This window comes from Eleginops maclovinus, chromosome 20 (assembly GCF_036324505.1).
Source record: "Eleginops maclovinus isolate JMC-PN-2008 ecotype Puerto Natales chromosome 20, JC_Emac_rtc_rv5, whole genome shotgun sequence".
Taxonomy (NCBI): Eukaryota; Metazoa; Chordata; class Actinopteri; order Perciformes; family Eleginopidae; genus Eleginops; species Eleginops maclovinus.
In genome coordinates, this window is record NC_086368.1 from 22,040,350 (window position 1) to 22,147,932 (window position 107,583).

At 40.5% G+C, this 107,583-nt stretch overlaps 8 protein-coding genes across 19 annotated transcripts; 2 read left to right on the forward strand and 6 right to left on the reverse strand.

The window, feature by feature from the left end:
- The first annotated feature begins 5,255 nt into the window (after window positions 1–5,255).
- Window positions 5,256–35,167, forward strand: LOC134882405 (transforming acidic coiled-coil-containing protein 1-like). 6 transcript variants are annotated; one of them, XM_063910066.1, is made up of 14 exons: window positions 5,256–5,420; window positions 23,446–23,555; window positions 26,452–28,219; window positions 28,665–28,706; window positions 29,054–29,123; window positions 29,724–29,925; window positions 30,652–30,716; window positions 31,015–31,146; window positions 31,249–31,325; window positions 31,447–31,490; window positions 32,171–32,334; window positions 32,432–32,538; window positions 32,653–32,773; window positions 33,637–35,167. In XM_063910066.1, exons 3-14 carry the CDS (start codon window positions 26,523–26,525, stop codon window positions 33,700–33,702), a joined length of 2,787 nt encoding a protein of 928 aa, XP_063766136.1. In that variant the 5' UTR covers window positions 5,256–5,420; window positions 23,446–23,555; window positions 26,452–26,522; the 3' UTR covers window positions 33,703–35,167. The 6 variants fall into 6 exon arrangements, with proteins under 6 accessions (XP_063766136.1, XP_063766135.1, XP_063766132.1 ...); XM_063910065.1 differs by lacking the exon at window positions 5,256–5,420 and adding an exon at window positions 9,935–10,134; XM_063910062.1 differs by lacking the exon at window positions 5,256–5,420 and adding an exon at window positions 21,375–22,012 and having other exon boundaries at window positions 29,054–29,117.
- Window positions 10,514–16,751, reverse strand: aggf1 (angiogenic factor with G patch and FHA domains 1). 2 transcript variants are annotated; one of them, XM_063910068.1, is made up of 16 exons: window positions 16,672–16,751; window positions 16,525–16,586; window positions 15,597–15,790; window positions 15,354–15,453; window positions 15,067–15,260; window positions 14,724–14,855; window positions 14,408–14,608; window positions 13,091–13,523; window positions 12,843–12,945; window positions 12,626–12,677; window positions 12,436–12,537; window positions 12,178–12,343; window positions 11,876–11,955; window positions 11,655–11,782; window positions 11,475–11,574; window positions 10,514–11,369 (listed from the first exon to the last, which is right to left on the reverse strand). In XM_063910068.1, exons 3-16 carry the CDS (start codon window positions 15,783–15,785, stop codon window positions 11,124–11,126), a joined length of 2,226 nt encoding a protein of 741 aa, XP_063766138.1. In that variant the 5' UTR covers window positions 15,786–15,790; window positions 16,525–16,586; window positions 16,672–16,751; the 3' UTR covers window positions 10,514–11,123. The 2 variants fall into 2 exon arrangements, with proteins under 2 accessions (XP_063766138.1, XP_063766139.1); XM_063910069.1 differs by lacking the exon at window positions 13,091–13,523 and adding an exon at window positions 14,140–14,209 and having other exon boundaries at window positions 16,525–16,737.
- A 1,429-nt stretch (window positions 35,168–36,596) lies between the features above and the next one.
- loxl2a (lysyl oxidase-like 2a) lies at window positions 36,597–63,400 on the forward strand. The gene is made up of 14 exons (XM_063911328.1): window positions 36,597–36,728; window positions 38,560–38,873; window positions 41,320–41,495; window positions 49,660–49,868; window positions 51,641–51,857; window positions 52,919–53,102; window positions 54,745–54,896; window positions 54,977–55,144; window positions 57,192–57,357; window positions 57,871–58,111; window positions 58,898–59,013; window positions 59,186–59,322; window positions 59,780–59,891; window positions 62,228–63,400. Exons 2-14 carry the CDS (start codon window positions 38,591–38,593, stop codon window positions 62,296–62,298), a joined length of 2,232 nt encoding a protein of 743 aa, XP_063767398.1. The 5' UTR covers window positions 36,597–36,728; window positions 38,560–38,590; the 3' UTR covers window positions 62,299–63,400.
- On the reverse strand, window positions 60,417–67,755 carry r3hcc1 (R3H domain and coiled-coil containing 1). Its single transcript, XM_063911329.1, has 9 exons — window positions 67,579–67,755; window positions 66,742–66,871; window positions 66,404–66,541; window positions 65,711–66,236; window positions 64,990–65,165; window positions 64,688–64,758; window positions 64,492–64,587; window positions 63,584–63,724; window positions 60,417–61,653 (listed from the first exon to the last, which is right to left on the reverse strand). Exons 4-8 carry the CDS (start codon window positions 66,080–66,082, stop codon window positions 63,615–63,617), a joined length of 825 nt encoding a protein of 274 aa, XP_063767399.1. The 5' UTR covers window positions 66,083–66,236; window positions 66,404–66,541; window positions 66,742–66,871; window positions 67,579–67,755; the 3' UTR covers window positions 60,417–61,653; window positions 63,584–63,614.
- A 687-nt stretch (window positions 67,756–68,442) lies between these two features.
- On the reverse strand, window positions 68,443–71,830 carry golga7 (golgin A7). Its single transcript, XM_063910810.1, has 5 exons — window positions 71,681–71,830; window positions 70,539–70,661; window positions 70,298–70,450; window positions 70,095–70,196; window positions 68,443–69,844 (listed from the first exon to the last, which is right to left on the reverse strand). The coding sequence occupies exons 1-5, from the start codon at window positions 71,687–71,689 to the stop codon at window positions 69,797–69,799; spliced, it is 435 nt and encodes a 144-aa protein (XP_063766880.1). The 5' UTR covers window positions 71,690–71,830; the 3' UTR covers window positions 68,443–69,796.
- A 536-nt stretch (window positions 71,831–72,366) lies between these two features.
- On the reverse strand, window positions 72,367–75,542 carry rplp0 (ribosomal protein, large, P0). Of its 2 annotated transcripts, XM_063910808.1 has the most exons (8): window positions 75,375–75,542; window positions 74,978–75,085; window positions 74,700–74,875; window positions 74,356–74,443; window positions 73,763–73,909; window positions 73,265–73,450; window positions 73,025–73,165; window positions 72,367–72,597 (listed from the first exon to the last, which is right to left on the reverse strand). In XM_063910808.1, the coding sequence occupies exons 2-8, from the start codon at window positions 75,029–75,031 to the stop codon at window positions 72,439–72,441; spliced, it is 951 nt and encodes a 316-aa protein (XP_063766878.1). In that variant the 5' UTR covers window positions 75,032–75,085; window positions 75,375–75,542; the 3' UTR covers window positions 72,367–72,438. The 2 variants fall into 2 exon arrangements, with proteins under 2 accessions (XP_063766878.1, XP_063766879.1); XM_063910809.1 differs by lacking the exon at window positions 75,375–75,542 and having other exon boundaries at window positions 74,958–75,085.
- A 2,161-nt stretch (window positions 75,543–77,703) lies between these two features.
- Window positions 77,704–105,150, reverse strand: LOC134882834 (paxillin-like). 4 transcript variants are annotated; one of them, XM_063910804.1, is made up of 11 exons: window positions 104,937–105,150; window positions 89,827–89,999; window positions 89,631–89,716; window positions 89,188–89,318; window positions 88,822–89,017; window positions 88,558–88,705; window positions 82,988–83,146; window positions 81,742–81,915; window positions 80,615–80,696; window positions 80,340–80,488; window positions 77,704–80,250 (listed from the first exon to the last, which is right to left on the reverse strand). In XM_063910804.1, the coding sequence occupies exons 1-11, from the start codon at window positions 104,947–104,949 to the stop codon at window positions 79,984–79,986; spliced, it is 1,578 nt and encodes a 525-aa protein (XP_063766874.1). In that variant the 5' UTR covers window positions 104,950–105,150; the 3' UTR covers window positions 77,704–79,983. The 4 variants fall into 4 exon arrangements, with proteins under 4 accessions (XP_063766874.1, XP_063766877.1, XP_063766876.1 ...); XM_063910807.1 differs by lacking the exon at window positions 104,937–105,150 and adding an exon at window positions 92,096–92,115; XM_063910806.1 differs by lacking the exon at window positions 104,937–105,150 and adding an exon at window positions 91,337–91,449.
- On the reverse strand, window positions 83,156–88,547 carry LOC134882833 (basic proline-rich protein-like). Of its 2 annotated transcripts, XM_063910802.1 has the most exons (3): window positions 86,358–88,547; window positions 85,125–85,394; window positions 83,156–84,839 (listed from the first exon to the last, which is right to left on the reverse strand). In XM_063910802.1, exons 1-3 carry the CDS (start codon window positions 87,750–87,752, stop codon window positions 84,402–84,404), a joined length of 2,103 nt encoding a protein of 700 aa, XP_063766872.1. In that variant the 5' UTR covers window positions 87,753–88,547; the 3' UTR covers window positions 83,156–84,401. The 2 variants fall into 2 exon arrangements, with proteins under 2 accessions (XP_063766872.1, XP_063766873.1); XM_063910803.1 differs by having other exon boundaries at window positions 85,125–88,547.
- Window positions 105,151–107,583: the final 2,433 nt, after the last annotated feature.

Genomic DNA, 107,583 nt, shown 5'->3' on the forward strand with positions numbered 1-107,583 from the left:
GTGTTTGAGAGTAAAGTTTTTCAGTGAACCCTGGCCAGGTTTTGCATCCGTTGTCCTGGAGGTCAGAATGGTTTATTCAGAGGTACAGTATGGTCTGGATTTTGGTGAAATCTAGGAGGGGTGAATGTAACCAATAATCCACTTCTATTCATATCATATTTTCTTTGTAAATACTTGTTACTGTATATTTATTTTGGGGAGCTTTTATTTTGATAAGTATGCTTTTATTTTGACACTCTAGACATTGTAAGTTCCGGTAGATTCGCGCTACTTTCCTCAGTCGGCTTCAGGCTCCGCTGAGGAGAGCTAAGTCATACGAGTAAGAGTGTAAACATTGAGTTAAACCTGTAAAAGAAAACTGTTAACAGAGGCTCAAATTGTATTTTGCTCAATTCACAAATACTGTTCGTTGTTAACGGAAGCTTTGTTGCTCTGTGTGGATGTATTTTATTATCATTTACAGCATCAAATTCGCTAGCTTACTGAACTCAAGCTAAGCTAATAGAAAACGCGCATGGTTTTTCATGCAGTTGCCGGTCTTTGTTTTTCCCTTTTAAGGTGTACATGTTGAAACCCTGTCGAGTGAAGTTGCTTTTTTGATGTTATTCGCCTTATTCACCTCGAACGTTCCACCGAGCCTGAGGGGTACACTTACCACTTCCGGGAGTTCTCACAACCCGATTTCAATGGCGCCTCACTGCTGTGTTCCCCAATGCACATCATCAAAAAGGAAAAAATCTTAACGAGGACAAACTTTTCACCGTTTCCCCATCGATTATGGACTACGTCGGCAATGGATAGTAAAAATCAGAAGGGATCCTGGTCGTAATTTTAAGGTAAGTTTTATTGAGTTTTAAGCAACATCAAGCAATAGCAACATGCACCTAGCGCTGTCTGGCTTTGCTAATTTGAAACAAGATAATACTGTATTTGAGTAGATATCAATGAGGCTTATGTGATATTACATCAACTAAAGATAACATGTTAATGAGATAAAATCAACATGTTATTTTCAGTCAGACAGGGAAATGTACATCGTTGATAAAACTCATAATGAACATTTAGCAAGCTGGTTTAAACTGTGGCACTGCTCTGCGAACTGAGCAGTTTGCCCACTTAGCACTATGATACCTGTATGTTGTACGGTGACTCATTTTTCCGCACCGAGGGAAAAGACCTAGCCCTCACAAATATGTGTGTTGGGCTCCTATTAACTGTCGATTAAATACATGTTAAGTTTTTAATAAAATCAAACATAGTACAGTCAACAACTCCATATCACAGCTAAGCTTACTACCCCTAGCTGCTACACGCTAGCAGAAACTGAGGTAAATTAGCGTCCATTCTTACCTTCAATGTCGTGGATAAAACCTTCGATCCAGTTACTGTATCCTTTAATTAACACCGCCCGGGGGATGTTGCAGTCGGTACTGGCCCACTGCTCCACATTTTGAATTGTTAATTCTGGCAAACAAGAAAGGTTGGTGGTCCACACTGGAGTTTCCATTGCTGGTGCTGCTGAATCTTCCATAGATCGTATGCGTCGGAGTCAAACTTCCGGGTTTGTGTACCCCTCAGCCTCGTTCGAGTTTCAAAATGGCCGCCAGGTGAATAAGGCGAATAGTGTTTCACACAGGAATGTGATCTGTTTTTTTTGTGTGTGTGTTTCTATATTAATAAATTGTAACTTTAATAACAGAATAATATACATGCCATGCTGAGTCGGCTTCAGGCTCCGCTGATGAGAGGTGTGCATGTTGAAACCCTGTCGAGTGAAGTTGCGGTTTTGATGTTATTGTGTGTCACACAGTCTGAAGAAAATAAATCTTGGTTGGCAAGGCAGAAGATGTCTTCATCTCATTCCACATCACCCACAACACAGAGTTCTAACAAATTGACGTGTCAGACCAGCTACATAAGCTCCCCAAAACTTGGCTTTAAATCAAGGCTTTTACTTTAACATTAAATATGAATGAATAAAAGATTTAAAAACACATCCTAAGGTATTACTAATTCACAGTTTAACTCTCAAAAACCCTGATAGGAAGCGAGGGGCAGATGCCGCCTGATCTGCTGCATGGCGCCATCAGTATCTTGTGGCTGAAGTTTGATCAGATTTGATTGACAGTAAACAAACAACCTAACAAACGTATTAAATTACCTATTTATAATTCTCCAAATGCATATAGTTTATAACTTAATGTCGGGGGATTGGTAATACACATCTTTTTAATGGAAATGTATAATGTGTTAGCACAACTATGCCTGTGCATCTTCTGTCCTTAATGCGTGTAACACGATTGATATGGAAATGTGCAGGGTTGCTCTGTGTGTTTTGTGCAAAAACATTCAGGAGCCTCTCCATTTCCTTTTTTTTGTAATGTCTCAGAATCCTCTTTTTCTCAGCATGTAGTCAAAACTTTACTGAGAGCCCCCTTACTGTAATTACTGTAAAAACCTCAAACCAGCGAGATAAAAAAAATGACTTCACCTAAAGCTGTTCAAGGTATGACAAGAAAAATGTGTCACAAAAGCTAGTTGAGAAAACAGGTTTTCAGGGCCTCACATTGTAAGAAACATCTTGATTTAATAAGCCCTTTCTATCACCTCATCTTCAAGTGGTGAAGCTTAGCATCAAGTAGCGTGTTGCCAGGCTACAGCGGGAATGAATGGGGGCTATGGGAGGATGCATAAGGAGTCCAGCCTGCTACTCTATAGTGAAAAAGAATCAGCAGAGGACAAAATGATCTCATCACATATTGCGATGGAAACCTCAGCGCAGTGGAAAGCTGCAGTGCCTCTGTGTGATGCTCGTCTGGTGTCAGTGATGAGTCTATGGTACAGTCATTAGCTTTCTGATTTCCCTCCCTGAGGATGAAAAGGTGATGTCATGTGTTTCCTGAAAGCAAACATGATGATAATTAATGTTACAAACGGACTCACTATAACTGTTTTTTTTACAATGAGCCAATAAGACAGTCAGTTAGTCATCAGTGCATGTTTCAGTGGGATGTTCTGAATGTAATTTAAGCTTAGTTCAAGCTGGTTTTCTGGTTTTTCAGACTGGCAATAATAAACACGTTGAAAGCATGTAATAAAATGTAAAAGATATGGAGATAAACACATTTTGTTTTGAGGTAAACTGTATGATAATTTGAGTTTCTGTTGGAAGCAGCATCTGTTTTTTTCTGTTGCAGTTGCCTTCTCATGATTCACCAAAAGAGGGAGACACCAGTTAACTTATTCACAATTTATGACTGCTTGTGATCGCTTCTTACTACTTCTACTTTAAATGATATGGTAATATACTTTACATAACTATAACGAAAAAAACGTAAAATCAATTGTGATAACAAATATTCATTAAACATGCACCGCAAAAAGGCTTAATTTAAGACAACTGAACACGTGTTTTTATACTGCACCTTCATATCTCACTTTCAGTGGCATTTTGATTAGTTACTTATGCACAGATTATCTTCTGAGTTTGATTCAAAGTAGCCAAGACCAGTGAGATCACTCAAGGTTTCAAGGTTTCAAGGTTTTATTGGTCATATGCACAGCAGATACAGCGTATATGTTGGCAATGAAAATCTTATGTCGCGTGCTCCTCCAACAACTCAACATACATGGTGCAGATAAGATAATAAAATAGTGAAAAAGAGAGAAGAATATTTACAATAACAACAATAAAGATTTGAGGATGTGAAATATAAACATATGTGGAATACATTGAAAGTATTTAAATACTTTACACTGTTGAATGAGGAGGTATGGACAGATGCATATATTATGTATAGCAGATGTATATGATATGTATAATATATAGATATGTGTACTATAAACAGATATGTATGGCAGATGTGTATAATATATATATATATATATGTATGTGTGTACTATAAACAGATGTGAGTAGACATTCACACAGCTCAGGAGTTCAGTAGTCTTATAGCCTGTGGTATAAAACTGTCTCTGAGTCTGGTGGTCTTGGTCCGGATGCTGCGGTACCGTCTGCCAGACGGCAGCAGACAGAACAGATTGTTGCTGGGGTGATGGGGGTCCTTTAATATCCTACCGGCCTTCTTCCTACACCGCTGGGTGTAGAGGTCCTCCATGGATGGCAACTCCGTCCTGGTGATGTGCTGAGCAGTTTTCACCACCCTCTGTAGAGTCTTACGGTTGAGGGCGGTGCAACTGCCATACCAGGCGGTGATGCAGCCAGTCAGGATACTCTCGATGGTGCACCTGTAGAAGTTGCAGAGTATCCTGGAGTCCATGTTGAACTTCCGCAGCCTGCGGAGGAAGAAGAGCCGCTGTCGAGCCGTCTTCGATATGACCCTGGTGTGATGTGTCCATGTCAGGTCCTCACTGATGTTAACCCCGAGGAACCTGAAGCTGCTGACTCTCTCCACAGGAGTCCCGTCGATGGTGATGGGTGTGTGTGCTTCTCTCTGCCTCTTCCTGTAGTCCACAATCAGCTCCTTTGTTTTGCTGACGTTGAGATGGAGGTTGTTGTCCTGGCACCAAGATGTCAGGGCTCTGACCTCCTCTCTGTACGCCGTCTCGTCGCCGTCTGTGATCAGGCCGATGACGGTCGTGTCGTCAGCAAACTTGATGATGGTGTTGGAGCTGTGTGTGGCCACGCAGTCGTGCGTGAACAGGGAGTAGAGGAGAGGGCTGAGCACACAACCCTGAGGGGCTCCGGTGTTGAGGGTCAAGGTGGAGGATGTGATGTTCCCTCAGATCTTATACCATCGTGTTAAAACACTCTGAAACAAGACAAAGTTTGGCTTTGAAAACTGGACAAAAGCAAAGTAGGAGCCCATTACAGTCAGTAAATAATTCACATTTCACAACTAAGAAGGACATTTTTTGAGTTTTGGTGTGGGTTGTCTGCATTAATGTAGATTCCAGCTACTAACATTACTAGTGTGACGCTGTGATGTTAGTTTATATTTAGATCATTTGACAACACAGTGTTATATGGTCCATTTACAAAACTAAACTCTAAATAAAGAGCAAAACAGGTTTGCATTAGCATTTTTTATAAACTCAGCAGTATGCATGCATTGATAAATACAGAAGCTGGAAAAGGTCTTTAGCTGTTACTTACTGTAGAGTGTGCCTAAACTGTATATAGCACTGCAAACATGCTGTGTCTTTAAAACCCACTCTGCTCTTGGCCCTTTGCCCAGAAAGTTCATTTCCCTTTTCCCATCCAGCCACATGGACTAAGCTCCGCCACGCAGAGAGAACAAGTATTTTCACTCAGAGACCGGCGCCTCCGACAGCAGTCACAGCACAGACTCCCTTCAGGACTGCTGTCAGTGAACAACGACCTTTTTCCTTCCTCTGTTTTGTGAAGGAAGGACAGTAACCTCCCATCAGATCCATCACAGCGTGTCAGAGAAGCAGAGGTATGATTTACACTCAAACTGTGACAGCATGTCTGCCTGTCAGATGCCCCGTTATTCATATCAGTGTGTGCTTTGCGTATGTGTTGGCTTTACTGTGCTTTCTGGTATTGATCTGCTGACTTTGGGACAGTATGCCATATGACTCACTGAATGTCTGGTTTAAAAGTCTTGCTGCCATGTGGGAGCCATTGTCTTGAAGCATGAACACAAAGCCTCTTTTCATGATTCTATAATTCCCTTTACTGGTCGGCCCAGCAGTTTGCGGCGTGTGTGATGTGCGAAGCTTTTTAGTACTTTTGTTCATTAATGCTAAGACTTACAGCAACAGGCAGGTCACAGAAAGACTTTGGCTCTTAAGGAGGAATGAGTCACAAAGACTTAAATGGAAACTTTGGCACGAACGGTAAGGTTCAGACTGAAAATTTGGTTTGTTTAGGTTGTCACAGCAGGCAGCGGTAACCAGGCTGAATAAACAGGATGCTTCTCAACACACACACACACTGGTTGACACTCTGGTTGAATGAACAGGCTGCAGGGGCACCACCGTCAGTGTTGTTGACGTAATAAGCAATGCTACAATGTTTTTTTCTGTAAAGAAAGACCAGTTTCTTGTTGTTGGACAAGTTGCATAGAGGCTGTATCATGTGATTGAGTGTGCTGCTGAGGTTTCTGGAGGATTTTCTGGGAAGATGAGGTCACATGGGCACACCCAGAGACTCGGGCTCTGAGCAGGAAAGGCAGAGGATGGAAGATGTTCAACAGCGGCTAAGTCACTTGCCGGGAGGAAGCCATAGTTTTGTTGGAATTTCCATTCAGTTGGTGTCAAAGGAATTTTTATCTGGTATTTATACCAAGACACACGGCATGAAACAATTGGGAAGGGCTATTTCCCCTTCATATACACAGTAAAAAGCCTTATGACAGCTTTAATAGGATTATATAACACACTTTACTTTAACACTCTTTTTATTTTTAGCAGGAGCCTTCTTTACCTAATTGTGTTATCTAATTCCCTAGCATGAAAAAGACCACTATGAAAAAGGGTGAAAAAAGAGCACGTTCACGCTGGAATGTGGTTGGAATGAGGATAATTTCCTTTCAGCCAAAAGGTTTTAGGAGGATGACCTGTGAACTATGAGAGGCATTTAAACCCCCACTTCCTCTCCTCAGCATGAGCATTCCCACACAAGTGCATTATGTGTGCTCAAAGTTTTAAAATGGTGCAATATTGCGTGTTTTTAGGCAGTGTGCTCTGTTCTGATCTAAAGAGGCTCATGCTTTGGTTTGGACGGACGCGGCTGGGAGGGCCAGCTGAGCCGGAAATGTGGGGGGAAGTTGAGTCAACACAGAACTGTTTCTCAGACTTGTGTCGCTTCTGGTCTCATGCCTCTCAATGGACTCACAGGCAGAGATTGCGATAACACAGAGTTGCAGGCGCAGGAAGACACACATCGTCTGGTTAAAATGAAATGAAAGTGTGTTGAGTGTGGCTCGGGTGATTTTCTGCTTCTGTGTGGCACAAAGAGAGAGACTGAAAACAAGCAGTGGTGGAAGAAGTATTCAGATGTTTTAATAAAGTAAACATAGCAATACCAAAGTGTAAAAGTGTTGCATTAGAATAAATTAAAAAACATCCATATCAATACATTTTCTTAGATTAAGTTAATACATATTTGGGATTTGGACCTGTATGTCTATATATCGATTTACATTGTCTTGGTGTTAGTAACTGAGTGGCTGAAATGTTGGAAGTAAAAATCAATCACCCTTAAAAATAACAGACCTAGATTGCCTTCCTCTTGTGTTGCTCAAAGCACCGAAGAAAAAACATACTTCTTTTTATGCGATGATAGAGTTGGTGCAGGTGTAGTTCAGTAGAAAGAAAATAGTTCACTTAGCTGAAGTTTTATAATCATACTAATAATTACATTTTGGGATGACATGAATAGCTGCATGTAACAGATCAGAAAAGGCAACAACATTTGGTTCAAAACATGCCGGGCCCTCATTTTGAGTATCAATTATCCAAGTTTGTTTTATATACTATAGGACTATATTTCCCCCTTTATCTCTTCTTCAGTGCTCCACGTTTCTGATGACCACTTGGCTGTAGTGAAACATAACATACCATAGTGGACAAAGGGAGGACTCCCATCTGTCTGTAGATCTATTGTCTCCACTTTGTGGCGTTGATCGCTCACACGACTGTTTATGTGAATATGACACAAAAACTTCATTCTGCCACACAGCTGTTTGACTCGCTCAGATGAACACATTGTGAAGGACAACAAGCTGCAGTCAGCTTTGACCAGCGCAATACACCAGGCCAGCCCTAAAACGCACACAACTGCAGTTCCAGCCTTTCAAACAGGGACACCGTCACTAGCTGGGCTGTATTTATGAGGTGAGTTTCTCTAAATGATAGAGTGCAATGAGCCCAGCCTCTGACCATGACGGCAATGAATGACATCCTGCCTTGTGCAGGGAAACTATGAATGATGATCATGAAGGAGCTGCTCTCTGAGTCTTACAGTGTCGGGTCGTTCTGACAAACTCTACAGTACACACTCTAAACTGTTGACGCAGAGCTTTACTTCATGACAGATGAGGATGTGGTTTACTTCTCTCCCCAGCTTCCACAGGGTGGCAGAGTGGAGCTAGAGATTATCCTGTCACACTCTAGTCCCAAACCTTGTTGACTACTTAAAAAGAAAAGTACTTTTGATCCCTGGAGCAGCCCAACCAAAAAGCGGTTCTCCATTTTCTGATTTTTCTGATGTTTTATCTGAAGAACTTTAGATGACCAGGTCATTTTCAAAAAATATCCTATTGCTGAAAGTAACTCTATCTAATTTAAACATGCTAACTATCAGTGCTTCATCGACATTTCTTTTGGAACAATTATAACTCTAAAAAGCATATTGAATTGCACATTTTGTTGAATGTGAAGAATTAAATCAGTTTATTAACAATCCAATAACACCTCGTATAACTATTTCACCTCTTCTTGAATATAGAAAAATGTACATTAAATGATCATTCAAATAATAAATGAAGTTGATTTTATGGCCATAGAGCGAGGGAATATTTGAAGAATAGTATTTCAAGGATGAGGAAGGAAACTCAGACAAAAAACGGTTAGGTAAGGTGATTCACTTTAAATTATTTACGTCCTTTTTATGATCAACATTACTTTTAAAAACAGACTAAATGTAAAAAAAACAATATTTGATACGTAATGTGATTTAGATTTAATCTTGCATGAAAAAAAGCTGATAATGAAAATAACTTCTCTTCCATTAATGACTTCTGACTTGTTGTGAATATCGAGATTGAGAACAGGTACACACGCTTCATCTAAACACCTGAAACTCTTTATCCACAGTAGAAGCATACCTCTTTTATCTGCAGAGATGAGACACTCCCTTTTTCTTTGTCAGATCTTTTTTTAAATGCAGAACACAACGGTATTTGTGACAAGTCTGTGTGAATGTGCATGTATGTGATACGATGTGTGGTATGAAAAAGGGGATGACTTTTTTCCTTGCTCCTTGACCTTTGACCTTTGTGCAGTCAAACGCTAGAAGGGGCGGAAAGCAAGTTATCATTGTGAGAGCCAGACTGTGCAATGGCAAGTTTTAGTGCCTGTAAAAATTCCACTCGGTTATTAAAACAGCCGTTAGATTTTCCTCATCTGCGTCATCTGCACATTTTAAAATATGTAAAATGGCTTTATAAATATTCTTTTTTCACACATTTATCTTAAAATGCATCAAAAAATACAAGTATAATGTCTTTCTGCTTCCCAATAATTTATTTTGTGTGAAAGCTGCAATAGATTATAAATAGCTATGCAGGCTGAGGCTGTGTCTATAAAAACATTTACAAAAAACACTGCCTGTCACTTCACCCAGATCCAGTTATAGCTATAGAAAGGCTTAAGCAGAACTTGTTCCCACTTGCCTGAGAGAGTCCAATCCCCCCCCCCCCCCCCCCCCAAAGAAAGTTGCCTCAGGAATATTCACATTTTCAAGCTGTGAGCGAAGTGATCGTTTCTCTTCGCGATTAATATGCACTGTTACACAGATTTGTCGTTCTGTGTATGTACCTTGCAGTGTTTACAAGAAATGTACTTCAACAGTGATTCAATTACTGTTATCCTATATATCATTAACATGCCCCGAATAGAGCTCAAATCTGCTGATTTTGCCCTACATCAGGCAGAAACGACATAATGAGGAGCCTGCGCCTGAAAGAAACGGTGTCTCAGTGTTCCTCTGAGTGAACTGGTCAAGCCAGATCTCTGCAAAGCCTTAAGAACGTCTCACAGAAGAATAAATTCCCACTTATCTCGTGACTCACCACGTCTTATGACTGAGATTTTCTACCCAATCGAACTCAGAAGACACAAGCTGATCCCTCCCAGTTTTATTACAAGACTGCAGTATCAGCGCCTAAGTGTTTACTTTGAGTTGGTAAAGTTGAGGGAGGAGATTTGAGGAGGGAGTAACAGGAGGACCCACCTGTCAGTAGACAAGAACACTGGCGGCATTGCAGCACTGCTACTCAGGAGTGCAGGAGAGTATGCCTACAAGTTAAGAGAATACACCAGTTTACTTATCCAATCGACCGGAGTGATTACAATGGGTGGCACTATAAGTCAGAAGAAGGGCAGCAGACGTGCCAGCTCAAGGAGTCACACCAGCAGTGTCATGTGAGTCAAATCCCTCACCTGTTTGATGCTGACTAAACAGAAACTGTTGTCACTTCCATTCATTGACTTCAGATGTGTGTTGCTTTCCTCTTAACCAACAATTAACTGAAACATATACTATTGTTCTTACTAAACTACAATACTGAGGAGGCAACTAACCTTGCATTGTTTTTCCATTTAATTTTAGAGTGGCCTCTGTTCAAGCTCGCAGCTTACACACACATGCAAATATTCACACACCCATGAGCTCACAGATAAGACTGCATACAGGCAGACTGTTAAACATGTTTGCTTACTGGCCTCACAAAGTATGTGCAAGTGTGTTCATGTGCTTTCATGCAAAATGCCAAGTAAAATAACAATAACAACATATCAGAACCAGTGGTTGAACTTATTTTTATGTACAACACAACAAGCAGTTGAGACTGGTTTAACACGATCAGTGTTTTAGGATCGTCTCCAACAGATCCGCAGTTGTGTCATCATAGCATAATCTCATTGTGAGAAATATAGCTCCAATGTGTCAATATTTGCTCGAGGTGATTCAAGTTGTTTATGATCTGGGTGGCAGCGTTGCACTCTGTAGGAAGGACTACAGGCACACTGGACCGTGAAACACACTCACTGCCTCAGAGTCCTCAGAGTTGTTTGGACTGTAACATTCCAAACAATTCACTTCCAGAAAAGGAGGAACCAACACATTCTACAAACAGATTATAGTGACTTTTACAAATCCTGTTGACGCAGCATTGGAAAACCGGTTGACAGATAGCATTGACAGAACAATCAGAGTGACATTTAGTTCTCTTCACAACTGAGTTAACCTGCTCAGGTTGTTTGAGGGGGTCTTCAGCGACGATTCCTCATGCTGACGGCTGTAATATTGTTTCAATGTGGAAATAGTGTTATTGCTTTCGGCAGTATTTCACATTTCCTTAGGCAGTACAGTGGTACACATCAAACGTCCATCAAGCTTTGTCCAGCTATTCTTAACTTTGTCCGTCAGTATCAACTGCTGCTTGTGTGTCTGCAATCTCAGTCTCTTCTCCTTTCACCCAGGTTTGGTTTTTCGGTGTTTGAGGTGACGGCGCATCAGGCTGGCACGTATCAGCAAATCTTTCACGCGCTTTCTCCCAGTTCTTCTGGGACTTAGATTTGGTCACAGAGGCAGCGTCTAGAGACAGGGCGGCACCAGCCCCCAAACCGGACTGGGACTTCCTGATTTTCAGTTGAATCTGTGCAGAAAGGAAGGAAAAAATAACAATAATTAAATCATTTTGTTGATTTACAATACATTTTTAGTCATCTGCCAACAAAGGAAACCGCAGCACCCGACTTACCGGGGTTTTCATGCCAGTCCCCTCTTTACCCAGCCCCTCTCCTTTCTTCCAGCCCATTTTTTCCAGCATTTTCCGTCCTTTATTGACTTCACTGATCTCCCTATAAGAAAAGAGTAATACTTGATTATCACATCATCCATTATTATCTTGAGTTAGCAATTTACCCAGTAATGTACTTACTGATGAACAGAAGCAGGTGCATCATCTCGTTGGAAAGCACCCTCGCTTCCGACAGTCTGTCGCCGAGACTCTGCTCTGTCCTGGTACCTGGGGTTTTTCAGGGCTTTGACCTCCTCAAATTCACTGCTCTGTTTACAGAAAAGCACAGAGGTGATTGGCTGCATGAAGAAACAAGACGCTTAAAACTTCAACTTGAGGATGCTAGTCCTGATAAAACTCACCTGCAAGCCGTATCTTGCCTTCATCTGCTTCAGCTCCTTCTGTCTCAGTGCTTCTTTGTCCTCTTTGGTGGGAGCAGGGCCTTTGGAAATATACAGAGAATCGCTAATTGTTTAACTTTTTCGAGAGTTCAGTGATCTTTTTAGGTCAAATTCTGATCAGTTCATCCTTGAGTCGTTGCCAAATTTTAGGAATCCCCACCTCTTGATCAGGAGAATATGACCTACCCAACAACAGAAAAACTAAATGTCTCACACCTACATTTTCCAAGTCAAGAAACATTTCTCATTAGGTGGCTCCTCACCTGTATTCTCCTCCTTCTTGTACTTGTTGATGTGGGCCATCACCTGGCCAGGCTCACAGCCATCACAGGTGTCAGTCCCTGAGTGGATGTGAAAGGAAAGCACAGTCTCTCCCATCTTCACCTCATCGCCGTGAGTCAGTGCTTGTGGCTCACACTTGGTTTTGGGCTGTAGTATGAAGATTCATTGATAAAGTCATTACTGAGTTCGATTTTTAAATTCTTTTTTAAAGAAGCAACAAAATGAAATAAGTTATTGACCTGCAAGATCCTGTTGCCATTGATGACTGTTCCATTCTGGCTGCCCTGGTCCACCAGCATGTAGCCCTGCTGCTCCTGGTCAAAGTACACCTCTGCGTGGAACTGGACCCAAACACAGATCAGTGAGAAACATCACAAATGCAAAATAGATTAGGAAGATCCATGGACAATAATAAGACCAAAAAGTTACCTTGCTGACTCCAAATTCTGGTATTAGGATTGCATGGTCCATGTTTTTCTCTCTGCAACAGTAAAGACAGAGATATATTCACAGATAATTCTGTGTGTGTGGGGGGGGGGGTTGTTATTTCTTAAAGCCATGTCATTCTCTTTGTTAGCAGCCTCAATCTTTACCTTTGTGGCAACCGATTCTTTAACAACATACACAAGATAGAAATAGCACAAACCTGCCAATGGTGGCTGGAGAGTCGGCCGTGATGATGAACAGAGTGCCCACCTGCATCACTGGAGATCTGACTACTGTCACTCTTACACAGGGCGGCCAAATGGCTGTAAAAAAAGGAACATGTCAGCCTCAAACAGCTAGTCTCAGTATTTTATGACAGCTGATAATATCACTATTTGCAAATTACAACCAGTACAATGTTCTTTAGATGCGTGCCCGGCTGTGAGTTGTGCTGCTTTGTCCTCTCACCTGCGTTAATCTGAGTCTCCATTTCTACCTCTGAGTTTTCCTTGGAGCTATAGCTAGAAGATGAGACCGAGGGAGTGGAGTCCCACTCCTCTCTCTCCGACTCTGTGAGCTCACCCTCTTCTGGTCCGCTGTTTTCATCTGAATCATCGCTCCGAGCCGGGCTCTTCTTCTTCTGCTTTTTTGTCTTTGATTTTTTACTTTTCTTCTTTGATCTAGCCTTATCGTCATTGTGGGAACTTTTTTTATGCTTCTTCCTCTTCGACGAAGATTTGTTGCTATCCTCTCTGTGTTTATGAGAGTCTTTTCTACGCGAGGCCGCATCAGGACTGCAAGATTTCCGCTTCAGTTTTCGTGATTCTGTTGTCCTTTTAGTGGTTGGCTTTTCGACCCAGTCAATTTCTTCTTCCAATTTTATCTCATCATATTTGAGTTCCTGCCATCAGACAGTCAACAGTGAAATTACTATCTTCAGTGATGGTCACTGACAGGGGGCAAGCTGGCTTTGTAGATCCCATGTTCCATATCTGATACCATGTTTATACATCGTTTCAGTCTTCAAGACAATTAACTAGACCTCTAAAATTACTCCAGGGAATCTACAGTGATCTATATTTTACCCTGCTCCCAGATTCATAGGCAAAGCTTACTAAAACTTTGAATGATTTGTGGTTTGTGACGCCATACCGAGTAACTAAACACCATTTAAACAGATTTTTTGCTTACACAAAAGTTTGTTTTTAATTATGTTACAAGATGAAAGGAATATGATTACATATTAAAACTATCCTCCACTTGTGCTATAATTTACTAGTTTGGCCATCATAACATTTAGTGTGTGAAAAATGTCATTGCTTACTTTAAAGCCCTACAAATGTTAAGGTGCTGCTTGTGGGAATAACAGAACCTCCCACCTTCTTTGGAACTGTATGAGTGCTTTATCAGTATTTATTCATCCCATTGTGACGGCAAAACTATTAAATTAAAGCCCAGGGGACAAAGTGTGGATCTAATCTTCTGTATTGCTATGCGTGCTGTTATGAAAGGTGTACCTTTGCGGGAAGCAGAACCCCAGTAAGAAGAAATCTTCATTTTAGCCAATGAGTAAGTCACCTCTTGCACCTAGGTCAGAGGACAATCTTTTTAGTCAACTAATCTAGACCAAGAAAAACAAACATTTAAAGACTGAGAACCATAAAGTTATGATTAATTTGAGTTTAAAAAAAAGGGGGACTACAAAGTCATCAGCCCGCTGTCAGCCACGTAGTATAAAATGTATCTTTGTAATGCATCAGTCAAAAGATCCACAGGTGTACATACCTTTTTGTCCTGGTGTGAGTAATTCTTGGACCCTTTCTTTAACTTTCTGACCTTCCATTCACCAGTGCTCTTTTCTGTGCACAGCTCTGCAGCAGTCTGTGCAGCAGGCAACTCAATCTTGGAATGAAATTGGTATCGTCCACTCTCTGCATCATGGTAGTAGTAAATGCCTGTGTTGGCATCGTAGTAGAGCTGACTGGCCTGAGGAGGAGAAATGTGTTCAGAATTACATGATTGGTACGAGAAAAATAAATACTTCTTAACATAGTCTGCTATGTTAAGCCCTAGTGTATTAAAAAAGGAGATTTGGACAAACCGAGTCGTAGTAGAAGCCTGTGCTGTGGTCATAGTACAACCCGGTAGTCTCATCAAAGACAAACCCGGTCTGCGTCATAGCCTCTTCAGCAGTGGCCCTCAAAATATCAGCTATGGATCCTCCATCACCTTCCTGAATGAGACAATGCCAATAATTAGTCATAAGTCCAATTTACCCATTTCACTTATCCATATATATCAACATCTCCTCACTTCAGTATTTGGGTTTAGTGTTGATTCAATGAGCCAATTAATCGATTCGTTAAACTATCAGTAGCATTCTGATAAGGATTTTTGACATTTGCAATTACTGTTGAGTCAAGTAACTTTAAAAATAAACAAACTTCTGTTGTGACTGCAACACCGTTGTCAGACGTGGGGTAATCAACAACAGCAGCTGCTGTTTCATCTGGTGTTGAAACCTCTGCTGCATTGCTGCCATCTGCTGCTTCTACTGCTGCCTCTGTGTTCAGGCCTTCCTGACTGTCTGAAGCCTCTGGGTTCTGAGTGTAGCCCCCATAGTAGTAGTTGTAGTAATCTGCAAAGAAATATGGAATAATTAGTAACTATTTACTCACTTTCTGACTAAAATAAATTATATATTTATGTATGTAAAATAAAATTAACACACCAGTTTCTGTCCATTCATAGTCTTCTGTTTGAGTTTCACCGTCAACTTTGTCTTTATCTTTCTTCTTTCGCTGATGAATCTCTGCGCTCAGCTGGTCGACCTGAAACAATAAATTATGGATCAATTCAAATGGCCTACACTCTTACAAAACCTGCTGTTATAACATGGTAATGGGAATATAATAAATCATTAAAATCTGACTGATTGTTCTTTAAATCATGAATGGTGTTTTTATGCACTGACCTGTTTCCTAAGGTCTTCGTTATAGCTCTCAGTGTTCTGCTGAAGTCTTTCGGACTGCTTCAGTTGTTTCTGTAGCTTTGCCAGCTCCGCTCTGCACTCTTGGAGCTCCTGCTTCAACGACTCTACTCTCAGACGGAGTTCAGTCCCTTCAGACTCCGTGTCATTGTCTCCATCTTCATTCTCCATCATATCAACTGTTAGACGTTGAGATTTAGCTCCAGAATTAACATACACCTTAAGAACGGAATCTCAAGCTAGCTCATCTAGCATACATTTCTTGAGGTAGTTCATTCATTCACAGTACAAAAATTGGCATTACGCATACTAAAATATACTAAATATTAACAGTGGTGGAAAGTACATTTACTGAAGTACTTACTTAATTGCAATTGTTTAGGTGCTTGTACTTGAGTAATTAAATGTTTTGCTACTTCTATCACAGTACAATTCAGTGGTAAATAATGATTTTCACTCCAGTACATTTCTTTAATACCTTTAGTTACTTTGCAGATTTGGATTAATACTGTGAAATTGAATCAACAATTAAATATGACTGGTTAAATCTGGAGTGAATTCACAAGCTACTCTGCAGCATACAAAGTAATTAAAACTAGCTGCACCTTTACCAGCTTTGATAGCATCAATATTTATAATGAACACATCATGTTGATACATCATGTTTGTTATTCCATCATGAGTACTTACTTTTAGTACTCCAAGTATATTTTGATGCCGATACTTTTGTACTCGAGCAACATTTGGAATGCATGACTTTACCTTGTACCAGAGTATTCCTACAGTCTGGTGCTTCACCTTTTATTTAAGTACAATATCTGAGTACTTCTTCCACCTCTGCCACTGACCGTTACTGTGCCAACCTAACGCCGGTGCTAAAGTTATCTCTGCCGTAAAGTGTAGCTCTTCTTACCGTTTGCGTCGTTTTCGTGTCTTTGGCAATGAATTTTCGGTGAGCACGACAAATGAACGGACCTGAAAGTTGAAAATAAACATGTTGTAACTGCTCTGTAAATCCGACACACTCGAGTACATGTTTTGATGATAATTAAACAGTTACAGTTATAACCGTGTGTACTGTCCACCCTGTTCAACCGCCATTTGCTATGGCTCAAAAATTACGTCACAACGGAAGTGCTTCTTCTTCGAGGTAGACGGACTTGTAAATCTGACACATCCTCGAGAAACGTACTGCCACCCATCGACAAAACTATGTTCATGGTTTAGCCGTAAACTAGTTTATTTAGTCCATTTATTTCGTCTTTTATCCTTTTTATGTTCAAATGAGCTTATCGTAATCTCCATGCTCTTTGAACTATGGTCTTAACGGCAAAATATTTTACTTTGGAGCCTGGTAAGTGCCAGAAAATAGCATACAAAGCTCAATTTACTCTCAATTCTCCCAAACGCACACTCTTCTGTATTTATTATTAGAGTGCAGTGATTAACTGATAGTCTTAGAGATACATTTCTGCAGAATAACTTTGACTTGATGACATGCTTATTTGCTGACATGCTAATTTTGAAATGTTTGAGATGTTGAGAGTAGTTTGTTAAGTGTATCAGTTAATAGACAATCATATTTCTACAGTATAAAACGTTTCTGAATTAAAAGAAAGTTATTGTCAAATAAACCCGGATTACAAACTTCGTTTATTTCATGAAGCCCTCAAACAACTAAAGCCCAAAACCAGCTGTTGTCACATTAGGTAAACATTGGTTTTGAAGAGGCTTCTTTAAATCGTCCCTCTCTTTCTCATGTTTATTCTTGCATGCTGCATATGCCTAAATCAATTAGTTGACACAACAACACTGCAAATCTGGCCTTACTTACTTAGTTTATTTTATGTTAGTTGGATTTTACCTATCACTTTGTATTACTTTCCCACTTTGTACTGCAACTGTTGCACAGCAATTTCCCTCGGGATAAATAAAGCTTCTTGAATCTTGAATCTTCACAGCGGTAATGAACTGAGGTCAATGCTTGTTTGTGTTGCACATACAGTAGTGTGACATGCTCAACGGTTGGAGATATAAATGTAGTCTGTTTACCGTTGATTGTAGCTGTATAAAGGTATGAGCCTCTGAACTAGCATTGTGCATGATATAACTCATTATATGTGCATGTCATCACAAAACATATTCATACATTTTATTGAAATCATCAGCTTGTTGAATATACTGATGGTACTGTATCAAGATGTGTCACATCATTGCTGGTATTTAAATGGATGATGTTGGTTGCAATCAGAATATGTCAATGCCTTTTCAGCAATGTTTTTTTGTCTTTTTGAGATGCAGTGCGGGACGGGTGTGCCGATGCAATTTTCCCACTAGATGTTGCTGCAGCACACTGGTTCTGTTATTTGACAGCTCAGGGTGAAGCAGTGAAATGTGATGTATTTTTCCGGCTTGTTAAGGTAGTTGCTCATTTCTGACAGGATGTGGTCTATCTACAGTCTAAGCAAAACATGTTCAGCTACTAACTTGCTGTTAGTTGATTACTGTTGATGACTGTTAACCTCTGTCCTTATTTAATTTGAGAGAGCTGATCATTTAGTTTGCCTCTCAGTAGCATTAGGGCAAATCAGGAATACAAACAAATGCTTTTTGTTGCACACACTATCTCCGTCAATGGCCTTGCTCCACTTATCCTTCCTCTCCCTCTTTTGTTCCTCAAAAACACACAACAATTCTTCTGTTCACATTTGATTTGCTTCCTTCCTCTCTTGTCCCTATTTTATTTTAGGCTCCAGAAGAGGGGCTATGTATAATGATGTTGTCCACTATTGTCTTCTAAAAATGATACACTGTTTCTATTTATGGCAAGTGTGTTTGAACTGTGCTACTGAAGACACAGAGTAAATATATCATGTTGTTAGGTGCAAATCATATGTCTGCATTCTTTCAGACACTCGAGCTGTTAAGAGACAGGGCAGCTTTGTCAGGAAAATATTGTTAGTGGATGTTAAGCCCTGACATGGAGGCTAAACAGAAATGTGTCATTAGTCACATTTGGACAGACCCGGGCAGATTTTGAGTTGTTGTGGGAACAGAGGGATATAGGCCAGACTTGTTTTCATTTTGCTTTTAGTCACTTTCTGTTTTTGTTAAAATGGGCTTTTTGGTTCCTCCCTCAGTGTTTGAAATCTGAGCTCCTTCGTGGTGTGTTTGGATTTTGATTGCGCTTCACTCCTAGGCAAGATGTCTGGTGGCTGTGGTGGTCTTTTATCTGGAAACATACACACAGCTGCCTCATGCTACTTACTGATGTTTATTGATGCCATTTTTAGACTAGAAAAAACAGACGTAAATATGTCATCTGTGTGAACAATTGGTTTGTTTTGAAAGCAGCGAAAAGACTGGTGTTCACTTCAGGTTTCACATCAAGTGTGTTCCCAAAGAATAATGGCAATTAAAAGTTAGGAGTTTATGTTAGGGATGGTAATTTACACCCTTAATGCAACAAGCAACCTTGAGAATAAGACAAGAGTCTACGTAAACAGAGCTTAATTTTCTTTCCACTTACATACATCAATCTATTATAAAGGATAACATCCACTGGTGCAGAAAAAACACCACAACCGCACCTCCCATTCAAGGTAACTCATTTGCTATAGCTTTGTTTATTACTCAAATAAAGTAGAGTGTTGATCAAGGATTATAGACAAGGATATCTTCTTATATGTGTTAAGACAGTATTATTTGTTCTAATAGGCCGTATCGACTGATGGTCTCCACTGTTGTTCAGTGACTTCAAAAGTACTGCTGCTTTTGTTAGCAAACATTTAACTGACAAGAAAGATAAACTATCCCAAGAATAAAGGCACAAGTTGATCATTGCACTCAGTGATAATCTACTTGTACTACCCCATCACTACCACTTACACATGATCAATGAAGCAGGGATTGATCCTGCACCCCAGCCTCAAGCCCCACCAGCAACCAGACGGTAAATAAGTTGGCAAATGACAAACTCCACCCTTTTGGTCCAATGTGGAAACTCTGAGTCTGACTGAGGCGTGTGTGTGTGTGTGTGTGTGTGTGTGTGTGTGTGTGTGTGTGTGTGTGTGTGTGTGTGTGTGTGTGTGTGTGTGTGTGTGTGTGTCTGTGTGTCTGTGTGTCTGTGTGTCTGTGTGTGTGTGTCTGCTCCTCCATTGGAATTTGGGAGGAGTTTAGCTGCTGTATTGCCAAACCGAACCTAAGAGAAGTTTCTGGAGAAGTAGTACCGTATAAGAAAACAAACTGAAGATGCATTGTCATGTTATATGTCGAGGCTCACAAAACAGTAACTATATCAAACAAGTGGTCTTGAAAGAGCACAGAAGCAGTGGGCATGATGAAGTTATGTTGTGTTTTTCTTTTTTGCAGTTCAAAATAATCAGACCACTAAAAATATAGACAAAAAACTGCCCTAAAATCATAACAAAAACATAAAAAGTGTGAAATAAACAAATAGAACACACAGTTTCAGAAGGTGAAAAAACGATGATCTCAATTGCGTTTGTTTGAAGATGAGTTGGAAGTAAAAAACAAACTTCTGATTCTCCAACAGGAAGTTCTTATACTAGTGGTCCTGTCCACAAAAACAAAACGGCATTATTTTTTAGTTAGGGCTCAGAGTCAGCAGGGCCTTTCCTGAAGCTCTGAAGCTGCACTCTGGCTCATATGGGAGCAGCAATTCAGTAATAGGAGCCAGCTATAATTTGTTGTATAATCATAGGGGAGGGATTGTGCCTCACCCTGAAAACAGTGACATAAATAATCAGGACATTAGATACAAATATATGGATTATCTTTGCAAGATTAGTGGAGAAGGGCCTTTCATAATGCATGGAAGGAAGTACATTAAAAAACAGTTATGGCGAGAGGTCACTAATAATCACCAAAAACTATTTCTTGATTTCATTAAACGGAAGGAGGTTTTGAGACCTCCAGGTCTTGGGATTCTGAAATGTATTAGGTGACAGGTGGCTTTCAAATATTTGGGGAAAATGAGTTTCAGCCCTGTATCAATGAAAACAAATGTTGTGTCCCAGTGAGAGCTAGCATATAGAGAACAACAAGGGGGCAAGGACGGAGCCCTGGGGAACACCACTGGTCAGAGGAGCCATTAAGAGACGTGCAACTATACTGAGAAAGTACAGTTTGACAAAAAATGTTTATAATATCACATCACAAGCATCAGCTATTAATAGATCACTAGACGCTGTGCTTTGGATTGAGTATTCTTGCATAAGCTGTTTATCTTTTTGTGTGTCAAGGACTTTTTAATCTACATGGAGAGTCCTTTGCTAATAATGATGAGTGGCTCTTGGCTTTTTGCAGTCCTTTTGAAGTATTGTTCTTTTTCTTTGAGGCATTCAACAATTTGTGCTTGTGTCAGATGCATCAAAGGGTTTTTACGATCCCTTAATGAGTGTATTGAAGACCATGGATCCCTGTCTGTTCTGTGGTCTTAACCGCAGACAAATTGAATAAGGTACATCTCCTGGGGCTATAACAGAACTGGTTCCCCCAGTCATGCATGCCTGCATGCCACTGGATGGGAGAAACAGTTAACTGTTTAACAGCCTGGGGGAGCAGGGAAGGCTTAAAGAACTAGCCCCACATTCCTACCCTCTCTATGGGCTATAAAACGTGGAACCCCAACAGCCCAGCTCCTCCTCCACTTTCTGTGTTTGTTTTTTGGCTCCCTCCTTTTGCTTCGGAGTGGTAGAGCGGACTGACAGGATCGTACCATTCTCCAGCCACAGGGGAACGCATATCGTTGAGTAACGAGAAGCTGCCTTCATTTTCAGAGCTTCAAGCTTCCTGCCTCCCCCGCTGTGTGTTTTATCAGTGGACCATCCCGAGGTGGAGGTTTAGAGGGGGTGCTCAGCCGAGGAGAGAGGGAGAACAGCATTTTGAAACCCAGCTGATCAGAGCTGTGGTATTCTGCCACCGAGGCAGAGGCAGAAGGAGCGTGACTGCAAAAAGAAAAGAGAAGAGAAGGCACCTGAAGAATTGGGGATTTTAAGACGGAGGTTTTACAGATAGAAGAGTGGGAATATAAATGATTCTTCCTCTCATGGGAATCTGGGAACTCGCCTGAAGAGAAGCTCTGTGGGAAGATGTGAGAGCCATTGGCAGGGTGGAAATCTTGAGGACAGAAACAAACAGAAAGGCTTTTAGTCGGGCCCTGGAAAACAGTTCAGGGAGTTCTTTGAGTCGACTGAGGGTTGAAGAGCCCCTCTGGAAAGAGGAGTGATGTCTTGGCTGTCACCCGTGTCATGGGCCAAATGGACGTGGACGGCGGTGCGAGGGGGAGAGGGAGAGGAGGATGAAGAGGGGCATGATGCCAGCGAGGAGAGGCAGCAACTTGGAGAGGAAGAGGAGGAGGAGAGATCTCAAAGCTACAGGCAAGTGTTGGGATTCACACTGTCTGAACTGGAGGAGGGGGCATTTTGACGTGTGCTCATGTGTGTGTGTCCACCTGTCAGGTTGAGGTATCTCTTAAATTATGAAGGTTTTGAAAAGCGGGGGAAAACCGTTGCCTTATTTGCATCAGCCTTTTTTCTTTTTTTTTTAAATGCAGAAATGTCAGATGTGTTATGTTGTCGTGCAGTGCTGACACATTTCTGGTGTGGCTGTCGTTCAGTCACTGTTTGAACTGAATGTTTTTCTCAGCCTCGCTGAAACTAGGCTACATCCTCATTTCTGTGGATGCAAAGAAATGGAACACATTCTCCATCAATGCAACCAGGTACAGCTTAAACCCAAGGATAATCATTGCTCGAGAACATGACACATGGTCAAATCATTACCTACCCTTATCCTTTCTCTTATCATCGGTCTCCTTTGATAACTTCATTATCCTGGCCTTTGTTCAAAGTGAAGATTTACACAACTACTTTTTTTGTTGCCGACTCCTACACTACGATATTTTATTGACTGGATAATCAATCACCACTCTAGCCTATAATACCAAAATACGTGTGTGTGTGTGTGTGTGTGTGTGTGTGTGTGTGTGTGTGTGTGTGTGTGTGTGTGTGTGTGTGTGTGTGTGTGTGTGTGTGTGTGTGTGTGTGTGTGTGTGTGTGTGTGTGTGTGTGTGTGTGTGTTTACTATCAGCAGTTATCGTACCAATAATTAACACAGTGTGATGTGACTTCCTGAAGTGATCAGATCAAAACCGAATGTTACTGCTTTACAATGTTCAAATCACATGTCATGTGAAGAGTTTTGAAACCCGTATTCAGTTATAATATTCACATCTTATTTTAAAATACATACATAAATGTAATTTGTATGGTGCTGTCTCATACTTTAGTGCTATAGATTTGACAGGAAACAGTGGTGTGCCCTATTTCCTCTTTATCTTCCTCTTAATCTTTCACTACATTACTGGCAGGACTCAAATGATAGCGAGTGTTGCCAAAGCACAATTCAACATCAAAGGAGAAAGTCAGGACAGATCTGGGACAGTAGAGACTTGTTAAAGTTCATTAAATGTTCAGTATCATCTTTGCTTTTCTGTGCTAAAGAATTTCCCACCTGTAAAAAAAGTATTAAAATAGAACAACGTTAGAAGGGAACATCCTGTACAATGTAAATGATTTGCATTTGTCCTTACACTTGCACGCTTTGCACATTTTTAATCCAGTTGGTGCACTTCTTTTAATGCAAGATGTCTTTCCCAGTGCTGATTAAGTAGAGTCTTTAGAGTACATGGTGTTTATAATGCGGTCACTGCTCCTCAGTTACATAATGCATATTTTCTGTCCTCCGGCTTTTTCATGTTTTGAATGTTTGTAAAGTTCACGCTCTCTCTCTCTCTCTCTGGCTTCCACAGCTCTGACTCAGAGGGTCATTTTGAAACTCCTGAAGCAGCAACTCCTGTCCACGCTCCTTCAACCTTCCCCGAAGAGCTGGAGAACAACAACACTGATGCAGACAAAGCAGGTGGGGCAACTGCTGAGCAATAACACAGAGACATAGAGAGAAAGATAAGAAGAGGCAGAGTCAGCTAACTGTTCAAGACTTAAACACGTTGCAGAAACACCTTCGGTAGCAGACTGTTCTCATTAACATTAAACTAGTATTAAACAGTTTGAAGGAAATGTACTTTTGATGCACACTATATATCATAAACCCAGTGTCCCTCATTGATGTTGCCATGGTAACAGGAGTCTATGTTGAAGTCAGCGGTCCTTTTATGTTGCCATGAATGTTCGGCCATCACTACATTACATTGACGCTTTTATCCAAAGCGACTTACAATAAGTGCAAACATCACATCACATGTATGTGCATGTGTTTGTCTTTATAGTCAACAAAAGGAACATTTGCTTTTAAAAGGCATCAACTCAGTCATCTTTATATGATAAAATAATCAATAGCACATGTTGTTATAGATTAACATCGCTTCTGTGCCTGAACTCTGTGCCAGGCGTATCAGGTTCACCACACCAGAGTAATTGGATACATATGCAGTCTGACTTTGTCCGGAATGTACCTGCCTTCTGCATTTTATCTTTGATTGTACTTTACTGGCCTGTAAATCAAGATACCCTGACAAGTTAGGGTAATATCAGATTTAAAGTTAGGGTAATATCAGATTTAAAGTTAGGGTAATATCAGATTTAAAGTTTGGGTAATATCAGATTTAAAGTTAGGGTAATATCAGATTTAAAGTTAGGGTAATATCAGATTTAAAGTTTGGGTAATATCAGATTTAAAGTTAGGGTAATATCAGATTTAAAGTTAGGGTAATATCAGATTTAAAGTTAGGGTAATATCAGATTTAAAGTTAGGGTAATATCAGATTTAAAGTTAGGGTAATATCAGATTTAAAGTCACACTTTTTATGATGAAACACTATGGACTATTATACATCATTTTATAATAATTTAAAAGGTTTGATATCATAATACTTATTGATATACTACTGATACTATGAAGGACCATAGTGCATTATCATTTCTATATTTGTAATGCATCATAGTCTTTGCCTTCATGCATTTTAATTATAAAATATATGCAACTAATTAAATGCATCGTAAGTTTGTTTGATTATAGACATGGGCTTGCAGAAAAAATGTCAGTAAGTAAGCTACAATATTGAAGCATTATGATACTTGACCTTATATTATAAAAAGGTTTATAATGTATAAGGACTATTTTGACAAAACATTAGGATTACTACTGATTGCTTATAACTATAAGTTTACAGTGCTATAGGGATATTTTAACGCATGATAAGCTTGATAATAATGCATTATTCTTAGGGATCATATAATAAGTGTGTCAAGTATGTGTTGCATTGCAATGTTTTTATTAGTGGTAACTAAGGTGAGTAATACCTAAGCAGTGAAACATGTTTGGTATGTCAGGTCCCTCTGAGTTTTGGGTGCGATGATTGTAGAAGCGCTGTCATTGTCATTTGAATCACTAAGAGGAGGAGCCTGAAGCAGAGTGTGGGAACGTCCTCTGCTCAGGAATTCAACAGGTTCAACAAAAGCTTTGGTTCACCTCGTGTTGTATTGGTAATTGATAGAGGTCACAATGAGGGGAGGGACTAAACTAAGATTGTTATCAGGCTGTAACCGAAGCAGGGTTTAAGGAGACCATGTGTTGACTCGTTGGCAGCATTGGTAGGAGTAAATCCTTCCTGTAAAACGGCAAAAACGTTTTCAGAAGTGTACATTGTTAAGGTCCACTAGTGTGCAGCGAAGAGGGAGTTCACTTTTTTTTTAAACCCGCAACATCCCTTCCTGCAGCTTTGAATGAGGAAGTTTGAATTCTGGCAGGGGGGAGTTGAAGTCCCTCTAGAAATTCTTTAAATGTAAACAGGCTAATTATTGTGTCTGTCTAAGCCCTTCCAAAGTCTCCATCGCTGCATCGGCATGTGTATATTGCATAGGGACAGTTGTTGAATATTTAATAGATATTTAAAGACTTTTGTAAGGGCCTAAAAGGCACTAAGTGGTAATAAACAAATGGATAATTAAGGGTTGTTTAGTATGTCTCCTAAATAGAAAGAGGAATCTGTGGTTAAGTGAATGAAAAACCGACATTTGTCAATCCATTACAATTATATATTTACTATTTGAATACTTACTTAAAGTTCTTTAAATATTGTGTGTTTGACTGTAAATGTCTATTATGCACAGGTGCGTAGTATTTTTTATTAAAAAATTAAGTATATCATGATAAAATGGTTAAACCATGCAAACCCATAATTGTCTTAAGGAAATTAGACCTGCTGCCAAGTGAGGTTTATCCCTGCTTCGACATGCTCCTCCCTTTTCTTTAAAACAAGAGTGAGAGAATACAAAGGAGTCTGTGGATTTGGATCAGGACATGTTTGTATGCTTTGAAAACGACACTCTGGCTACATGCTAATGTGAGTGGAGGTAGGTAGGAACACGGCAGAGTGTGTTAGTCTCCTAGCAACATAATATTACATGAATATGGCCAGTATGACAGGCCCAGTGAAATATGTTGATGTGTCAAAGTGTTCCCTGGCGGCAATAATAACTCCCCCCCCCCCCCTCTGGCCCTGTTGTCATCAACACAACTAAAAATAAATCATAGCCCTTTATTTTTCTTTTTTCTCTGTTTCTTTTAACGCACTACTCGGTTTAAATATCATGGAGTTTCTAGTAGGACATCGCCATGGCAACAGCAGCAAAAGGAACAGTTGGCTGGCTAGGAACCAATCAAATGTCACTAACATCTAAGTTTAGATTTGATTGGAGGGATAATTATAGGCAAGAAAAGTGAATGCAATTTTAATATTCTGCTTTTGAATATATTTTATTTTTAATTCTGTTTTTTACTCAAATGTTTTCTTTAGATGTGGATCAGGAGGAGGAGCTGATAGTGACTGCTCCTGTGTTGGATCAGGATTTCTGGCTCAGACACAACATGGGTCAGGATGAGCCTGTGGTGCCCATGGGTGGCCCACTGGAAGTAGACTATGAGACACTGCCTGCACGGCAGACAGAGAATCTCCCAGAGGCCTTGGGCTCTGCCCCTGCTCCATCATTAGTGAATGAAGAGCCTGAAGTGCCTGAATGCACAGCTGCATCCTCTGAGCTATTCCAAATCCCAGCGCCTGTCCTAGTTACCGATCCTGTCCCGGATACGGCTCCAGCTCCAGCTCAGGATTCAGCTCTAGATCCAGCTTTGGAACCAGCTCTAGATCCAGTTCCAGCTTTAGATTCAGCTCTAGATCCAGCTTTGGAACCAGCTCTAGATCCAGCTCCAGCTCTAGATCTTGCTCTAGATCCAGTTCCAGCTCTAGATCCAGCTCAAGATCCAGCTCTAGATCCAGCTCTAAATCTAGCTCCAGCTCTAGATCTAGTTCCAGCTTTGGATCCATCTCTAGATCCAGCTCCAGCTCTAGATCCAGCTATCGCGCGAAATCCAGCTCCTGCTCCAGTTCAGTCTCCTGAACCTACTCCTCTTCCTGTTTCTGTTCCTGCTCGTACGCCAGAACCAGAACCATTCCATTGCAGTGAACCTGCAGCCAGTCCAGCTCCAGAGCCCCCTGAGCAGAAAGTTCTGGCTGACCCAGAACCACAGTGCAATGGCCTTGACCAGACAGAGCCCCCTCCAAAGACTAAAAACAGGAAGTCTAAGCCTCCATCACTGAAGGTGAAGGCCTCAATGGATGAACCTCCCCAAACAAATGAGGAACAGGAACTTCCTCTTCCCAAGGCCACTTACAAATTTGACCCTGACCAGCTGGATGATGGCTTTAACCCTTTCACCTGCGGCGGATCCAAAATCCAGAACTCTCCCCCACCGTTTGGTTCCAGCTCTTTTCCCAGACTTGATCCAATCGGTTGCTCCTCGCAAGTACGTGAAGACAGCTCAGCACCTCCAGTAGAAGCCGAGTCATCATTGCCGTCATCGTCAGAGGCAAAGTCCGTAATGCTCGAGTTCGGTTTGGATGAGGGGGCAGTCAGCAAGCCACCTCCAAGGAAATTAGGAGGTAAAAAGACAAATAGCAAACTGGCAGCAAGGAAGAAGGCCAAAGCGTCAGAGGTTTCCTCTAAACCAGCACCAGAACCCATTATCACAGAACCAGTTTCTCAACCAGCACCAGAACGCATTATCACAGAACCAGTTTCTCAACCAGCACCAGAACGCATTATCACAGAACCAGTTTCTCAACCAGCACCAAAATCCATTATCACAGAACCAGTTTCTCTACCAGTGTCAGAACCAGTTTCTGAACCTCTTCCAGAAACTGCTTTGCCATTATCAGACTCAACTGCACCTCTTAATGTTGACGATATTCCTATTCCTAAATCAGGAGCGTATAACTTCGATCCCAATCAGTGGGACGACCCAAACTTCAATCCATTTGGTAGCAGCAGTACAGTGTGCGGCTCTCCAGTTCTCCCTAAGAGCTCCTACAGTTTTGATCCAGACAATTTTGACGACTCTGTGGACCCTTTTAAGTCCTCCAAGACTATTACCAACGAGGACTCATCCAGCAGTGCCCCTCAGCCGGAGAAAAAAGTGAAAGAAGTGGGCAAACCTAAAGCAGTGCAAGCAGCGGGAGAGAAGAAAGCGAGGCAGATGCCTAAGAAAAGCAAAGAGAGGACAATCGCGTAAGTCTAAAGGAGAAGGCTGTCACACTATAAACAGTGTTATACTCGTATTAGGTTTGGATCAACTCCACTAAGCTAGTACCTAGGCTTGATGTGTTTGCCACTAGGTTTTGCTTTGAACTGGCGCTAAACACTTAACACTGCATACTGGCCGTTGATGCAATTCCCTAACAGGATATATATAGGCCTTCAGAAGTGTTTATACTGCAATGCTAATTTAAACCTTTCCAGGTGTGTGGGCATCTTGGGTTTTTGCTTAATCTTATTTAACTATCTCATGCCGAGATCAACGCTTTTAGCCACTCACACACTCTCCTTTCTCTATTCCCCCTGATCTGTTCTCCCTTCCCCAAATCAATATCCCTTTCACCTTTCATCTTTCCTCCTCTTGTCTGTTACGCAAACCCCCCCACCCCCGACCTCTGCTTTCGTCCACCTCTATTAGCCCGGGGGCATCTGAGCAAGTCAAGTTTCTCTGTTCTCTGTTGTAAGTACTCTCACATTCTAAGCTCTCTTTACTGTATGATTGCTTTCCATTTTACTCTCATCTTGGCATGTGCTGAGCTGTTGAAGGAGCATTTAAGAGAAATAATCATTGGTTTCACCTCAACTCACAAGGCCATACATCATCAAGTTAATTTGTCCCGTCTTGTGATCCCACCAGAAGTTTGGCAGCGTTAGTATATCTATAGTTTATTTTTGGGCCATAAATCCACTGATATGCATAAAAATGCTGGCAGCTCTATGGCTATAGAAACAGTTGAATGTTTTTATGAACCACTACTTTTGTTCTATGTATTCTGAATCTTTTATCTTAATGTGCTTGTTTTTTAGGAACTCCTGTAAAGTTCAGAAATATGATGAGAGCCAGTCCTTGGTGCTTGATGTGTGCGATCAGGTAACGGTAGGTTTTTAATCTGAAATGTTACACTGTACTGCAGTGCACTGCATTTCCCATTATTCAGCAGCTGTCTAACCTCTCGACCTCACTTTTTTAACACACACACACACACACACACACACACACACACACACACACACACACACACACACACACACACACACACACACACACACGCACTTAACCTGATAGCTGACAAGAGCATCAGCAGCGACTCCAGGTCTGTACTGCAGCAGATATACTCAAGACATTGTGTAACATAATGATGTGACAGAATAATAAAACAACAGATACACTTCATTCCTCTGCTTAGTGGTTGCATTTAATATTTGATACATTCAATAAAAAATTGTAAGTCTATTCACATTTTCATTTGTTAATCAAAGTAATCAAACTACTTCTGTTTTTTAATCTTGTAATGATTATAATGGTTATTATTATTTATGTTATTTGTTTGAATTTATTTATTTATTTTTTGAATCTCAGGTTGGGGTGGATAGTATTTTTTTTTGTACAAAAAGAGTATAATGCTGTGTGTTTCTTTTTGTGATATTTGATATGGAAGCATGAAATAACTATCCTATCTGTCTCCCTTATCTGCAGAGGGAGGATGAGGTGGTGGCCTCGACCCCAGAGATCACTCAGCGAGTTCATCACGCCACTGATGAGGAGAAGCTCGCCTGCACTGGCATTTTGGGCCAGACAGCAGACATCCAGGAGGAGCGAGGAGAAACCCAATGCAACAAAGCACCTGCGAAAAAACAGACAGTCGATAAATCAATCGAGGATAAATCTCTTAAGGATGGTACGTTTCAAAATCTCCACTGTGTGCAAATTTAAAAAATATGCCAAGTGGAAAAGAGAGGCTTTTGCTCTACAGGGCTTAGATTGAATTTCCCCACGGGGATTAATCAAAGTACATCTTTCTTTCTTTTATTACAAAAAGCAATTTTGTGAGATTACACCCAACCTTCAAAATTAGCTTGTGATATAGTTCAGTGGTAAGTATTTTATGAAGCATGCAGTATAAAAAACAAACAGTGCATGAACGAGGCATGGTGTTAAAGAGGCAGGCATGCCCAGAGAGGTGCCAGTTCCAACAGCAGCATGAATTGGAAACTGTCAACAAGCAGTGGGATTCACTTTCATGATTTTCTAATCAACTTGTGTTGGGAGTATAAAAGGTTGAAAAACCCCAAGAATGTATCAAACTTTTGGCAGGAGTTAAATGGAGAACGCATGCTCAGCAAAACTCTGTCCTGGATGGAAGAAAATAAGAAATGTTACACTGTGGAACAAATGTTCCGTATAGTTGTGTGTTAAAATCGATCTGCTCCCTCTTTTAATCATTGACACAAGACAATATAATGAAAACTAAACAAGTAGTGCCATATTTCTTAAGTTTAGGGGACTTTGGGCACAGTAATAGGCTTGTTTGTGGATTATAACTTAGTAAACTTAGATATGGGTGTTTACAACAAATAGCATTTGTAATTTGTCGTTGAATTCTGTGTTTTTTTTATCCTCAAAGCTCCTGAGACAAAGATTGCCAGTCACCCTGAGGAGAAAGAAATCTGCTGTCTGAAAGAGGATATAGTAAGTAGTAGTAGTTTGGGTACATCACCATGAATATTTAAACGTGACCGGCTTCTTAACTGTTCTTTATCTCAATCAGGAAGAGGATAGTTCAGCCATTAACGGACTGTTTTCCTTTCTCGTGCTCCGACATCAATTTTTTTATCTTATCGTTTTTACCCATGCAATATTTGTCTACGATAAGCCGAATTAGGTTATACAAATGTTTGATTCATAAAATCAACACATGAGAACAGTTTTTCGTCGTGGATGTTTTATTATCAGGTCTTAAACAGTATGTTCTCTGCATGTTCCACAGAGTGAGATATCCATGAAACTCTCCACAAAGATGACCAGCAGTGAGGGCTCAGATGCTGCAGCCCTGTGCCAGGACCACATGGCTCTAAGTGAGATGGACAAGGCCGCAGTGCTAACCCTGATCAGAGAAGAGGTATGTGTCTGTCACACCCCTTAGAAAGTGTCTCTTCATAAAGTGTATCTGCAGATGATTCACTTCTGAATATTTTTCTCTTCACGTCCTGTCATCATGTAGATCATCTCTAAGGAGATTGAGGTCAGTGAGTGGAAGAAGAAGTACGAGGACAGCAGATTGGAGGTTTTGGAGATGAGGTATGGAAACTGCACTGTTTCCCTGGATATTTATTTCATTTGAAAGTACAACTGCAAAGAAACATACGTCTTAATCCATGGAAGCAACAACATGTGGTTATTCTGTTTTTCTACTTGACAGGAACATAGTTGCAGAGTATGAGAAAACAGTCGCACAGATGATTGGTGAGTTGCTGCCCCCTGGTGGTGCTGTATGTAGCTTTAGTTTAATGTCTTTCTGGCTTCAGAGGGCCTTATATACAATAAGTAGTGGTGGTTTTATGACAACCCCCCAAGCATTATGTCACATACATTACATTTAAGGGTGCATATTATAAGGAAACATGGCTAAAGTGTAGGTTTAGGGTTAAAAGTAGAGAATAAACCCCTCAGCTAAGATATATTACATAACACAATTGGATGAGTTTACTTTCATTTAATAAAATCATTATATTTGTTGCCGATCCCCTATTATAATGAATAATAATGAATCCTTTTGAATAGGTCATTTCAAAATAAAGACAAAAAAAAGAAAGAGGAGAAAAAACCCCCACAGTTAACAGATAGAATAACAAATAAAACAGCAGTAGTAAAAACCCGTGCAAACGAAACACTTAAAAACGTATAAACACAAATACAATGACAAGAGATACACACATTTAAAATGTAAACATATCCCATCTGTAGAAGTGAGTCTTGGATGAGTTAAAGGAGAGTGTTGGGGTTTTCTAGTTGCTCAGGAAAGCTATTTCAAAGATTAGGAGCCCTTTAAGCAAGCACACTGTCTACCTTCGGCTTCAGTCTTTACGATTTGTTCGACATCATGCCCTTTAAATCTTGTCTTTTGACTCCTCTGTCTGTTGCAGAGGATGAGCAGAACCAGAAGACTCTGTCCTGCAGTAAGTCTGTTAGACAGTTGACCTTGGAGAGGGACCAGGCGATAGCCGACCTCAACTCTGTGGAGCGCTCCTTCGCTGACCTCTTCAGGAGGTACGAGAACATGAAGGGAGTCCTGGAGGGCTTTAAGAAGGTCAGTAGAGCTTCAGTATGAATCTAATGCAATGCTGTTAAATCTGCTATCACATAATAGCTGGATCACTAGATATTGTCTTCAATAATCTGTCTAGAATGAGGAGGTCCTGAAGAAGTGTGCGCAGGACTACCTGATGCGGATCAAGCAGGAGGAGCAGCGATACCAAACCCTCAAGGTGCACGCTGAGGAGAAACTGGACAAGTAAGCTTCGATGTCTCTCAGTCATTGGACAAGTTCTTCAACCTGAAAATCAAGATCAGACGTAGACTCTTGATTTGACGGTCTCCTTTGTCTCCTTCACTTCCTCTCTAACAGGGCTAACGAGGACATAGCACAGGTACGTGCCAAGGCCAACGCAGAGGGTGTCGCACTAAGCGCCAGCCTGAGGATGGAGCAGATGAAGGCGGAGTCACTAGAAAGAGCCGTCCTTCAAAAGGTAGGATGACTGCAATCTGATTAATATTGATTCTCTGTGTTGAACTGTGTGAGTGTAGGGCAGAGCGTCCTGATCAAACACTCAAGATGATTGAGGTTGCAACCCTTTAGCCGGGAGAGTTTTCAGTTGGTGTGTTTGACTTTAGCTTTCAAGTCAGAAGTCTGGTAAAATCTGGTAAAGTTACTGTAAACAAATAAGATCAAATTTGAGAATGTGTGTTGGCTTTATGTCACCGTAAAATCACAGCACAATTCCTACATAATCTGTTGTCTCACACCCGTTCCCTCCTTTGTAATGCCTTTTTTCATTGTTTAGTTAAGTTAAAAGAATCAATGTGTCTTCCCCTCAGCTTTTTCTTTTTTGGCACCAAAAGGAACTTTTTGTTTTTCTGCTTTGGGAAACCATTGTTTTCCATTTTTGTGATATAAACGATCACATTTTATTGCGTAATCCCACCCCTGTGGCTTGCAATGGTAAAATGATGGTGTTAAATACTGTGATTTCACAAGTGCTTCAATTACAGCGATCTGTAAAAACACTGTAAGTACTTCATCATGTGCTGGCAGTCAGCACCGATTTTATATATGCACGTCTGCCAACATACTGGCATAGCATCCATCACTAGGGGGCAGTGTTCACTCTACTAACACCAGCCTCTGGTGAAGTGAAAGGACAGATTAAAACCTTAAAATAAAAGTTAACTACAATTACAGTTAGTATTAAACACTGCACGATGGATTAATCCAGTTAAAATGTTGCACATCGAGTATGAGGCGAGCTACTGAAAAAACATTCTCTCGCTACAATTGAAACCTTTTTAATCTTTATGTATTTCTGACCTGAAATTGTTCTGTCTTTCACAGAATCAAGAGATTGAGGAGCTCACCAAGATCTGCGACGAACTGATCGCCAAACTGGGAACAGAATAAGTGGCCTTAACTCAAACGCAACATTAATGTAAATACTGTACATGATCACACATAAGCACACTTTTCTTTTTTCCTGCTCATTTGTATTTGAAAAATACATTTGAAATCCAGAACGGTTGCTCTTTTCAAACAAGAATATGAAACCAGAGAAATAATCTAGTGTTCATCATGTCATTGCAGCATAAGAAGCACAAAGTCAATATGAGGTGAATCTACTTATTCTAAAGGAGATGTTCTGATATTTGGTGAAAGATTTACAGTGAAGACTTATTTTATTCTTCAAGTATTCAGCAGTTTTTTAACTGTTCTACCCATGCTTTGGAATGTATTTGCATTTGTTCTTTACAAAGAATTTCCTTGACCGTTTGAAACAGCTAGCTACATACAAATCTGTAGGAACTAAGTGAAATACGTGTGGGTACACAGCACACATTACCTTTAGCACAGTGTGTCTACAGTGTATTTAACTATGTTCATGATACAGTTTTCAGAAAAGACACATCTCTCTATTGAGAGCGTAAACTGATCTTAGTATACTGACCCTGTAGATAATATTTGCTGCCATTTATTTTGGTTATCTACTTTAATCATCAAATAAACTGTAGTATTATTGCTCAGACACTTCATGCCAAGGAGTTTTCAGTGTTTTACACAGTAAGACATACAATGTGTGATTAAAAACCTCAGTTTTGCAGAGTTTGAAGTAAAGCCGATTTTTGCCATCATGTTCATTATGCCTACCATAAATCTCTGGGATTGAATATATTAAGAGCACTTAAGAGAATCTATAATTGTGATAATATCGAATTCATTTGATGATAGTTTGGCAATGGTGGGTGGAAATGAAAGCTTAGTTTAAACCACTTTTATAATACTCTTATACTTAACCATGTGCCATGTTCATTTTCTTGCTCTGCATTTGAATGATAGTTACACATTGTGTTGTTGCCATGTAGATATCTTTGGACTGTATTCATATTTTATGTGAGCGCAAATGTTGCTTGTGTGCCTTTACTTTAACTTTTTGGTGAAAAACAACAGTTCATTCATGTGGTGGTTTCCAAACTGTTGTCAAAGTGTACTGTATACAGTATGTATATTTTATGATCAAAACACCCTGAACAACAGTACTGGTTTTGCAGTAAAAGGGGAGGTGTGTGTATTTTTGGTCAGGTGTGTTTCATATATAATGGATAGCCTTGTTTCACGTCAGCACAATCAATCGCCAATGTCTTGTGAAATGACCTTCAGTGTGACTCTGTGTCCTATTGTAGTGGCTTCACTTTAGTCTGAGGGTGTGTTTTGATGCAAGTCCATTGTTACAGTACAATATATGTATATTTTATACTTTAAGAACAGAATATTGTTCCTAATATTTGTAAAATTGAAGAATTAAGTATACCCAGATTGTATGTTATTTGCTATATTTTGTGCATTCCTGAATAAATGTTTAAGATTTCATATATTTCCTCCTTTGCCTGAATTCTTGAGTCTACTATGACGGCAGTGATGAACAGAAACAAAGGGCATTTGAACGTTGTTTATTCCTATAGGAACCAAGAAAACTGTTTTCATGCACTCACAGCCAGTGTCCTGTTTCTTTTTACAAACATGTCATTAGTGGTATTTTGTTTGTGAGTCAAAATACTGCCGTCCGTTTAAACGATTACGACAATGTAGACATAAACGTATGAACAAAACATTCTATTTCAAGTCATTTGTCGTGGTCCACAACATTGTTGCCAGTGATTCTGCGCATTATTTAACCATTTCAGTTTATATTCACATTCCCCTGTGATTACAACACTGTTTGTTTGTTTTTTTACTGGTTGAACATATTTTGGATTTACAGAAAAATAATAAACTTTAAAGTAGACTAGTTTAAGAAGTGGCTGAATGCTGGTATTTTATTTACCTACTTTCCACAACAGGTAACATTGTGATGTTTTCTCAGACAAAACAAGTGGTCATCCTCATTAAATCACAATTGCTTCAACACGTGCTTTAACTTCCTTTTGTTTACACACGTTCATGAAGCCAAACTAAATTACCAAATGTGTCTGGCAGGTTTTTATTGTTGTAGCCACTTGGTGCCACCAGATGCACCACACACCTACTTCATAAGTTAGGAAGATATTAAGGGATTTGAACTTGACAGAGCAAATCGTTATTGAAACACAAACTACATCTCTGAAGAAACTTTTTATGGTATACTATATACAACAATCTACAACCTTTAAAATATATATATATTAAAACAAGTCAATATGAGCTGGACAATTCACATTGAGGAGAGATGAGTGACAGAGACCGTCTGAGAAGTATGCTTTTGAATAATCGTTGTGATATTTTATTGTGTAGTCTAAAATATGAAATAATTTATATTGTATAGAGTGCTACACAAACTCTCCACTGTCGAAGTGAAGGCAGAATAAAACATCATCAACATGAACTGACGGCCAGGGTAAAATGTGTACTCCTTTGTGAACATTGCACCACAATTTATCACTGATTTTATCCCAAAAGAAAATATCTCACTGGATTTTATTTTCATATCAAAAATGTTTTACTAATGTTCACTGACCCTAACACTAAGGCATTGGGGTCATTTTCGGGAGTCAAAGATAGCTTCCTCTACCGGGTTAAAAATAACTTCGTCCTTCTTATGGGAAGGGAAAACATTATTGTATAACAAATCCTACCTTAATAAATGAAGCCATATAAAGCCATAAGATGTCAGTAAACGGAGCTTTACATAAATGCCTACAGTGTGTTTTTGTAACCCTGGTGATAGGGCCGGAGGGAGGCGTGTCCAGGATGCTGAGGCTGCTTCTGATTGGCTGCTGTCCATGGTGAGGAGTGGGAAGGGAGCGCTCGGCCAGTTGTGAAGCTGACCGGAGAATCAGCGAGGAAGAGTACTAAAGGGACAAAGAACCGCTGCCTCCCAATTCATCCTCTGCAACAAGTTGGAAACTTTAAAGTCTACGTCCTGGAAAGTGTGTTACTGCTTCTCATCGTCTGTCAAAGTAAGTGTTTCTTTTCAACTCTGAAAAACTTTGGCGGACCTGATGGAACGTTGTCTTGCACTTATATTGGGACTTAAAATACAGCTTACAATAATTATTTGTTATCCTCTTTGCCAGCAGAAACGCGTTTTCCTCATTTTAAACTTAATTTAATTGTATGTTCCTTCCAATTATTGTTGTCTTATAGCCAGACAAGTTATAGGCTACTAATCAGATTGTGTGCTTCTACACTGTGTTGCATAAGCAGAATAATAACCAAAATCTAAAAGGGAGTTGCATTACCTTGATATTTATGCCTTACTGTTTTGCTGACATTGGACCTAGGCCTACATTATTTTCTGAAGAAGCTGCAGGACTCTTGTAACTATTGATATCAGGAGTGTGTGCTGGGCACAGCTTAACAATAACTTGATGGTTGATTTGTGCTCTACTAAAATAAGCAAATGATGAAAGAGCAAAAGGCTTTCACTGAGAAAGCAAATAATTCAGCTTATGAAATTTTGCAATTCCCAGTTAACTTGACAATCCTTGGCTACCATACAATGACAGGCAGCTTCCACATATTATCTAGCCTTATTGCTCTCATGCAACCTCATGATTAGAATTTTTTAACTCCGCATTTACAACCTTAAGTAAATGCAAGTGAAGTTTTTGAGGAAGTGTCAACTGTGAACACTTTTCTTTAGGATATACTGTAGGCGTGTCTCTCCACTGGTTGTGTAAGCAGGATAATCTAGAACATACAAGACACACATTCAAGAGAAGTGTTCGTTTTTCATAAATGACTATGTGGAGTTGACACTTGCTGACTGACTGTTTGTTCTGAAATGCACTCTGAACTCTGGTTTAAACACTAATTTAAAACTTGCATAATGTTGATTCAGTCACTCTTAACTGCCGTGTAAAGAAGGATTGAAAATAAAAGACCAAATGAAAGTATGTTCTTCCTGTTTAACATTCAAGAGAAGATAAAACAGATGTTTCACATGGGCACACGTGATGCTCACAAAGTCTGACAATCTACTGACTGTGTAATGCAGGGGTGTTTGTGTAAGACTGTGCGCTCTACAGCTTGTTTGGCTGTTGCTATGATGTCAACTTGGAAAGCACCCCCCTCTCTTCCTCCCGTGTAAAGACGTGGAGGTCTCCTCACTTTCACTGTCTTCCTTCCCTCCTTTTCGTCCCGAAAATTACTCCTGGGGGCTTTGGTTGCTCCACTGACACTTTCATGGTTTACCATGAAATATTGAGGTGGAGTCAACTTTCTCTCTGAACCTTATAGCTCCACAGCCTCCAGGCACAGATCAATAGATAAGTCAGAGGGGCAGCACCCCACCCTGCAGGAGCCCACATTTGCTCTCCATTAGGCTGTCAGAAAGATGGAGAGAGGGATACTTGTCTCTGATTCACAGCTTTCGTTCTCACCCAAACTTTTCCAAATTCTCCTTTTTCTTTCCTAATGGCAGTCAAAAGTATATTCACTGGCTGCTTTATTGTCAAACTGTGGTCAGCTCTGTATGTGATTCTGAAGCGTATACTTGTGGTTGCATAGAGGCCAGAGAGGGTCTATAGGAGCCTGACGATGGCCAAGCCAAACTGTTATTGCCCAAGATTTTATACTGAAACTCCTCACTCGTTCAAGCTATGGACAAAAGAACCAAACACACACCACACATTACTGTCTGCCTGCAATGTTCAGCTCTCTATATAACTCTTAGGGATGTGCAAATGTTATTTTAAAGTCCATCTCCTAAAATAATGTTCAATAAGCATAGTTCAGTTCAGCTTCTATTGAATTTTCACAGTGTTTTTATTAAATCTCTCCCTTTAGATCACTATCTTTTCTTGCCTCATCCTGCATCATGCTGCGTCCTGTTGCCATCCACTGTGTGTTGTCCACCTTACTGTCCCTGTGGGCACTGTGCAACTGCCAGTCAGACTCTAGCCCCGCTGTCATCCAGCTACGTTTAGCCGGGGAGAAGCGGAAACATTATGAGGGCCGGTTGGAGGTTTTCTACAATGGCGAGTGGGGAACGGTGTGTGATGATGACTTCTCAATATCTGCTGCAAACGTGGCGTGCAGAGAGCTCGGCTTCCTAGATGCGCAGTCCTGGTTGCCCTCGGCCAAATACGGAAAAGGAGAAGGTAAGAAAACTTTATTAGAAGTGTCTGTTAGTTTCCAGGATTTGGTCTAAACCTTGTATTATATAACCAAAACCCTTCAAACTCTTTTTAATCTTGCTATCCAGCTTTCTAACAACTGTGGTGATGGTTATACGGTGTTAATCTTAAAAACCAGCCAACCACACACTTACAAAATCACTATATCTCTTCATACAGTTTTGTTTGTTCCATGGAATTCTTTGAATGAGGTACACGTTTCCTCCTGTCTGACTGCGTGTACCCTCAGGTGCTGGTTTTCCCATTAGAGGCAAACTTAGACATGCCAATCACATATAAGCATGGGAGGCGGGGGTGGGGACTGGAAACACTGTGTAAACCAGACCTTCACACAGACTTAATCTCATCTCTCCTTTCACTTTGTAGTGTATGAATTCCTCCATCACTGTGAAAGCAGTAAAGAGATGCCCAACTCTCTGCGTGTGCTGGCTTGGTTCACGTCAGTTGGTAGCTGTTAATTAACTTGGTGTCCCTTGTTAAAGGCACATGTTTTCCCACAGGGTCGGGCCACATCCAGCCAGCCACTTCAAAAGTCAAGTAATTAACTTTGTGACTTGCTTCCCAAAGCACCACAGTCATTATAGCAAGTTCAAGAATATCATAATATGAAGTGATGCACCCCATGCATATAATGTTGCACGCACATATATTTCACAAGGAGCAAATTACAAGCAGTTTGATGTATATTCAAGAACTGACTGACTGTGCAGACTGATAACTGCTTGCACTACATTTAAGCAATGCCTGAGGTATATAATAGGGGGCCTGTAGGGTTATATAAGTAATTCCAAACGTCCCTTGAGTCACGTTTAATGTTGTTAAGTTGCATTTTTTTTTAAATAAATAACAGAATGGGCACAAAGTTTATTTTTACCATAAAATGTGTGCAGCATTTTGGCATTTAGCACTAATGAATTAGCCAAAATTTGTATGTAATGTTGATGAGTGTACCTCTTTTACTGGCGAATGGTTGTTAAGTTTGAAAGCAGAGTAATTGAGGGCCAGACTAGCTGTGTACATGTGAGAGAATGGAAATTGCTTTTGTCTGTTTTCCTGTTGTTGGTAAAGTCTAACGGCTATAAAAGTGATCAAGAGAATTTTCCATTTCCCATCATGATGACTTGTACATCAGGGAGAGAAACCAGTAAATGTTTCTAATGGAAGACACAACTTTATGATAAAAGTTCATGAACGTTTGTTTGGATAAAATGTTTTTCCTGTACAGCTAGCCAATGCGATGGTTAAAAAAAAATCATGGTTGTGTAAAAGATATCAGAGAAGAAGAAGGCTACTGCTTCAGGCTACAACTCTCAATACGATCAGATGCATTTGCACTTTTTTTTTTTTATTTAAGGGGTTGCTGGAGTTAAGGTGCTGGCTTAGAGTTCCAATAAAAGGCCAATTAGAACATTCATGGCTCCCGTGTGCTCTGTGCTTCCCATTCGTTTCAGTAGCTGGTGAAATTACATTCCCATAAGGCCTGTGGATGATAGTTTTAACACGGAAATCCAGATTTATTACTACTGGCAATGCTCAGTATTTGTTTAGACAAACCTGCACGTCCACGCTCACTTTTCAAACAACCCAGCTGCTTCAGCTACAGAAGACTTGGCTCTTATTATAAAAATGTTCCAGAGGTAGACATGTCTTTGCCAGAAGAAGGCTACGTGACTATAAAAGATGCTGTCACTCTCTCTGTATGATCAGGATGTTCCCCAGAAACATCTTGACACTTTCAGAACGATGAGTCGTCCATTGGTGGTTTTTCCACGTGGTTTCCTTCATGGTTGGCTGTGAACAGCCAGCTGGACAGCAGATGATTTTCTTAGCTATGACATTTTTTATTTGGCACGTTTTTGCTGGAAGAATGTGTCAGGGGAGCAAACACATCTCCACATGAGTAGGTTTACTGTCTGTCTGAGGGACTAGACGGAATATAATGGAAATTATGAAATAGAAGTCAAAAAGGTATGAAACATAGTTAATGCAGTCAAGGTTCAATGTTATGACCAGCCATTTCTATTTTCCCAAACATTAATCCCTTATTATTAGGAACAGTGAATGGAAATATAGGCTTGTGTCTGAGTAAGGAGAGTCCTGCAAGTGTGAAGGGTTTAATCTGTGAGAGCCAGAGATGGAAGAAATACTCTTGTACGTAATAAAAGTAGAAGTACTAGAGTTAATACTCTGTTAAAAGTAGAAGTCCTGCATTAAAAATATTACCCAAGTTAAAGTTCCATAATATTAGTATAGAATAGACTTAAAGTACCCAAAAGTAAAAGTACTATTTATGCAAATTGGCCCATATAAGATTAATTGTGAATGTGTAAAGTCTAAAAAAATCACAAATAAAAGTTAGTAAGTGCTGCAGTCCAAGAAAGTCACACATTGTCTCTCTCTCTCCCTCCAGGCCGGATCTGGTTAGACAACGTGCACTGCACTGGTGGAGAGAAGAGCCTGGCTCAGTGTCACTCCAATGGCCTCGGTGTGTCAGACTGCAAACACTCGGAAGATGTCGGAGTGATGTGCAACCAGAAGCGCATTCCAGGCTTCAAGTTCATCCGGAACCAGGCCAACAGCGAGGAGGTACTTCCAGTAATTAGATACGTCCATACTAACTCACACAAATGAAAACATTCGGGTGGGATCGCTTCATCGCAAGTGCACACATGTAGCCCGAACAGATGTTCAGCACAAAAACAAAATAACAAAAACGGACCAGAGGATAAGCTTAGGATGAAAGACAGACCTTATCATGGCTCCGGGCAGCTCAAAGTATTTTTTCCTCAAATCTTTCCAACTTTCGAGTATGAGTCAGACAGATTAAGTGGATTGAATTTTTTGTCTGTCTGTCTGAAGATATTAAAATAAGCAATATTTTTACCACAGTCTTGAGATATCTGTGGGTTGCAACTGTAAACCCATGGCTCATAACCCGAACAATATAACACAAACTGGTTGAGTCGATTGCATCAGCTATTTGTTGTCTTCACTTATTCTTAATATGGACTAGCCAGCTTCAAAGTTGTGTTACATTAGATCAGGAGACAAACCATTCTAATTCACATTAAGGAATATATGACTTAATAGTGAAAGACTCTGGAAATACAATACTAACTTTATTTTGGTCATATTGTCATGTGGTTCTAGCCAAATGTCTTTGTTTGTCCAAATGTAATTTGAAAACAATCTGTTCAATAACAGCCTTTAATCAAGAGTGCAAACCACTTCCATTAAAAATGCATAGATTTACATTTAGTTCAAACTCAAGTCATAACTAAGTTAATTAGAAGTTACAAACAGCTGTTGCACACGACTACAGGGTTTTCCAATCTGTATCATTAACTGGATTCAACACACCCTCAATCGGTGTGTTGGTACATAATGAGAGATCTGTTCTTCCATTTCGTTATCCTATCTGCCCTGACATGAAGCCAATGACTTATTTTGCAACTGAGCTTAAAATGCCTAGCTGTCCACTGGACCATTTGCACTGATGACTTTGCCAGGCTCGCATTAGTCTCTCCCAGCCCACACCAGACCCCCACTCTGTAGCCTGGGAGATTTGGGCGATGACTCATAGAGGGGGGAAGACCATCCTGTCTGGCTGCAGGAGCGCCTCTGTACCGGATGGAAAGTCAGTGTGGGTTTGTGCTCATGACAGGAGAAAGGGAGTGAGAGAAGATGATATATTATTATATATTGTCTGAGAACATGTTATTAAAATACAATTCCATAAAGGGGTTCCCTGTTTTAAAAAAACATATAGAGATAAAACAACACTTCTTTGGCCACTCAGATAAACAGTCAATGCTTTAACGCTTCATGACTGCATTCATACCAGTGTTTTGTTTATTCATACCAGGAGTTAGGAATGAGATTTGTCCGTGTTACCAGCCTTTCTAGAACAACCAGAACAGTGATTGTGATTTTTACTGGGTTCAGTAAAGGCAACACACCTGATGAGTGTTTCTGAAATATCTGAGTATCTTACTCATGCCTAGTTGAGTCAATGGAATGAAGGAAATTTTAATTATTAATTACCGACTACTTTTTACTGGTCGTGTATGTCCGCAGCACCCTCTTGTTCCCTTTTTGTCTTGTGTACTTAGGGTCTCTTGGGTGTTGCTGCAGTGCAGTCCCCCACCCTGTAAATATTTCCTTGGTCTGGCTGTAGCCTTTCAAGTCGCAGTGGAGAGGAATGGGAAAAAGGTGTAGCTACACCTCTTTAACCATGCACGTGCTGACGTCAGCAATGGGCCGCACTGTTCCTTCATCTGTTTATTCACAGCATGAATTGACATTCTGTGCTTCTTCTGGAAAGTTAACACCCTAACCGAGTGCAGTCCAAGTAGAGGTCAATGCTCAAAGGGTGAAGCAACTGGTATTTCTCCTTTATGTAAGGGCTTTACAACTTTCAAGTTGATGAAACTTTGTGAAATATGATGAGTGCAACATACCAGGCCGATGTCTGTTTCCTCTTAACGTTTAGTGTCAGTTATGTGTCTCTTCATGTTGATATGATTTACATCCTCGGATCACCAGTAATTTCTTCTAGTGGGTATTTTCAGTACTGTAAGTCAGGGTAAGTCAGGTCACACAATTCTTTCAAACTGCAATTATCTTGTTTTTGTGAGAAATACATCATGTTTAAGATTATGGGAATATTTGGAGATAACACTGCAGCAGCTCACTCTGGCAAGTTAATAATAGTCCACTATAAACATCGGTCTGTCATTAATGGAAACAGCAGCTTCCACCAGCACATTCAGACGGAAGACATGCTACACTAGAAAGTGTTTCTGAGTTGGCCCATGTTCTTTACAGAGTCGTCATTTAATGACTGCCCTTCCGATCTGCCATGTAATGTCCATCTTTTAAAGGGCTTAGTATCATTTAAGTTACGTTACAAGTACAAGTCTCTACAATACCAGTATCCTTTATGTGATACTGATACCAATAGTGTATGGGTTGAGCAACGCAGGTTGGACCCAAGTGCAGACAGACAACAGTACTTCTTTTGAATACCGTTTTCCGAGTAAAATGCCAACAAAGCTCCTCCTCATCAAAATACTTTCATTTTAGTTGATTAAAATAGGACTTTTTACAACATTCAACTTAACCACACCATAGACTTTGTTGGTTGTAGCTCCTGCAGTAGTAGACCAATCATACTCTGCATTCAAATGAAGAATGATTGCCGTGATTGGCTCCGAGTAAAGCCATTCAAATAGACTTTTCTTTTTAGGTCTGGGCTCAAAAAGGATCACATACAGGTATCATATGGCTGGAGAAGTTCTTCTATTACTATGTTACTATAACTCGGGTTATTCCCTTACCAATACCGAGTACTGATACCCTGCCCTCAGTCTCTAACACCGTCTGCTACTGACCTTTCCTCTGAAGATAAAAGCAATGCCATTGTTATTTGGATACGGAACAATCCCAACAGCCAAACATTGTCATTATCAATGTTGATTTTTTTAACATCAAGCATCTGTAGCCCTCCTGCATTGCACACTAATATTGTTTACGTGTCTGTCTTACCAGGCCTTGTTGCTTTATTTATTAGCATGTGTTTGTTTGGTCTTTCAGTCACCAGAATCAAACCCTCATATGGCAGGAAGCTTTGTTTATCATCTGTTAGTAGGGATTTCTCAACAAACCATGCCTTATTCCGTTGCTGTTACGTGTGAATATCTCTCTGCACATGTCATCATTGTCCACAGGATCTAAATATGTCTTTGTTATGAGAGGATGCCTGAAATTTCAGTCTGTGTTTGCTAGATGTTTATGAGAGCGGCTGATGTGTCATTTAGGGATAATTAGAGGCTCATGGTTAAGTTTGATCAGAGTTTTTTTAGGATATTTTTTGGCCTGTGTTTTCCAAAAGTCGGCATTGCTTTGCTAGTGTTGCATAATACATCGTCTGCTGCAGAAGAGATAATCCCATTAGGAACTGGTGCTTAGGTATTACTCTTGTTCTTGCCTTTACAGTATGATTGCTCACAAAGTCAGTTTTCTGATGGATGAATCACACACTACTGCTTGCAGAGACTGGCACATCATTATAAACAGATCACAGATGAGTTCATCTTTTTCCCAAAGAGAAAGAATCTGCACCAAAAGCAGCTGCAGTTGCAAACCACAGCACTTAGTGTGTTCACTCCAACCAAACACTTACATCCAGGATCAACACAACAATGTCTGAATCCAGTTGTAATAACAAAATGCTGCGTATATAAGCCTTTTGATTCTTTGCACTTATAAACAGGGCAAAGGTTGCTCCTCTCCATCAGGCATGACTGTATCCGCTTACGTAAATTCCTCAAGTCCGCTTCTGTACAACAAAAGGAAACCCGAGCCAGAGTTGGATTCGCCTCCAACATGATGTATGCAATAGGCTTGTGAGGAGGAGAGTGTTCGAGGGGAGAAAAGGTTGATGCAGAGGTTTCTCTCCTGCGGATAGGATAGCAGACGGATCCACCATATGTTCAGCAGCTGGCCTCTGACTGTGGCCTCAACTCTATTTGGGGCTGCAGAGTACCCGAAGTTTAGACTTTTACTATTCATTCCTGCATTTTTAATTGTATTCACAGTGCATTTACGCAGCAAAACAACGTTTCATTCACCAGTTTAAGCTATTCAAGCGTAAGACAAGGGTGCCCATTAGTCACTCACAATACAATGTTCTAGATAAATGTTAATAATTTGCAATACATATTAAATTAATTGGAGTGCCATCAATTAAAGTCCCAGTCCACAATTTGATCTTCACATCCTACAAACCTAAACTTGAAGGACTAGTTAGATACTGTAGTTTTAAATAGTAAAAACGTTTAAAGTTATATCTTAGCATAAAAACTGAAATGGGGAATGGATATCTCTATTTTCAATATCAGAAATACCTTATTCATCCCAAACTGGACAGTTCTGATATTTGATTTTTTGATTGATTTTTGATATGAATATTTACAGCATAGACATTGCTTTAGTCAAGTCCAGCTAGCCAGGTTATGTCAATAATAGAATTTGACATTTATGGATTTTTTTCCAATGAATTTTAGCCCATTTTAAAATAATCTGTTTGTATGTGTGTGGGTCCTGTCTTCCAACAGTAAGGATTCCTCTCTTTGTCATTGCTGTGATAGGAGCAGTAGACTCATTAACATATATTCCAGATGCAAAAGGCACACACACACACACACACACACACACACACACACACACACACACACACACACACACACACACACCTCCTCAGTCAAGTCAGCCAGGCAAACGTGGGGCCTTGGAAGAGTAGGGTGGGGCAGATGTAGAAGTCATTTGAAAGAGCCTTGGTGTTCTCCTGCTTTTCATCTAAACTGTGGCGTGATTATCATTCATACTTGCCCTGTTTTGTAAGGTGGGACGTAGGGGGGCTGTTGGGTGGGTGTGTGGGTGTCTGGTCGCAAGTGTTGATCAACGTGCGGCAGGCCTTTAGAGCTGATTACAGTGGAATAAATGCCCAGCAGTGGAAGCATTAGTCAGACACCGGCTAGACCACAGTTTCACATGTTCACACATCTACATAGTGATGGGGGGGAGGGGGGGCAGTCACAAAAACAAGTCTGCTATCCATTTGGAAAGCGTTCAGTAATAGTCAAAGCTAATTTTCCGACAAGTGGAGCTAAATAAAGACTGTTTATTTTTTTCTTCTTTTTTTTTTAGCTCAGACTATTTCTTTTAGTTTTGTAACTCGCCACTTACAAAGAAGTCCAGGAATTCTGCTTTCCTCAATCCAAGAAACCAGCTCAAAAACTGCACTTGAAATTTATGATTTTTACACAGAACAGGAAGAATGTAGTTGTGGAGAAAGGCCACAGAATGAATGAATCACTATAGCAAACACTTAAGGAGTGACTCTGAGATGAGGCAACCTTATAGAAATGTCCTGTTGAGATTAACCTCAGTATGACCTGCAGACAGAAAACCTGCACTCAATGCATGTTCCTCCACCACACATCTGGGCCGGTCTGATTGCCAAAGTGGTCATCATTTAAGGGAACAGGTAGCTTTGGCCATTACGTGTCCATTTTATTCTCTGGTATTTTGTACAGATTTACTCAACATGATATTTTGTGTCAATTAGTGATCCTTAGAGGTGCTGTTAGGCAGATTTTGTATTCTGAATCTATCCTTGTATCTGACATTGTTCCTTCCTCCTAAATTAAAATAATGAAAGCGTAAATATCAACCACTATCCCTTTTCTTTGCTCGCGAAAAGACTGCTATAAAGTGACCAGAGGGTCCGTCTGTTGGGCCTCAGCCAAACAGGATTATGCTGGGTTTATGTCTGGTGGTCTGGGTTTTGGAGGGGAAATGCCTGGACTTATCCCAGCTGTGGATGTCTGTCCTCGTAACTTCAGTCTCACACGTTCAGATGGTCTCTCCCTCCCTCCCTCTCTCTCTGTGCCAAATGCAACACTAGCAAGACCCATCTCAGTGCCCCACTTCATTCTTACCTCGTACCCCATGTCCTGTTGGGTGTTTTTGGTCTTGAAATCTGGCGTCACTTAGACAACTCACATTTTCCACTTGATTTCATGATCTGCATCAATTGAACCACAGTTTAGCAATTCAGAGATAAATATAGAGTATGGTGCCATACACATACTATGGCACGTTCTCTTTATTTTTTCGTCATAGGGTTTCAAGTAGCATCTTATACAATGATGAATAATCTTCCCATTTTTTGTTTTAAAGATGCGTTTTAAATTGAGAACATCAGATGTGTTCATGATCACGTCTCCTTACCTTCCAGTTCTGCCAGACACTGTCGGAAAACACAGTGTCATACTATAGCCAGCAGGAATCTCTTTATGAAAGAGTGGTTTTCTACCCACTCCAACCACTGTGGTCAGGGGGAGGACCGGGGTCAGTGTAGAAACAGTCTGGCTCGGTCGGGGCTACTCCTGCCGTCTTCAGTGTTTAGAGAGCCTGAAGCCTTGAACATTCCCTCAGGCTGACGCCATCTCAGGAAACCACCCTGTGGTCAAACGTTTAATATTTCTGGGAGACATGCCTGGATGTTGGTTTTTTGCTGAATTAAATAAGCGGGCCGTTATAAAGAAATACTGAAATCAGCATTTGCATACCAGTGAGCAGCTCAGAGTTTTGGCCCTTTTTTTGGCACCTGAAGTGCAACCTCACACCCAGCCTTGAGCAAACTGCAGAACTTGGCTCAAGGTGTGAAATGAACAATGGCAAAGTTATTAGGTAGCTGTTTTCTCATTAAGCCTTGAGGTCAAGGGTTACCATTACTTCCTGGACCACCCTCAGATACTGTCCCAACCTGAAGTCTGTCAGCATCTGCTGTCTTTAGCGCCTCTTTAAAATCTTGATTTACAATTACAATTTTATGTATACCCTTTCTTTTTTTAAAGCTCATATCAGATCGCTCTGTTTTTTGATCTTCTGAGAAATCCAAGATGATACCTGAGACAAAAAGACATTTGGCTAGATTTTCCTCCCCCTAGGGAAAAGACCCCTGCCTCTGCCAATGTGCTCAACTGGTTCACATCAGGCTCTTGGCTCTCTGTTAACGTGATATAAATTTACTTTGGATGTGAACTTCCTGGCACATGTCATGACATTTATAACAGTAGTAAATTACAAGGTTTTCTTAATGGAGAATCTATAGCTATTCGCTGTTTTCTATAGATGGGTGCTGTGATGCTTCACGTATAAGTCCACGGACTTCTTCAGACCCTTCAGCTCTAAACACAAAAGACGCAACAAAGATGGAGCAGAAATTCCAGACATCCATCCAAACTGCTGAGGCCTCTAGGCAACATTGAACAAGTTTAAACAACGATTTCGTCTTTCAATATTTTTTTACTTGGTGTATTTTCAAGCATTTGTACAAACTGTGCAGCCTCTAAAGTGACAGAGGGATTTATCTTCTTCTCTTAAACTGTTGCATTCCTTCACAATATGAGCTTCCTTTATGACTCACAGGCCATGTTGTATTTACATTGTATCAAGTGCACCAGTCCAGAGTACTGATTAAACAAGCTACACCCTCTAAATAACATTCTTGTCTTTTAGCAGCTGGTAATTAATTCAAGATAATGTTCACTTCATTAATTTTGTCCTGAAACAATGGCACTATGTCATTATAGTTCTCCGTAGCTTTCTTTGATAGCCACTGGTGGGCTTTCTAGAAAAAAGGGATTGCCAATGCTAATACGATTCATCCAGCAGGGGATATGAATGTGACCATACAATCCATTGTCTAGTTTATGAGAAAAGTAAAGTCAGAAGATCACAAAAGTCTTTAGGATTCATCCTCTGGAGATTATGAATGTGGATTAGGCTATATATCCTGTGATTGAGATATTTCAGTTTAGACTAAAGGGATTGTTAAACCTACATTGCCATTAAAAAATCCACACCATAGCGTGGATTAACACAAATTAAGAAGAGAAAGCTCTGGTTTATGTCTGTGCTTGACTGGTGCTAGTATCTAATGTTATTGATGACAACCAACGTTTTTAGAACCAGAATGCATTTTTTGTCCTAAAAAAAGAAAAGGCAAAAATACCAAATATTAAAGAAGAGGCATGCACATATTGCACAAATTACAATTTAAACAAGTAAAACCCTTTAGTTTAAGCCTATCACAGATGTCTGTAGTTGGGCCTAAGCTAACTTTAAGAGATCAAACCTTCTGCTCATTGCTTGATGTACATTCTTCTCTATTTCTAAGGCTTTCCCGGTGCAGGTGGAGGATGTGAGGCTGAGGGCCACTTACTCTCAAAGGAAAAGGATTCCCATTACTGAGGGCTTCTTGGAGGTAAAAGACGGAGGCAAGTGGAGACAGATCTGCAATGAGGACTGGACGGAGAAAAACAGCAGGGTCATCTGTGGCATGTATGGCTTCCCCGGGGAGAAACGCTTCAATGCCCGACCCTACAAGTGAGTAATAGTTGCCTGGGGCCAGAAGCAGGATTAAGATCAATTAGATATACTGAAAGGTTTAACTTGACTTAAACTTTAACATAAACATTTATAGTGTAGTTGAGATTATGTCAGTTTTGGTAATAGAAATATTGTAGTACTCCATATAAAATGACATACTTTAAATACACACCTGTGTCAAAAACATGCTATAAAACATCACACATTCACACATGTGTTTCCTGGGAGAAGCTGATGATATTCAGTCTTAGTCTGTTAAGGAATATTTAATCATAGCAAACCAAGTAACATTACGTAACTACGTTTGTTTACGCTGGTCATCACTCAACCCTTCATCTGTTTTCCTAACTGATATTAAACAGACCTTAGCCGGCAGATTCTTGACAAGAAGCCAAACACTGCCAGAGGAAGTTTTAGAGGATGAAGGATGGGTCTCGCTGGGAAACCACTCAGTGCAGTATGCTGTGAAACAGTGGCTCTTTAGGGTGCATCTAATTATTTCCTGCTGAGGAAAATTCACCAATCGAGCAATTTTCTAGAACATTTTGTGTCTTAAAATGTTAATCGGATTGAAACGAAGGTTAAAAAAAGATGCTTAGGACATGTGAGAGAATAACCACATGAGCAAATCTCCTGATCTGGTAACAAAATGAAACAGCTTAGAGGTAGAAATGTAATAATCAAATCTTTTTTGTAGAAATAAATGTGGCTCACTGCCTTCTAAACGAATATATCTGGGTTTGGTCTTCAGTGAAGTTTATGTGCATGGGGTTATGGAGTCTAATCTATTCATTATGCACATCCAGTCAGTGTTTTCTCTACTATCATCTAAACGCTCCCAGAACCACAGTTTAGTTTAGAGAGATATCAGACACACATTTATTTACTAAAATACTGAGTCAATAGGATATTCACATATGATGTGGTCAAATTTGATGCTTGATATTGTAATTGATGTTTCTGACTTTGCATGGAGATGCAGATAAAAAGGATTTTTAAAAACTGTTATTATATTTCATGGTTTTGGTTGACATGGGTTCGTCTGATTTGATGCTAATCTTACATATGGGTACATTTAACTGAATGACTCAGAAAATAAAGGGCATCAAATGAGCAAAGAACCCTTTGTTTTTGGTTTTTCACATTAGATCACTGAGCCTGTGAGTGTTTTAAAACCCATGGTCTCACATGGTTTACTGTTTTAAAGAGGTGAAAGATCACATTCAAGCTGTCTTTTATCTGAAACAACAAAGGAGAGCTCTATTCACTAAAGGTGCAAAAACAATCCAACAAAAATTAAAACCCCTCAATCAAATTTAGCCTTAGCTTATCTTCAAAATTTCACGAACCATAAACTGGAGGTGCACTCTGTTTACGGCATCAGGATGAGCTTTTAAAAAAAACAGAAAGGCTGTAAAAATAACACATGCTGGTTTCATTTCATGGTCTACCTCCAGTGTCCACTGCTGAATCACCCTTATGAGATGATTTCCATTCAAGTATGGGGGTCATGAGAGTGTTTAGGGTTCTCTAACAACAAACCCCCATTGTGCATTACAGCATGGTCATTATTGAACTCCTCACAATAAATAACTAAAATTCCCTCCTCCCATGAAGCAGCTACTTAGTGTTTTGCTGTGCTGTTTGAAAATATTTCTCAATACTGCCAATCATTTTGGCTGTAATGGAAAGTTTCAATTCCAACTGAACAGAAAAAGCATTGAGTATAATGTGTAATAGTTTGTTTTGTTGTATCATTCCTTTCTCAGATTGTTGGCCAAGCGTCGTAAGAAGAACTACTGGGGTTCATCTGTTAACTGCACCGGTAACGAGGCTGACCTGTCAGAATGTAAGATGGGCAGAGAGATAGTGCTGAAGGGAAACAGCACCTGTGAGAAAGGCATGCCTGTCGTGGTCAGCTGTGTGCCTGGACGCGCCTTCGCTCCCAGCGTCAGCGCCGGCTACAGGAAGGCCTACAGGGTGGAGGTAAGTCAGATGCTGCGCTCTTAGCTGCACAGTAGAGCAGTGGCTAGCTCTGTCACTCCCCATAAAGAATGTCCTCGGTTTGAAACGTGTTCTTTATGTGAGGAATGTGTATTACTATGATCTTCCACTCTTTCTGTGGCCAGGTGCAACGCTTCATTAAAGTTATAAGCTGTTTTAAATAGGTGCAGTAAAGGTATAGAAATCTATCTTCGAAGCATTTGTCAAAGAAACAGTACCTACTGAAATAATGAAGCAGAAAGGAAAACTGGGCTTCAGCTGTGATACAAGCTGTTTTTTTAAATAGTCAATAAATTCCTGTGTGAGTGAAGGCAGTAGGCTATGGCATGCAAAGCAGGGCGCTTAAGGCCGACCATTGCATTGGATTTGGATGATTTTGTTTGACTGAGCAGAATCAGATGTGTAGAAAAAATGTATTGATTCTTCTAAAGAATTCTTTTATTCTTCAAAGAGTAATCCCATCTGGCTTTACTTGCCAGAGCACATACTATAAACCATAAAACTATATGAATATATCACACTCCTTGACAAATCAGTCGCCATATGGCTGATATTAGTTTCACAAGCTGCAGATGTTTATGACTTATTTTGAATTAATTATTTTTACTTCTGAATTAAACTCTTCAATTAATCTTCCTTATTAAGAAATTAACTTGTATGTGGTTTTTATAGTGTTACTTTTTGGTTTGGTATCCTATACTCATCCCTTGATTCCAGCAGTGGATTACAACATTTCCTGCTTCTCCTGCTAATGAAGCGGCCTAAAGCATCTGGAAACAGTTGAAGGGATGAAGGCTAAACATCTGTCACGTGGCCTTTATACAATCGTATTAGTTCAACAGGATTCCCGCTTGGTGTTTATTGTTTACAGGTTATTACCACGGCAACACCTTTTGTCTGTTTACCCTGCAAAACACAAAACCAATGGTAATCAAAAAACAACCAGTAGGGATTTTTTTTTTACAGGCAAACACTTTGCAATTTAAAGACTGCTCTCTGTAACACTTTCACTGATATACGTTTTTGATGGACTGTTTCCGTAGCAACCTTTGGTGCGACTTAGAGGCGGAGCTCTGATTGGCGAGGGGCGAGTGGAGGTGTTGAAGAATGGGGAGTGGGGGACGGTGTGCGACGACAACTGGAACATCCGAGCTGCCACCGTGGTGTGTCGAGAGCTGGGCTTCGGTAGCGCCAAAGAGGCTCTGACTGGAGCCCGCCTGGGACAAGGTAAGACTCTACTTGGTCGTTCATGTGGAGGGTTAAATGTGCCGGAGTAAAATATAATTTAAAACAAGTAAAATGATTATATTTTAGAAAGGAGAATTGTTACAAATTATAATTGAAATGCAAATATTAGCAAGAATTTAACAAGGCATCAAGAGCAAGCTTTAAAAATGGCAGGTACAGATATACAAAATGCACAGATTTGTGGGGGGCTAAACTGATAAATTGGCCTTTGCTAACTTTGAAACTATATTTCAAAAACGCTGACATACTGTAATATTTGTTTAAGCATGGCCTTGTATATATAGACACTACCATACAGCTAGGCGTAGAAAACATCCCTCGAACCATTCATGGATCTTTTTGAACGTAACCGTTTAAATGCTTTTGGCTTTGATGATTTTTCACTTTTACAGCATTCAATAAAAGTCAAGCAGAACTCAGTTCCAGCTGTGAAAATGAAAGGTGCAGACCGAAATCAGAGGCTCCCACCTCCACCTTATCTTTGGCCTCTGTACCACCTGTTTTTGTCCTACTTCAATCAGACCAGACCTTAAGTCAGCATATAAACACATCAGGGAATGTATGTATGTAGCACATTAATGTTTATAAATTGACTCAGAACCTGATTCTGCGAAATACAATACACCACAGACTTATGAGACTCATAGGTGCATTGGATTCGTTGTCCTCTGTTCTGCCTTATTCTCACGGCAAAACACGAGAGTGCACACGATGTTCCTGCCAAGAAAAGAAAAAACTTTACGGGTTTCAGAGGAAGAATTTTTTTGTTGGAGAGTGCACAAGGTTATTTGAAGTATGGCTTTCTTGAGTTGACCACAGGATCCAAAAATGGTACCACACACAGACATAGATTAAAAAGAAGCAGCTTATTGTGCTTAACATAAACATACATAAACGTAAACATAAGAAGAATGTCAATTAAACTCAAATGGTGCTTGTCTTCAGAATATGTTATACACATGTATTTCTAGGAACATTTTTATATGTTTTTCTCATTTTTCAGTTGCATAATTAGCACAATTTGTAGCAGAACCAATGTATAATTTATTGGACATTTTCTTATAATTTGTCAGACATGGACGTTTAGGGATTACAGCAACATGGTGTTCTTCCTGTTGTGAATTTATTTTTCTCTGGTGGATGCACACTGGCAGCAGAGCTCGCATCAATGGAGACATTCCTGCTCAGTCACATGGGAAGAAAAACAGCATGCAGAGAGTATTCACACATGTTATTATGGAAACTCTGCTGCACTGATATAACTTTTACTCGGAAAGAAAAGATGCAGAGAGATTTTTTTAATTTTTACAGACCTCAAGTGTCCCATTTTCCTTGGACAAAGCTGAATGTTTTTTTCAGGAAACAGGAAAATTAAAAGAAATCTCTCTCCAGACGGCCTAGCTGTTCTAAGAAAACACACAAGTAGCCAATATAGGCTCATCTTTCCTGTAGTCATTGTGTAACCCGTTAGCTTTCTTCTTTCCAGTGTTGGAAATCAATGACAAATACTTTTCGGAAACGTACATGATGCTTATACTCCGTCTGTTTGTCAAATATTTAGTGACTGTACATTTGCTCATAGGTTAAATGACAACTAGACGTGTGCTTTTTTTCCCCGTAGGGATCGGGTCGGTCCACATGAATGAGGTGGAATGTTCTGGGTTTGAGAAGTCACTGACTGAGTGCTACTTCAACCGTGAAGCTCTGGGGTGCAGCCATGAGGAAGACGCAGCAGTCAGGTGTAATGTTCCCGCCATGGGATTCCACAACAGAGTGAGTGACTCTCTTTAGCAGAATAAAAAATAACAATTTGTATAGAATTTGAGGGTAAACTGGTCCATCTCTGTCCTTAGCTGAGGTTAAATGGCGGCCGTAATCCCTTCGAGGGCCGTGTGGAGGTCTTGGCAGAGAAGAACGGCTCCATGGTCTGGGGCACGGTGTGCAGCGACAGCTGGGGAACCATGGAGGCCATGGTGGTGTGCAGACAGCTGGGACTGGGCTTTGCCAGCAACGCTTTCCAGGTACAGTGTTATTGTTGCTCTCCACATCTACATCCAACACATTTTTTTAAAATTAGCCTACCTCCACCGCACAGACGCTCAGCATTAAGGAGAAGGTTATTGGAGCAGTTTGAGCTTTTGCACAAAAAACTTGGACTCTTGTATTTTCAAAACCACTGAAGCACTTTCAGCAGTGCAGGAAAAGCTAGCTTGGCCATTGGTTCTTAGGATTTTCGTTAAGAGTTGTTAAAAGTTGTCATTTTGTTCTGGAGATCAGTAGTTAAGCCATTTGTATTTTCATAATACTCTACACAATCATGATCATTCAATTTATGTGTTTACTGTCATGTTACCAGAAAGGTTAAATTGGTCAAATGGAAAGAAATAAACTCACATATGGTGAAAGTTGTCTGTTTCCAAACTGACTGTGGAGTCTGCTCTCTGCCTTTTCAGCTCTCTGTTTCCTCACATCATAGTGCCAGTTTTACCAAGTCAGGGTAATTAAATAACTTGAATAGTATACATATTAGATCTGATTACATTTGATAAATAGATTGGAAATACTATAAAATTAACATCCATGTGTAATATTGTAATATGGATGAGATGAAATCCCTCTGGTGATACTTTGTGTGTGTGTGTGTGTGTGTGTGTGTGTGTGTGTGTGTGTGTGTGTGTGTGTGTGTGTGTGTGTGTGTGTGTGTGTGTGTGTGTGTGTGTGTGTGTGTGTGTCAGGGGTTGCCATGAACTCTCACTTTAACAATCTTGAGCTTTATTGATGCCGGAGGGCAAAATAGTCCCTTAACTGTCTTAGAAACATCAAACCCTCACAGTGCGAGCAGAGAGCGGGTCAGGGTGGTAAACCTATGGCACAGATGAGCCTTACACTCCTCAGCAGGAGTGATGGTTAAAACCTTCGTCTGCTGTTTGAAGTTCAGCAGAGCTTTCCACTGCTAAAGCCCCTTGGCATGACTTAGCAGCGTCACAGCGCTGTCCTGCTTACGCGCACGTCTTTCTTTTTGAAGGACACCCCCAGTGTTCCCTTTATGTCACGAGGTGAGAGGCTGGTAAAGATGAGTGTGTTGTAGCTTGAGATGAGGTAGGACTGGAAAGTATGTGTGAATGACGGGGACATTTGCTGATAACAGCAGGGTTATTTTACGAGTGGAATTTGGACTGGTTAGAGGCTGTGTATCTCACTAAAGAGTGTTTGGGACAAATATGCATTGTACTTCTAATGAAACAACACGTAACCATGTCATCATGTGTTTGCTTCAAGCACAATTCAACGTTGTGCTTTTCCAGTGTGAAATAAAGGGTCTTTTCCCCTATATAATAAAAAACCTAATGCAGTGCCAAGTCTAACAATCAGGTCGAGGTATCAAAATGACATGCCCCTTTGCCATCACACACAGTAGGTTGCCACTACGTAAGGGTTCTCACCTTAACAGCGGGTTTATGAGTAATAAACGTCTGCTCTTTGTTATCGTAGCAGAAAAGGGACTCAGCTTCCCCAGATTCCCTTTCCTGTCTGAATTTTAAATACTTCTGCAGGCAATCCCCACAGCCAGATGGAACAAATGACACCAAGCTTAGACTGTACCTCCATAGGTCTGCCCCACTCCTCGACGGAGCAGAATAAACTCCCACATTCAAATGTCTTTCTCATGAATCCTCCACTTGATTCCAAAAAGATGGAAAGTATGAGTTGTTTTTTTTACCGGTCATTTCCTTGTGGTCTGCAAAATGCTGTAATAAGGCTGAGTCAGGAGAGTGAGATCAGAGCCCCCCACGCTTAGATGCATGTGTGATCAACCCTTTAATATGCACACTTCGAATATAAGGGTAGCTTAAATCCTTTAAGAAGTCTTTAAATGTCTTACATTTAGTTTGAGATATTCTATATCTTACAATTACTTAATGACATACTAAACGCTTCTTTCCCATTATTGGTCTTGACTAGAGGGACAGAAAATAGAGCTGTCCCAGGCGACCTGAAACCAACAGACATGCAGCTTGTTGTGCTTCAGATGAGTGATATCCATTGTTTGTGCCTCTCTTTGATCAGGAAACATGGTACTGGCAAGGAGACACCTCAGCTGATGCCGTCGTGATGAGTGGAGTGAGGTGTTCAGGAACTGAGCTAACTCTGGATCAGTGTCTGCATCACGGGAAACACATCCTCTGTCCCAAAGGAGGTGGACGCTTCTCTGCGGGGGTCTCCTGTACTCAGAGTAAGAGAATAAAACATTTTAGACATTTAGATCTTTTTGATGTGTTTAAGCTTCAAGTCTAATTAAAATGAATGTTATTGTGCAAGACAGATTTGTGCAACTTAATTAAGTAGTTGTCCAAGTTTATCAAAGGAACATCTGTAAGTGATATAGCAAATGCTGCTTTAATGTGGCAGCTTTTGCTCCAGGTTTCTGGTACTCTGCACGCTGGCTCGTTGTCATTACTCACAGGGGAAAAGGGAACAGAGCCATTGTTATTGTCGTAAATAAACTCTACATTTTTCCCGCTATGACTAGTCAAAATGTCTGCTATGAAACAGGCCTGGGAACAAGAAAACAAATACTGTGCTCTGTTGGATATTACGCTTATCAAATTCTGGTGGTAAGGAATATGTATTTTAGTCATTTTATCATAGACTGACTTGATGCTTTACAGCTAATAGGGAATCTCCTAGTTTCTGTGACACATGATGGTCCTAACCAAGACATCCCTTGTTGCTTACCTCCTTCCAGTGGCCCCGGACCTTGTCCTCAGTGCCCAGGCTGTGGAGCAGACCACCTACCTGGAGGACAGACCCATGTACGCGCTACAGTGTGCCCACGAGGAACACTGTCTTTCCAGCAGTGCTGACACAGCCGAATCCACCTCGTACCGCCGCCTCCTCCGCTTCTCCTCCCAGATCCACAACAACGGTCAGTCAGACTTCAGACCGCGGGCGGCCCATCACTCCTGGGTCTGGCATGAGTGTCACAGGTGAGACCTCAACGAGCCCTCAGGTTTTAAACTGTGCTGCTGCTGATGTGTTACTTCAAAATGACTGCACTTGGATAATGGATGGATAATTAAGGTTAATGCCAGGTGAAAGTACAGAATCACTGTGAGTAAATTGCAGAGGTAAATAATGTTTGGCAGGTAAAAAAAAATGTTAACATGGTGATTGTTTTAGTGTTTGTGGTGGCTACCTCATGTTCTGAATAACGTGTCGCAACAACACAATAGTACCTTGGGTTAAGAGGTAGGAGAAATAACAATTCACCCTGAAGAAAGCATATTTAGAACCTCGGATAGAGGTGCACTCCCGCCTCATGTGGCCAACATTAGTACTACACAATACAACTTCAAAAGTTACACAATCTTTTTTATATTTGTTATATTTACATTTAGATTTTAGCAGAGCCTTTTTCACCAGTTATTCAAACATACAACATTAAAACAGGGACATATTTTACATTTTTAACAATATTCTTTCTTTCACCTCTTAGTGCTTCTTTATGATTTCAAAGGGTCATGAATCAGTTGTGGGGAAATACAATGTAATGAATACAATATATGAAACTGAATGAAATCAAATGAACATTTCAATAATTATATATGATTTTCTATCTATCATGGAGATGCCTATATCCCACTGACAATGAGCCTTTTTTAATCCTGCTGTCAATGCTGGAGTGGGTCATGGATGAGAGCATGTATGTTATTGTAGAGCTTATAAAAATATAGGATGTTTCAACATTGTGTGTTTTTACTTGTCCAATCCAGACATTACCACAGTATGGAGGTTTTCACCCACTATGATTTGTTGACTCTAAACGGCACTAAAGTGGCAGAAGGACACAAAGCCAGCTTCTGTCTGGAGGACACGCACTGTGACGAGGGTAAATATCCTGTCGTCCCTTTTCTTTTTTATATCATACTGTGGTTGAGTGTAGGTTAATGCTACTCAGTTCAGGTTTAACAGGATTTCCATAAGAAAAGAATATAGTGAAGAAAAATAATCTACACTATAAAGATGGAAAGCATAATAATACTTGCTCTGAACACTGACAGGTATCCAGAAGAGGTACGAATGTGCAAACTTCGGGGCACAAGGCATCACAGTGGGCTGCTGGGATACCTACAGGCACGACATAGACTGTCAGTGGATTGACATCACAGACCTGAAGCCCGGCGACTACATCTTCCAGGTAAAACATTTGGTCTGTCAGTCTAGCCGTAGTTGATACAACACATGTGCTGCTGGGAAGATTGTTTCATCTCCAGCCAGCGTCGTCTTGGAGACCAAACAGAAACGTTCCACGTCTGCTCTTGTTTGGCACTCAGCCCGAGGACACTCAAACTTTAACAGCTCAGCAGGGGTTGTTGAAGGACATAGAACCTTCTGATGGACACTTTGGCTGCAGCAGAAACTGCATTTTCCATCTTTAGGTTACAAAAGAAACTCTGACATCCTCCACTAGAAGCTTTTTTTTCTGAATCAGTTGCAATAAAAATCCCTAAATGTATTGATATACCCTTCATCCTTCTTAACTGTCAATAACCTCATTTTTTATTATTCTATCCTTAGTGGTGGCTTGAAAAGGATAAATAGAATGTATGGAATGTTTCTATCAGACGTTTATGATGTTGTCTTTTCTCTCCCAGGTTGTGATAAACCCAAACTATGAGGTTGCAGAATCAGATTACACCAACAACATTATGAAGTGCCGCTCCCGGTACGATGGACAGCGGATATGGACATACAACTGTATTATAGGTGAGAGCATTACCTCCCCATCTCCTCCTCATAGGGGTTAGCATGCTATTTACCACAATGGAAAACATCTAGCTCACTGGAACATTCAGGCTTAATTATAAAGCAACATTTAATTCAAGTTAAAAAGAATACACTTTGCTGAGCTTACTTGTACAGTTTTTATGCTAATATTTAGTATACTGACTTCATGTCTATATCCCCTAAAACAGTTGTTTCGAACTATCCATCTGATGTAGCTGTAAACACTTGAGTTAAGATCATTTACATAACAGTCAGAACAGGCTACAAAACAATTGGCTACGGTCCTAAAACTCTTAGACTAGACTGTATGTTTATTTGACTTTTACATAACTGAAGCTTTAAGGAATTTCAGTTTAAAAATAAATAGCCAGTTTTCATGCTTTAATGGGATTATGCAGTACAATCTGAAATGACTCCGAGATGCAGTTTAATCTTACAGGTGACCTACAGAGTATATAGACACCACAAAACAAGTCCTGTACTTTCAACATCAGACACAAAAGATAAATGTAGGGGTACATTTATTTCAGTATGACAAAAAAATAAAATACTGAACATCTTTCTCTTACTAAATACAAACATTTTTATGGCAAGTTAATGTCCTTTACAGAGGCAACAATCAAAACGACAGTACAGTAACAGGTTCAAAGGAGCGTACAATCCATGTTTCCAAAGCTCAACGTAAAGTGGACCGAGACAGAACCTGTACACTTGGCCTCTGAGGCAACACTCCTAAAGGTAGTTTCTTGTTATTTAGAAGAAAAAATTAAACAACTGAACATCTCGATGCAACTTGTATACACAAATTAAAATACATTTTATAAATGAATGTAAATATCATTGCTGCTACATGTAGATTGAAGATGAAGATTGAAGATTCAACTTTATTGTCATTGCACAGAGTACAAGTACTAGGACAACGAAATGCGGTCTCTGCATTTGACCCATCCCAGTGTTAGGAGCAGTGGGCTGCCATTATGTACGGCGCCCGGGGAGCAGTGTAGGTAACCAGTGTCTTGCTCAGGGACACCTCGGTGGCACTAGGTCTTTCGGGGACTTGAACTGGTGACCTTCCAGTTCCCAGGCCAACCCCCTATGGACTTCGCCACCACCGCCCTCTTAATTCTCTTAATGGCTGCGTCTCTCCACTGGCACAGTGGCCATTGAGGCCCACTGTTAAATGTCATTTCATTAACAGATCTACATTACATCTGTCAGTTGGAAATGTACAGTCAATATAAACAACTGGCTGTAAAAACCGCCCACAATTAAAATTTATTCAACCAGATCCTGAGAATTAATCTGTCGAGGAGCTCAACATTAGGTTAAAAAATAATGACTACTTGTATAGAATTGCGCAACCAACCCTGCATCACCTGGACGAACAAAGAAATCCCTGCCTGGAAAAAAAACACTCCTCAAGCTTAGTTCCAAGAGCACATGCAATAAAATCAAAACAAGCCAAGAGCTGCAGATTTCACAATAATACTTGTGACCAGAGGGTTCAGGTTCAGCTACAGAACAGGGACTGTGAGGCTAGTTGTGATTCAGCGTCTTGCTCATGAACACTTCAGCAGGATGGATGTTGCAGATGTGTGGCACCCTCGCTCAGCTCGTGCTGCTCTGATCAGTGAAGCAGGCAAACACTTCTGGATGGTCGACTTCATGACCAGCCAGCTGTTTGTGCTCCCGTTGGGTTCTCTACAGGGGCCCGATGGATGGAAGCAGACCTCTGTTGGACCTGTAGATATATTATAGGCCATTAGAGAACATTTAAAAAGGGTGTACTAGGTACTATAAAACATTTGTTTGGGACGCAGTCACTCACTATCGACAAATCCCATATTGTTACATTGTGGACAAGAAATTGACAAGGCTTGCTGTCAGCAGTTGGTGAGCAACATATGTGCAGAGTTGCATTATGGTGATCCATTATGTAAAAATATAGTGTAGATCAATTCAAATGTTATCATGATGTCTTCTAAAAAAAATCTAAAACTTTTTTCCAAGAAACTTAAATACAGTTTTAGACAAACTACATTTCTAACAATATAGAAATATATTCTATTAGATATAACGAGGGAATGATGTCCCAATTAGCTTTGCAAAAACAGTATGCAAATGGTTATAAAAGGAGTGTTAAAGTACGTGGGATTTTGTTTGTGTATCATTTTTTACTGTGGTATCAAATGGGTATCACGAGTTGTGGGATATCACTGGTATTGGTTTTGACTACATTTATGCTGTCCTGATGGTGCCGTTCCTAAAGACACAGGACTGCTCTGGTCTTACTATCCTCTCCGTGTTATTCACAGGTGGCTCACGGAGTTCAGAAACAGAGGAAACGTTCCCCGGATTGCACAACAACCAGCTTTCCCGCAGGTAGACCAAAGTTGGGACAACACAGACAAACATTAGGGAAGCATATATTGATATTTGACAACCACTAGAGGAAGCTGTACTGTTTCTGCCTCCTGGGAGCTGTGCTGGATTGTGTTGGGCTACCGGCTGAGATGGTACAACAGACAATGATTCAAGGAGAAAATGAACTGCTTGCTGACCAAGTCTGTATACCAAATTTAGCTTTACCAAAGTGTCCTCATCTTTAGTGTCTTAGTACCCCTATTGTCATTGAAATAAAGAGTTTGACCTGGTGCTCACTGTCAGAGACATCAGTGTGGGTTGAAACCAAATCATTTATTAAATTACAATTGACTACATTTATGCTGTTTCTAAGACAAATAGGGTTTGGGAAAGCCTTCAAACTAAGATCCATTAGAGGAGACTTTCCCCCCCATGTTGTGTTTGAGTGGGATAAATGACAACAGTCAAACCTGGTGCTACAACTAAATATTGTACTGTATGAAGTTTAGGTTGAATCCTGTTTGTTTGCACAGTATTGGATAGTAAAAGTTTTTAAACTAAAAACTGAAAGCAAATACAAAATGAGTATGATTATTCTAGAGCACAGCCTTTGCAACAAGACAAAGAGTGGATACTTATAACCCAAACTGTAATATAGGCTCCCTAAAGTTGGATTTATTTTTATATTTCTAGGGCTGAGCACACACTAAATTAGTCTATACATTTCTTTAATTGGTTTCCTTCAGTGTTTTCAAAATTTTTAGTCATAAATTGTCTGAATTGAATGTTCTTTTTTCCTTCCAGGATTTTTTATTTCACATACTTGAGTTCGCTTTTAAAAATGTTTTATTTATTATAATTTGTCTTCATCATCTGTGCATCCCCCCAGCTTCTGTCTCAGTTTAGGTCCTTTTTATTCTCCGTCAGGGACTATGATAACATTATGGATGTGCTGTAAAAGCCACAGATGTTTGTGAAAAAAGCCTCTTCTTTATTTGTGAAAAGCAAGGATCCTTCATTTTTAAAAGAGTACTTGTTGCTGACTGACTGATGATGTTTTGTATGCGAAGATGAATGTGGAAAAGCATTACATTTCTGAAATACACAATATTGTTGAAAGCAAAGAGACCTGTTTCAGTAATGTGACATCACAGTGCTATGTACTCTGCAGCTGATGGTTTGATGTATGTTTCGTGTTCTCAATGACATGAAATAGTTAAAGAAGGAAAAAGTCCTCAGGAGAATCTACAATTCTTTCCATGAGAACTTAAACTGCCTAAAATGTCAGACGTGATAGTGTGTTTCACCTGTATTAGCCAACAGTGTTTGTGATTCCCTTCAATATCGCTGCACTCTCTCCCGTGCCTGCAGCCCCAGGGCTCTGGTCACCATCCGCCTGGCAACAGCACAGTCTGTCCGAGGACGCTCCTTCACTGGCTGGATAAACTCTGGGAGACGAAACAGAAACAACCATCTGATCCGCATCATGAAAACACCAATAATTAAGTTTAGTGGTATGGCCCTTATCAAAAAAGTGCCTTACAACAAGTTCATACAACACAACAATGAAGCACTAATGTTTGAATGACAGGAAAACACAAGAGGGGAAAGAAAATGGCTTAAAAACGTTATTCTAAGCCACAGGTTGCCAGCAGAACTCTAACTAAAGTCCTTCTCTGAGCTCTCTTTAAAATCACCAGACACTTTTGACAAGAACATTTTATTTCGCACAACATGGGAGTTGCTTGTCTTCTACTGCCCCCACCTGTGTTATGTGATTATGGTAACTCCAGAACAACATTTTAAAACAACAAAGTCACGCAATATCCCAAACAAACATTTTGTTTGAGACTTTGATTGATCGAGGCAGCTTTTACCGTTTGTGTTGACGGAGCCGCTGGCTCTGAAAAAAGAGCAATCGACTTTCGTCTCCCATCAGAAAGGGAAGTCTGAAGGCAGGGGCTTGAAAATATTCAACAAAAAATGGAATTTAACTGCACTTATATTGATTTTTGTTTTATTTGGTGACAAACACGTTGCGGCTCCCCCTGTCCACAGCAGGACATTAGTAAGTACTAGGAGTCACTATGGATTAATACCTCCTACAGTCTCACTTCAAACAATACCAATACCCCTTCAACGGTTCTCCTACACCACAACAAACACAGTATTCCACGTAGCTACAAGGCTCATATAGGTCTAGTGGATCACATACCTGCCCGCCTGGTGGCCTTGCCTTTGGCTTTTTTACTGGCTTCAGTCAGTGCTCTGGTCTTTAGCATCGGATGGCAGATGGAGAGGGCATGAAGGGCTGCACAGGACATTTATCAACGTTAGTTCATTTTGAATGATTCTATCTTTTGAACTTAATCACAGCACTACAGTTGTTAGGCAGGGAGGAGGAGTTATACCTGCTGTCTCACTGGAGAAAACCCCCAGGGCATGTGTATTGTCCACCCACTCGATCTTCATCCCACCGTCACTGCAACACACAGGAAAGCTCTTGAGGACACTGGCAGCTGGACCAATTGTTTGAGGTTTTAGATGACTGACTTTGGACATTCTGTAAAGCCTTAAACTACAACTTTGTATTCTAGAGGAAATACGGAAAGATATCTAATCCACAGTTTAAAGAATAAAAGAACCCGAAGTCCGCTGAACTACAACAGAAAAGCTTTGGAGAGGAACTGAAACATCTGTAGAGACGCAATACCTGTATTCTGTGAAAGCGTCCAGGAGGTCATCCGTTTTGAAGAGAGCAGGGAAGTCATAGATCTCGATCACGTGGCAAAGTTTATCCGGGCTGATGCAAACGTTCTCATAAAAGGAGTAGTCGTTTTGAACATGCTGAATGGAAACAGTCACCATGTCTTTCAGATGTGCCTTGATCTGATAGAAATAACAAATAATGAATTACAATACACAGTATGGTGCTAATGTTGCATCAACATCTCACCATATCCTCCTGCCAGTTAGCCGAACCACTGTAAAATGCACATCCTCTGCACTCATATAGTGAGAGTCTATTTCCACTTTAAGAAATCTATCTAGCTATCTCTCTAGCTACAGAGAACAGGGACGTTTTTTAGTTAAACCCTGGTTACCCAGCTTTAGAGAATAGAAATCCTAGGCGAAATAATTAGTAGTTCATCCTCGCATCCATCCACTGTCAAATGATGGTGCTTGATGGAGGAAGAACAATACATTTTAGGCTAAGAATTATTAGTCAATGCAGCACAAACTGAGGGACCTATTGCTTTGACTAAATGACAATCAACACTGAATGAACATAAACATAAGAAGGCAAACTTTCCATTCAATGTAATATGAGCGTTTATCCCCCCTAAAAAGAAGAAAAGTACACCACAATGGTAAATATCTCAATGAAAACAGATGTGGATAATATTAATATGTATATCAGTAAGCCAGCTTACCTCTTCCGTCACATCATCTATGTCTTCACTGCCCTTCTCATCCTCCTCCAGACTAAGGTCACTGAAGCAGGACACGGTCTGTTCCAAGACTTCGGCCTCCGCTTCATGAAGTGTCAACACCAACTGTTGTTCGTCTTCCTGAGGACAATTTGCTGAACAGTCAGCAAAGTGGTTAATATCCCCCTCTTCTACACACGGGGGACACTCCTGTTGGGATGAAGATGATTTTTCTGTATTTTCGGGACAGAAACAAGAGTCAGAAGAACTGCTGCTGCAGCTACAGCTACTTGAGACTGGACCCGGCGACCCTTGCTCTCCCGGGGGATCTGGTGAGTTTCGTACAGAGATCCTTTCCCGAGCAGCTCGTGGCATGTAGAGGGGTTTGTCCGGTCTCTTAGGTCCTCTGCTGCGAGATGGGATTGAAGATTTAGGCTTGGCTTTGCCATCCTTCTCCTCCCTGCTTCTTAGGGGCTCTTCATAAAAGCTGTTGTTGCCTTCCAAGTCATGGTCTTCTTCTACCTCAGCCCTAACGAAAAGCATAAATGTCTTATTTATCAAAAATAAATTCCCAAAAACCTTTAAAAAAAGCAACTTAAACTTAAGGAAAGGTGAATTACAACACATTTCCCTTTCTTAGCAATATATCAAAAATGTTTTATTGCACATCTAATAAAAAAGGTCTATATTCAGTACCTGAGCTCCAAATGGCAGACCACCACCCTACGGCACCAGCTGTCCCCTACTGAGAAGGTGGAGAACTCTGGCAGGTCCTCTATGCTCCTGTGGATCAGGTACCGCAGTCTGCTGGGTAGAGGGGGGAACAGGAGCACACTGGACAGGGACAAAGAGGGCAGAGGAAGACAGTAAGGTCATAGTTGCGCAACAGCATAAAAAATATAACTTTAATCAAAAACAAACATGTAAATGCAATCACAGACATCTCTTTGAAAGGTCTAAATTAACAGTTGAAAGATTGTTCTGTTTGTACTTTCTTATGGTTCCTTCCTATGGTCTAATGGCCGTAGCCTTACCTCTTGTGGTTGCTCTTCTGTACGTATGTTTCCAGCTCCTCCTTGACATAATGCAGGAATTGATTTTCTTGCTTAGGGAGATAAATGCCATCGAAACACGGAAACGCCAGGGTGGACAGCAGGACGGATCCTGTGGTCGGACAGAGGAAGTTAGTTTTAAACTGAACTTAACTACAGTGGTGGAAGAAGTACTTGTATCTTATATTTAAGTAAAAGTAGTAGTACCAAAGTGTAGGAATACTGTGTTAAAGGTAAGTCCTGAATTGCAAATGTTACTCAAGTAAAGTACTAAAGTATTAGCATGGATATGTTCTTAAAGTAACAAAAGTAAAGTATTCATAATGCAGGTTGGCCACATTTCTAATATTATATATACTGTTATGTTTTGAATATATTTATTGAGGCATTACTGTCTTTGCCACAGCTGGTAAAGGTGGAGCTCATTTAAATTAATTTGCTTAGTGTCAGGAAGCTTGTTGATTTATTTAATAAGGTATAAAACAATTGTTTTGTAAGTATGAAGTCGCCAACACTTGAGTAAATGTGCTTCAACAGTGATATAACGCTACCCTGAAGACAACCCTCTATCGTTAGCCAAATACAAATTCGCCATGGCAACTGTAGCCAGTAACGTCAGCTAGCAACCAGGGTGAGAAGTAACAATACCTAGATTAGTTCAAAGTAAGTAGAGCAGAATGCTGCTGGTTATAATGAGTGTTTATGTCAAACTAAAAACAAGTCAGCAACTTAAAAAAAAAAAAGCTAACACTCTGGTTAACATTCAGTGTTGTTGTACTGGACGTTAGCTAAAGCTTGTAGTAACTCGAGCGGGCTTACCGTTATGGTTCAATTCTCCTTGTTTTTGTTTTTGGACTTGTTTAAGTAGTATTGTAGCCCTAGAGAGCGGAGATAACTGCAATTAAAGCTACAGGCAGCAGTGTATCAGTAGTTAGCTTGAAGTATTTAGCTACCGGAAGCAGATGTTTCAGAAGCTTCAGAACCGGGACACATCCGGTCTGATTTCTTCACAATAAAAGCTACTTCATTACAAATACAGCTTCTCTAAACCCACTGATAGTTTTGTGTTCATAAATACTCAAACAAAATACCAGTGGTGGAAGAAGTGTTCAGAATTTTTACTGAGGTAAAATTACCAATACATTAATGATAGACTACTCCATTACAAATAAAAGTCCTACATTCAAAATCTTACTTACTAAGTATTATTAGAAAAATGTACTAAGTAAAAGTAGTAATTCTGCAGAAAGTTCACCTCCATGTGTGATATATATATATATAGAATTTAACAACGTCATATATATATATATATATATATATATATATATATATATATATATATATATATATGACGTTGTTAAATTCTATAATGATATTGTTGCATCAAGTGGCATTTTGCTCTTGTAGAGAAACATAGTTTTGAGACAAAAATAAATATTGGCTTTCTGTTATAGGATAATTCCACTTGATTGTACCAGTAAGTCCACTAGTTTATACTTTAAAATTACAATATTTACATCTGAGATATAGCAGAGAAGTATGAAGCATTAAATGAAATTACTCATGTAAAGTACATGTACTTAAATGTTTGAACCCATTGCCCGCACATAGAAATGCTATCTTTCCTCTTAAAAGCCTTATGCACATGTATGAAATAAAGTCAAACTCAATGAGCTACACATATTTCAGGAAAAAAGTAAATTTATTGAGATACAACAGAGCATTATTGTTTAAGAAAAGTACACAAGGTGTATCAAATACCAACAATAGCAATCATATGTGGGGATGAGTGTTTAAGGTCTCTGTGGTGGTTTGTTGATAATCAAAAAAGGTAACACATTCGCAATATCAATGGTGAATCAGGACTGTTGACACAGATGGACATTTCTCAAAATGTACTAGGTCATGCTGTTACTTTGTGATGGAACTTATTAACAGTACCCAAGATCTTTCTTCACTCACAAAAAAAACAGTTCAGAAGACAGCATGTTTCACAAGACCAAAAAGTCACATTCATGCACTGACAAGAACACATTTGCCTCAACAAAGGCTACACCCAGCATGTCAATACTGTGAAGCACTGCCCATAACAGGATTACTGTTTACAGACTGTACCAACAGCTCTATTTCTACATATTTCTTATGACAGTTTGGCTTAACATTATTTGACTTAAAATGCCTTGCAAGTGAAAAATCACTTATATATACAGCCACGGAAAAAAAGACCACTTCAGCATGATCATCTTCCCTTGTTTTATTATTTATATGTCTTTGAGTTAAACGATTTCTTAAATTTTGTATTGTTTTCTATAAACTACTGACAACCTTTCTCTGTGTTGGAATTCAACAGACACTGGAATGGCTGCAATACATGTAGACATTGAGTGGTCTCTTAATTTCTTCCGGAGCTGTACATACACACCATGGTCAAAAAGCATTGAACACAATGGCACTGTTCACAAAAGATCACTCTTGATCAATTGGGACATGATTTATACATCACCACATGTATAAAAACACATTTATAAACATAATAAGGGATAGGCAAACAGTAGGGTACTTATAAATAACAGAGAGAAGTATCAGATCAAATGTATATACATTGATTCAGGTTAAGCAGACATCTCAATATGTGCTGCCAGACAGATGCAAGGTATCTGGTCAGAATCATCACACTTTACAGAGAGGTAGGAAGAAAGAAGAAGATTCTGTTAGCATTAAAATAACATAAAATAGCCAATACATACAGACATTGGAGATTATCGTGTTATGTTTTGGCTATGTGGTAGTATATGTCTGTCTGAATGATAAAAAAATAAGTACATTAAAAGTGGTCCGATATCAATTTGAATGCGGCATAAAATATATCATTTTAAAACAATGTTCATGGCTGAAGTTTTGGGAAGAAACTCTCTAGAAAAATCCTAATTGATTGATGGTGACCCTGCATCGAGAAAAGTTTCACAGATTTCAGGTCCAATTCGCCCCTCACAACAGTCGGACTCTTCATTTGAACTCTTCACTTCTGCCAGGTTCTTTATCTTCCAGAGCCAATACTCCTCTCTTCAAAGATGGTAATTTCAACCTAGAAGATAGAAAGTTAGGGAAAACACACTTTTCAAAATGCACATTTTCTTATATTAACAAAAAGTACTTTTCTTAGCATACACAGGTTTTTTTTTTACATTTACCACCTGATTTATTTGGCTATGTATAATATATACACTTAAGAATTTAAAAGACACTGGTTCATTTAGAATTCAAATTAGGCACATCTTAAAGAGTAACCTGTCCAAGCATGTAGATTGAAATATTTCATAGACGAAAAAGGATACAACTCTGAGGCCTCTCTCAATGGGGTCTGTCAACAGCAAGCCTCTGGGAGCATATATCTTTTCATTCTGGTCCTTGATGTATCTAGCAATCTTCTTTAAAACCTGCACACAGAGAGACACATTGATTAATAGATCTGTTCGACCAGAGAAATAAATATGAAGGGATATGTTGGATACACAGAATACTATTCAAGCAGTTTTACCTTTTCATAGTGTGTCTCCATACAGAGGAAAATTGTGTAGGCGGTTAGACAAGCCAGACATCCTTCCAAATAAGACTTCCCTCCTAGTTTCTCTGCTTCTGCATATAAGTTGTTTAGAGTCTGGATGGTTTCCTCAAACTGCTGCTTATCAATCTGAAACAATGCGAATAGCTCATATATTATACACTTTCTTTTAACATTCTGTCAATAATCAGTACATCCATGAAAACACAGTACACACCCTAGACTCCAGTTCAGAGGGAAACTTGGTCTGGAACTTGGAGATGGTTCCTGAGCCGTAGTCTCTCTGGACGAACACCTTGGAAGAGACAGTTGGCTGCTGAAGGTCGTGTAAACTGTGGGTCTGAGGGAGAAAAAAATGAACCATTAGGAGGATGATTTCTTTTATGAAGAATCGTTTTCTTAAGGATTTGGACAGTAGCAGCTACTGTTATTCCAGCTGCAATTTATCTAAGAGGTTAATCATCAGAGATGGAACAAGTACTCAGATCTTGTACTTGAGTAAAAGTACCAGACTGTAGGAATACTCTGTTACAAGTCCTGCAATCAACATCCTACTCAAGTAAAAGTACAAAAGTATTAAAATGAAAATATAATTCAAGTACCAAAAGTAAAAGTATTGATCATGCTCATTCAGGATAATCTACATCATAATATTTTGTATTCAAATGATTATCAAAGTAATGGTGGAGCAAGTTTTATAACGTTGTATACTGCAGGGTAACTTGTGTATTTAATCCAGATGTAACTAAAGTATTATTTAAGTGTTGATTATATTTCACATCATTAATCCAAACTGCAAAGTAACTTACCAAAGTATTAAATAAATATAGTGGAGTACACGATTTAGCCGTGATTTGTAGTGGAGCAGAAGTACAACGTAGCGAATAATTGAAATACTCAAGTGGAGTACAAGTCCCTCAACATTTTACCTGAGTACATTACTGGAATAAATGTACTTAGTTACTTTACACCACTGTTAACCATTAGAACCAAGCTAATGTTATTAACAAGCTAACAGCTTCACAAAAATGATATCGTTTTAAATGTAATGTATATCCGTTGGCTATTATTCCTTCTGCTTACACTACTGATTTAGGCTACTTAACAAATATGAAACCGTATTACAATATAAAAGTATAAAAAAGAATGTTTAGTTCAGCGATCCACTAATAAGGGGTAACGTTAGCTAGCTTCGTTAGCTTACGTTTGCTGACCGATCAACCCTGCCGAAGCAGTATGAATGGCTACGTTAGCCTTTATCGTAAACCAATACAGGTAACACATTTAACGTTGTTAAATACATAGACATCCAATTACATGTCATCATCTTATAACGATTAAAAACCACAAAAATCTTACCTCAGCCATTGTGGATATTTCCCTGCAGCTGCTACGCAACTACGCCCCAGCTATTAAGCGACTTCCGGTGTATGATTTTCAGAATACAAGTGTAAACTAGACACAGATCAATGTTCCACTTGGTTAATCCCTCAGGCTCAATCCTAAATTTCACATTTTAATTAAAGCGTCTGAGCACTGAAATGCACTTCATAAATATCACGCATTACTCTTATAAAACTTTTCCGGAACATATGATCGCCTGACAATTACATTTCGCTGGTCCCATAGGCTAATGATTTTCCCTTTTTCACCTAACATTGTATCATGAAACTACTCTCTAGTTACTCCGTCTATGACACTGAACTATTCAGACCTAATCAAATTCAGTTTGCTAAAATTGTGTTTTTGTTACCTCAGTGCTATATAATTATCCACCGTCACTGTATTGCACAGGAAGGCATGTAGGGTTTATAGTAGTTTTAAAAAACAATCGATGTAAAAAACTATGGGTTAATGATGACTGGGAAGAATACAACAGCCTCAGTTTTACATGTTCTAGATGTAGCTAAAGTTTTGAGCATCTGTTCAAACAACTTGTACTGTACTACATTTATTCTACACCCAAGTAGAACTTCAGTACAGAATCCATTGCATTTATCCTAATGCAATATACAGTTTACTTTTATAAAGTCAGACAAGTCAGGTTGAGTTAAGATTTTTTTTTTATTGAATCATGATCTTATTTGATTCAATCTTGGTTGTTCGCTGTATTTGTTTTAGTCGAACAGACCGAAGCCCATGTCATCATCTGATTCCTCAGACTCTTCCTTCGCTGCTGCCTCCTCCTTAGCAGCCGGAGCCGCGGCGGTCTCGGCAACTGCTACAGGTGCTGCGACAGCAGCAAAAGCAGTTGGGTCAGCCAAGAAGGCCTTGACCTGTGAAGACAAAGGTATTGTTAGTTTAACATTTCCAGTGTCCTGGTTAACAGAGGCAAAACTTTTGTTTTTTTAAACAAAGATCAATTGTGTCTGAAACCTTTCGTGCCTGGCAGTCGAGTGATGCTAACTGACAGGTATAGCGAGGAAACAGTTAATGTTTGCAGGGGGAACGACAAAGCAGTACCAAACAAGCTGCATTGTAACTTATCCTGCACGTAAACATGTCTATGAAACCGGGTCTTTAGATGCAAAGTTGAATAGCCCAATATTACATTTGTCTTGGAGGACTTCAGTCAATAAGAAACCCTCTGTCCTTCGACATTCATATTGAACAAGAAACATTTTCCCAAGTGACCCCACAGTTAAAGGACATCTGATCAACAAATCAACTTATGTTGTGAAAGTACTGATTGGATTTGTGTACCTTGTCTGCCAGGGGGAAGGAGTAGTCTGTCTCCACAGCGACAGCCAGGACTCTCTTGAAGCCATTGATGACGGAGTGGGGGACAGAGGCCAAAGTGGGATAGCCAATCTCCAGACACACACTTGCAATGTTCCTCACACCCTAAATTAAAAAGATACATTTTAATTAGGGAATATGGTAAGATATACCAAAGTGATTTTTGGTTGCAACAACAGCTTTCATTTAAGCAAAGAATCTCACCTCCAGGAATCTGGCATGCAGAGAAGCCTCTGTGATGTCGAGCACCTCAGGACTGTAAACACTGCCGTTGTCATACACCTGCTGGATGTTGAGTCCATAGGAGAAGGGTGAGATGTTCAGCATGTTGAGGAGCGTGGCCTCGCTGGCACCAACCTTGTCGCATGTCTTTATCAGACTGACATCACTCTGAAGAGAGAAAACACGGGTTAGTTACTGATAACATTATACTTTTATAAGGCTAGTTTTTATTTAAGTGTGTCTGAAACCTTTCGTGCCTGGCAGTCGAGTGATGCTAACAGTCAGGTATAGCGAGGAAACAGTTAATGTTTGCAGGGGGAACGACAAAGCAGTACCAATCAAGCTGCATTGTAACTTATCCTGCACATAAATGTGTATGATTAGTCTGGGAAATAAGGTCAGAGATTACATGAAGCAATCCATCCAGCGTGTCAAGCAGTCAGTGAAATACCAACCAATATAGGAAGAGTTTAAGCTCACCAAGATTTCAATGGTTCCCCTAGAGATCTTGGTGGTGATACCCAGAGCCTGGAAGAAGGAGGTCTTCTCAGGACCCAGACCGGTGTTCTGGGCTGGCACAACGACATCACAAGGGGCAATGGCTCCGGCACGGGCAGCTGCAGGCACCTGGGGATTTGAACAAACACTTAAGGACGCCATTTGAGCGAAATTAAGTCCAAACATAATTCTACAAGGCTTAAGTCTTTTAAGTGTCTGTAACCTTTCGTGCCTGGCAGCTGAGTGATGCTAACTGACAGGTATAGCGAGGAAACAGTTAATGTTTGCAGGGGGAACGACAAAGCAGAACCAAACAAGCTGCATTGTAACTTATCCTGCACATAAACGTGTCTGAATCCTGGTCGTTAGTGTACATACCAGTTAACCAAATCACTAATGATTGCATTATGTGGTTGTCTATAAGAGTGGTCGAGTCAAAACTTTGAGCATAATTTTTACAATTTAAGACTGCATTAATTTGTCAGGTACACTTAACAGGCAACTTCAAACATCTAACGTTAAGTTACTTTGGGAGCTGTCGAAAGCAAACATGGCCATTTTATTTGAGTTCTTACCTTGTTGGCCAGCAGCAGGTCCCGGACCTCAGTCAGATCCTCCTTGGTGAAGACAAAGCCCACATTTCCTTTAATGTGAGGCAGAAGCCTGTTCAATTATGGAATCTACAGTTAGATATTTTGGCAGACATGGCAATATATTCTTAAATGAAAAAGGTTTTAATGTCTGAAACCTTTCGTGCCTGGCAGTCGAGTGATACTAACTGACAGGTATAGCGAGGAAACAGTTAATGTTTGCAGGGGGAACGACAAAGCAGTACCAAACAAGCTGCATTGTAACTTATCCTGCTAGATCAAAACAAATGGCCTTAAGTATCAACAAGATAGTGAAACATTAAACTCACTTCTCCAGGGCAGGATTGTTTTCAAGGTGGCCACGAATGGCTTTGCGCATCATGGTGTTTTTGCCCATGAGCACGACAGCCCTTCCACGCAGAGACAGACGGATGGTCTGCATCTGCTTGGAGCCGACATTGTCTGCACCCACAACGAAGCATTTGGGAAAGTCATCCAAAAGTTGCTACAAATACATAAAACATCAATCAATTACATATTCAGTAATACACTGTAGTGTAAAATATAAAACTTAGATATAAACTTACGCAAGTCAAGTCCTACTTACGATGATTTTCATAAAATAGTTGGACTTCCACGTGGCCCTGTCTTCCCTGGGCATCTTTGCAGTGCTTCCAAGGATCGCTAAACAGCTGATTTAAAGACAAGGTAATATCTGCAAACAGAATAAAAACATTGTTAGATGCGATGTATAAAACGGAACATATGTGATCTGTACAACATGACATGTGGTCGACTGCTAACGTTAGCCGGCTAATAGCAAACTAGCAATGTATTGATAGGACGCGGTAGGCCTAGTGCCCACGCCGTTCTTTTACATGAGCCAAAACATATAATTTCGTGCTATAAGTAGTTATTGTTACACCAAAAGTCGTTTGTTGCCTTTTCCTGTCTCAAAGAAAAGTGTGATTTGTGTTTTCTAGATGAGCATGAGTAGGCCTTACCGTGACTAGAGGGTCGCGTGAAAGAAAGAGGAAAAAGGAACTGACGCAAACAGAATTTATACAAAACAGTAACCAATCACAAGAGAGTACGTGCATTAGCTATTGGTTGGTTGCTATGTCAATCACAAAGGAAGTATGGGCGTTGGCTTCATAGCTATTGGTCGGTTGCTATGTCAATCATAAGGGACAATGAGAGTGAACTTCACAGCTATTGGTTGGTTGTTGTGTCAATCGCTTTCTATTACCTATAGGGAGAAACCCACGAAACCAAAGCTTCATAAACTCATCCGTTCCAACGATCAAGATCGGTTTAAAAGAATGATGTTTCTACCTTTTTTGACTGGGCTAATGGTAAAGCTACATTAGTACATTTGATTAAACAAACAAGCGATGGCACAGCCGGCACAACAGCTCCCGGCAGAGATCTGGGTCCACGTTTTTGGTTATCTCTCAGCTTCAGACAAGTTTAGCGTCCGGACAGCCTGCAAGTATTTCAAAAAACTTATTGACCACGGATCTCTTTGGAAAGACTGGTCGGTGGTTCTAGGTTTCCATAAGGGATATTATAACAGTCAGTTTTGGGGCACTCTCCGCCGAAGAAGAGTCACCAGTGTGGTGTTAAGGGGAACCAAAGCTACGGACCTGAAACGGCTGGCCTCGTCCATACCTACTCTCACCACAGTGGTAACGTACCAAAGCTCCCAAGCGAGCCTCGGCTTCTTAAAGGAATGCACAAATCTGAAGCGTTTGGCTATTAGAGGTAGTGGCACTCCTCTTTTGCTAGATGGCTCCACAGTGTATGAACCCAAGCAGCTGACTCACCTGAGCATGTGTGATGTTAAACTTCCCACTACAGCAGTGTCTAGCTTAATTTCTGCTGTCGTCAAGTTTAAAAATCTTACGTCTCTAGTCTGTCATAAAGTGGGAATCATTGAAGACACTTTTTTGATGGTTCACTCCATACTTACCTGCCTGCCTAAGCTTAAACATCTCTCTTTGTCCGTTGGGCATACACTGTGCACCTTTCACAATAACTCCAGACCCAACCCAGGTCCCTTAGGAGGAGATGATGCCCCAGTCTTGTCCAGTCTGGAACTTATCGACTGCATGGATTACTCATTTGAAGAAGATGTAATGAAGCGAATGCCTGGCCTGAAGAGTCTTGCTGTTTTCTACAATCACTCACATCACCGGATTCCAGGAGGACAGGATGGTGGTCACCTAAAAACATGGCTGAGGGACCTCTCTCAACTGTCAACACTGGTCATAGTCAAGGGCCCGCCTGTTAAAAACTACGTCACATCCATTCCAGCCACAGTGACCAGTCTCACACTGTGTATTGCAGGATTGTCTCCACAGGACATGGAGGCTGTGTCAGTGCAGGTACCAAATCTTCTGCACCTTCACATTGACCCCTGGCCCTCACATTTAGGAGCACATGCAGCTCAAATCCCACAACTTTTTCCAAAGCTTAAAAGTCTCAAACTGCGGCATGAACACGTATCAGAGAAAGATTTCTTACAACTTCACCAGCTAAAGGACCTGGAATACTTGGAGATTCTGGATATCCGCCCGCACCTCTCTGAGCTCACTGGAAAGCTCCAAGCTCTCACAAATGTCAGACTTCAGGTCATAACGTCTCCTCGCAATATAGATGTGCTGACTTGTCCTTGTGTTTGCCAGGTGAATTGAACTGCCGTGTTTTAGCACGCCAGTTGGATTATTTCTATATTGTTGTTAGAAACTGTCGGGATCAAATGAATATCTGGGGTTTTGATTTTTTTTTATGTCGCTCAGATATAGTGCCTTTTTATAAATCCCATTGTTAACCTAAATCCGGAGTACCCAAGAAGGGAACTTCTCCATAACAAGGGGTCATTTATTAAGTGCCAGGGGCTGATAAATATTTGAGATTATAGTATAGCTGAAATATTTTTTCTGCTACACAAAATGTTGGTAATTCAATAAATAATGGAAAATTACTTGATTACCCAAGCTTACCTTTATTAACGGACCATAAACCAATATGCTTGATGTACACACAAAGTCCATCTAACAATTAATAACTTTTTATTGTCAATCAATTCTGATTTTGTACTGATTTGTGAAACAGCCAACTAAATAATGTGGAGCTGGGACTTGTTTTGTTATGCATCACATCTTATTTTCACTCATAACTGAAATTAATGTTGGTTAACTACCTTATTCAATAAAATTTGTTTTAATATTACATGAGCATCTTGTGTACTAAAGACCTGGTTGAATGCAAACAGTGACTATGAAAAATGGTGAACAGAGTAATCACTTTAAGACAAAACAGCACCAGAAATAAAGTACTTATTTTATTCGCAGCAGGTATAATAACCAGTCCGTAATCAAGACCCACATAGGCTTTCACCCCACCTCACACAAAGAGCCAGTATAATTTGTGGCTTGTGAGAAAATGTAACGGGTAAAGGATCACATGAATATCTCCATTTACAATTTCACTTAATCTCATTAATAAAAGGCGTATATTTTTTTTCATGAATTCTTTGACAGAAGCAAAAACAATAAGACATTCTGTAAGCAGATAAATATACATGGAGCAAAATTAACTCACAATTCCTGTTCACTTCCCCCTACTACTTCCTGTAAATCTGACTCGCCTACAAGTGTATATCATTCCGTTTGCTGAATCCTCCTCGGCATGTTTATTACAGTGTAAACGTTTATGAGTTAAGATGCACCCAAGCAGACGAAGCCTCGCCCGGAGTTCAGCCCATAAAGAGTCAAATCACAGGAAGGGTGGAGAACTCCACAGTGTATAAGACCTTATTGCATTGTCACATTTGGCACAAGAGCAAACATTTTCTCAGAAAAAAAAGAATCCAAACGTGGGTACACGCATAGTGATCATAAAGACAAGAAATATTGTCTACCCCCCAAAAAAAACTCATTGTTTCATATATGTGGCAAAACAGAGCAACAGGGAAAATAAAGATGAAATGAGTTATCACATAAATGTTGTGAGAGGCTTGGCCCTGTATTCTGATTCCTGACCAGCTAACACACCCAGCATCCATCGTGAGCCAAGTACTGACTTCAACTCAGACAGCAGGATCACAGCTTATGACTCAAAGACAATAATAAAGGCTGCGTTTCATTGGAAGTCTGACACACTGGAATCAAAGCTGGTGCGTGTTGTGTGTGTGTAAGAATAGGGTAAACTATAGTTAGCCTACATGCCAATAGAGCCAGCTCTTTGCATATCAGTTTGAGCCAAAACATCTCAAAAAATATATATATTTTCATCAAAACAGTGACAAAACACAGTTCTGTCTCAAAGTGGAGCATATTACAGGTATACAAATTTAGATTGTGATTGTAACAGCAACTGGCAGCTACTGCTGATAAAACTCCACACTAAAGAAAGCATGCCACTAATCCAAATGCATAATCGTATTTAAAACCAGCCTTTTTAATACAGTGATAAATTCACACAGTAGCAATTGTAAATTAAAGAAACCGGTTTTACTGAAGTGTCATTTATTCTGCTTTTTCTGTGTGATTACATACAGCAGAGAAAATCTCCACGGTTAAAATGGAGTAAAGACATTAAACTTAGTTTTGGCTCTTTTTAAAATTGCACCTTACGTTTAATTTGGTAATCATATTGTTAATTGTTATTGACCTTCTTTTTGTCATCCTCAACTGTTTGCAGTTTTTTGATAGTAGACGATGTATTCGACACAACACACACTTTGGGATGGGAAAACAAAAATGAAAAAGTTGCTACAGCGGAAAAAAAGGCGACTTATCTATATGTTAATTAACAAGAGTACAAATGTAAATGTAATGTTTTCTGAATCTGAGAAAACATGTGGGTTCTTTTTCGTAGTAAAACAGTACAAAAATAAGGGCTAGCTAATATCTTGCCGACACCTGTAAAATGCACCTTAAGACGTCTCATCAAGAGATCTGTGGTTGGAGTGTTTAAAGAGTTTGAACTGGTATTTTGAAGACGTGAAAAACAAGAAGGAGTTCAGTGTGTGTCTGTGTAATTTTACATGTGGAAAGTTTCAATGGATATTTTTAAATGGCACCTAAAATAGTTTCCAAAGATAGAAAAATACATATTTTCCATAGATCATTCTAACACTGATTTGCCTAGCACTGTGTATTGAACTCAACATATTCTGCTTATACACTGCTTAAGTCAACTCACCGTGGTCCATGCAATTGAGCAGCTTACTCATATCTGCATAAAACCACCATAGAGTGCAAAGTCTTGCCCTGCAATGGGGGAATTTAATCATTTCAAAATCAGGGCTCTGAGGAAGTCTCAACTCAACAGCCATATGCTTATTTATGTACACACGTAAAAGGGGAAATTAGCAAAGTTTATTTGCTGCACACAGGAGAAGAACTCAAAATAAAAATCTCTTTGGGCTCTGTTAAAAATGTCTTTTAGCAAAAGTGTGAAAGGCCAAGCCTGAGAGGTTGGACAGCCCGGGAAGTCCCTTCGGTGTCAAGGGTCAAACTGACTCATACATGCTAGACATGTGAGGGCACACACATCACACATGTGCATTCAGCGTACTCACACATGTATACGCAATCACACAGTCTAACTGAAGAGTTTAATAAAGCAGCCTTGGCAGTAAGGCTTGTCGTTCTGCTCCTTGAAGGTGCCTTTGTTGAGCTGCTTGAGGCAGAAAGCGCACACAAAGTGCTCCGGGTGGAACTTCTTCGCCATGGCGGTGATGCAGCGGCCTGTGATGGGCTTCTGGCAGCCGGAGCACAGCGAGCCACGCCGCTCGTGGTAGTGAGACTCGCAGTACGGCTGACCATCGTGGTCAAAGAAGCTGCCGTTTACGAATGGCGTGAAGCACTCCTAGAAATTCAGAGGAAAAGACGTAGAAGTTATAATGCTTACTTAACACAAAAATGCCCAAATTCATTACCGATGCACGAGTGACTCACCCTGCAGACGAAGCATTCAGGGTGCCAGAGTGAGTTGAGGGCAGAGATGTAGTTTTCCAGGATGGCACGGGCACAGCCTCCACATTTAGGGGCAAACATGTCAAAGTAGTCCTTTCTGCAGTACGCCTTCCCATCCTTCTCATGGAAACCTAGAGGGCAGCAAAGACTCACCGTGACTCACTCTGCGTGCTTTCAATTTGTAATGAAAATTCAGCATTGTTCTTTTTTTTCACACAAGCCAGGTGTTGTGTTATTAATTCATGAGCAGTTGGTACCTTCGGGTCCGAAAAAGGCTCCGCACTGTGCACAGAAGAAGTGCTCTGGATGCCAAGTCTTGTCCAAAGCAGTCACTACTCTCTGTAAAACAAAGGAGAACCAAATGGTAGATCATTAGATCTCTGCCTAAAAGCTGTGACTCATAACATTTGTGGGGGGAGGTGGTTCCTTATCTTGCTTTAAAATTAAGTCAGCACACAGTATGTGTATTTAATTATGGGAGTAACTAACACATGAGAGTCAGAGGCCAGTAGAGGGCAGACAAAGTCTACAGAGGCAGTGTGGGCGTTGCTGGAATGATATGACTGTCATGTTTTCCAGGCCTGATAGCATTTCTCCATAGCTTCAGCTAGATCCCACTGTGTAACAACATATTTTAAATCATCCACAGCTGCTAAGTTTATTTCAGAAGGACAATAGTTACTAACTATAATCTACATGTGAGTATTGGCTTTGCCACCAGGGGTCGCAGAGTTGAAAAAGATGTTGTTGTTTTTTAGGGAGGGCAAGCTTCAAAATTCATTTTCTGTGCAAATAGATCCAAAACCAAGAGATTGACAATATCAAAAAAATCTAAATTCTAAATGTAGCGGTTCCCTCTGACCTCTAAATGATACAATACCACCTTCAACACTGGTAATAATTGAAAAACCAATAATGAATTTCAATATAAGTAGTTCATAGTTGAAATAAGAAAAGAATACTGAAAGGGAAGTACACAGTTTCTCATTATGACCTCTCCCCAGGGCCCAATGTTCACTGTCTACTTCCCTTCTAGTACCTCTAGCACTGTGTGTGGTTTGTGTGTGTGTTAGAATAAAAAGTCAAATCTCCCGATGGGCGTGTGTCACTATGAGGATAAGACTGGGTGCTGACAAGCGAGAGAGAGGCCTAGCAGGCAGTGAGGAATACATAAGAGAAAGTCAGTTAGCATGCACAAGACTACTAGAGGTCCCTTCACTCCTATTGGCAAAGGATTGTGTGTGTGTGTGTGTGTGTGTGTGTGTGTGTGTGTGTGTGTGTGTGTGTGTGTGTGTGTGTGTGTGTGTGTGTGTGTGTGTGTGTGTGTGTGTGTGTGTGTGTGTGTGTGTGTGTGTGTGTGTGTGTGTGTGTATGCATTACTAACATCCAGTATGGGTCCATTACAGTAGTGGCATCGTGGTGAGAACAAGTGGTGGTAGTCTTTCTCACAGTATGGTTGTCCCTCACGCTCAAAGAAGTTCCTGGAGCCGATCTCGTCCTGGCAGTGGGTGCACACAAAGTGCTCGGGATGCCACGTTCTGCCCATGGCAGTCACCACCTGGCGTGGGGAGACACAGTGCATTAAATTGAAATGAGCATCTGAAGAAAGGCCTTGCTCAGCAGAGCAGAGAATTTTTTTGCCGCCTTGCTTGCAAAGAGCAAAGAGGATATTTCGAACAGCAGCAGGTAAAGATCTCATAACGCCATGTTTACAAGATGAAAATGATATATTATGTACACAAAAAAAAGTCTCCTGAATCATGATTCACAGAAATAATCTTTTAACGCTTCTAAATCTTAAAGTAACTTCTATCTCTATATTGCTCCATTCATTGGTTGCCATTAAGCAAGTAAGAGATTCAATATTGATAGAATGACTGGTTGGACCTTGAGCAATCTGCAGTCTGAGATACTTGCAACGTGAGACAACACCCCAAAGCCCATCCGACATGTGCAAATACATTTGAAGGTCAAATCTTTTCCCCACATTATTAACAGAAAAAAGCATTGATGATGTTTTACAAGCATATTATACATTTTGATATCTTTGAAGTGTATGAATATAACACAGAAATCCTGAATGGACGTACAGTATGCCGTAAGGACTGCACAATAATTGCGATTATTTTGACTGATATTGAATCATAAATCTCATTATCATTGAAACTATATTTTTTAAAGAATTCTTTTGGCAACCAGTGCCTTTAATGAAGTGACAGCTATGAAATGGAGGGACTGAGGGGATGACACTCTGCAAATGGTCTCAGGCCGGATTCGAACCTGGGTCCTCCGTATATGGCCACCAGCTCTACCAACTGAGCCAATGGTGTGTTTTTGAAAAGGATCTGTGATAGACAAATATTTGTTCTTGTTTTTTGTTTAATTTGATTTGTAGGCTGGGATGTATACGCTGCTTCATAATACTTCATTCAAAATGGTATTTAACACTTTATTATTCTTTAACAAATATTGTGTTTCCTGCAATTTCAATATTGAGACTTTTTCAAAAGTCACATTTCCATTTATTGGGCACCCCACGTATACATGTATCTTAAAGCATGCCAGTTTAAATTCAGTGTGTGCAACAGCTGAAATCTTTATTGATGTGTATGATTCAGTGTTATCTTTACCTGTCCAACAATGGGTTTCTTGCAGGCTCCGCAGACACCTTTAGCCACCGTCTGGACTCCGAGTCTGTTGAGGTCGGACTGCAGGCTCCCCAGCATGTTGTCCAGCTTGTTGGCTGGCTTGGGGGGACCGGTAGGCGAGATTTTTCCCTGGGATTGGATCTGACGGAGATAAAAGACCAAAGTGGCTTCAGTATGCCGTTGATATTCTTTGGATGATACATTTTTTGACTTACCTTGTTTATCATTACATCATTTTATAAACCCAATATAATGATTTCTGCCTTTTTAATTGTTCATTACAATGGTAAGCTGGATTTCTGGTTTTAAACAAGTGAACAATCTAGATGGGAGTTAGCTGTCTCCTCTTTCTCGATGACGGATAGAAAAATACTAAAATAAACCATAGACATATGAACCAAGACCAACTATGTTCTCATCAATCCTAATCCATGTTTGCAGGCTTTGATGATGACTCTATATCAAAATGGTGTGTGTGAATGTGTGTCCGACTACTGCAATGTAAGCAAACAGACCTTCTCCGATGGTGTGGTTATTGGAGCTTCATGAGTCTGACATTTCACTGAGGGAGAAAATAGCACCTCTGCTCCACGTATTCTCACACACACACACACACACACACACACACACACACACACACACACACACACACACACACACACACACACACACACACACACACACACACACACACACACACACACACACACACACACACACACACACACACACACACACACACACACACACACACACACACACACACACACACACACACACACACACACACCTCACTGAGCCCTCAACATGGAGGTAATTATACTCAATCATATCAATCGCCTGCTCTACAAGTCAACAACAGAACCACCACAAGAAAAGACACTATGGATTCTAAAAGCGGGGATGGTACATGGCCTTCAACTTCAACATGCAAGGGGGACCTGTTGACGGAAGTCCTTGTGGGAGCGGCTATAATTGTGTTGGTAACTGTGCTGTCATGTGGTAGATTAGGTTTCAGTTGCACTGCGAGTCAACCATTCCTGTGCACGGCTGGACCGTTAGTGTAACAGGAACAGGGGTTACACTCTTCTCGCCTTTAAGCTCTTAAAACCTCCTATGGACTCTGAACACACGGCCATTGGCGCCGTCAGATGTCAGAAATAAAAAGTATCTAAGTCTCCTCTAAATGTCAGCACCTCTCATAACCTGGACTGAGCGGATTTCAAACAAAGCTTTACAGAAGCTACCTGTCGGCATGAATGGACACCAAGGGTCAGAAACTCAGCCAATGAGCTGGGGAGTTATTTAGTTCACATAAATAGAACTGCAACTGGAGTTTTGAACTAATTGTCATACAAGATGTCTGAGTGAGAAAACTTCCAAGTTTAGAAAAAGTTCAGAAAAGAGAAAGAAGAAGAAATGTGATCCGTGCCTGCATTGGTGGAAAGATAGGGTCATACTCGGTCTGACAACCCACTGATACAAAGACCTTGGGAGGTGGTGGTGGTGTGACAGGCTTGGGAGGGGGGCTAGGTGATGGAGGGGGCTGGACAGGGGGAGGCGTGGGCACCCTGGGGGGAGGAGTGGGCTCCTTCGGGGGAGGAGTAGGCTCCTTGGGGGGAGGAGGAGTGGGATCTCGTGGAGGGGGAGGAGGAGTGGGATCTCGTGGAGGGGGAGGAGGAGTGGGATCTCGCGGAGGGGGAGGGGTTGGAGGGGGAGGAGGAAGTGGTGGAGGGGTCTGCTTGACTGGTGGTAACTTTTTGGGCGCAGGGGGAGATTGCGGAGGGGGGAGAACTTTTCTCTGGGGGGCAGGTGATTCTGGAGGTATGATGATCTGGGGGTAAGAAGGACACACGAAGAGAGGAGAGCAAACAGATGACAAACAAGAACAGAGGTCAGAATGAGGAAAAAGAAATTGTGATAGAAACAAAATTTGCAGGAAAACCCAAACTGTTTAAAGTTTAAAATGTCTGGTGTGATATTGATGGCTATGTGATGAAACATCATATATATTAAATATGTTCAATGGATTGACATCCTGGTATAAGGAGAACCATCATCTCAAACTGAGAGTAGCAACGAATAGCACCGACTCCTGCTGTGCGCCTCTAATGTCTACCTTATCCACAGATGGCTGGCCCCTTTCTTCTCGTGTTCGCTGTGGGTTGGACATGACGATGACTCCCTCTGTCATCCAATCATCCGGCTGTTTTTTACGCTTGCGCTCCACTTTCCCACACCCCAGTTTCCCCTGCAGTTCCTCAATGAGTCGGTCTTGCGAGTTGCTCTTGTTCACAATGACCGGGCCCATTTTACGCCGCAATAGCGCCTCCCTGAACATTGGATGCACATTGGAGGTCTCTTTGGTGCGCCGGATAACGGACTTGAGCTGGAGAATAGATGATATAAAGGAGGTGTGGTCGTGCAATTTAGGTCCATGTTGGCTCACAAACACAAGCAGGACAGGCCCAACCCAGGAGGTCTCATTCAGGTGGCAAAAATGCTCAAGCAGTGGCTTTAGAACAGACTTTCGCCGAAATGTTCTGGAGGTTTTGTCAGGCACCTGTGTATCCAATGAAATTTGCCTGCAGAAGCAAAGCACAGCCTTCCATTCCACTCAAATTCATTCTCTAATGCCAAGTCTACTTAAAACTACTCGGTATCTTTGGCACGCCATGCTGGATAGCTGAGGGCAAGGCAACATGGGTCTATCACAAAACCTGCACAAACCAAAGCAAGGCCAAAGATGACAAAGTTTTTGGATTACATATGCATGTTCTGGGGCATATCTGCATTAGCAAAAGAGAAAAATATTCACCATACTTTCTTTGTATTGGCACCATCAGTGATAAAAAGTATTTACTTTTGCATCATCCATTTGTTGCACAAACATGACAGGCCAGGCCCTGTGACTAGCACAGCAATGTCGATCGAAGCGAGTAGGGACGTGCAAAAAAATCCTTTCAGCAAAGCTTTCGACATCAGCCACAAACATTAGCTACAGGGAGATGTATCCCTCGAGCCAACTTGTAATTGCTATGCAATGATTCCGCATGCATCACGCCACATAGATGAGGGAAATGTCTCTTCAACAAGAAACTTCATCAATTTTGGTAACTTTGCACAGCTCATTGAGTTATAGCAGGAGCTGCTCTCCCAAAATAAGCTTATTTTGGCAACCATGAGATCAAGCTGCTTGAATAATCTAACACAGCCATTCCACCATTATTGTCACAGTTAATTAAAATCTCAGGCCACAGGACCAAATAATAGAAAGACCACATGGGGAGCTAAAGCCTCTAAAGCTTATTGCCAGCAGCTTATTTTGGGAGAATCGAGTCGAGCGTCCTACTTGGCCAGAAGCAGATAGTCGCTCGACTGCAGAGGGCTGCTGTGTCGGAAGCTCCAGCGTTGCATCTGGTGTCCCGGGGCAGGTGGAGGGGGTGGGGCACTCATCCATCCAGCTGGACTCAGTCATGGGTGTGAGGGTTCCCTCTCGGCTGTAATCAGTGTAAATTCCCTCTTCCTCTTCCCAAGATCTGTCTTCATCTCCGGGCATAAAGGAAGCAGGTGGCTGGTTCAAACTAAACTGGGTGGAGTTTGGGGCTAAGAGTTGGTCTAAAGCCTCATCCAACAAAGGCTCCCGACATGGCCATGATAAACCCGATGTTTCACCTCCCTGCTTTTCTGTTGGAGGGGCAAACAGCTTATTTGATGGTACAGCAGCAAGAGGAACTGGTGAAGCTCTGGGACTGTTGGTATCTGTAGCTGTGTAATTTGTTCTGATAACTGGAACAGGACTTTTTGGAACTGTTACCAGGGAAGCATTCATTGTTTCAGGACTAGAAGTCTTGGGTACACTAGAGATATTAGGGACAGTCACAGGACTTGAAATCTTCGGAACTGGACTTGAAAGTCTTGGAATTGACAATGGACTTGCACTATTGGGAACTGTTTCTGGACTAGCACTCTTTGTGATAGTTATAGGACTGGAGAAATTACAGACTGTCACTGGACTTGCACATTTAGGAACTGGACTTAAAATCCTTGTTACTGGGACTGGACTGTAACTTTTAGGGTTTGGGCTTGTGTTCTTGTACAACTGACTAGGACTGGAGCATTTAAGATCCGGTGGACTAGGACTCTTGGCTGTCAGGATGGGACTGGAGTTTTTGGACCAACTAACAGGACTAGGGCTGTTAGAAATAACTACTGGACTGAAGCTCCTTGCAGCCAGTACTGGACTGGAACTTTTGCAAACAGTATCTGGGCTAAAGCTCTTTTCAAGTGAACTTGAGAGTTTGCTGGAGTTAGTTGTAAACATTTGTACAGGGCTGTTGATCCTCGCTTCACTAGCATTATTTGTTGTGCTACAGATACTCAGGTTCTCCATATAAGAGACATCAGAGGTGACACTGTCACCATTACCTATCTGTTGGATCTCTGAGTACTGAAGGCTATTGGACGATGATATGACTACAGTGGAACCAGCTGAAGATTTAGAGGTTGAACAACCATCTTCATCTATATGAAGTTCGAATGGAATAGGGGTACAGGAGGGAGTAGAGCAGCTAGAGGGTAGAGTAGTATCCTCTGAGCCAATGTTGGGATTTATACATGGGGAAGTTTCTGGGAAACCAGCTACAAATGAAGCATCTACAGCCTCCTGATTCACAGAGGACTGAGAACCAGACTGAATTGGGCACAATGATGTGATGTTTGCAATGTACAAACAAAGACAAGACATTTACAATGGTAGAGAACAGAGAGAGACAGTGGGGGAAAAAAATTGAGAATGAAGAAAATCAACAGGAAAGTTGTCTTACATACAAAGCCAAGAAAGGGCAGAGTTCTCGCAGTGGTCTTCAAATTCAAATTAAAAAAATACCTAAAAATGAACAATTACTATTATTAATGCTTCTCTTGACAACGTCTGAAAAAAGTTGTATCCTCACAAAGGTAACATTTATTATCATGTGTTAATGGGATTTACTGGTAAATTGTATTAGATTGCATTAAGCGATGTTGTCAACAAATATATGTTATTTTTGCAGCGTCAGCCACACAACTTCCTCTATCAATGCAAGCTTTCAATTTGCACAATAGTCAAGCATATGTAGGACAACACAAATCTGAATATATTAATAAGTACACAAATAGTTTTGGTCAATTTCCAGTCGGTAACCACATATAAAAAGGAAATGAGAAATAGTTGTTGCTCTGAATAGCAGTTCCAGCTACTACATCCAGGCCATTGTAAGGTTTACAGTTCTACGTGAAATCTAAGGAAACAGCAGAGTATCATTTACATTTCTATTGTAAAAACATGCCAGCAGCAGCAGCATCCATTTCACATGACAAACCCACAAATAGGGAAAGACACTGAAACATGTTATCCTAGATACTAGTTTCTACAATTAATTCAACTGTTTTGCATTTCCCCAAACATCAGCAGAGCAGTTTTCTAAACAGTTGCACCCAACCAAAAATAAACATCCTCCATCCAGAATGCAAACCCTCGTGACACACAACCTACCCACTAGCACACTCACATTGCTTTGGACTTTGAAGTCAGACAGGGAGGCCATTAGCTCATCCAGCTCTCGTGTGGCAGAGGAGGCAGACATTCTGGCTTGTTGCTGAGCCGTTGTTTCCTCTTGTCCATCTGTTGGTTCGTCTGACACAACCAACGGTGTGGGACTAAAAACAGAAAGAATACAATCAACTTAAATCATGGCCTTTCCACATTACAATTTAATAAACAGACTTTAGCTCAATTACAGCTATCTTTCTTGGTTTATCAATTTCTGGCTTACATCGGAGAGGGCACAGAGCTTTCCAGCTCATCCAGAAGGCTCTCTACACTTGGTCGTACATCCTCTATTCCCCGAGCTGCCACACTGCGCTTGGGCTTCTCTAGTACAGGGGGACCAGCCTTGCCCACAGTAGAGACTCCATTCTCCTGGACATGGTGTATGACGCTGCTGGCAGGCAGTGGGGGAGCTGCTTCTTCTATTATAGAAAAAAAAAGCTAAATTAATTACCATCATCTACATTGCATAGCTTATTGGTAGTATTGTTTATGCTCAAAACACTAAAACACAGTGGAGATAGGCGCCATTCCACACCACAACATTTGAGAGCTTTTCTTTTTTAGAAAATGTAAGTGATCTCTTGCGTACCTTCTGTGGGGAAGGCAGGGGTGCTTTGCTGGACAGCGTTGAGCTCTAACAGCAGGCGGTCCAGTTCAGACAGGTTGCTGCCCAAGGATGAGTTCATGGCTGAGTCACTATTCTTCTGCTTATTAGGGAAACTGTACAGAGTAAAGAGAAGAACCAATATTTATCATACAGAGCTATGGACTGAGTAATGCTATATTTTGAGACTGACATCATTTGTAGAGTGTCTGGCTCTAAATCCAAACGGAGGTTTATAGTTTAATGTTGTTGTGTGTTGAACAGAGACATTATGTTCCACCTTTTAATGGCCTCTCAATAATTAGAAAAATATGGTTGAGGTTTGCACAAACATGCTTCCAGTTAAAGTAAATTATATCCTCAAAGAGTTTGAAAATGTACTGTTGTTTAAAGCCTGTCTATCCAAATAACGTGAATCCAAGTCCTACCTGTATACGTGGTCCTCCTCACCAATGGGTTGAGTTGGACTGCCGCTATCTCTAGACCACGGACTTCTCTGGGCTGAGCTGAAGGACTGAAGAGAGGAAGGGAAGGTCATTTTGAAGTGTTCAGAAGTTTGTTGAACAATGTTTTAAACTACATCATGTACTTTATCCCTGACATGTACAGTATGAGAGCATTTACCTCTGTTTCATCAACTCCGTTTAGTTCAGAGGGAGTTTGGACTTGGGGTGGAGAGGAGAGGTCTTGCTGGCTCTGATCCCCAACAGGGAAGGAGTAGGCGGTCTCGTCGGACAGGAAGAGCGGACGCTTGGAAATGTGGGATGTTGTGGACTCAAGGTCCGCCAACAAAGCATCTGCGAAAAAACAAACAGTACAGTTATAATTATAGGTAGTTCTTTTCCCAGACAGGGAACTCATCATTATTAGTTTCTGTTTGCATGCAGGACCAAATAATTACAGCATGTTGGTCAACAATTGGTCAACAGCCCATTAGCAATGACATCAGGGGAGGTGGAATTGTGAAAGATGAATCATGCAGACTGTCAGAGCCACTCCTTTAGTTACTCATTGACCCCTGTTTGCCTGGAGTCTTAAATCCAAGCGACGCGGTAGAGTCTGCAACCAGGTTTAAGTGCTTATATTTACCATCAACACTACACCAGCTAACATCGCTGCATGAAGGGGTCATTTGGTATTCAGAGATGAACCGGGGCCAAGAAAACACATACTAATTTAGCAGTCCTAACCAGCAGGTAGGAGGACACATAACATTATGCAGGATTTAATGAGAGAGCAGACTGTATTACTGAATGCTTGGGCTTATTTTAGCGCGCTCACTCACCACAGCAGTGTTTAGTTTCTCTTGTAGAATTTCACAAGTCAAAAAATAAATAAACCCTAAGTTAAACAAACTACACGAGAAGAAATGTATTTTATGAATACACTATTACTGTTAAATCAATGCTTATATGCAATTTCACGTTTTATTTTCAAACCAACATATTTGACGCTATTAAAGACCAATGGATTTTCAAAATAAAGTTCCTACACTAATATATATTTCTAGACAAAACCAATTAAACCATAGTTGGGAAAAGCAAATGTAGAGCACAAGTACAATCATGTTTTATCCTAATGTTGGAGAAGATCACTTAAAAGAATTCAAACTGTAAAATCAATACGTTGTACTGCAATATTGACAGTATGATAATAATAATAATAACATATGGTATTTATACAACGCTTTTCCTGGTGATCAAAGACGCTCAGTGCCAAGATGATCCAAATACACACTTCTCCAAAACCCTATCATAAAAAATACGAAAGCCAAAAACATAGCTAAAGTCACACATTTAAGAGACGTACCTTAAAAAACTTTACACCCAGAGAAATGAAGAGGAGATAAAACAGAAAAAATAAGAAGTGCAGGAGGAAGAGGGCAACCAAATCACACGGTCTGCCAGGCAGGAACTGCCTTTCTTAACTCCACCATCAGCATAAGAGTGCATGAGACGAGTAGAGGGGTGCAACCAGAGTGCAACTGAGAGCAGAGCAAAGGGTCAGGGTAAAGAGGAGAAGGAGGGGTTAAAAATAATAGCAGCGGATTAGTTTCACACCCTCCAGACACATACACTGCTATGCTAGGTTCAACCTAGCTTCCCTGAGAGCTAAAGTATAAGAAACTACTCACGAAAAATGAAAATTATCTCTGAAGATGGAGCAGTCCAACTGTTATAGGCCGAGCACGTTACAGCAGGTGAAGCAGAACGTTGTGAAATAAGGAAAGTTGACGCAAGCAAACCTCTTATCAGAAGAGGCATGCCCAACTAAGGGAGTGGTATCACAAAGGTATAAAAGGTGTAATCAGTCCCTCCTTCACACTGACAGTCCACACTCTTATTAAGTTACTCATGATGATTCGCACTCTCTTCCAACATGTTTGATGTAATAACATCTAGTCTTTAAGTAGGATTAAGGAACAAATTATGAGATATAATCTCTATTGCTTTGTCAAGATTCTAAGCACAACAAGATTTATTCAGGGGTACAATTACATTTGTACGTTGAACCTGATTCTAGGTAAAGTAGAGTATCATCTGTACAGAAGTATACTGGACCGCCATGTTTCCCAGACTGAGCGGAGACACAGTAGAAGCAGAGCCACATCCACACCAGACCCACTTAGCTCAACTTAGCATTAACATAGTTAGCATGGTGAACATGCCAGTTGACTAAGTTTCACTGCGGAGACTCTGTAAAAAAGCCCGACCACATTACTCAGAGTTTCATTATGGACGCAGCACCGCTCACTGTTTACACTACTGCAGCCAGCTCTGTGTGTGTCTTCCTCTAACTTGGTAGCAACAACACACCAATTAATATTAAGTCAGAAACGACACAACTGTCGATCTTTAAAATCTAACGAACTATGGTATATGATCAAACCTACCATTCGAAGATTCTTCAAACCATCCGACTGACACCTCAACACTGCAAGGCTCTACTCCTCATCCAGTAAATGGGGAAGTCAACAATACTGTAAACTTATTCTAAGAGGCTTTCCTGTGTTAAAAACGCAGAGGTTAAGACTTCTTCTTTACGTTTGCCCCAATGCAGCTGATTTTATCGTTATTGCGTTGATAAACATTGATATGAATGTACTTTGTCAGTCTAAAAAGTCCTCTAAATCATCATTATGGTTTACAAATAAACTCAGAGAAATTTAAAAAAGGATAAAACAAGTCCAGACATTGGACTTGAATAAAGTGAACACAACCCAAAATACTGCACAAAAAAATCGTGTATCTGAAGGCCTTGGTGTATATCTGCTGCTGATGTCAGAATAAAGTTTTACTGCAGCTGGTGAAGATCTCAGTCAACAGATGTTAATCCAGATGGTTTACACAAGATGTTAATCAACTTAGCTCTGGATCTGAACTGGCTTTAACCCTGGTTATAGAATCTGCTGCTCCACAATAGAGTTACGCTAAAACACTATCCCCGGGCTATATTAAATACAGATTCAGTTGGCTTCTGGGAGATCCGTATCAGCAGAATAAGCCACTCATTTCCCTAAACAAAGGTTGGAATAGTACTCTTATTTACAGAATAGAGGCTTAAACATCAAAACTAGAAGCTTGAGGGTCGCTGTTTTTCACTGAACACTGCATGCTAGACATGCTGTAACCCATCCACAAACTACACAAACACACAGAGGTGTGTCAACCCTACTGTGCCAAGGGAACATACCGGAACACACAGACTGCAAAGCACAGACTAGTTTTCCAGTGACCAAAAATGGATCTACAGTCAAATGAGGAACTCATAATAAGAGACACCCAAGGGCTCAATCTTAAAAATTAGCCTTAAATCATTGGAATCCTTTGGAGATAACTTTATTTTAGAATATTTTACTATATATTTTATTCAAATTTATGCTAAAAGGGCTTCTTTGAATTATTTTTATAGGAGATAAAAATTGTGTTGTAAGAACAATGCCATACTAAATCCTGAGAGACCCAAGTTCCCGAGAAGATATATTAATTACACACAGTCCACCCTCTTTGAAGAAAAAAAACACAGGCGATCTGTAAACTTTCATGTCCACGACACTAAATGTGACATGGCAGAGCACAGCTGGGCTCAAACAATGAGGAATGGTGATGGGAGTGTCGAGAGAGATAGTGAGTAAAACTAGGAACTGTGTGTGCGCGTGTAGCAGCAGCAGGCAAATCCTCAGAGGCTGAAATGTGGGTTGACGCAGATTAAGGAGACTCCCTTCCTCCCAGATGAATGGTGTGCATTTTAATTATACGAACGTTGCTCCGCACGGGGCTCATTACTGGAAAAACAGATAGAGAGAGAGAGAGATAAGGAAAAAAGGGGACCAGGAAGATTGATGTGGGTAGAAGAAAGACTGAAACATTAGAAGTGAAGGGAGGGGGAGGCAGGAAAACAAGGTTATGGAAGCCTTTTGAAGTGTCAAGTTTGTGAACAACAAAGAGAAGGACAGACGTTGGATCAGCACTTACATTGCAAACTTTATAGTTAAAAATTAACAGAAAATATAACTAAGCAAGTGAGCAAAGCGATTCTGGAGCGCTACATACTCTTTGAGCTTTGATCAATATCAGTGGTGGACATACACAGAAGTAAGCCTCCATTATCCCTGACAGGACATCCTGCCGCTTAACAGCACACACACTGCTTGAGGCCATATCAGTGCTGACCACTGCATAAAAATGAATCAATGCTGTCTACTACTCAACACATCGTTTGTTTATTCAGCTGGTTCATTTAAGGGAATGGATCTCATCAAATGAAATGTATCAAAACACAACCTTTAAAAACCTGCAGGGGGTGGTGTCTAGCCGTGCGTGAGAGCCGAGCACACCCGTGGCATTTTTTTTTAGCTTGGGAAGGCTGGTATAGAGGGCAGGCTTTATCAGTGAGTTTCATAAATGCCAAGGCATTTCCTGAGATATGCGCTTACACCAAAGGGAAACTAACAGGATGAATGTCAGCCGCACGTTTCTGTCTGCGCAGCACAGTTACCTGTGTTCTCTGACCTCCTTTCTGCATCTGCCTCTATCTCCATTCCTTTAATTTCTTCCGTCTGAATCTGACGTGTTGCAAGGTGCACGTCGGCTGATATGAATTCCTAACGTGCCACAGCTCGTGTTCCAAATATGAGAGAAAAACCGAGAGGCGGAGATGAATGTGAGGCGCACACACTCTGAACAAGATATTGTGATAAGACAGACAAGGACAGATGAGTGAAAAGAAAACTGTCTTCTGTTAAACACAGACATTCCGTGCATAATCTGGTTTTGGAAAACAAACAAGGAAAAACAATCTGTGTTGTACGAACAACCGAGTCTGTGAGTGTGGGTCGGCGGGAAGTGACAGCCTCTCATGTTTTGTTGTCTGAGACATGGCCTTTTCGTTGTGACACCAGCTGACAGACCAGCACAGAGATAATGAATCCCCCTCTCAGCTTCCCCCAGAAGGAAAAAAAAGGATTGGATGGGCACACATGCACTTACACTTTACTCCCCTCTGGGCTGGTGCTAGACAGCAGAAGGCCTGTGTCTGTGTTCATTAGGTGCGCTTCAGTGGGCACTGAAGTGCAAAAATTAAATCACACAGGTGCAACAGTAGAACAACAACATTGCACACAGGTGCCTCTCAGCAAGGCTTTAACCACATACCAGAGACAGACTGAAGCATCCAGCCTCACTATAAATATCATCCAGCCCGACCCTGACCTGTGGTGGGAGCAGACACATACAGTAGATGATGGATGGCCATGCCGGGCAAAGCAACAGCAGGACATAACAGACCACCCAGCCAGCTTATGCTATGTATTACATTTCATTTGGTTTAATGTATTTTACATTTCTAAACAGTATACAGAAGAGCCTGGATGGAGTTTCCTTGTGCTCAAATCAATGAAGCGCTATCGCTACAAAGGCAAATTAAATGGAAACGGCACCACTGCTCGCAATTAAGTCAAAGAATAAGAGTGCTTACACTGCAGCTTGCACTCCACTTATTCAATACAATTACAGCACAGTTTAATTAGACATGTGCAATGTAACACTTAAATACAGAAGCCCAGAATAAGTCTGCCAATTAACAAAACAAGTCATGCAAACTGACCGAATCCTCTGTTAAACAAAGAGTATCTTTCTGATGGTAAACTGCTAGTGGTACTATGCAAATTATTAAATTATTATGACTTAATGTGCAGTGCGACACCACGCTGCAAAGACAATGACAATCCTGTCTCTACACAGACTGGATTTCCGAAATGGGAAGTACTAAATCTATGATAAATCATGTGTGTATTACCTGACCAGTAACTAATTACAAACATACCAAGTTAGGGGGAAATATTTAGCAGCTAAAGAGACTGAATTGTCAATCAGGAACTGAAAACAGAGGGTGAAGGCAAGTAAATATTAGGCTGGTGGTTCGAAAAACACTCTACATGTATGATGTTGCTTTGGCTATCTTCTGGATGTGTAAATGAGATGCTTTTGGCTAGCAAATTTGACATTTCAGAATTAAAAAATGATAAATGTCACTGTTGTGTTGAAAGCTTGTCCAGTGGCATCAAATCACTCAAAGGAATAGGTTGTCTGTGCTTTTTTACTATCTTCCCATTGGTTGTGTGACACCACTCTTACTATGTCTGTGTTCAGTGTGGGGATTAGCTGAGTTTAGCATGAAGACCGAGTGCAGGGCTAAGAGCTAGCATGGCTGTTTATAGAAAAAGTCAAAAATGTCTGTTTATCACTAAAGGAGATTGGGTTGTCCCATTTTTTAACTTTAGACGGTGCATGTTAGCCGTCCCACCTATGTTAAGCTAAGCTATGATAAGCTAGCCACCTCCGGTCTAAGGCTTCATGCTTATTCATAGATGCATGAGAAAGGGTTACCTAACTTTTATTAAACTCGAGGCAGAAATTATGAAGTGTTCTTTTTCATTAAACGGTAACATCTAAATACCTTTACTTTTTTTTTCAATACAGGGTAACACCAACGCATGTCATAAAACCACAACTTCACCGAACCCTTTTCAGATAGGCTGTATGACGCGGGCGCGGCCACCCCACAGAAGCTACAGTTCAGAAATAGTCACGAGCCTGAAACCATGTCTCTGTTGATGTTCCACCCAGAATTAACACCTTTGTAGCCCATGTGTCGAGTCTACCTTCCCAGAAAGCACGGCATGTTTGACCTCAATGAATATGTAGATATAAAAGAGATAGGTGTAACAACAGCATTATCTGCATCTCTGCTGAGTCTAGTCTCAACACTGAGTGCTTTTATTCCTTGAAAGGCAACCTTGTACTTTCACGCACATTTCAGAGTGTCTCTTATGCACTGTTGCTAGAGCAGCAATGCCTAAACCTGGATAATGTGAATTTCTAGCCCCCTTATATTTTCTGCCAGAACATTCCTAATGCTAACCTTAGATTTTATGAAATTGTTATTTTTTGTAGTTTTAAACCATAACATACTGACTACTACTGCATTCATTATCTATATTTAGAAATATTTTTGCATTGTCATTATCAATACCACACTGAGGCATTTATGGTTATTAACGTCTAATGTTGACTTCCTCTCCTGTCTGCTTTTGAGTAATTTCTGTTCATCAGCCATTTTATCTCATTGCCTTCATTGTGCCTTTTTGTGCTTGCGAGTTGGGTAACCATGTTTTAATCCTTGCTGCAAACCAATTTCCAAAGGGGAAACTAAATAGCCTATCCACTTAACTGAATCATTACATTTGAGTACAATAATTATTAAATGGATGGTTTAGTGTTTGTATCCAGCTTTATATATATATATGGCTATGAGATCGGAAAAGAAAAGTATGACACAAGTTTTCGTTAGTAAAACAATACCAGTCAAAAGAAGATGAAACAAACGCTCCTCTCGCGGTCTCCCCCTCACCTCCCTCTCTTATTCCCCACAGAGATTGGCTTACAAAGAAACACAAAGGTAGTTGGTTGGTGGGCGCAAAGCTTTCCTGTGGGTTACACGTAGCCACTGTGGTTATTTTCAGCATCTGTTTGCATGCAACAGTGGTAAAAGCACTTTGAAAATGTTTGAGCAGTACCAAGGGTGCATTTATTTAGGTATTACAATAGCTGATTTTTGGGCCATTTGCAAACACAAAATATATATGGGTTTTAATATTTTGCTCTTGACTGAAAATAACCAGATGCACACACTACAGAGTAAAAATAAAGAGTTAAATAATTATCATGATTCTTCCAGTCTTATGTTTTAAAAAGGGAAAATAAAAGTAAAACTACTCTTGTGAAATTGCAGACATATTTCCATTCATACAAACACTTTATTAGCAATACTGTCAGATGTCAAATCTTTAGCATTTGTACTGTGGCTATGCTTCTCCCAGAGTGAATAACCTGCCGGAGTATCTGAAGTCACACCACAGGGTGACACAAATATAAGCTGTTTTTTAAGAATGTAACATGGGTGGAGTTTTAGCAATAACACATTACAATTATTAAAGATTGAAGACCCTTTTTATCTGTAAAATAATGAATAATAAATAGACAGAAAATATTTTAATCAACTTCACCATATTCTGTTGCATGCTAAATTTCCCCTCTGTGGGACCAATAAAGGGATTCTGATTCTGAAGGAATGATAATGTAATTACAAAGGTCCCATGATAAATGCTTGTAAACTGGTATTGAATTAAAGGTTGCTGTACTTCATATAAATGCAATGTTAAGCTGAAATGCTTTACGTTTATGACTTTATAAAGTGAATAGTGTCTTAGTTAATTTAAACCAAAGATGCACAATTACAATTAATGTTCCTGGAAAAGCAATCAAAGAGGATCTTGAGTAATTTATTGCAAGATTGATGAACCAAGACCCCGTTAAGGCAGAAAATACACGACGGGATAGATGGCCAACTTTTTCCCATTCCCATAATCAGTTCTGTCTGGTTCTGTCTTTTCTGGGTTGAAGGAGGTCACAGCTCCAGAAACAAGCTGCTCTTTGTCCCCCTGCGGCAGAATAAGGACAGAGGGAAGAGGATGGAGAGGAGGGCTTGGGAGGTCTGCAAAGCAGGCCAAATCATTCCACTGGAAAACAGTAAGCTTGGTGCCGGTGTCAGAACATGCACACTGTACAAGTGTGTGCTAAGTGTGTGTTTTTGAGCTCTTGTTAAGCCAACACTCCTATAAACCTGTGGAGTGGTAATTCTGACCTAAGCATCACTGATGCTGTCATTAACCCAAGTGCTGGGTTTGGATCGGGTTTCCTGAATTAATTATCCAGATGCTGATTGTAAATCCAACTAAATCACACGCAACATCAAACACACACACACACACACACACACACACACACACACACACACACACACACACACTTTACCTTACATTTGCGCAATCACTTGTCCATCTCCAACTTCCCAATTAATCAAAGCCCTGCATTGTCGTGGCTCTATATCTGAAATAGGGCAGTAGCAGCGGTGTGTTGGGGGCTATTTAAACTCGTGCCAAGACCAGAGTAAACCTGCTGGGCACCAGCCCATTTCCTTATAAAACAGCGATGTGTTATCTCAGCCTGCAGCCAAGGCAACCATACAACCTCTTAGAAAAATGACATTTAGGAGCCAATTAGAGGAAAGCCTGCAAAGCCATGCAGGTGCATTTGAAAGGCCAGCTGACATTTTAAGAGCGCCATTTAATATGACAAATAGGTTTTAATCGAACCAAAGTTTCATTATAGTTACCTTTTGAAACATCGTGCTTGATACCTTTTTGAGCTCTAATTTCTTTCTAATTAAAATACTGTGTCGTATCTATCTTCTATGTCACACTGTTACACCAGCTGTGATCCTGTTACAGCTGCTTGCATCAGCCCGATCAGCAGCACTGCGTCCAGCGGCTGTCAGTCACTGTCAGCCTGACTGTTGGGATGAGAATCTCAGCAGGAAACTCAACTCATCAGAGCAAAACAGCAGGACAGTGGAGGGCGGAAAACAGCTTATACACATTTAGTAAGGGCTACAGATAACACTAATAATTATTGATGTATCTGCAGTTGTCTTTATAAGATGTCTTAAAAACATGCCACGTTTCTCAAAGTCCCAGATGTGTTTAAATGTCATGTTTTGTCAAACAATGGTTTTAGTATTTAGTTAATAATATTTGCCAATTGTGCCTTAACGAATAATCAAAATAGTTGGATATTTTTTCTTCTGTCAATAGACTTTTGATGGTTGACCAAACATTGAAGCTGCATATATAATTAAAAACTTCACATGTCCTATAAAACATGTGAAAACTGCACACTACTGTTTGTTTGGGTCTATTTCCTCCCTGACAACATGCTAAATCAAGCTAATGAGCTGTTCTGGTTGCCTGGAAAGAAAATGGAAACACCAAAAGCAAATCCTTTTTTTTCTGCTAAAATTAAAGGAAGCCACCACAAATAGGACAGGATGAGGCATGTCCACAAGTCGTAATGAGTAACATGATGTCTGTGACTGACAATAGGCCATTCTGTTGGTAAGCAGTAGAGAATCCTCCTGACTGCCACTACTACACAGAGGTCACAAAGGGCACTTCCTGTCGTGAAACATGTTGTACGGGAAGCTGCCCAAAAGAAAAGGGCTCATTGAGCTCAGCTGACAGAAAGCAGGGCAGAGGAACATGACTGACACATGCAGTAACTAGACTGTACTTTATGACATGCTAGTGTATAATTAAAGCTACACAGATCCTAAACACAGCCAGATTCTGCTTGAATCGCTCTTCAGTCTAAATATATTTCTGACTTGAAAGCCTATTTTCATATGAACCTTGATTCTGAAAACCTACAGTAGCTGTTAGATTATGGGCCCTGCAGGCTGTTGTTATGGTACGCTGGACCCATGAGAGATGACATGACGGTTGGCTGAGTGCAGAGCTGTCGCTGCTTAGTCAGCTTCCCTATCTGAGCTGTCTGTCGACACCAGCGGCCTACGTTCAGAGGCGTGTTTTGTGTGTCTGTGCATGTGAATACACCATATGTTTCAAAGCCCTGCAGCTTTTTAATTTTAAATTCAAACAGATGGACAAACCCTAGAGCATAGAGATTCTCTCAAGGCTTCCTATGCTACATTGATTCTTTGTGTGATTTATATTCCACTCACCAGAGACTTATTGTCTACTCTGGGCCTGCTCTTTGTTGCATTAAACTGAAGTTTACTGAAGATGTAATATGCAACGACTTCCCAGTTTTAATTTTACTCAAGTGAAGAGGAAGTTGACCAAAAGGGGATTTTTGATTAATGGGAACTGCCAAGTTTGGACTGACTTTACACTTTAAAAAAGTACTCCTGATTTAGTACTGCATTTCCTTAAAGTTTGGGAACTTGCAAAAGACAAAAAAAGATGAATTATTAAAAAAAGGAGAGGCAAAGATATTCTCAGTTTTGGTCATTAGTTTGGGTCAAGCAAAAAAAAGAAAGAAAGATCCTACACTTCCCATAATGCAGCTGATCAGCTGCTTTTGTCATAAGCAAAGATGAAGCATCCAATAGCCGCGCAATACATTTCCTGTGTCCTAAGTGGGCGCGGCTTTTTTAGTTGTATACATATGCTTGCATGAGGTATTTACAGAGCTAAGAAACACATTATGAAAGATAGTAAGCTAGGGTGAAAGGTCACGAGCTTTAGAGGTGCTGCTGGCAGGCATTTAATAACCTTTGGGCAGAGCTAGGCTAGCAGTTTACCTCCATGTTTCCAATCTTTAAACTAGGCTAAGCAAACCAGCTGCTGGCTGTAGCTTCATGTTTAGTAAACAGTCCTGAAAGTGTTTTGAAGCTTCTTGCCACAACAGCAGATAAGCATATTTCCCAAATATCAAACGCTTGATTTAGATCTCCCTTCTAAATACAATCAATTGCTAAATTAACAGCTAAATGTTCCCTAAATCACAATTGTGGATTCTAATCTAGGGTTTAAATGAATTCAAAGATTTCACACAGATTCCTTTACAACTTTAAATAAATGACTAGTCATTATACTGTATGGACTGTAGAGTTACAGATTCATCACTGCTCATAAGTCAAACAAAGGAAGAAGGTTGAATATTGCTGAAAACAACAGACTGGCAAAGCTGCACAGGGACTGGGCAAAGCAGAACTGATGTTAATATACAAACTGTGTCCCTGAGAGAGGGGGAAAAAACATCTCTCAGGCAAAACTAACGTCAACATCACAGTCAACACAATAGAGAATGTAGAGTAAATGTCCACATGTGAGCTGTCTGACGTTTCTTTTGGTGTATAAACAATGAACTATATTTAGACTTGGATGAATATCTAGGCTACATCAGATCTCATTTGGCGTTAAGTAAAGAACTAACTGCACCCACGCCCACTCCATGAGTGACATTTCCAACGCTGCAGCTGCTTCGCTGACAGGCCTCTGGGGAATCACTTCACTTCAAATGATGCCACTAAAGCGACAGTGAAACAAATCAGTGAGAAAGAAACAGAGCAGTTACCATATTTGCAGACATGAGAAGAAAATAGTGAAAGGAGCAGCAGATCAAAGTCAGTGAAGTTAAGTAAACTTTGGAGGCTGTTTGACATTCATGTGTTGTTGGTGCAGGCCCAGAGCAGTGAAGCAAGGCGCAACGCTTGGCAGCTCTGATAGCTGAGGTCAGTGAAAGTTTGCCTCAGAACATGCCACGGCATCTCAACTGCATTGATTTTTTAGAAGCAGACACAAATGATATAAAAGTCTAGCTTAAACAAAGAAAGATCTAGTTTCTAATACAGACTTTCTTTAATGACTGGAATTAAAAACCTGATCATTTCAGCCGATAAAGCTTTAAAATCTGCCCTGATGCAAATCTTCCTAAAGGCTAATCTGCTGTGCTGCACACCCCGCCAGCTTTAAACTGTCAATTGATTGCAGCTGCAGCTTCCAATGTTGCTCGCCACAGGAATGGTGGGGAGTGGGGAGAGAGAGGGTGGGGCAGTGCAGTGTTTAAGGAGGATACATTTTGGCTGAGGCCCAATCCCTGCATGTGGGCCTGATCCAACCCGACGCCCTGCCTGCGCGGGTCTGCTCCCACGGCTGGATGTGCAGGAAGCGTTGGGTTAAAGCAAATTGAGAGTGTGCATATGTGTGGATCGCAGAAAAGCCGCTTTGAGGGAAGTAGCAAACATGCCAGTCAAAGTCACTGCTACCGTGTCATTAGTGTTATAGTAAGACTGTTTGAAATTAAACAAACATACTTCCCCCACAGTATGACCATTCTGATATCACTTACTCACCACATGTTGAACTGAAGTAATAAAGGCTGCGTTATTCATTTACAGCATTATCTAAATACTCCCCCAACAGATGCTTTTTCCCTTAAACCATGTTATTTTAATACAATATAATGTTTTCAGAGTTGGTAAAATAATATTTAGATGTAGAACTGCTGTTGTTAAAAGCGGCCACCATTTACTTAAATTCTTCTGCCCTTTTCTACGTCTTTTCCCCGCTTGTCTTCTTCAAGTATTTTAAGTAAAACGTGTGAATAATTGATTTAAAAATAATTAGTTAGTTTGAGAGGTATTCATTTAACAATAAAGGCAATGGAAAGGGGAAACGATTAAGAGTTAGTTGGTGGAAGGTTTCTAGGTGCTACTGCTGCTGTCTCAGCGCATGAGAAAAAGGACTCTTCTGCTAAAAATACATGTAGTTGTCCTCTTTGGGCTCTGAGGTGGATGACTCCCCACATTGCAGCTCTGTAGGTAAGGATTATTACATTGAAACAATTCTAAACCTAAACTCTTTCTTTTTGATGAACAGACAGAGGGAAAGGACTCTGATCCCAACATCCCTAGAGGACAACATTGGACAGAAGGTTATCTGTAGCCAACATTTTACTAAGTATGTTCACCACGGTTTTTACAGGTCTCTGCTAAAACGATGACAGAATTTACAACCCTGGGACATGATAATTACACTGGGTTGTGTGACACTCTTTTTTAAGAAGCTACTTTAAGGAAAGCCCTTCACCCACGTAAGCTGAGAAGGTATCCATAAAAATTGACTGGATATAGAATGACCAATGGTACATTCTCACCACCAACTTGTCAACCAGAGAGCAAGGTTTGGCACAAACTACATATGTCCAGGTGTACTGAAATGGGACTTTTTTTAAGCAACTGAGAAATTTTAACTAGCTTTACCTGCCTGAAACAGAAATGATATGTTATTGCTGAACAGAGCTATATCTTTTACCCGACAGAAAATCCACTTTCAGTTCACAGAGAATTATGTACAATGTGCATAGCGCTTTTTATTTATGTTCTTGGATTTATTTATTATACATCAGTTTCTAGCATTGAGAGTTGTAGGCAAATAAAAAATGTCTATGCACTGGGAAACTTGCTTTTAACTGTTCATACATGCATATAGCTGAAAGGGGAAACTTTTGGGGCAGCTTTTGCAAGACATTTATCATCTTCGACTTTACAAATGCAGTCTGGTGTTTTTTTTTAGCATCCAATGAACCTGACTCCTTCAATGCATTCCCCTGATTGTACTGCTAAACTTAACCTTACAGTTGCCAGGGTAAAACTCAAAACCTTGTAAACAGAGAAAATGTGCAGTCAATGCTTGTAAATAAACAGAAAAAAGAACTGATCCTGAACGCACAAACTATGCAAGCTTTGTTACGTCAGTGTTTTCCTTGTGACTTGAATTATGAGGTTTGGTTTTAATAGGACCACAATGTGCAATGACAAGCTAAAAAAAATGGTTGCGTTTGATTAAGAGAAAGGACATTAAACTACTAAAATATTAGCAGAAGGAACTGTCACAGAGGGAGAGCCAGGATTTTGTGAGCACCAAGAACATTGTGCTGAGCTCTACACACTCCCTGTCAACACAAGCTGCCCTCAGGCATTACATTTTCAGTTGATTTTCAGTTTTCATCAGTTGTGCCATAATTCACTGACTTAAACTTATATCTGTCCAGGCAGAAAGACAGCAAAGCTCTCCTGGATTCATCTGCTTCTTCATATGTGACTTAATATTTCACTGGTGTGACAATCAGTTGAAATGAGGGCCCAATTCGACCTGAAATCTGTTGCAATGGGCTTTGAATGCGCAATTCTGACTTTTTAACGACTTGAACTCCCTGAACTATGACTGTATGATGTTTTTTTAAATCACTCAAGCCAGCTGTTACCATCTCACCTGCAGTAAAGGCCGTTATGTAAGCCTGACATTTCCCAGGAGGGGCTCACTAGGACAGTGTCTCATCTAATGCAAGCTGACCTGTGGGCTAATTTACACAATTCCGCTAGTTTTGCGCATGAAAAAAGTTAGAGGAAGCATGCTGTAGCATATCATGCCTGGTTAAGTGATGTGGAGGAATTGTGGATGAAATAACTCGTCCAGAAACAATACATATACACCAGTCACAGCAGTACGTCCGCTCACACACGTTTCTTTTACGTTACAAATCCCAGCTAATGTTAATTGTTAATTATCGCCCAAATCCAGGGCTTCCTCTCAGCACGAGGGGCCTTTCTGGGCACCTCGCGCTGAGCGGAACCAGGATAACTTAACCTACCTGGATGTGCATACGAGTCAAACATACAACTGTAAAGACTTTCTTAGAAAACCGCTTCCTTAGGTTGAATACACAGCTTTCGCCCGCATTGTGTGTCTGAGCAAACAATACACACTCAGCCGCTGCGTAAATGTTGCGTTCACGGCAAAGCGAACTTACCTAAATCATCCATGTTGGCCGGAAATCGTTCCAATGCTGGGAACCGGACCGGGTCCTGCTATCGATCACAGCCGGACTGAAAGCACCAGATTTCAGCTCCCAAAACGCTGAGTCTTCCGCTCGCTGAACGCGATGAAGTTTTCAAGTTCCACTGCTGCTCGACGAGCCTCAAACACACTCACAGACACACACATATCCTGCTGCCCCCCTGGAGTCTCCAACAGCCCACATCCAGCCCCCTGCCTGCCTCTCCCCCACCCCACCGGCATCACACAGGGGTCAGCGACATCTAGCGATAGAGAGGGGGACTGCATACTCAAAATGCAGTACACTTGATTTAATGGTGTAAACTTCAAAATACTGAAAGAACGCAAGGCAACACCAATCCTTCATAGTGGGTTTTTTTAAACGTATTCCTTAATTATAACTTAACAATACAATATACATTAATTGCAAATTGCAATACTGGACTAACTGGACAAGTTTTTAGAACTTCAAAATGGGCCCGCTATTGTGGCTTTCAATTGGAGAGGAGGTGATACAGTGCACCACATTCTAGCAAACGTCCTTCGTGATGTGTTTTCCTGTATGGACTCTTAATTTACCCAATGTAAAATACAATAGATTTTAACATGACAACCCGTTTTTGAATTCTCATAATGGACTTGTACTTACTTTTATCAGCTGTCCTAGAACAGAAGGCTGTCTATTCTAAGACAGTTGATCAGAAAAAGTAAGACTTATAATAGACCCTTCCTTCCCAAATGAGAATATTCTTTAAAATAAGAATAGGTATAGGGCTTGTGCACAGTCACGTTTTTTGCTAAACTTCTTGTGACATAAATAACTCAATAGCGGTTAGAAAATGGATGATACCACAGACCCTGAAGATTTTGAATCACTTCTCAATACCCACAAGGTCCACCACCGTAAAAACAAGGCCCTCGACATCAAAAGCAAATATCTGACCACAGACAGGGAGGTGTTGCAGAAAAGGTTCAGTGACCTGATGTGCCAGGGCGCACAGGATACCAGCATTGTCAACATCAAGAAATAATGTCAAGGATTCTCAGGAGCAAAACACAATCCCTGGAGATTGTAAATCCTTCCGCCATGCCAACAAATTCCATATCCAGAAAAAACAGGGCCTTAATAACACAATTAACAAATTATGTCTGTAGAGAGTCCATAGAGCCTATGCAGAAACAAATCAACCTCCTGATCAGCCAGAGGACACAGGTCACCAGCAGTGTCCCTGAAATATCAATGGCCACAGAGTTTGTTGCAACCTCAAATCCCCAAAATGGGGAGCCAGGAAACTCAGGTGGAAGCGGTTCATAGTTTCAATGAGCTTCAAAGGTTTGGTTTCCTGTTTGAAAGGTTAATGGTGCTTGAGTATAGGGGCTGACGAGTCATGAGGACTGAACCTGATAGACTTTACTTGTGTAGATGGTTTGTCAGACTCTTTTTCCCTGGATGGAAGAGGCAATATTAAAGTTGGGTGACAGTGGAGTATATGGAGTTTGGGGAGCATGCCACAAAGGACACCCAGAGGCCAATGTTTCGGAAGTGGTATTGTCTCTGCAATGGTAGATTTAAGAGGAAGATGTAAAAGATGTGGGTGGTTGGATTGGGTTGGGTGGTGCAGATTATGAGACCATGTCTCTCCATGTAGTTTTACCCCCAGAAAGAGATTGCATCTGACACATGTACAGTATGTCTTTAACACAACATTTGTATGGTTGGCATTGACGGACTGTGATCAACCAATGGCCTGGATGTTAAACAACCTTCACTCATTACAAAAATAAAACTGTATCTCACAGTTGGTCTATCATGAGCTTCATGGATATAATGCAACCTGGACTCCTTAAATCCTGTCTTTGTTTTTTTTTTTTGGCCTCTGAACAAACGTTATGTACATTTAAATGTATTATGTCGCATGAGTGCCATCTGCAGGTGAAAGACCATTGTAATTTTGCAGGACTTATTTAGTTGCAAATGCCTCATTCAAGACGATGTCAGATGCTAATAAACCTGAAAATGAAGAAATTGGAATATAAATGGACAAAGGACTGAGTATAGACAACATAACTGAAAATAAAAGTCTGCAGACACACTGTTTTATCACTGGACATAACTAATATCTAGCCCATTTCTAGTCAAGTCTTCCCTCTCTTGATGCCCACTCAGCATAAATTGACGGTTCTCACTGAAAATTCATCCATTATTTCCAACTGGTGGATGTAGACCTAATGACACCCAGAGCTGTATTGAATCTCAGTATGAATCTGCAAAAGAGCACTTATGTACTATAGTACCCTACAGGGATTTACAGCTTTCAGATGATGGTAACCATATTGTGACTTTACATAGTTTTAATGTTTTTTCTATGTCATATCATCATCAGTTTTCTGTGGAACATATCACTTTGACAGTGCTGCATGACCATCTATAGATTTTATAACGAGGAATTAATTATAACAATTATTATTAAAAGACATGTTCTGGACCTTTTGATCACTGTAGCCCTTCTTTAACATTGTATATAACCATTTAACATGTTCATCGTTTATCTTCCTCAATGGCCTCTAGGGGGTGTTAAGGTACTAAGTTATACAGATGGACATCCAGTTGGAGTTACCAT

Coding starts and splice junctions, on each gene's coding strand:
- aggf1 (XM_063910068.1), bottom strand. CDS start 15,785: ATGATGGAGAATGAAGATGGAGACAATGACACGGAGTCTGAAGGGACT. Junction 13,524..14,407: donor ACTCACACCAGGACAAAAAG/GTATGTACACCT, acceptor GTCTGATGGCAG/GAACTCAAATATGATGAGAT. Junction 12,678..12,842: donor TCTCCAGCCACCATTGGCAG/GTTTGTGCTATT, acceptor TTACTGTTGCAG/AGAGAAAAACATGGACCATG.
- LOC134882405 (XM_063910061.1), top strand. CDS start 21,861: ATGTCTTGGCTGTCACCCGTGTCATGGGCCAAATGGACGTGGACGGCG. Junction 29,124..29,723: donor ATGTGTGCGATCAGGTAACG/GTAGGTTTTTAA, acceptor CCTTATCTGCAG/AGGGAGGATGAGGTGGTGGC. Junction 32,335..32,431: donor TCCTGGAGGGCTTTAAGAAG/GTCAGTAGAGCT, acceptor TAATCTGTCTAG/AATGAGGAGGTCCTGAAGAA.
- loxl2a (XM_063911328.1), top strand. CDS start 38,591: ATGCTGCGTCCTGTTGCCATCCACTGTGTGTTGTCCACCTTACTGTCC. Junction 41,496..49,659: donor ACCAGGCCAACAGCGAGGAG/GTACTTCCAGTA, acceptor TCTATTTCTAAG/GCTTTCCCGGTGCAGGTGGA. Junction 58,112..58,897: donor GTCTGGCATGAGTGTCACAG/GTGAGACCTCAA, acceptor TGTCCAATCCAG/ACATTACCACAGTATGGAGG.
- r3hcc1 (XM_063911329.1), bottom strand. CDS start 66,082: ATGCCACGAGCTGCTCGGGAAAGGATCTCTGTACGAAACTCACCAGAT. Junction 65,166..65,710: donor TAGATGATGTGACGGAAGAG/GTAAGCTGGCTT, acceptor TATTTCTATCAG/ATCAAGGCACATCTGAAAGA. Junction 63,725..64,491: donor CAAGGCCACCAGGCGGGCAG/GTATGTGATCCA, acceptor TTCGTCTCCCAG/AGTTTATCCAGCCAGTGAAG.
- golga7 (XM_063910810.1), bottom strand. Junction 70,451..70,538: donor CCTCTGAACTGGAGTCTAGG/GTGTGTACTGTG, acceptor GCATTGTTTCAG/ATTGATAAGCAGCAGTTTGA. Junction 69,845..70,094: donor TTGAGAGAGGCCTCAGAGTT/GTATCCTTTTTC, acceptor TCTATCTTCTAG/GTTGAAATTACCATCTTTGA.
- rplp0 (XM_063910808.1), bottom strand. CDS start 75,031: ATGCCCAGGGAAGACAGGGCCACGTGGAAGTCCAACTATTTTATGAAA. Junction 73,910..74,355: donor ACCTGCTGCTGGCCAACAAG/GTAAGAACTCAA, acceptor TCAAATCCCCAG/GTGCCTGCAGCTGCCCGTGC. Junction 73,451..73,762: donor GGGGAACCATTGAAATCTTG/GTGAGCTTAAAC, acceptor TTCTCTCTTCAG/AGTGATGTCAGTCTGATAAA.
- LOC134882833 (XM_063910802.1), bottom strand. CDS start 87,752: ATGTCTTGTCTTTGTTTGTACATTGCAAACATCACATCATTGTGCCCA. Junction 85,395..86,357: donor GACTATCTGCTTCTGGCCAA/GTAGGACGCTCG, acceptor TCTATTCTCCAG/CTCAAGTCCGTTATCCGGCG. Junction 84,840..85,124: donor GCCAGCCATCTGTGGATAAG/GTAGACATTAGA, acceptor TCTTACCCCCAG/ATCATCATACCTCCAGAATC.
- LOC134882834 (XM_063910804.1), bottom strand. Junction 83,147..88,557: donor ACTTCAAAGTCCAAAGCAAT/GTGAGTGTGCTA, acceptor TATCTCCGTCAG/ATCCAATCCCAGGGAAAAAT. Junction 80,489..80,614: donor AGCCTTTTTCGGACCCGAAG/GTACCAACTGCT, acceptor GCTGCCCTCTAG/GTTTCCATGAGAAGGATGGG.